Here is a 123,891-nt window from a genome sequence, read left to right on the forward strand (position 1 = left end):
AAACGCTGAGGACAATGTTACAGCAATGCTGTTCACCGGGCATTGCAGGGGTAGGGTGGTTAGGGTTGGATCAGCAGAATAGAGAGAGGAACACGTTGACCACACCTTGTATAAACAATATATTTTTGACTGGTACACGTCAAACTTCCATCAGTAATTTGACAAAAACATGACATGGCATCCCATTTTTCTGGGCACTGAGGAGTGCTTACAAGACATTATATATATATATATATATATATATATATATATATATATATATATATATATATATATATATATATATATATTTGCAGTACTAATTTATGGAAGCACCAAACTGCATCATTAAACCTTTCCATTCTCCACTGCATCATTAAACCTTTCCAGTTGAGGAAAATTCCAGTTTTGTTTTAAATATATGATATATTACAGTGCTGCATGGCTCTTTGTGATATACTAGTAATGTAGTATGTCTTCAAGTTGCAAAAAATGTGTCTCACAAGAGCAACCCCCCTTGGCTTTCATCGGTCTGTTCAGAAGTTCTCATATGTGTCTGTAAAAGTTAATATTTTCTTAATAGTCATTTTTATTTGTATTTATTTTTTTGTTTTTTACTAAATATATTGCCACATTCATATATCATGCATTTTACTGCATTGCTATTGCACAGGTCCAGATTATTCAGAAGATCAGGGGGAGGAAAGAAAAAACAAAAAATAAACAACAAAAGAAAAACAAACAAGAAAATGAATTTCAACAAATACCTTTGCCAAAGACTCGCCACTGAAAGCAAGAGATAGGAGGTGGGCTTGAGGAAAGGAGGAGGGCGTGCACAGCTGCGCCTCTTTCGGTTCAGGCTCGTCCTTCTTGGAAATGCCTACTGCTTGTGAATGTCCTCACTGCGTATGATCTTATAAATGATCCAATAGAAAATGTTAAAAATGAGGAAGACGAGTGGGAAGGCGACACGTGACACCGTGTCGATGCGCTTGGCGCGGCTGATGAAGAGCTTGCGCATCTCCTCGACGCTCTTCTCGGGTGGGATGCTGGAGGCGGGCGCGTTGTTGTTGTTGCCCTTGATGGCCATGCCATCTTTGGCCTGCAGGCACGCCGGGCCCATGCCATAGGCGGCGAAGCTGAAACGGCCCTCTCCTGCTTCGTCCTCCTGCAACACAGCACCAGCCGTTAGGAGGAAGAGCTGCCGTAATCTGCACGCCAGCCTTCGCCTCGTTGTCCCTAAGCATGGCCAAGTGCTCCGGCCCTCCATGCCTGGCTTCTGGATCAGTTTAGTGTGCACATCTATTATGCTGTGGGAGTTTAGTCAGGTTGAAAGTGTTTATGGATATTAATCATTGACATAACTGCGTTGGATGAGAATGGGGTGCTGGTGGAGATTACGTGTTTACAGGTGAGATAATGGACTGGCTTCCCTGCTTTCACCCACGTTTATTCGAGACCAAGCAGATGCTAGACTCTACATGTTAATGAGTGCAGAACTAAAGCGAGCACCAAGACGAATTACATTGCAGTGCACGTCGATATTTCACTATAATCACTTTCAAAAACACAAACTGGGAATGCAAAGCTGGATGCTTATCTTTGTGTAATGCACAGTCCTAGATTTAGGGTGCAAACATTCAACACTGACACTATATTGCAGATATGGTGGGGGTAGCGTTTCCTCTTAGTGAGAGATCAGCCATTTTCTTTGTGGGGCTCCATTTTTAGACACTTTGTCCTCTTTCTGTCCTTGTCTTTTTGCCATCCCATTTATAACTGTTAATGCGTGCAGGGGTAAATGGAAGAACACACTCAGATGTTTTTGTGTGTGTGCGTGTGTGTGTGTGTGTGTGTGTTTCTGAATAGTGGTGGAGGAGGAGCCTTTCCACTGCCCCTCTGTTTAGTACACAGGACTCTCTGACTCTGGGTGCTGTGACCTTCTCTCGTCCTTCCACAGCACAGCCGCCTGCCGCTTGCCAGCGTTACGGATGCTCCACTTTATTCCTGCTGCCGTGTGATTAATGTGCTGCCGTGGGGACGTGACGTGAAGCCTCAAAGAGGAGTGTGGCTGCGGCGGTGCCGTGTTCTCCCCGCGTCACCCGCCCCCCAGAACCCGCCCAACGGACCGCCCGCCCGCCCGCATCCCCCCGCCCACCTCAGCCCTGCCTGATTCATTACCCCCCTCTGTAATTAAAACGGTGCCGTTACAGCGCAACCACAGCATGCCAGAGCCCCTTTCCCGCCTGGCTGACTGCTGAGAGGAGTGAAAACAAAAGGACATAACAGCGATTCAGGTTCCTGGCCAAACACAGCCCCCTTTCCACCCCCCACCTCCCCCGATCAGCCATCGGAATACAGTGCACTCTGGACTTTCACAGGCAAGGCGTCTGGTGTGACATAACCTCTCTTTCAATTCATCCATCAGCTGTCATTTTGTTCATGACTGATGCATCTCTATCTTACACTGGGCACATGTGATAAATATCACATATTAAACGGCCCACCAGGTGATAGCCCTTCCAAGCTTTTATCTCCTATATGCCAAACATTTTTGCATACGATGCAGAGTGTAGCTGCTCCTCTCGGAATGGCCTGTTTAGTGGATGTCGCACTTTGGCATCATCGGGAGGACTGGGATGAAACATATGTTTTCATTTATCCCTCACCCTGCATACCATTACAATGCATTCCTTTTCCATTCCATCATCCATTTGAGACTGCTACCAGCCATTAGTTGACTCAATAGAACGAAAGGGTCAGATAAATGGTCTAAATACAAATTAAATCAATTTATTGTGATCTATTCAAATTCACTAATGGAATTAATGAGGAAACAAAACTAGAGCAAGCAAACAAAAAGACAGTGGGCTCTCACGCGGCACCCATCAGCCCACCACCATGTAGAGCGGTCCCTTCCATTCCACTCCACACTCCACTGACGGAACTGCAATTCCCCTTATTCTGCTCTTCAGCATGCAGCGACGCAGCACTGCTAATCCCACTCCACTGACTATTACCTGCTCTCATCAACAATGAGTCAGGCTACATCAACCACGACCACAAACCCATCGTGAGCATGCTTGTCCACCTAGCTCCCTCTGAAATGCTGCAATGCACAGAAGCCCTCCACCGGAGCACAGCGCTCCTGTGCCAAGTGCAGCCAAGACCAGCAACTTTGTCATCATCCGAGGGTGTGTCAGCTGGGCTGACAGTCAGAGACAGAGGTGGATCCACCTGCGAATCCACCTGGGCGGGCTGAATGAGTTGATTAATCTTCTTCAATAAGCTACTGCCTAATCTTGTCTATATTTTTAGGCGAGATGGGACACAGAGGAGCAGAGGGACTGGACACAGCGGAGCAGAGGGACTGGACACAGCGGAGCAGAGGGACTGGACACAGCGGAGTCCGAGGACAGCACACAGATTGGAGCAGTGAGAGATGCATCTACCATGCAATATGTCTCATGGGTGGCACCAGTGGCCGGTATTCCCAGTGCAGGCCACTCCGAGCCTGATAGCATGCTAATACTTTATGCAAGTAGGGATCTATTGATATAACTGTGTGCATATGGTTATTTATCTCTTTTTTCAACCTCAGTTGTTTTTTGGTGTTGTTGGCATTCTCATGCTGGGCCAAAAACCACACCTTTGTGACCTGAACAGAGAAGTAGGCAAGAATGGGTCATGATGCAGGCACACCCCACAGCAAACCCCGCACTCTTCACATGCATGAGTCGCTGCAGGTTTCGCTTATTCAACCAGTTCTTATCAGCAGACTGAACCTCCAGTCTCTCCACCTCTGCCTTGGCTCTCCCCCACCCTCTCCAGTAGGGGGAATCCTCCTTCCGCTCAAACCACAGCCGACGGGTCGATAAGCTCCCGTGCCAGAGCTGGGGAGTTGGTTTATTGTGGAGCACGGGGAAGTGACAGCTGTGCGCTGCGGAGGAAGGTTCTGACTGATAGCCCCCACAAGGTGCGATGGGTCTGCCCAGCCGTGGATCACCGCGGCCCGGAAGCTCATTAACCGGGAAGAGGAGCAGGGTGGGCGTGGGGGGATATTGCGGTAGCCGGGCCTGTCGCTCGGCCTGCTCACTACTGATCACACCACTGAGCCCCACTAGACCGATATGGAGCCATTTCCTCCCCTATATAGTATATGCTGTTAGTGTCTCACTGCAGGTCATAATGTGTAAATCCAATTAAAAAGGTCTGAAGTTAGTAAGTGTCAGGTAGAGTTGACAATGTTTGGATGTTTTGGTGCACTTGCAAGATTACTATGTTTAACATTTTTAGGGTATTGGGAATGATTAAGGGAATGAATTGTACAGTGTTTTCTCATAATTTTATGTTTTGTCTCCAGTAGTATTTTTAGCAGGCATTCTCCTGTTCCTCCAGGTGCTGTTTTAATGCATCACTACGAGTCTTATTTTGCTGTACCGCATGGCAAACGATTAGTCTGCAATTCTGCAAAAACACAGACTAATCATGTGTTTAATCATGTATCCAGTGATATCATCCGGAATCCTTCAAACCTGTGCCAGACACTCTTTCCTACAGCTGAGCAGTGACATTTGCACAGCGTTTGCCATGGATTGTGGAATGGGGCAGGGTGCTAGCAGCAGGGCTCGTGTACTTTTGATGTTGGATTTACGTGGCAAGAGCTGGGGTTAGAGGACACTAATCTTCCCGCAGCTACAGGGATTCAGGATTTATTCAGAGGCTTTTCTTTTTCTCCCCTCCTGCCATGGCAAATCACATTGCAAAGGGAGCTTACGGAATGCTTATGTTTCAAATTCTCTCCATTTTTCAGATGACAGTCATTCCAGTGAATATTACTCTAGGTCAAATCAGGTGACAAACACATGACACATTAATGACCATGGTATTTGCATAATTTAAAATACTGATTATCCTGCTTGAGTTTCTGTTCAAAGAAAAGCCAGAATTACTCTTTAAGATGTTCTCATTTTAAACAGCTCCTTATCCCACCATTTGATGTCTAAACACAGGGTTTGGAGGTGTAGTGTCAAATGGGGAGCACTCTCCACAAACTGCCCCTGAGTGCTGCTCCTCCACAGACACAGATACTCCATCCAGAAATTATGCTCTGCACTCTCCCAGATGAAATATTAACTTTCTGTGTGTTTAGTACTTCTCAGTGCAAACATTATACCACAGAGCCTCTGAATTTAAAGTGAATATTTAACAAAATCAATATTAAATAGTATGTGTTGTGAAACTATGCATGTGTGAGTATGATGCCTAAGTGTGTGTCTGGCCTAGTCATAACCATCTGGGAGGGCTGTGGAGCCTCACTGGTTAAGGTACTTGACTAGTAACCAGAAAGTGTGCCGTTAAAGCCCCACCACTGCCAAGTTGTCACTGTTGTAAATATAAATGTAAATGTAAACATAACTAAGTTCGTGTCTGTGTGTGTGGACTGAGTGTGAATAAATGAAAGTGTGTACATCTGTGGGCTAAGCATGTGTGTGTGGACATACTACACTATGGGTGAGTATGTAAGTCTATCTAAATGTAGTTAGGTTTGAGTGTGTACAGGGGAATAAACATGACTAAGTGTGCATGTGTTTGGTGGAGGCTGACATCCTTCAATGTGTGTATGCATGTTTGTGTTGTGTGTGTGTGTGTGTGTGTGTGTGTGTGTGTGTGTGTGTGTGTGTGCGTGCGCGTGCAGGCATGTGTTCAGTGGAGGCTGCAGTGAGAGGGCTTCACCTTGAGGTGCCGCCTCCTCCTCTGGAAGCGCAGCAGCTCCTTGTGCTGGCGGGCGATGAAGTTGACAGCGGCATACTCGAGCAGAGCCGAGAAGACAAATAAGAGGCACACAGCCATCCAGATGTCAATGGCCTTCACATAGGAGACCTGCATCAGGGTGACAGGGACAGGGCGGCCGGTGAGGGAGGTGGTGAGGCATGCACACGCCTCCATGTCGCCTGCACACAACTGTTGACTCATTCCCTGGCCCACAGCTCACTGCTGAGTCACTCACTCCATCCGAGTGTTTGGGCAGGAAAGTAATAAAATCTAGTCATTTTAATGAAGAACCACCAAGGACATTTTTTTCAGACAGGGCAGTAAATGCAGAGCATTCTGTCAGACCTGACATGTAAGTTCAAAGAGCTACTGAAGAAAATCTAGCTTTTTTTATTTTTAGGTATACACGTCAGTATGTGAATATCAGCACATAGTGGAGCAGTAAATCTGAGATACAAAGAAACCTGTATCTTTGCTCGAAAAAAGCTCACTGGTGGAGGCTCCGTTTAACTGACAAAACAGTGATTGCAGCTTAGGTGGTGCTACTCAGTGTATGGTTCATGGGCTATCACTGAAATGAGAGCGCGTGAGAGAGAGAGAGAAAGAGGGAGAGAGAGACAGACAGACAGACAGACAGACAGACAGACAGACAGACAGAGAGAGAGAGAGAGACAGATGTGAGAGGCTGTTCCCCAAGCCTGTTCTCTCTTCTACCGATACATCTCTTCCACACCCCACACGTCCAGATGCTCCACAACAGACAGCATTTCTCCCACATTTACTTGTTATATCAGAGTTGGACAACGTCAGATTCCTAGAAAAACTTTAATCTTGCTCTAAAAACATACTAATGATAAACATTATTCCATCAGTCAAGCTTGTGAAAGGGAAAACATTTTCAAAGACAGCAGATTCTTGATATATTGAGAGTTATGTGTGATAAATTTGGCAAGCCAGCAGGGAAAAGCAGTAAAATACACATAGGAAGGGAAAAAGGTGAATGCTGGCATTTCTCTCAATGGTCAGCACATATTCAACGAGTCAGCATGGCACGGTGTGTTTGTATATGTGTGTGTGTGCGCGCGCGCGCGCGCGCGCGTGTGTGTGTGTGTGTGTGTGTGTGTGTGTGTGTGTGTGTGTGTGTGTGTGTGTGTGTTTGTCCACGGTGTTTCATGGGCTGTGTATGATGCTTACAGTAACAGCAGAACTGCAGGAGGCTTATAACTACACACTTCATGACCAGCCAAATATCAACAGCGACTGGCAAATAGCTTCACAGAACAATAAAGAAAGAAAAGACTGAGATAGATAGAAAAAGAGAGAAAAAGAGAATCCAGAATAAAAAACAACCATGTTATGTCAGCCATGACCATATTTTTAAGTATGGTGGAATATGTGTAACTAGATGATTCTTGCTTGATTTCTAGTATAATTGCCCCACTATAGCCTGATTCATACTGATTTCATACTGGATAGGTTTAGTGGGCACATCTGAAAAATAATATGAAGAACTTCGCATAATGCACAGAAAGCTTAATGTGCTTTATGTTCACAAAGCACCTACAGAGACTTATTTACAAAAAACAATTCTAGTTAAACATTTATCATCAATATGACAGGTACAATTACAAAATTTATCAATTAAATTAATCTGATTACGGAAGCTAAATTAAAATTATTATATGCTAACAGTGATTCATAAAACCAGTACAATCCAAAGGAGCAAATATTCTGAGCTCAAATTCTGAGCTGCCTTATCAAGAACACTGGCAAGTATCCTGAAATACTGGTGTTCTACCACTGCCTACAGAATATATTCTTGACTGCAATCTTTATGGCTTCAAATGAGTGATTAATGAGCTTCATACATGCAGTTAGAGATAGGGACGTAGAGACAGACAGAGAGATAGAGAGAGAGACAGACAGAGAGAAAGAGAGCGAGAGAGCAAGACAAAGTGAAGTGAGAGTCTGACCTTAGGTAGGGAGGCTCTGGAGCCTGAGCTCTGGGTGGTCATGGTCAGCACAGTGGTGATACCAAGCCCCACTCGCGCAGGTGCGGCATCCCATGGTTGATCCAGAAGGAGACCCACGACAAGATAACAATCAGCAGACTGGGGATGTACATCTGAATCAGGTAGTAGCCCATCTGCCTCTCCAGATGGAACCGGGCCTCGATGCAGGTGAACTTCCCTGAAACATACACCATACAGATATGGTGGTGACTGTGAAACGGTATTTTAGTCATGCACTTTTTGTATATAATAATTTCTACAGTCTAACTGAAGATGATTATTTTAAACTGTATCACTGCACAATTCTGCTTTCTTAAAGGTGTTATTTATTTATTATTTTTCATATTTTGAAAGGAAATTATGACATACAGTATTGCACTTGAATTACTGAAAATAAGTGGTAAAGAATTTTAAAAAATTATGAATGAACAATGAATTAATACATTTTATTCTATTATTGTTAGAATAATTATTTATATCCCAGTTAAACTTCTATCATCAAAACTCCAGAAACAACAACAACAACAAAACAAGAAAGTGTGAGAGAAGCTGCATTTTTTTTTTTTGAGAAGGAAGAAACCTCCTGGACTCCAGCACACTGGCTGCGTGTAAAAAGTATGCAGAAAATAATAATACGTAAGTATGCACTGACTGCACTAGGGCATAAGTTCCTGCTTGGTTGGACCTCAAACCACACCTAGTTAAACCTTAGTGCTCCACCTTTTCTACCCTGAGTGTGTTTAATGGAGAATAAGCACAGGTTTCTGTGCTGGAAAGGCCATTTCACTCTGCAGTCTGCTTCCATGGCTTAGGCAAGTGAAGTGGAATTGATGAGCCTCTAGAGCTGTTATGGAAACGACTATAAAAATCACAAGCTATCAGAGTATTAAAGTCATGGGTGTTTTTCAGTAAGACTATGCATTTCACATAAAATCGCATAATCATGTAACAGCTTTCTGAGCTGACAATTCTTCTGGAATGTTTCTGTAATGGCTGCACAAGTGAGTATTTGCACAACACAGTAGACAGGCAAACTGGGTGCAGAAAAGTGTGATTCAGATGTTCATCTTTGTACTGTAGTCTATAAACAATTATGCAAATATAAACTGATAAAACACCACTACAATGCACCGACCCAATAATAAAAGCTGCACCTTGGGTCTGGTTTTTATAGAGCGACCCAGTGGGGAGAGAGAAGAATCGAGAGAGAAGCCACACATGAACATTGGGGGTGTATGGTGGACCAGGGACTGATGAAGCGAGTGCTCACAGCACTGGACAGGTAGAAGGGTTTGTGGCAGTCGAGGGGCTCCGCCTTCAAGAATGTGGTTTTTATAGTGGATGGAGAGAAGAAGCAGAGATAGGATTCGGGGGGGTAGGGGGTGGTGTCAGAGTGCTCGCCGGTCGTTCGATGGCAAACAAAAATGAAGAGGAGACAAGGAAGGGCCAGAGACATGTATACCACACACTGCAGAAATATGGTCTTTACTCATGTGCCATCAACAGGAGGGAGAGACAGAGAGAACTACAGGAAAGGAAAAAAAGGAAGAAAGACAGAGTAGAGTAGAGAGGGAGAGGTAGAACGTGATCTCAGAGCTGGCACAGTCAGTGCCTGTCCGCTTTGTTCAGCTCTAACCTGTTTCATCATGCCGAAGTCTCAGCTCACAGTGAGCCAGAGAGCATGGCCAGCCTCAGCTCAGCACAGACAGACGGGCACACAGCACATGCACTGCGACAGCTAGCTCTATCACTTGAGCAGAATCAAACTGTTCTGAATTGGAGGAATGGAAGAAGGCTCCCAAAATTGTATTTGAATAGATAGACCAAAATATGGATTTGGACATTCAATTTATTTGACATGCTGATGTGAAATAAACCGCAGACTTTTTTATAGCCCAGCTGTGGCTTTGACAACCGAGACAGTCACGCGTGACTGCATTTTACACATACCAGAACAGGGATGAGCCAGGTGACCTTCATTTTTGCACACACGCTACACTTCTTAAGTAGGGTTCTGGAGGAAACGCCAGTAGAGCCATACTTCTTGTGTCCCTTCTGCTTTGGCCTGTTCTATTTTAGATGCAACTAGACTGGCCTTCAGCACTTTTTTCCTTCAATTTATGTGGTAGGTAACAAATCCCGACTGGCGAGGTTGACCTAACAGATGGTTTTCAACCCAAATAAAAGATCATGAAGGTGAAACAGAGCATGGCCATGATGTTTATTCTGCAGCCAGTGACCATTGTCTGGTTTCAACTCTTCTAGTGATAAAAAAAATCAGTGTGTATGTGTTTACGTGGATGCATGTCCATCTGTGGGTATAGATGTAGAGGTTGAGTGTCTTTGTGTGTATCTGTCTGTGGTCATGTTCTGAGCAACTGTGGGGACAAAATGCCTCCATTATGACAGGAAAACTGCAAAATGTTGCCATTATGGGCACATTTGGCTGGTCCGCTAAAGGGGTCTTTTTCAAAACCTCCAAAATTTTAAACAACTAAAAGTAAAAGAAAAATATAATTTTGTATACTAAAGTGAAGGTTGGGGTTATATTTTGACGTCAGCATAGCATTATTTAGTTACAGTATACCACAACAGTAGTAAAACAAGTCTACTTGTGTGTATTGGTGTGCTGGTTCCGCACTACAGAAATAGCAAAGGGGTCCGTACATGTACAATATCTCCCAGACTCAGCAGGTGTGGGGAGGCAGCTAACCTGTGTTGTAGTGCTTGGTGCAGTAGCGCAGGTCTTTCTCCTCCTTTAGGATAAACTGTGGTAGTGTCAGTCCATCGGCCACCTGCACAGCCCCTTTCTCATCCCACTCAAATATGAGATCATTCATCGTGTAGCCGACTGTTGAAAAAGTGAGACAGACTGCGAGTTTAGAATAATAAAGAGAAATCTCATTATTTGGGTTGACCAAGATGCATGAAAGGGGGAACAAGCATGGCAAAACCAGTCACATTAAGCAAGCTTTGACACGGGTTTCTCATGCTAAGCATCAAGCTCCTTGAATCTGCCAGACCCCTGAGAACAATAACTAAATAAAAGTATATAAGTGCAAAAGAAAGGAGCCTGCAGCATCTCCCCACTGACTACTGGGTCTACTTGAAGATGCAATTAAATCACAGTGCTTCTCATCTCCTCCTGTGAGCCATTGAAACATCCATCTCAAAAGCAGTGAATAAATCCTGGATTGGCCATCGTGAGAGACGGGGCATACTTACAGCTCTCCAGCTGCATTATACAAGTCTGCACATCCATAGGGAAATTCTTCAGGTCCATGGGGCAGGCCAGAACCAGCGTTATTCTGTTAACAATGAGACCAGGCAGCTGAACACTAGACTCCAAAAGCAATTTTTTCCCCATTTTTGCCTGTTTCAGAGGCCTGGAAGGGGCATAGCCAAATGTATCGATTTAAGCTAATATCAACACATGAGGAATTTATTACTTTTCATGCACTTAAAGTCATTTTCCTGGATCCAGATCTAGAAATTGGTCCAATGCAGTGCTTCACAGTGCTACTTTCTCTGGTTTATGATAGCATCACTACCACAGGATAAGGGTTATTTACTACTAGTGATTTTCAAGTGTTCACCATGCCTTGGGTAATTTAGAGGAAGCACACAAAGTGAACTGAAGGGTTCATTTGATGGTGTCAAGTTAAGAGATGGAAACGCTCTAGATCATCAGACTTCAGTTTAACGGTATTCTACAGGACAGATAGGATCTAAATCAATTTGGAAACTTGAATTGACTATTTTCGTTGGTTTTTGAAGAAGCATATTATCTTTTTCAGTCTGGGCCTTGCCAAAAAAGTAAAATATGGTAGAAAAAGACCCATAGTCCAGCTCATAATACATATGCACAATTGTTGTCATTTAAATCTAAAAACATAGAAATACATAATATATGGACAATCACCTTATGCTATATAATACGTTCCCATTTTTGGAAATCCTTAACAGCTTGTTGTCAGTGGTAACCTCGTGGAAGTTGGCTCCCTTTTCATTGGCAAAGAACAGATCGGGCTTCCAAATGGAGTCCAACATGGAGGGATCGAGGTCGAGGGAGTCATCGGGGTACTCGCTGTAGGCCAGACGGGGGTCATTCCACTGCTGTCTCAGGAAAATGTTTACTCTGTAATCCTGTGACACACAAGTGCAGTGGAACCCACCAATCAGAGAGGTGAGAAGGAGCACAATAACTTCTCGATGGATTAGCTGCTCCCACCACTACAAGCCCAGGCAAGTTTACTTGTGCAGCTATGCGCACGCAGGGCAGGCTGACTCTTTCCAAATTTTCTAGCTGTTATTTGTCTAATTTGACTGCCAAAATGAATGCCATGTAAATACTCAATAAAATCAGCACCGGTTCACCCCAAAATAATTGACAAAAAATAGCATTGTAATTCTATACTTTCAGGAAGACCATTAAACTGTCTGGTCAGTAGTGTAGCCTAGCTTGGGTGTAAAAAGAAATATACCAAGGGACCTTTGCAATACCAGTCAGCCACAATATTTCAGGGCAGTTACCCTAATCAAAGGCCAGCATTCAGTCTGTCGAATTACAAAATATTTTGACCAAGGAGAATCACCTGTTTCAGGTTATTAGATTTACATCTCTGAAAGAGCAATCACTATAGCACAGTTTGAGTAGCAGTTATTATTGATTTTCCATGTCTGTATTTTCCCTTTATAATAAATGACCCATGCCCACTTTAAAATACCAATCAACTTCTTTATAATAAGCAATTCATGACCACTGTGAAATAACACAGTCACAACCATCTAGTTCTGCACATGTTACAGCTTCAGGTGATTTACCAGTTGCTCGGCTTGTCTGTAGTTTACAAACTATGATACAATTATTGTTTTAGCAACATGCCACTCTGCTTCACTGCTGTATGGTACTGTATTTGGAACGTGTTAAAGTATCATGTGTTTTGTAGTTAATTGTAAATAACTCTCTCTAGTCAACCATAGCTGACTGACATCTGACATCAATTACTGCAGCCAATCTCTGAAGAGAAACCAAAATGCCAGAAGCAAAGTTCCTTTTCAAAAGCATAGCTATTTTCCAACAGAATGAGCTAGCAAACAAGCAATCTGGGAGCAAACATTCATCAGCACAAACTAAAGGAGGAGGAGAAAAAGACTTAATATGTTCCTTTATTATTTGTCCAGGCTAAAGAGACTGATTTATGACAACAGCATCACATAATGTGATTCAAGCCCAAGGCCAGACCCTTTCCTGAGTGTGACATATTAGAAAAAGTTTGCTTGTTTGTCACAACTAAGTCAACTTCACTAACAAATCGTAGATTTTTTTTTTTTTGGGGGGGGGGTGAATTTATGGGCTTGCTCACTAACCTCCTCGGGAAAATGAAGAGCCCGTGAGCTAATTAAATAGCCACTCGCCACTCCCCTGGGGGCTGTGCTTTCGAAACCTTCGAAATAGCGTAAACAATTAGGAGCGCACCTGGGCAGGGCGGAGTGCTGGTCCTAGCAGCGGTCGGAGCCCGTCGGATCGTTACCGCATGAAACATTGTTCTCAGTAGCCCCATGAGCGCTAACGATTTATCGATGGCGTTCTCGTTCCGAGCGCCTCGAACGCAAGCGCCGGCGACTCGGATCAATCCACTGGCAGCGGAGGGGGAAAAGAATGTAAATGCGGCATTTGTTCTGTACGAGCTACTCGTTCATGCTGCAGCAGGTTCTGGGCAGCGCGGCAGTGGCTGGGCTGCAGGCCTTGGTGTGGCCGTTGCTCGTGGGCCCCCGCAAGGACTTTGAACGGGCTGCGAAGTGCTTTTGAAAGGTTGTGAATAGTTCTCAATAGACGCCTATTGAGAAATTGTCAGATTATGTGTGAATCAAAACAGAAGAAGCCGAGTCAGCGCTTGTGTATACACGTGTGAAAACACAGTCTCACTGAGTGCTTTTAAGCAAACTTTCAATAAACCAGCAATGTGACACGAACCTTTAGGCAAAGGCACTCCAAAAGTATGCCAGCTCCATTATGCATTAACTTCAGAGGTAGCAAAATGTAGGCGAACGCAACAACCTAAGTAGTTAATTTCTTTTAAACAGAATCTTTGTTAGGGTACTTGTTTTGTATTGAAGTCAAATAAATGTTAGGCTCACCATAGTTGTTTCAGCAATGGATCCAAAGCTGTTAATGAAGATGTTGCATGTCACGTTCACAGGCGGACCTGTGGAAATGCAGAAAGTGCAACCTGCTTAAGCGAGATGCAACAGCAGTCAACGGAGTCATAATAATAACAAACTGAGTCCATATCCTTCAAAAAACTTTAACATTTTAACTGTAACATTAAAAGGCTATAATTACTGTACTTACCTGCCAGTTATTTCGTATGATTAAGGCATGCAAAAGTTATGCTTGAGGCTATTTACATAAAAAGCTACATTATGACAACAATCATTATCCCAGCAATGGCATTTTATCCTAAAATTACATTTTATAAGGTGACATTGGCTAATGTTTTCTCTGAAAAGAACAATCTGTTGTCAGATGAGGTAAGATACTTTGATGAGCTAAAATAAATTCCTCTGAGGACAGTCTCAAGGTGAGAGGAATTAATGCAATGTTAAGGTGACCCTCTTGAGTGGGCCAGAATACCTGCTGGTACAAGCAATAATAAGATTAGACCATGGCAGAACCAAGCTCTCAATGAAACCTGAAAGGACAATCACTGTAAATAATTATTCTTTAGCTAACTCATGAGATCTATGTCTATTATGCAAAGTATTCCTGCTTTCTTGTTTTGGAGCATAAACAAATAAAGGACACAGGAGTGCTTGCATTATAAAAGAATTGCCGCAGAATTAAACACAAAGGAGCCCTCACCTCTACTGAGACAGAGAGGGGACATTTGAGTGGCGCTGTTCATAAACACCCTGTTTCTAGGAAGGACTGCTGGTAAGCCTGTTGCAAATGCAAGTCTCAATTTTTGCCTACTGTCCTAAGCAATACAACATCTCAGGATTTTAATATTTAGATTCTTAGAGGAGAATATAAATCAGTTTGCAGGGGCTTTCAGGCTGTGAATTTTCTCTGAGATACAAATAAAAGTATGTACCCAAAATGCATCTTGGCATATAGCCTTAAGGGGTCCAAGAAAAAAAAAAAAAAAAAAACCCAGACACAGTATAAGACATATCTTTTGAGCTTCATTTTATAAAATGCACAGGTCATTTTCAAAGGCAGACATGTAAATCAACATCAGCATGTTTTATGGCCTGGTGTGCTTGTGTTCTTTCTCTAGTCAGTAATACTCTGCTTAGAATAATTTGTCTGTTCTTGACATTCCTTGCTGTGTGTGATGCAGTGCTGGGGGGTTCTAAAGTCCCTGCAGTTTGTTTGCTGGCCCCTCCATCAAAAAGAGCAGAGGGGCGGTAGAGACAGTGCTCATTAACTGTCAGGCTAGGGTGACTCATCGCCCAGGATGATTTACCATGCTTTCGCCAAATGATCTGGGCCCTGCAAACAAAAGTCTTGAACACAATGTACTGTAGAGAGGATGTGACAGCCAGCAGAAGCAAATAAATCCCCCTTCTTTGTTCCTTGATAGGTCTGTCTGAGAAATCAAGTCCTCACTTTGGTGCCGTACCGCTGCGTTTTCTGTGCAGAAATGATGGTAGTTCAATAGTTAAGAGGCATCACACGTTTCACTGCGCTCCTGCTTATTGCGCGATCATAAACATGACACGCCCACCCAGACAGGGCCGCTTTGTCCCCCTGGAGCAGAGCTGATCAGAGCCACACCAGGGTTTCAGAAGCATTGCTACAGGCCAGGAGCAAGGCAAGGTGACTTGCCTTGACTAAAGAGTCCAGTGAAGGTTTGCAAAAATTTATTATTAGGGTTATTTCATCAACTACGTCAAAACATCCCTTATTGCGACTCCCTCTGGGTGAATATAATTGACCCAGGTTGCAGACAGATTACACCATTTCCCCACAGATGCAAATACACAGGAGGCAGCAGTGTCTGAAGACCAAACACTATTTTCTGAATCAACAGTGCATCTCAGCAGCACTGCAACTTACTTATAGTTTCTTTGTCCAGATTCACATGATCAACACAATGTTGGCTAATTACCATAACCCTGCTAGCAGTTAGTAAAACTTTGAGAATGATGTTTAACCAACACCAGTCTGTCCCTTTAAAGCAAATAATCAGAGAGAAGATTGTGCTCGAGCTGGCATGACCACAGTGAAGGAAGCAAATTTATTACAATCAACAGGCACTCAAGTTGCCTACCCGATAAATAGAGTGCCATTGATGAAAATGTGCCATAAAAATCTTAAGAAATCTTAATGATATTGCTCATGTTAAACGTCCAGCTGCTCTCAGCAGAAACACGATGGCCATGATGCAATAAATATTCATATCGCTACGGCTGTACCTAGAAGTTGTTGGCAAAGCAACTTCACTTTTTACTGAACTAATATACAGGATGCATGCACAAAAAAGCACAGCACAATTCATTTTGCCCTCAATGGAGAATCAAAGAAAACAGAGTGTCCTCGGTCCCCGCTCACGGAAGCCCTGCCTTGGTATGTCAGCGCTGGGGGAAAAGTCGAGTGGCCTTTATAACTCCTTGTGCATAGATGTGCACTCTGGGTTGTGTACTTCTACTGACAAACAGTGCCTTTCTATGTGGGACTCAGCGTAACAGCTACCGTACATTAGAGAACAACATCAACAACAGGGACATGCTCCCACTTGATCTGACAAAGTGAAAAAGTTCATATTGAAGTTGCAAAGCCAAGCCCATTCCACATGTAAGCAAGCAAATAAACACACAGGGAAAACAAAACATATAACCAGCTTTTTCATTGCTTCAGCAAACATGTTTGATGTTAAAATTGCAGAATACATAGAGCCATTTTCTACAGGTACCTACACTGTCACGATGATTAGCTTTAATGAACACTAAAAGAACTCTATACATGAAGTAAGTCTAAGCCAAGAGGTCCTAAAATCCAAACAGCTTTTCTAGCCAGCTCTCTAAATACAATCACATGTAGAGACTTTGAATTGTGGGTTCACTGATTTTAAGCCATCATGAATAGAAATCTAAATCCCTTAACTGTGGCTGTGCATTATTCCTCTCAGTTTAAGGCTGCCCAACTGAACCACAATGTCATCCAAGTAAGGAGATGAACTCCAAAGCAGGCCAAGTATCCATCATTGTGGGAGTTTTTCAGTAAGAAGCGATGCTTCCCATTAGAAAGATTGTATTAAAATTCACAAGGGCTGGGCAGTGGTGGATGAGCCTTGGCGAGCAAGGCCTCGTGGTGACAGCCAGCCGCAGAGATAGAGAGAGAGAGAGAGAGAGAAGGAGAGAGTGTTCGAGCTCACAATGTCACATGCCCACAAGCAGTGACAGGTTGCTAAATTACCAGAGTCCCTTCCTGGCCCTAAGGCTAGCACTGACTGACGGGGGGACATGACAGCCTTGGAGGAGGGTGTGTAGAGAGGGACATAACTCAATGGGCGGGGCCGTGGCACAGAGCCTGTGAAAGGGAAGGAGTCCACTGCGGCATGATTATACTGGATTACGAGGTGAGTTTTTTGGTTTTTTTTTTTTTTTTACCCCCTCCCAGGTCAGATAAGTGATAGGACTAGCTGGTGAACAACTTCATAGAGGTATTTACTTCGGCTATGTATTCATGGTTTCAATTATCTGTAGGAGTAAACAGATTGCAATGGTACATTTGCATATTTTTTGCAAAGTAAACAGACTGTGTTGAGTGCTGCTGTAAGGTGTAAAATAACCCGTTAAAAAATTAATTCAACATAATTACTTCACACCAGATGGCTCTCCCACATATAAGGTCAGGGTTTCACTTTCTTTTATACAGTATTTCTATATGGCATTTGTGACTAAATTCAAGGTAGAAGATTCTCTCAGAAATGCCTGTTTTTTTCAAGATGGATAAAGCATCACCTCAGTGTCAGAGCAGTATATATTTAAATGTGCCTTAAATGGTAACATTTGGAAGAATTCAAGCCAATGGTATTGAATATCATATTCCTCAGGTCTAGGGTGAAATCCATGATTTTGAATGCCCTGCCAGTTACTGACAATAAAACTATGACTAGGTGACTGGCCATCAGCTCTGTCGTATAACAATAGCAGTTGATTCGGGACCCCTGAATTGTTCCTTGAGCTTCTTTGTGGTGTGATGCACCATACTATCACATAAGTGATTTTAAAGAATACTTGAAGCTGTTAAATGATGAGTAATACCAGTGCAATATTATGTCACTTTTCCTCTAAAGCCAGCAGATTCAGGAGATTTGTGGTTTAATTGCCTTCATAATGTATGCCAAAGAAATGTACAAAATGTAAGAGACTGTTGCTACTGCTGGTGCCTTCATAGGTGTTAAGGATCACTTTAGTGCTGGACAGAAACATTGATAGTTTCCTAAGAACATTTTGTAGCTTCTGTCTCCTAAGACTGAAAAAACTAAAGTGCCCCAAACTGATGCTTAGAACAACTGGTGTTGGACTCTAAGAGAAAAATTTCCCCCGGAATGTATTGCTATTATAAGACTCATGTATCATTTATCCCAATTATCAACATTACAAACAAAATGAAAATGCTGTCATCCGTTAAGGCTGTTGACACTGACATAATGTCTGCAGCAACTGGCAGTAACTCACATTGCCCTTTCTTTCAAGATTAACAAAGTATAAAGCATCAATGTTTATTGCTTCATATATTGTATAATGAATTTAACGGCAATTACATACATTTCTGTGCTCAAATAAGTAGAAATTGACATCTCCCTCGACAAAGTGTATATAATGTATACAAGCTGTCGAGTCTGAGAGACCTGGAGATTAGAAATTCAGGTCCTGGTAGAGTAATAGGCAAGATATTGTCTAGTATAGCTACTACATGCCTACAGCGACCCAAAACTACAGCCAAAAGTGCAAGTACAAAAGTACTTAAACTGTACTGACTGTGATTTTTAAACCATTGGGAATATGTACATGTGTAATTAACACATTTAATCTAATGAGAAATGGTATATATAATTTTCATGACTGCATATTTGTGAACCATGCTACAGTGATTCGATGGTAATCATTTTATGCATAAATGATCATTAAAATCTGGACTATGAATGCAGAATGCCCTGTAAGGTGTTCTTAGCATGTGGAAAGGTCTGATCATGAATTTAAGCACCTTGGTCCACTGGCAAACAATACCCCAGCTCCATGTTATCCAACCCAAACATTACCCCAGCTCCGTGTTATCCAACCCAAACATTACCCCAGCTCCATGTTATCTAACCGAAACATTATCCCAGATATGTGTTATCCAACCCATACATTACCCCTGCTCCATGTTATCAACCTGAACATTATCCCAGTTCTGTGTTATCCAACCTGAACATTACCCCAGCTCTATGTTATCCAACCCGAAAATTATCCCAGCTCTGTGATATCCAACCTATACATTACTCCAGCTCTGTCTTATCCAACCCAAATATTTTCCCAGTTCTGTGTTATCCAACCTGAATATTACCCCAGCTCTGTAATCCAATCCAACGCTATCAGGTTCATGAGAAGGCTGTGTGCATATCATGCTGAGCAGTTCTTATCCCAGTTAAATAACTTGGCTTTAATAAGGTTTCAATGACAGTTCTGAGCTGACAGGATCTGGACTGTATAAGCTGTTTCTTTATTCTCTACACACAGCTCCAACACACAACAGCTGAGAAAAGCCATATCTGACCGATTAACTGATTAACTGATTAATCTATCTTTATGTCAAAATGTTTGGGCTTGACAGTTGATTTAATTTTATTTTGAATCAAAACTAGTGTATTTTAGCACAATTTGCTCATGGCACAAGTGTATTTTAGCACATTCACTCATTTGCACATAGCCCAATTGCTCACCTCTCTATCTGAACTCATCCAGGTGTGTTCTCAGTCCAAGAATTTAGAAAAAAAGAGGTCCAGGGATTAACCCCTTGACCAGCCTCATGTGTCCACAGGGAAAACACCTCTCAATAAAATTATTTATAAAGCCAAACCAACTGACAAAAATACAACACCAAGATCTGCAGGATACACCCAGAGTAAAATCCAAGATGCCTTTATCCATAGGAATGTTTAATAGCAAATCAGTTCTTAAACCAGCCTACAGAGGGCAGTTTATGAACTTTAAGCAGGCTGAAAAGGTGGAGTAATTATAACTATGCATCTTAAACCAAACCATTACCAATATGTACATTTGATAATTAACAGTGACACTTGATAACAGATCAATCTGTCAGATCCGTCGGATGTCACCTGTGCTGTACTCAGGATATTTTCAGCTCTTACTGATGCCAAAAAACCCAACATTGACACTGGTAGATAAAATGAAATAACCGGATTAACATTATTAGTCGCAGACACTCTCTTATTAAAATGCTGTCTGTAGGTAAGTGGTTTAAATTACTCTCTTAATTACAGTCAGTCTCTCAGAAGAATGGGATGGAGAAAGTGCTCTAGAAACACACATACAAACATCTACAGGTACTATTAGAACCCATTTAACCCAGAAAGTGCACATAGGCTAGGCACTGCCTTAGATATGTTAATAGGATATCGCTCCAGGTGCATTAATCACTAAGCTTGACTATTCCTGGATGAATAAAAAGGAAGTACCTTTCTTGTGTGTACCGTCCGATTTGGAGCCTTGTGGGTCTAATGAAAAAAAGATCAGGATTAAACACATAATACTCTAACAGCAATAATGTTATGTCGTTATCTTCTCTGCAGAAAGAAAAACAAACAAACAGAAAAGGAAACCATAAGAAGCATGGCTCAGTCCTTCAACTAGTTTACTTGCCAACACTCTGGGCTATGATGTGTATGTCAGGGAAGGCTGGGGCTAACATACTAAAGGCAAGAGCAGGTTGGAAGGATGCACTTATCTGTCCAGAGGGTCCGCGGGCAGGATAGGAGATGATGCATTGAAATGAAAGGAGGTGGGGGTGGGGTAGGGTGCAATGCACATCTCATTACAAGAGGCAAAGATGGGTTAGCAAAATGCACTAAGAGATGCAATGTGCTACCAAGAAGGAAAAATGCAAAGACTATATGTCAAACTGGCTTCACTTCGTTTCAGAGTTTTTTTTCCCCCTTTTTTTCATTTTTCTTGTCTGGTAAATTGAAGAAATGCAATTTCCTTAATCCCTTCCTTAAGGCTCCTTTACTTCCCACTGATTGTTATCTGCTTCTGCCAGATATCAGGGCTGTGCCATATAAAGGAATGGGAGCATATTCTGAGATCTAAAAAGCATGAATACCCTGTACATCCTATAGACTTATTACACTTCACTATAATGTTTTATGTGTAAATCAAGGAAAACTCTTTCTTATTTTTAAGTGGACACCAATATAGGCTACAGTGCACCGTTTACCTTCTACTAAGGAAGAATAATTGAATAAAAAAATCAAAAATCAAAAATCAAAACTGCCTACTCTAGTGCTTCTCTAGTGATATATTCATAATTTTGTATTTCATACATATGATTGTATGACCATATGACATCATTGTATTTCCTTCATTATTAAACGTCACTAATTACTGTGGAATGCATAGCATCACACAAAAGAAACATATTTACTTTGAACATACTTTTCCTAATTTCCAAGCAAAATACTTTACCTTAGCTAACCTATTATAGTAACCTATGGTGTGTATCTTTTACACACACATATTTATATGCATTGGTTTTTGCTCCAAAAGGTATCATGCAAAATGATCATTATCTGCCTGGTGAGAAATGGAAATGTGCCTGGATGAAAGATTCTTTTTGAGTGCAATAATCCATCTGTGTTACTTGCAAGGGAACTCACTTGTAAAATGAACTCCAATTACTTGGCATAAACATGAACTGCTGGAGACAGGTATCTTAAGCTCTTTAATATGAGGCATTTTTCCTTCTATCATACCTCATGACCACCAGTCCCCAGAGCCCGTCCAACCCTGCACATCCAAAGAGGCTTATCCTTTGACAGGAGGATCTACATGAACTATTTAATCCTCAGTACTTCTGACCCAGCTTTTGTGCTTCCTTTAAGTGTGCTTCCTTAAAGCTGCGTTTGAAATAATGGCCAATTATGAAACATATGTTTTCTCACTCATGCCAATCAGGAACAGTACAAACAGTTCAGGGCTGCACAATTGACCATTTGTTAATTATTATCACAATACTGGCCTTTGCAGTACTCATATTGCAGCTGACTGATATGACTAATCTCAGACAGAGGAGAATTCTGTGGTTGTTTTGATTAATTACAGCATTCACATAATATAACAAAATAATTTATGTCAAAATGATGCAGGTTAATCTTCAATCATGGGACTTCAAGGGTTCACTTCTTTCTTTCAACATACTACAAAATATTAAACTGTCACTTTTCTCCTGTATCATTCAAGCCTAAAATAGAACAGTACTCTTCGTAGCCTATTAAATGACAGAACATTTGGATAACACTAAAGCCCAAACTGAGCGAATTAACTTAAATTCTATTCTATTCTATAAATTCTATACTATTGTAAGATGCTTGTGAACACTTTTGAACGACCTGGATTTCAACATAAATGGTTTATAAAACGTGATCTGGTCATCTTCTAGGTCATAATAATAAATAAGGACAATTTCATATTTCATAAACAACACACATAACATTTGACCATATATTTACTGAGAGACATGGTTTAATCAATCAAGGTGTTTGATGAAAAAGGAGCTTCTAGAATGACGGAAACTGGAGAAAATTTGTTGAAATCAAAACGACTAGAAGAGGTCACCAAAGCATATGTAAAATATTGGACCTCCATCAGCTCATGATGATGCAGAAAGAAAGGTCTGTCCTCTGTCTAGGAGTAGGTTCCTTACAAATGTGCATGTGCATGAGCATGTGCATTCAGTAGAACTCTCTAAGTAATAAATATTACTTGGATGAAAGTTCTCCAAAAGTCACTGCTGCCCATGTTAAATTTGCAAAAGCCTATGTAGACACTCCTCGTCATTACTAGAGCAATGTTCTTTGTACAGAGGAGACCAAAGCTGAACATTTTGGTAAGTGTAAACACCTTTATATTGGAAGCATTTCATATAAATCAAAACCTAATTCCATCTGCGATGGTTTGCTGTCTCAGGACCAGGATTGCTTGTAGTCACTGAGGGGCCAATCTGGGAAATTCTACAGCACATTGTGTTTGTTCTTGATCTAAAACTGAAAAGAGGTGGGGCCATGCAGCATCACAACAAAAAAAAAACAAAAAAAAAACACAGGTGTAAATCAACAACAGATTGGCTCAAATGGAAGAAATCTTGTATTTTAGAATGACCAATACCTCATTGCAGTCCCATTGAAATCCTGCAGCGTGATCCGATGCAAACTTTTCTAGCAAGAAAACCCAATCTTAGACATACACTGAGCCATTTTCTACAGTGGAACTTGCATTTACCATTGTAAATGTCCTTATGCTTTTTCCATCAATGACCTTGAATTAAACCATTTGTTCAATAAAAATGTAAATATTTGTGTTTGTTGTTTGGTACATAAGATCATCTTTATTCATTATTATTATCAAATGATAAGATCACATTTAAAGACAATCTATCCATGCAGAAATCTAGGTAATTCTGAAGACTTCATAAACTTTTTTTTTTACAGATGTATATATGTATACTGAGAAATTAATCAGACATCGATGGAAATGTTAGCATATTTCCATGGCAAGTTCTAATCTTGCACCCTTGAGTAAGTGCAGCTAAATTGCAGTTTGTGCACTTGAGAAATATCAGTTATAGAATGAAATTTCCATGGTCGATAGTGTCTGCAGTCCTGAGAGACTTGTGTATAAAATGTTAAAATCAAATCTCAGCTACTCTTTCAGTGCAGTATGGCTGTTTTATAAAGCTGTGTATTCCATAGCCTACTGTGCATTTACCTTTTCCAAGCCACAGCATTTCTGGTCCTACATTGTGACAGCCAGTGCCACACTGGTAATACAGTTCAATGCATTTCCTAATACTGTGTGAGATATGTGGGTAAGACTGCATTATTTAGCAGGAGAGAATCCAGTGCAACATCACAGCACCTCTTAGGAAGATTCCCTTTCTTCTTCTCAGTCTACTGCAGCCCAAGAGTCGTTTTCTGCATTCTTACAAACCACATGACACATTTGCCCAGTGAGCACTGTCCCACAGTGTAAAACTACACAGTAGACAGAATTTGTGTGCACTCAGTATATTTCCTAACCTAGCAAGAAAAAATAGGTTCACTATCCACAGTTGTATGTGGATAGTGCACTCATTAAAAATCCCCTTCAATCCCATTAAAAGTCTATTAACAATTGCAGAGAGCACCAAAAATATGTCAAACTCCACCAGTGAATCATATATCATCTCCACCAGGTAAGACATGAATGAGAAAGAAATGTAGAGAGGTAACACAGACATCCAGAACATCCAAAAAACATAAAAAGCGATCAGTAAATATACCGCTGCAGACTGTATATTTACAAATGTAACCTGTCTTAAAGGACCCATTCAGAAGCAGAGGGACAGTCATTATAAAGCGTTACACTGATCATCACTGTAATGCATAATGGCAGCTTGTTTGAAAATCTGGAAGGGGAGGGGGCCAAGGTTGTTGGATGTGGGGTGGTTGTGTCGGGAGAGGACGGCTGGGCGAAAGCAGCCCATGGTAGTGATATCTGGCTGGGACGCACTAATGGCTGTCGACCCCATTGCTCCCTACGGCGAATGATGAGGAGGGACAAGGTTAATGAGGATACTGGAGCCACAGCTGTAGCTCTGCAGCGTCGGTCAGTGGCAAATGGAGATTACAGCGCTGCCTGGCTGCCTGTGTGGCGCAAGAGCCCTGCTCGCCTAGCCTCACAGCCTTGCAGGCTGTCCCAGTCGATACTTCATTTTATGCCTTCCACAAACACTGAACTCTATTCAAGAAAGAGGCTTCTCACAAATAAATAAATAAATATTTTTAATCTTAATTATTTCTTTAAAAAGTCTCAAATTATCCTTATTAACCTTTTGTGTGGAAGGTACCATAAAATCTAAATGTAGGGAGAGGAGACCTCATAACTTGATCATCACTACATGGGCTGTCCCAAACATGCCTGTTTCAATTACAATCCTGCCAAATAATTTGGGTAGATTTCCCCACAGTGACTCTCAGTCATGATCAGTGTAGTTTCTTCTCATGCTGTGGCACATTCGTGGCTTCGGGCATTTTTCATTTATCCCACTTCCTTATTTTATCACAATTGCTTGCTGTACCACCAAATTAGCAGGAGAGGTGGCAGAACGCAGCGGTGTGCTCCTCCACACAGCAAAGTGGAAACCAATGTCTTTTCATGTTTGTTTAGGAGCAGCCTTTGCTCAGACTGACTTAAGCTGAGGTCACTTCCACATGTTCAGTATGAGGTACTGTGCCAGAACCCTCACTGCGTCAGTTTCATGGCATTGCTCTATGACAGTGGAGCAAAAGGCAGGAATGTGGGAGCTTCCACCTCAGTGTACACATACACTGTGGACCTGACAGTCATGAGGAACCACTGAATTTCATATTGACCAAGTGACCACAGGCTGCCTCCTGGATTTCTCAAAACAAGTAAATTCCATTGTTTTGTAAGGTCACACTGAGAAGCTAGAAATAATAATTTTTCTTTGTTTCCAATTTTAAATCTAATCGTTTCACATCAAGAACTGAAATATTTTTACTCAATTATCACATTTAATAAATAGTACTTTTGAGGTTCAGCCCACGATGAATTTGTAATATTTAAAATATGTAACTCAGAGGTCAGCTGAGGTGAGAAAAATAATTATCCAACTTAGTAAACTTGGTTTACAGTAGTTAAGAGCACAGCTTAGCACAAAAAAAGTCAGAACACATTCACCAAACACCAGCAGCACTAACTTCCAATACTGCAGAACATTTCTACATACAGCACAAAAAAAAGAAACGTTAAGATGCACGCCATCACAGGATCAGGGAGGGCTTTTGCTCTCCGAGCATTCAAGCAGATTTCATAATCTGAACAAACATACTTCTTATGTTTAGCATGTTTTTAGTACCTACCTGTGCTGTCACATGAAAAATCATGCAGTTCTGATTTTTGCTCTATAAATGCATGTTTGAGCTGTAAATTACAAAAGCTTTGCAAAACTATGCAAGATACGCAATTAAAAAAAACTTAACTCCTTTTATATTGTAAATTTAGCAATATTAATAATGATACATCTTCTTCTTCTTCTTTTTCTTCTTCTTATTACTATTAGACACAAATCAATCCTGAAATCATCAGTTTAACCTATTAGTAATCTGTAGTCATCGCTGTCTGTGTATTACAGTCCCTGCTGCATCATTTGCTTTTGCAAAATGTTGTTTGTATTATGATAGCCTTCATATTTTAGTTCCAGTTTTTTGTTTCCATCTTCCTTATTTCTGGTGCATTTTGGTATTTTCCTGTTACTATACTGTCTAATGTCTTTTAGATTTTAAATATGTACATGCCCATGTTGACATTGTCTGTCTCTGAACTGACCTCCTTTCTGATTCTAAATCTAATTATTGAAATGCTCTAAAACATACCTGCCACCCATATCTTCCATATTATTATTATTATTATTGTTGTTGTTGTTGTTGTTGTTGTGCAATACATGGCACATATATTTATATAGCCTGTTATTTATATATACATCATAATGTTAATAATGCAGGTAAATTAATTAAACAACATATAGGGAAATCATACATATTTAAATGTTTTATTATTTTTATATATGTAGGATTTCCCTATATGTTGTTTATTTATGTCATAAATTAGAAATAATTATCAGCTCAGTAATAATGAATAAGGAAACTCTGACATGTATCTTTCAGTACCTGTAGTTTGGGATTGAGGCCATTTCTGTCACTGTCAAGACACATTTTAGACCACACACTGAATCAAAGTCAAGTACCAGCACAGACATACCCTCAGGATACTAACACAACATTATGGTCCTTATACAGGAATGTAGCCAGCACAGGAACAGCCTCTTTAGGTCTTAAGCATTTCCAAAAACAGCAAAGAAATGAAAATTTGATTTCAGATGCTAATGCCACGTCATGCTTGGCTGCACTCAGATAAGACATAGCTTTCTGTTCTGTTCACATGCAAATGTCATGTTCAAGTAATTCTTGGGGACTGAGTGAAACTTGAACAGGCCCTGCAGAATTCTGATTTTAAGATGGAAAACAACCTTTTTTAGAGGGAAACCTAGTAAAGCTTGAGCATTTTGGTAGATGGTGGAGACATTTTGGATCGATTGCACAATTGATCACTTGCTTCTGTGGCTTTTTCTTGACCAGTGATCAATGGTTGAAATACACTTACTTCAATATGTAATTTGGACCAATTCCCCATCTCTTAAAGGCACATTTCCAAACATTTCCATCTATTCAATCCCTTTTATGCAGACACTGCTTGGCTACATTCCTGTGTTATTCAGTGGTGTCTTGGTGGCTACACCTACCTTTGAAATTAGGTCTGATCCTTGCATCGTAACCAGACACTTTTCCCATGAGTTTGTCCAAGAACTCAGAAGGGGGCATGGGGGAGGCAGCTTTCCGGGCTGCAGCTTGCTGGGATGCTGCCAAGCTGAAGAATAAGACAGAGACAGACAGCAAGACAGGTGCATTATAGAATTATTTCATGAGCTCTACATCACCACTTATGCTTCTTGACCCTGTGCAGAAAGCAAGAACTATATAAATGACTCAATGACACACCAATTGATCTCTTTCACATTTTAAAGAAATGGTTTGATGAAACATCTAATTTGCACAATATTCTACCTTCACCAAATTGAGATTATGAAGCTGTGTTTGGTGGTTGATGTTTGCTTCTTTTTTGCTTCTTTAGTTTTGCACTGGACCTTCAAGGCTAATGTAGCTAAATGCACCAAATGCATATTGAGAAAAATATGTGACGATCTACATACATTTACAAAAATGATTTGTGATGAGGCAGACTCATTTCTTGTTAGCTACGTTAACCTCATTGCTACAGTGCAGAAATAAACAATCCAAGGACACCAAAACATGCCTTACTATAACTATATACAATAACAACTATTTTATCAACTATATTGATAATTCCCACTTCTAAACACAATTTGATATATTCCACATATATTCCACGTGAAAAATAGTATAAATTTGATTTTAATTGAGCCATTCCATTAATCACTCTCTATCAAAAGTTGAAATAAATAAAAACAAATAAAATTCTTTTCTATCAAGCCAGTATGACAAAATGACTCAAATCCAACCAGATCTTTTAAGTTTTGGCCTACAATCATTCAGCACCCCAAAGTGAAGAAAAATTTGTATATATGCAGACTGTCAATATATTAATCACAATTATAAAGAACTAAACGAAGCTAAAATTAACCTATTGGTGTAACCATCACCTGAGCAAAAAAACTTATTGTTTGTTGTATATTGCAGTAATGAACAAAACACTGAATCTAAGAACACTAGATGCCATGTATAAAAGTCACTAGATGCCATGTATTTACAATTAGTAAGACATGCGGATCCGCATGAGCAGGTCATTAGCTCATTCTATATGACAGTCCATTTTAGATCTACACAAGAATATGATTCTTTACGATCAAGAGTGCAAAGCCTCTGGGAGAGCTCTATGTACTGTGGTGCTCTGCACCACTGTTCTCTCACTCCTGAGTCGCACATCTCACTCTCAAACTCCAGCAGAGCTCGTCAGCTGTCCTGTCTAAAGGTCACTACTCTTGTTCATACAGCTGCTGTTCAATGATGGACTTTCTCCCTAGTCAATTTTTCATGTTCAGTGCTACCGTGTATAAACAGACGCACACGCGCGCGCACACACACACACACATTTGAATGGACATAGGCAGATTCCTGCAATTATCAGATAAGATTCTTCTGGTCACTGAGTCAATGTCTGACCAAAGGGGGCCAATAATCATAACACAACCCACTGTATATTAATTGAACCTACATCCTTGAGACCAAACCTCTTGCCCGTTTCACATAACTCATTTGCTAAAATTTGCTCATTTGCACAACTCATTACTTCCATGACCACTAGTTTTTTTGGCTTTTTGGTGCCTTGTCCATCTTTTGAATCAGTCCAGTTCTCAATTAAATAAGCAGCAGTCAGCCTTTCCCTGTTCTACAGCACATTAACATTTAATGGTGGAGTCATCTTCACTGACTGTTCAATCAGAGACATTGCTACTCGTTACATGGGGATATACTGTATATAATATTGAAATATAACAACCATTATAAATTGTAAGACATCAGAGTACCCAGTATCAGAGTAATATTAGGTCAGACACTTCTTATTTTGATCAACCGAAACACTGAAATGAAATTACTCTGAAAATGTAAAGATTTATAAAATATACCATACTAATGAATTATTATTGTTTAATAATTTAGGTTGATTTAATAGAGGAGTATATCTAAGTACATGTTATAGATGATAGATAGACACGTAATAGATAGATAAATAAATAAATATGTTCAAATAGATGAAGAAAATGCGATCTCCTACAATATGCCAAACTCTAACTATTGGTTTATGTGGCTAAAAGATTGCAAACTGAGGACATGGCTGTCCATCTGTGTAAAATACAACAGCATAAAAACCACTATGATTGCAGAGATACAATGATCACATCATGTCTTATTCATGCTTATACATGCTGTCTCCTTTATACTGTACAGCTACGCACTGTAAATCCAACAAGATTAGTTATGGATTGTGATTGTAACTCCTGAAGTCCCCCTTACACAAACTCATACTGCTAAAGTAATCTTCGTGACAGCGTGAAATCTGCCTCTTTTCAAAAATATCTGGTTTCGTTTTCTGCTATCCACTCACATACTGGTTCGTGTGATTCATGTTTAGCATGCTGCTAACCCAGCGGTTTGAGGTTTAAAAGATCACAGCGCTGATGCTGTTCTGATTAATTCGGATGTGTGTTGGTCATGAAGTGGTGAGGTCTCAATGGTGCTGCTGACTCAGCAGGGAAAAAAGAGCTGAGCGTCCTACCAGAAAAGAATATGCAAACAACCCAGAGACCTGAGAGCTTTAATGTGAAGCTCCAATCATTAGCCCTAAATGTAGCTCATTATGTTCTTAGGCCCTCAGAATACGAAATCCTGATTGATCTGATCCATGCATTTTGTAACACATCCAAGCATTTTGTAAATCAAAGACTTCCTGGCTCCAATATTGTATTTCCTCTAGCCACTCCATGTTCGAACTGATCACACAGCATTTTGTTGAAATGGCATGAGAAGACAAATTCAAACCATGTGTAAAACATTATAGAAACCTGATCCATACACATTGTTTGGAAATTCCAGTTTCAGATTATGTACCGCTTTCAGCCAAATTCAGGACAAATGTGACGTGCCAGTCCCAATAAATACAGTAAGGGTTCTCAGAATCCTAAAATTCAAACTGATTGCTTCCCTGATTGGAGTGCACAGCATTGCTGATTCACCTTTTTCATTACTAAGAGTGATAGTTTGTTGATAATAAGAGGATAAATTTGAAGTACAATCATCCTTGCTCTGTATGGTAATCGATAACATATTATAATGCTTCTGAAAGTGCTCAAAGCCTGTTGTAACAGGAAAAAATGAGAACCCATCTGAAGCAGGTGTTTTATGTTTGTTTGATAGTAAAACCTTTACATTTATATTTAAGTGACCATTCTTCATGTAACATGTAACAACGATAATTATCCACATATAAAATGTTGATGGTACAGCAATAGTGTTGTGCTGGGCAATTGGCACTGTGCTTGGCTAATTACCAGTGAAGGTCTCATGATGTGATCAGACCAGACATACTGAATCCCATTATTAATAAACATCAGCAGAAAGAGGGAACAATGCACTTTTTTCTCTTGCTTTCAGCCTTCACAAATGAACCTGAAAGACACATTTTATGACACGGTGTTGAGCACATGCAGTGAAGCAATCTGGCTATGGCCCAGAATTCACAAGGCCGACCCAAGGGCACCTAGGAGTTTCCTATAAATCAGCACAAAGGTAATGGTTTTATAGGAGATTGGAATCGAAAGTGTGAAACCGTACATGGTACGACCAGTGCAACTTTGCTTTTTATTTAATGTATTATAGCATAAAAATACACAAATGCAGACAGACGTTGGAATTTCAATCACTTCTACTCCTAGTTTTCATGCATGAAAGACCAAGCATCCAAATCAGCCACCTCTGTCAAACTTCCAGTGAACAATCAATTTATACCTAAGCCTATAGCTCTGTTCATCCTTTCTGAAACACATACAGAACCATATATGTGTGAGCAGCAGAGTAAGTATTTTTAAGTTAGCCTTCCAACATTCTAAACCCATGAGTGTAGTTGTCTATATGGCACATAGATAATACCATATATGGATGTTTTAATCCACATTAGGGTTGTTATGGAAGCGAAGTACATAACTATTCTTTTATGTTTTTGTGTATAGATCAAGGAGCTCCATTGTAAAAAATAATTTTAGATTCAATTACAAACAGACACACATATACATGGGTGTGTGGGTGTATGTGTACACATAAACATATACTCCTGTGTAAAAGCATGTATGATAAAGAAGCAAGAAAGGAACAGAGAGTGGTAAATAACCAAAGCCTCAAAAGTCTGTCTTATACAGAAGCAGATATGACCTTAGGTTTCTGATGCAATAGAACAATATTTTGTATTATACTGAATTGCATCAATAAATCTTAATAGCTCAGACTAGATTTGCCATGTCCAGATCTGTAACAAACATCATGCCCATCATGCCCATATCATCATGTCCATAACATCCAGTGATTCTTTATTATCAACAGCTTACATTATATTTTATATACAGAAAAATAAATAAAAGGTGGCAGTTCTATATTCATATCTCGTGTATGTGTGCTTGTGCGTAGGTGTGTGTCTGCATGTTTGTAGTGTACAAATTAATATGTCAAATATGATGTTGATAATATTTCTTATAGAAGCATATTTCACTGTATGATGACATAACATCATGTCTCTTTTATGCACTGGCTGTATTTCAATATTAGTCAAGTAGCTTTCTTTTCACTGACATCCCTCTTCTGAAACAGAAGGCACCCTCTCATATGACAACCCAAGCATGAACAATTAGAAAGGAGCAATTCATAGGAAAATATCATGTGTGTCCAATTTGTATTCATCGGTTGCACTGGCAATGACAGGGTAATCAATGTTTGGTAATAAGTCTGCATGTTGAATGAGGTCTGGAGAGCAGGTTGGGACTGGGAAAGAGATATCAATTAAGAGAACTTGCAAAGTTCAGCAGCACACGCTGAATCTGCAATATCCTGATTCTGGTTCATGAACTAATGGTGCATGCAGAATACAAAATAATTACTACAAGCCACGAGGATGTAGGGAATAATATTTTCCTTAGAAAGTATCTCCAAATGTATGATATTATATGACAATATACAAAAATAATAAAATAAATAGTGAATAATAAATAGTTTTTCACTTTATGAACACACTGAACTAATAGTTACTTTTCAAAAAGTCTTCCTTGTGTCTTCTCTTGGGATAAAGTTCACACAGAACAGATAACTAAGCATTTTGGTCAGCAACCAGCCAAGTCTCTGTATTTTTGTCGGGATTTTTGCATTGTCTAAATGGAATTCTTGTTAAGCACTGTAGAGATCAAAGATCAAACCTTCTGAGAATACATTCCCTATAAGGAAAAAGGAACACAATGATTATTTAGAACCAACTACATAATTAATAATATAAACCTGTGACAAATATCCCAGTTCCACGACTGTCTTTAGGCCTCTTTTGATGTGGTACTTATCTAGACTGCATATAGCTCGTGTACAAAACCATTACCTGTAATACAAAGTATCAGAACAGAATATCCTCAAATCATGCCTGTTGATAATTTTCCTTTCATGCACCTGAAAGTGTTGCCCACTGACCACTAGTGTTCGCTGTTAGCCCGGTTTAATATGATCTAAATGCAGTTGCTGTCTTCATGCAACTGCAGAAATGTGAAATAATTATAGTCTGTTACAAATATTTTACAAATAGTCTGCATAAAGTTTACGTATAAAACTATGATTTGCATGAGTCTGCAGACTGACGTAGGACACCAAAAGCTTAACCTTAAATTGCTCTAGTAAAGAACTCCGTTTCTGTGGAGAGACCGCCCATTACAAGATGAAACAATAGCCTAAACTGCGACTATAAAGTAATCGTTTAGAATTCAACAGCTGAGATACGTACCTGAAAAAACACTATAGTTTCCCACAAATAAATTCCGAGGGCGTTTAATCTGCACATGTTGGCAGATTTGTGATCTTAGAGCACCGTAATTAGAATTCCTTATGTGATTTCAGACTTGCGAGGTGATTACTCCTTTTTTTTTTTGCTTGTTTCGGAGACCAGATCCAAGGGTAAGCCAAAATATTTTCAAGACCATAGAGACGAAGTGATCATTTTCCCGACAGTGGCTATTGATTTGTACACCATGAGGGTTAAGTTCACGTTTTAGTACCACGGACAGAGACACGAGCAGCTTACGGAATCGCTCCCCGGTTAGAGTGCTGCTTTAAGGGAGACAGAGCCGTAACTCGACCAAATCAATTTCAGATGTTCACTCTGGGAAATCCATAGCACATTTTGCGATCTTCTTGCATAGTTAATTCATACATGCTCGTTCAGAAGTACATCTAGCAAAGTGGATGTTCGTGGTTTGAATGTCCAGTTTAAAACAAATTAAACTATCGACCTCCTTAGAACGGCAGAATTCCAAATAAGTTATATGAAATATATACATACGTGACTGTTTTTTTCCTTCACACATTCGATGACATGCATTCCAATAAAATGTGGGTCTTTCAAGCCACACGTAGTCGTAGGAAGCCCGCTGGTGCTGACTGGTGTGCTTCTGCAGGTAGTCTTTTTTCCTACGTAGTTGTTTCCCAGGGGTGACTTGTTAATGCTGCATGAAGCTAGTTCCATTGTCTGGTAGACTTAAGAGAAAACGACTCGTTTTCGATTACATATTTTGTTAGAATCCCAGTGATTAATGCAAAACAGCAGAAAGTGCTATGCTTAGGGCTCTTTCCATTGCTCATAAACCCGCGAAAACGCTGCCAACCTCTCTGTATTCTTGCTGGCAGTCATTTACTAAACTCAAAAAGCACCTCACCTTTCAACACACGCCCACATACCACTGTCATTGGTCTGAATGGGGCTCTAGACAAATGCCTTATCTTCGGATTGGAGATGGTCATTGTCATTTGGAGGTTTTCGGGCACTTTCGCGTGTGAGTGGGAACAGGATTACAGCAGCTTCAGAAACATACTTTTAAAGCGTATCGTTGTGACATTTAATTTGATCTAAATAACTTAAAAGGAGATTAAAATGGACCTCGCTCTACAGGTAATATCGCCAGTTGGCATAGGCCTATACATGTACTTCTAAATGTCATGAACCTAAACTAAAGAATGATGAAATGTTAATGAAAATTTAAATCAACGACTTTCACCATCGGTGTAAGATAAACGTGTGCAATACAAAGGGAATAATCGACATATTTGTTTCTGTAGGGGAAAATGCATATTTCGGATACAAGGTACGACTTTCAAACCACCTGTCTTTTATCTGTCCATGACAGTCGATATTAAACCGAGGCTCTCCGCAGTTTTTATCTAACTGTTCATTGAAACGTGATGCTGTTTTTGTTGTCGCGGTCTCACACAGAACAATGGATCTAGACTAGCGTGCTTTGGAATTCTAACCCGAAATCACTCGGTAAGGTCAAAAGTAGTGTTAAGAACGGTGTGAGAACATTAAATGAAATCAATAAGCTTAGGTGAAAATTGTTATTTATTTATGCATTTCTTTATTTGTTTGTTTGCTTGTCTGTGTTTGACAAAGATGAGATGGTAAATTAACGCAATGCTTTTTAAATTATTATTATTATTATTATTTTTTTTTTTTTTTGGGGGGGGGGGGGTGAACTTTCGTTCCTACAGACAGGACACTATAAATAAGTTTTATTCCCTTTGCGGTCTAACCAGTGGTTATAGTTCAGCTTCGGGATTAAACTGGGGTCACAGGCATCACATCAACTGGTTGAGATAATTTAGGCCCTAATATTTATTATGAACAGCATTATAAATTAACTTTAAACATTTTTCTGACAGTTTTAGCATGTTTCAAAAATAATTAGGCTATAAAATACAGTGTGCATGATCCAGTGAAGCAAGTTTTAAAATTTAAAGTTTCCCCACACATTTTACATCAGATGTTGGAAACAAATCCTGTTTTCTTGTTTCTTATGTTAAATGGGTATTTTGTTGATTGCCTGTCATAAACAAGATCTCTAATCTAAAACTTTTAATATGATGTAAACTTTTAATAAGATCAGACATGAACAGGCAGGCACACACACACACACACACACACACACACACACACACACACACACACACACACACACACACACACACACTCGGCAAAAGGGGGCCAATAATCATAACATACCAGAGTTTACTCACTGCACCTATATTCTTGAGACCAAAACTATTGTCAATTTCACAGTACTCATTTGCTAAACTGCAGATGGACACAGCTTCCACAACCATTAGCAACACGATGTAATGTTAGCTGGAAATCTTTGAGTTTGTTGCAATTAAGCAGGAACACCAGATTAGCTGTGTTGGGTGTGCTCCTGCTTGGTTGTAATGACAACCTGCAGCCACACTAGCCCATTGCGGATACGACTTCCGACCCCTAGTTTAAGACAAGGAAAACCAAGAATGAAAACCCACATTCTTGGAACACAATCTTCAGGATTTATTTCATAATTCAAATTCAACAGAAAATTGAGCCGCTATGCAAGATTCCATTTTTTGGCAAATGTGTGTATAACAAACAAAAACTGTGATCCAAGAGTACAGATTTCCTATGAGTTTACTTTTAGAATATTTTACTAGAAGTTAAAATTCCAGGGAAGATTGCATACATGGAAGGTTGTATATCTCTCTTGAATGCATGATAGGACAGTACAATTCACTCTCCTTAAAAAATGAGGGTAACCTCTGTGTAAGTCCAAAAATGGCATTTGCATTGTAACAGCCATACAGGTCAGTAGAATATAGACAGGTTTAATTAGGAATGTGCCAACATCAACAATAGAGCTGCTAGGTTTGGGTTAATTCTCTATTATTCTCTATCATTTACACCAAATTGAATGACCTCAATTGGTCTTGTCAAATCAGATTATTGATGATAGTGTTAGTATCCTGGAGCAGTACAGATTGAGTTTATTTGATGTGCTTTTTTTCTGGGTTTCACTTCAACACAGTAACAGGTAGCTTGACATTAAATAGTACAGGCATGTGATGACAAAATAATCAAATTACAAAAAGACAGCAAAGGTTTTGCTTTCATTAATACAGCTGTGCCATTGATTGCAATAAATAAAGAACAATGCTGAAGAACCAAACAAATGTGAATGTCAGCCACACTGGCTTTGCCTGCCTGGGCTTTATGAGATCTTTTATGTTTTCTCAAATGGTATTTGTCTGGCCATGTTTTTTGTTTGTTTGTTTTTTTATTAAACTGCAGTTTTGCTGTTAGGAATTGCCAGCAGTTCATAAAAAATGTGTTTGCAGGGCAGAGAAAGGTGTTTTGAAATGCTTGTGTCAGGTGATGGGTTGTGTGTCTGCCCTTTGAGATGAAGTGCATAGAGAAAGTCATTTAAGTGATGGGGCAATGGAAATCTCTTCTCAGGTGTCTTTCAGGTTTTGTTCTCTTGCTCAGACAGGCCCTCAGAAGCTAACTTGAGTCCTTGAATCCATGCAGTGTGTTTCAAAGGACCACAGTGTGTTCATTTTCATCACAATTCCAAACCAATTTCATGGAGGCAATTCATTGGTATTACCATGCAAGAGAAAAAAATCCTTGAACAAATTGTTATGAACTGAAATGCAGTCACTTATGAAACAATTTTCATGGTCCTCACATGAGAGGAGGAGAAAACTATCCTGGGGGAGCACCATGAGACTAATCCATTTATTATGGCAATTTTGTTTGAACAGTCACAACTTCCAGTGCATCCTGCCCATATTAGTGCTCATGTACCCATGGCTTCCTAAGGTGGTAAAGCAGGATGGTGCCTGGCGTCAATCATGACCAAGTCTACAGGTGTGTGAGTGAAAGACAACTTTAGCAGATCACACATGGCAGCTGTAAGAGCTCACTAAATCTTTTGTACCCTCTCACTCTAAGTGTGGCACATAATGTTACTCTTTAGATCGCCATATTTAGTTTCAACCTACTCCCATCAGTGTCTTGGTGCTAATGGTGCTAACAGCTAATTATACCTGGTAGTTACAAGTTAGCTTGATCTTATTTGCATAATTTGTATGTATAATAAATATAAGTAACAGTTGTAGCAATATAGGCTGGACTGTTTCCTCAAGATTGCAAGGCTTGGAAAAAAATGTTTTGTATTTGTGTGCATATAGTAAATCCACCTGTCTTAGAATATCTCATTCTCTGGTCTGGGGCTGGCACAGAATGATGTTAGAGAATACATGTAACTCATGCTGAGTAATGTATTAGAAGAAGACAATATTAAAGTATAACTTTCTCTACAAATTCCTATATAAACACTATAAATCCTCTGTTAGGAAGCTTAAGTTGGAAACAGCCCCCAAACCGTGTGCCATGACTTGTTTTATTCAATATGTGAATGATCTTGCAAGAGCAATATTTTTTACTCTGACATAAGATTTAAAGAGTAGCAGGCAGTTCTCTTGGTTATTAAAATAAAATTGTGCAAACACCACCTAGTGTCAAACTATGGAAGATATGGCTTTGGAGCCCTGTGAGATCCTGTGTGCACCAGTATCTTTGTTTTTATCCATGAAGAAAAAAATCTGGCATTTACTAAACTGGGAGTACATCTTAGTTTACTGTAGAAAGTAGTTGGGAATAACCTGTTACATAAGGAGGAAGGCAGACACCAGCCAGCTTCATATGTTTGAGCAGGTGCTCCCGATCAGTTCAAGCTACCCGTGCAACATGCTTGGCATCACTACCCAAATTTGATGTGCGCTCACATAATGTTGTCCATGGCGCCTTCCCTGCTACTTTGATCTTGAGTGATACTACAGCTGCCACTAGCAATCATATTAAATGCCAGACTTCCTCCTATTCACACAAGAGGAGCACATTTTTGCAATCTCCTTAATTTAGCCATTCTGTTAAATTGCAGTGCTGGTCCTCAGTCACCTGCATTGTTTTGCCTGCAGCTCACTCTGTCCTTGAGTGTAGTGTGTAATTCTACATTATGATGTGTATGGAATTTTGAATAAGAATAACTAGATGAACAGAGGAATATGGGGAATACTGAAAAAGGACAGGCATGGAATGATGCATGGAATTACAAACACATCCATCTTCTCCATAACTACAGTATGCTCAGGGATGAATGTCAAAGATTATATATATTCTAGAAAAAGAAAAATGAGCATGCTACTCTATCTAATTGCGCTCCTATGGCACTGGGGCAAACATGCTGGGTTACAGAGCATGAGTCTGCTACAGCATAGTCAATTATCAGTGAGCACAACTGGAAAGTTTTAAAATGTGGATTACTGTAAGTGAACATAGCAGGGATGGTAGACAGAAATAACAAAATAAAACCCACCAATAATAACAGAAAATCTAGCTGATCAGAAACCAATTCCGCAGATCTTAATTTGCAAATACAATGAATGTTTTCTGGTCCTGTTGCCAAGGCCAGCAGCAGTTTTATTCCTAATGAATGCAACAACACCTCTCCCTAAGTGAGAAGATGGCCTCTAATTTGACTTACAGTATAGAGAATTCCAAGAATTAATAATGCAAAAGACCTGTCTGCTTTTATTATTGATCTGGAAAGAATACAATTACATCTTCTTCAAGAGATGAACTTAAGTTGTATGGCTTTCTCAGTTGTATGGCTTAATAAAGCTTTCTAAAGTCAAATCTGTATTTGTAGTATGTAATATTAGAAGCCAGTGTAATACTGGCTTGTGTAATGTGAAAAGTGGATGTTTTTTGTGTGTGGAGGTATTTTAAATGATGGTTTCCTTCAAATGTAAATACATTTATTGTAAGAGATTCAGTGATTTATGAGTACAGGATTAATGAATTTGACAGCATGCTGAGTTTAGACATTGCATGACCCTTTCATTAACATAATTCAGAAGCTGCTTATGTGTTGACCTCTAAGAAAGACGTTGTTATGGAGAGTACCATATCCAGTGGTAGTTCAATTGTTAAGGCATTTGACTTGTAATTGGAAGGTTGCCAGTGCAAACCCCATGTCTGTTGGACCCCTGAGCAAGGCCCTTAACCCTCAATTGCTCAAAGCTTATGTTCAGCGATGATTGTAAATTGCTTTGGGTGAAAGTGTCTGCTAGATGCCATACACGTAAAAAAAAAGTCTGCTACATTCTCATAGAAGACAGGTTAATTAATCTTGGGGTTAAAGTTATCAGGGAACAAATTTGATAAGGCAGAAAAACATGTGCATGTATACAAGAAAACATATGCACTGTACTCTTAGTACAAGAACTGCAGGCCAGAATGTCTGCTCTATGTATATATGTGACCTTGATATCAGAAAGAGGACTGACAATAAAACCTGCATTTAGTAAAACTATGTAGTATTTTCTAATTTTGATCAATAGTGACCTTTCTGCATATATCTATTTGATATGACAGAACTAAAACTGCTAAGGCTTACAGGCAGGGATGAAAGGACAATGCCTCAGCCTTCAGGTGCCTCAGATAGAGTGCATAGAAATTCTGTCATTAACTCTCTGTGGGTGCGATAATTGGCAAGGTCAGTGGCAGTTGACATCTGCTTGTCCTGCTAAATGCTATCAAACAAATCTGAGCAGCACCAGAGAGATAGAGAGAGAAGGAGAGGGAGAGAGACAGAGAGGAGTGAGTCAGAGGAGGCCAGGAGCTGGGACCACTGTGCTGAATCGTAGACGCTTTTGTCCACCCTGCAGTGAGGGAATATACTCATTAGGAGCACCCACTGTGCAGTGAGAGCTTCCATAATGTCGACTCAGTATGCTTATTGCCACCCGTGTTACAGACGTCTCATAAAGACAAAACGGTATTGAAATTTCCAAAGACATCTAAGGAAATGGCCCTTAGATGAGATGTTACGTTGAACAGTTTACATGTTGTGTAGGCAGTGTTCGTGTGGTGTTCGTATTGCAGTATTTTTCGATATCAGGGACAGGTAAACACAAAATCATCTATACGCATGACTGGAATCAAGCTATATATATATATATATATATATATATATATATATATATATATATATATATATATATATATATATATATATATATATATATATTCCCCCCCCCCCCCCCCCCCCCGACTTTTCATCTGTATTGTTCCATGTAGTCTGAAGCCCAGCTGCATTCCCAGAGGGGCTTATGAGCAGATGTAGCAGGCAGGAAGTCAGTCCAAGCAAAAAGCTGCCTTCGGCGAAAAGTCCAGAAAGTCATACTGCACTTGATGAGTCATGAGTCACTGCCACACACAGCTGATTACATCTTACTATGTAAGGCCCCATGACCAACAGTTTTGAATCACGTGGATCTTAACTGGAGGCTGCAGTACAAAATGTCTTTGTGTCTACAAACCTATTCCAGATATAGGTATAGTAGAAACCACAAAATCATATGATAAAATCATATCTACCTTACCATATAAATAGTGATTGTATTATGCACAGGTGTGGTCATTCTGTGGTTACCTTTGTTTTCCTGTGGTCTCAGATTTATCTGTTCAGTGTTAATAGTATATAATTGACTGGTTTACAATTAGTCAGTAAATATGAACTAAGGTTGATTTACAGCATTTTTTTTTTACACATTTTTTATTTGACTTTTACTTTTATTTTACAGTTTTATGCTGCCACGTGTGACATTAATTTATTTCCAAGCTCCCATCCTCAACACACCCGCAGATAACCACATCTTGTAAGCCCTTCTTCTATACTGATTATAGAAAAGTTCATTTTATGTTTGATCTGTTCTCAGCCCTTCGAAGCCATTCATAGCACTGTTGAGCTATCATGTCTAGTCCCATTAGGTTGATTTTGTAGGATGCAGGCTGGGGTCTCCACTAATTACAGTGAGTGCTTTGTTGTGCTTTCCGCAGTGCACTGTTAGATGGTTTCTCAGTGGTCTTGACATTCACATCAATAGTAGTTTGAGAATGATGGATTCTCTATACCAGCAATGCAGGCCACTTCTTGATTATAAATTCGACACATCTCATGATGCAAGACATCTATGTGGAAGGTCAAATACATGTGGCAGAATCTAGAAGCCCTGAGATATTGTGCCTGATGATGACAGTATCATTCTTCTTGGCCAATAGATATCCCTGAACGTTTTTCTTTGCAAATCCTTCATTAGGCAAAGTTGATGTTCTCATTACTTTCTTTGTTCCTTTGAAAAAGTTCTGGACACAACAGTATATTACAAAAAGCCCAGAATTTCAAGGAATTTCAAATTTATGAATACAAGGGAAGCATCTAGATAGTAAATAAATCACACACAGACACAGAGAGGTAGTGAAGTAAACATTTTCTGAGAATACAATGCCATGAAATGAGCGAATGGATGGGTAAGGGGCAGGCGGGGATTCTAGAACATGGAGGCATGTATTTTATGGTTTCATTTTGTCTGGGACAGGCTTCTGTTGCAGGTTTTATCCTGCTCCTGATCGTGATGCACTGTGATATATATCAAGGCAAGATTAATGCAATTTACTGACCAGCTTTGCTATAGAACCCGTTATCAATATCAAGGACCCAGCCTGATTTTATTTATTTTTTATCATCTTGGGCATCTATGCGCACATTACTTTCGCAGCTAAGGCTAGACTGCTGGGAAAAAAAAAAGTTGTACCGCATTCTGTCATTTGTGAGGGATGCTGCATACAGGTATGGTGTAAATAAGAGTTTGAACAGCCACCCTAACTCTCCATTCATGGGTGTGTCCCATGAACAGAGAGGGTATAAGACCTGTGCTGCAGCATATACTGCAGCTACAATAAATCCTATATGCTCATGCCATCACATACTCCAGCCTACATAGGTTACTCCCTCCTTACTCCCTAAATTTAGTGTCAGGTACTGTTGCGTGCATGGAATATTTGGGGTGGTGGCCTGCCAGCATTCTTGTACAAGTTTTGTAATTTTAAGTTATTTAGGACAATGGTAGAATAGATAACCATCTGCAAAACAATATCAAAACAAGTAAAATTATGCCATGCATGTAATTTTCTGTCATACCTCTGTTAGCATAGTACTGTCTATTCTACCAGTATGAATTAGCATATAACAACTGAGATTAGATTTTAAGAGAATAGATCAACAGCACCTTAACAACGTTTTTCAAATTCTTATATGTATTCTTCATCAAATATGTTCCTTAGGTGAGGAGTGTGGTTATAATTTATGTTACAGCTTTAGATCTGTTGAGATTTCTTCAAACAAAAGCATGCTCAGGTCTCCTGTATCCCCTCTCAGCTAATGCAGCCATGATTGTACATAGACTGAGTGCTTTTAGGAATATTTGTGTGGTAATGATTCCACAGCAAGGGTATTATGCCACTGACATTGTCAAGGCACTACATTAGAGCATGTAGACTACAGTAGCTACATCTTTTAGAAAACAAATGCCTAGTTTAGGAGATGTCTAACCGTACAAATCTGAGTCAGGGATTTGTGCTAACAAAGTTCTCTTTGTTAAGTCATTCAACTAATATATAGAACTATGGGTTTGACTTATTAGCGTTTATTCCATATTGTTAAACCGTAACCTACAGAGTAAATCTAAGGTAGACTGGGATACTAGTGAATAGTTTGCTGCCATTTCATGTAGTAGGGTTCTTTTAACTGGAATTTTATTTTATTAAACACTAGGCCTGGCTATCTATCATACAGCCAATGTTTTCTCCACAGTGATTTCTGGAATTGGTGTGTCTTGTGAGGCATTGTCTAACACGGATTGTAAAGGTTCCCTATTCTGACGTCATTACAAACACCTTCTAAGAGAACAGCTTCAGACTGAAAGCAGTATGCCAAGAAATCAATACAGAAAGGAACATTTATCATGAGTCGCCCACAGCTAAGACTTTAAAGTGAAGATACAGTACATGCTCAGTTTCATCTTTGCTCTAACAAGGTTAAAGGGATTAAAACTAAAAGGCTAGTGAAATTAAGATGGGGATAGAGGTCAAATATAGCACCGGTCTGTGCCAGAATACCCTCATGAGAAATATGTTCTGAAGTGACAATGCATTTCTGGGATATCTTAATGTTTTTGCAGGGTACTGGCTACTGTGGTCAGGCAAGGATTCTACAAATAGTTCACCATTTGACTGGATGTAGATTTTGGGTATATGCCAGGCCACATATCAGGCCACATTACCAGGCCACGTGCTCTAGAGGTTGTTGATAACTTGATTTAACAAACTGTGTTGGAACTAATTGTGACTAAGTAAAATGCATTATGTTTCTCTTAGATGTGGTGTAATCAAATTCATCAGTGTGTATTTGTTCATAATCGATAAAACCCCTTGCAAATAACAGGTTTTTAGTGATACAACAGGAAGTAAACTGCACCCCATAGGATTATAAGGATTAGAGTCTGTGGGGGAAAAGAAAAGCAAATATTCCTCCCCAGTCATTCCCAAAATTCAAGGACTTCAACAAATATGCAAATAAACGGGCAACAATGCAGAGAACAGTCATGCTACAGAGGTATCGTGACAAATAAAATCAAACATAAATGTGTCATTCCAATTGCAGTGGGAGTAACTTAAAATATAGAGAGTCTCTTGAAACACATTGTAATGAACACAACTAAGTTCTTAAAAAATAAGTACCAACATTAAATATTATGGTCTGAATTCTCAGACCAAGATAATACCTAAATTTAGACTACATAGGACTATCAATGGTTATTCACCACTTAGAAATTAGTCCAAATCCAAGGTTAATCCATGTTTAGTAAACTGGTCTTCAAACTGAGAGGATTATTTTCAACACATCAAAGCTAACTGATTTCTAGAGGTTAAAATAAAAGACATTTTCTGATTACATATAAAAAATTGTTTAAGGTTAAGAAATAAATGTAAGCCAGATTGTAGTTTTAAACAAACAAAGTTGACTCTCAATAGGAAAGAGACAACACATGTCTCCAGTGTAACACTGAGTGTCCTAAATCAGAAGTTGTCCACTGTCCATGCTTTGGCAGCTTAAAGCTACATCTGTTTGGAGGCGGTACATCAGCAGGTTAACCATGCATGCAGTATGGTCACCTTCACAGGTGGTCCATGATTTTAGACATCTCAGTTGCACCATTAGACCACAGCCTACTGGTCTGGCCCTCCAATCACATGTGGACTGTCCCACAATTACGTACAAAATATATGGCAGAGAGGATAGGGAGGCATAATGCCGCCGGCTAAACTGGAAGCAAAGGTTGGTCTCTGAGGCTTCTGCAAGGGGGGAAAATGGTGTTGCCCAAAAACTCATCCACTTAACTGTGAAGAACTGCAACTCAACATCTTACACTACAACACTACAAAAAGCCTTTAATTTATTATTGCATAGATTAAAAAAGAAAAATTAGGTACTATTCCAAGTATGTACATAATCTGTACCCATCTCTCCCCTCCCCCCCCCTCTCTGAATCCACTCCTTCTCTCTCTCACTCTTGCTCTCAAATCACTGTCTGCCACATAAACAAATGTAGTCATTGATCTGGTAGAGGACTGCAGCGTTATGACTGAAAATTCTCAATTTACTATTGGTTTTAGTTGCTACATTGCTGCTTATTAATCATTCTATCAGTGCAGAGACTTCTGTGCTGGACCTTCCCAGGTAATTAATCATTCTGTCAAAAAGCCAGACTTGTAATGTTACCGTGTGTTCATTTTCAAGATATATAATTATCAGGGATTTCTGGCTCATCCAACTTCTGTGCTTCTACACAGAGCTATAGATACGAAATAAAGCTATGGGTTGAGTGTAATTATTTACATGCTGCCAGGTCCCAAGGGAAGTAGACCTAGGTGACACACTGGAGGGCTCAGTACTACAGCTGTGCACAGGGAACTAGCCACTGTTCACACAGTAAGGCAGCCTCGGATTCTGATAACAGTGGACATTGTGGCCTTATTTGGCAGCTCAGAGAATGTGCCTGGAGTAAGTTGCTAATTCAGTCACAGTGTTGCCCCATGCCCATGCTCTCACTGTCTCTCTCTTTCTTTCTTGACTGTGGTGGAATCCTTCAATTGCACAATGCCATTGAATAATATACCCCCAATAAGCCACTAGGGACTGAGCTAAGACCGTGCCCTTTTTTAATGCAATTTGCCTGGCTATGAATCTAGAGGTTCTAGTGACAGCTTCATCCCTGAGCTGTCACTCTGAAGCACAGGATGTACAGGCCAAGGCACTGTAAGTTAGTGGGTCACATTTGAATTGGAAAATGTCTTTCACCATCACCCTGAATTATCAGAGCTTTATGGGCACATGTTTTTTCAAGTTAATTTCCACTTTTCATCATCTCAATACAGCTGAAATACTGCACAGACTACAGTTCTATGCTCTTTTATTTAATCCCAGTTTATGATTATATCTTTGCACGTGGATTATTGCATGCACCAAAGATTTTAATGTATCCTCCACTAGCTTTTGGGCATAAGTATAAATCATCTACAATCGATATCTTCCATTTCCAGTCTCACATACTGCAGCAGCAATGTAAGTAAATGCAGCTCTGAAAAGTGCCAGGAGCCACAGGTTCTGCCCAGATGGGGGCCATATTAATTGAACGTTAAACACTAGCTGTCTCTCCCAATAGACCTGAGCCTCACATTGGAAAGTGGAGAAATGAGAGTTCTGCTTTCCATATTATTGTGGTACGCACTGCTGTTGTAAGATGCTGTGTTCTTTACATTGCTCAGAGATCTTCATTTGAATTCCTTCTTGATTTGGAGTAATAATAATGAAGTAACAAGTTTGGAATTGTGCATTTCTTGTTGATGGTTTCACTGAACTAATTTAACAATTAAGAAGTGATTGGAAACAAGGTGGTTCTCTCTTAATAACAAGTGGACTCTGGTCAAACAAGTGACATTTAACTGACATTTATTGAGAGTACATATCCGATCTTCACCTTTTCAGGTCTAACAATTCTTGCACTTCATGGATTTGCCAAGGCATGCTTGTCCTGAGGTCAACAGTTCTGAAGAAGGCCAACACCAGCACCCTCCTTACATTTAAGACATCATCACTGCAAGGTCAGGTGGTTTGGAAGAGACCTGAGCTGACTTACAAAAGGGTTGTTTAGTTTTTAGACCCATTTTAAAAGGCAGTTTCCTCTTTGCAATATCTGAACATCTGCACTTGCCTAACTATCCTTTAACATTAGCTGATATACCTGTCTTGTATACACTAAGTTGTTTGCTATCTACCCCTGCTATATCTGCTATTAATGTAGTCACAACTTTAAAGAGAACAGACGGCTTGAATTTGTTAAGGAGAATTTCACTCAAAAAAATAATATCACTGTACAATTTTCACATTCTATACTATAAATACTATATACTTATAATACTATATATACTTATATTTATAATATTTGTAATACTATAAATATACTATACTATAAATGATACTATAAATCCACTAACTATCCTTAGTGATAGATACATAAGGGGTACTCTTATAGACCATTGTCTGGCCTTCACTATCAAATGAGGAAAGTAAAATGTGTGTGTGTGTGTGTGTGTGTACCTGTGGGTGTGTGTGTGTGCCTGTGTGCATGTACTGCCATATGTGCTGTGTGATTCCAGGCTGGCTCGACAGCAGATTGCTCCAGGCTCCCACATGAGCAGACTAACAAAGATGATGGAGCGAAGACAAGATTCCAGAAAAGCTGAGGTTCTACTGACGTGCTGCTCCTAATCTCTCTGGTGCGGCCTTCAAAGAAGCACACAAAGGCAGGTGGGGCAGGTGGGCCTCAGCTGCAGACGGCCTCGCTCGCTTTCACCCTCTACAAAGATGAGCCATCTGGCAATGGCCAGGCATTTTTAACGGTTTCATTATCGGATGGGGATGATTTGGCCTGCGTGGGCTGCCATAGAAGGACTGCTCCCTTGCCCATAAAACAAACAGGGCCATGCCAGCTATAACTTAGACACTGTGCAGCTCCACTGATGATAAAGTAAGACCAGGAACGTAATTTTTCATTTCATTTTCAGTAGTGTACCAGTGTTCTATGCCCTGTGTATTGCAAGCTAGTGTTCCAGTGGGAGTGTTGCCACAGAATTCTCTCCTATTGGAAGGAGAGAGTGGTGCATGCCATGCTATCACCCATGACTGTTTAGGCTGGCACTAGTGCATTCAGGCTGTACACACTCTGCTTGAACAAAGCACCCAGGTATTCCCCAGTAGTGGGTGTCGCTGTGTGCTTGCATAGTTAGGTGCATTGGACCAGGCAAATGTTTATCTGGTATGTTATGTGTGCAATTTTACTTTCTGGTGCCGTATCATGGGAAAAAGGAAAATGAAAAAAATCCCAGTGTTATGAAGGCTGTAAATGTACATATGGAGATATTTGCTGCCATCTGGCAGGGCTATAATGTATCCATTCATTCATGTTTTAGAAAGGACAGGGACAAATTCAAATGACACAGCCTCCCTGTGCCAGTGTAGTACTCAGTGTCAGTAAATTCATTAAAAACATAACTTGAATGAAAGGCAAATGTATTACTCATGTAGTAACACAGCTTCAGGCTGTCTCTGTAGTGTATGGTAGTTATTTTCTTCTGTTTCCTTCTTACACAGAATGAGACTGAGATAGTGTTTAGAACCTAGTGGGGGAGGAGGAGCAATATGGCTATCCATAGCCTTTAGCAGGGCTATTTTAATTGGAATGTGCCCTGCAAAGCCCTAAGGCTGGGTGATGAATGCATGAGGAGGCACCTCTGGTCTCACAGACACGGCTTGAGTCAGCATCACCACAGCGTCCCTAAAACACCTCATGGCTCATGAACTTGCAGGCCAGCCGCAACTCTCATTGGTTTTACCATACCAAGCAGGAGACATATATCCTCGCCACGCCAGCATCGGTGGAAATGCCAGAATTGTTTTATTTTATTACTTTCATTTTCCTGTTTTTATACGCTCCTTTCTCTGAGGACAGTTATTTATCACGAGCTCTTTCAAGAGAAAAGCACAACAAAGCTCAAAGCGCAGGACTGGGGGTGGGATGATTTATCATTCCTTGCTGCGCTCCACTTCTGCTCTCCTGAGTCAAACACAGAAAGACAATTCACTCCGTCACTCCCCCTCACAGTTCAGCTCCATGTCTTCCTCCCTGCATCCTCGCTAATGATTCGCAGACAAGGGCCGGGTGTGTGGGGGCAAGCGTTCCTGCAGCTGCTGGCATGTATGTGCCAGGGAGGAGTCCTAGTTAATTACTCTACTAATGAATGCACAGAGGCGGTCTAATGTGTCACTCGTCATACGAACAACCCAGTGATTTGTGAATAGGGGGCGGCACTCAGAGCAGAGGTGTCGGCCAGCCGCCTGTGCAGCCCATCCCTGCCGCAGACGCAATTATTTTGAATTGTTGTTCTACAGAAATTTGAATACCTGACAGCAGGCACTTGCTGCTGTGTGCCCTCTCCTCAGCTCCCTGGGAAAAGCTGTATCTGTATTGTAAAAGAGATGGGAATAACAGCTAACCACACCAAATGAACTTAGGCATGACAGGTTCATTAGAATGCTGAAATGAAAATAGGCTTCCATATATTACACAGAGCCTTGAATGTCCACAGTTTCAACTGCACACTGTCTTTCCAATTCTTTGAATCCTGCTGTAATTAACAATACAGAAAAACCCAAGAACAGCAAATGACTTAGTGTGACAAACAGAAGCAGTGGGCTCTGCCACTCCTGCATTTGTTTCTCTACTTTGAATATAACTGTGAGGAGAATCACATTTTGCCCTTGAGGCTGGGGGCAGGTCATCATCATTAATCTTAATCTGCATTTGCTTACTGCATGCTCATCCAGGTGGCTCCCCCAGTGCTAGTGGTCCTGCCAGTGTCATGCCACTCTATTCATGATCTCTCGCCTTCCCTTTTCATATTTATACATTTTGGGTGTAGGGTCCAGATTTGTCAAACTCTATTAATGAATTTATAGAGAGATGGCAAAAATTCTAGAGGTGTCAAGTGAACCCATATTTAGGTTTAGAAAATAAAATACATTCAATTTTAGGGAAAATAACAGTAACATATGAACTCTTGGGTAACCGGAAAAATGCTTCCAATTTTCTTTGTCTGTTATCCTGTTACCTGTATGTGTGAGTAGTGTATGTGTCTGTTCTCATGGTAGTTTGAGTGAAATAGGGTCTAAATGATGATTTGTGTTGTCAAGGTAATTAGAGAGACAGGATTCTAACTCACATGCCCAAGGTACTTAGTTTCATATGGAGCTAAATATAAACCCCTCAGGCACTCGTTTGTGAGGTGACTCATGGAGCATTTCCACCACTCTCTTTTACCCAAATAGAAGCAAATACTTTGGTGTGGAGAACCATACCCTGTCAGACACTCTGGTGTTAACTGCTTTTTCAGCATTTGAAGCTAGCCTTGACTAAGAAACACTGGTTCTGAGCACTGCCAAAGATTAGACCTACACAAATACATCCACAATCCTAGTTTGTGTCATTAACATTTGTAATCACATTAAAGGCTTTTACTTGCATTGGTCCTCTCACTGCTACTTCACAATGGTGGGTAGAGATGTCCACAAACACATGCTGTAATTGAGTGAATTTCAGCTGATGGAGCTGAAATCATGGCAGACTCTGCAAAGAAAGAGGACTTCATTTGACAGGAGTGTTACTCAGCCTTTCCGTGCAAGGGAGAATGAACAGTGAGCATGTCTGAAAGCAGTCTTGAATCTTACAGGCAAAATGCAGTGTCACATTGCTAATGAATAATAGAAGTCTGCTAAACCTAAGGCTGCTAGACTTAATATGGGTGGGATTGGTAGGGGAGCACCTATGTGTTTGGAATATAATGTCAGAGAGTAATGATTACATGAAGAAAATATACACAAGTGAACTGAGGTGCCTTCTTACATGCATATGTCATTTTAGGATTAATGTGTACTGACCCCAGAGAAATGTTGGGTGTAGACTCCTGGGTATAAATGCATACCTGTATACCTGAAAGCATTCTTAGTATGTACCTGCCTCAGTAAAGTATGTTATTTATGAGTTTACTGTAATGATTGGATGCAAACAGATCTCTCTCCACACATTCATAGACTCAAATGGACACCCACCCACCTGTACATATCACCACACAAGTACACACACATTATATATCAGGTTCAAGTCATCCCTCTGTGCTGAAATAAGTAAGTGTCTTTGCTAGACTAATTTGAAATTATTTGAAACAAATTAATAGGTTGTGACAGCGGCCAAATGTTAGATAAGACTGTAAGGTTGTAACAGTAACTAAATGTTCTACAAGATTTTGTTTTCAATTTCTGAAACAGTGTAATATCAGAGCCATTTCCTTTTGGTCAGTAGGAGGATAAGTATAACTAAACCATGAACACTGAGATGTGCATGTGATTATTTATTATTTTTTATAGAAAACGAAGGAAACCTTTATGAACACAAATAGTTTTGAAGACACTTTTCTCACTATGATTATGGGAAGGAAAAGGTTTATGTAATACTCTCAGCTGTATTTAAATTAAGTATCTTCTAGATCATGATAACCCATCATGTCATTTGTAGCTGGCATGGTGTTTTATTGTACAAAATGAAACCTAATTCCAAAACAGTAAATTATTCAGTTGTGCTACACAATTGTAATGTAGTGCATACCACTGCAATATTCATCACAGTTTTGTAATTTTCTTTCATCATATTTTAAAAGGTCTTATTATAAGAATTATTAGTAATAATACTGGCAAGTTAGTAGGCCAGAACAAGTCGCAATAGTGACCACATATAATATCTTATCTCAAAGTTAAGAATTACATTCATTTTTCACAGACAGCAAAGGCCAAACGCATCATATATAGTGTATATATTGTGGCTATGCTATGTGCTGTCTTGGGAGGCAGGGCTCACTTATAGCATTGCAGGACATAATGACTGATTAACACGTGCGCTGGTGGAAATGTACGTTCATGGCAGATATTACATCTTTATTTTCACATATCAGTAGGGATGCCGCAGTGCACATTGATGATGGCGGAGATTTAAGCGCCGCTGAAGCACTCGGCTGCCTCCCTCAGTATTTTCTAATTAAAGGCAGAGCGTAGGCTGAGCAGAATGGGGCAATACATCACACAGCCTCTCAGGTGCATTCTGTGTGCAGTGGCATTTCACTGTCAGGGAAACTGATTGACTTTCCCTGGATATTTTTGTGCGCAAAAACATGCTATCACCTCACATTGAGGCAAAGTGAACTACTGCAAAGCTGTTCTCTAGCCTATTTTACACAGGGGGATTTTGTTAGTGATGACAGAGCTTGTTTTGGGGCATTCAGATGTTTTTGGCTAGCTTTCTTTTCTTCAGTACAGGCCTATAAGACACCCAAAACAAAACAAACCAAAAATGAAATGTGTACAACACTGCAATTTAATTTCTATATGTTTAACCACAGTACAGTCCTGTAACTATTTATATGGAATCTTCTTACATACATGCTCACACACACACATATACACACACACACACACACACACATATACATCTTACACACATAGGGTATGCAGTTACGCATTATGGGCCATTCCACAATTGGGTTCCATTTCTGTCCCTTTCTTTTGCGAATTCAAGACATATATATTGAAAAATAATAAAATCTATATACAAAACTGAAAAATAACATTTGTTACCTATCTCCACTCCATAACAAGACACTATCCCATGAAATATAATCGTTAAAGTCCTTTAGAAATTGTATTTTTTTTTACATTGTTGTGTGACTATATATCCCATCTAAGCTTTTCATACATTTTTGTCACAAGAAATCCATAGTTTTTTACACAGTTTAGTCATGTCCCCAGGTTTTCACTCAGTGCTATTATCCTAATGCAATCCTCCTTCTGAAAAATTTTAAACATTCCAAAAGTCACATGTTGATTACACAGGACATTACATCATCTGGATCTACTCAAGGACATGGGAAGACCAAAATTAAGTTCTATCATAATTAGATGATATTGAAACTATAGCTATGACTGAGAAGGTTAACATACTTTTCTGTTACCAGAATTATTACTTATTATTTATTACTTATATATTATTTATTTGCACAAATATAAATTTTTGGTAAATTGTTAGAATGTGATCAGAGACCTCATGCTATTAGCATGGACGCCATGTGGCTGTATTTAATTTATTTGCTAATTATGTGCTAAAAACTCCTGTTACTCATGTAAAGACTAACAGGACTGAGTTACAGGAATGGGCCATGCTCTGTCTTATTAATTTATTAATGAGAATATTAGTCAATACCATTCTCCTGATTTTCAAGTTTTGCAGTTGAAATGACTGAGGTTGTTGATGTTTAAGATTAGTTTTACAATGTGAATACAGGGAGCCAATCCCCAAATTCCTGCAGACAAGCAGTGCCACTATAGCACTCGACATGATGCTGACACAGAGAGAGAAATATTTAGAGAAGGAACATGAGAAATACAAGAAGGTCCTAGAGTCAGGCAGGAAGAAAAGTACAATCACACACAAACACAAAACCACACTTTCATGCATGCATGCACCCATACTCACACGCCGGTTACCCAGTGCTCATTCCTGTTACCCAATGTTCATAAAGTGTAAACCACTATTTTTTAAAATTATATTCGGTCCATTATTTATCCAATTGTTTTAATAAATGACATAATAAAAGAGGTTTAGGCATCATTTAACATGGAAAATGGCATTTTTAGAAAAATACTACTTGCGTACCTTATAGTGATCTTTAATCACAAATGTCAATAATTTGAACATGTAATCAACAACCTCTTTGAAATACACACTTTCTTGAGGGGAAAACAAAGGAATTAGTTGACATGCTTTTGAGCATGCTTTTTAAATAACAAGTTTTGGCAACAGGATGGAACAAGCCATCAACCGCTTAAATACCTTGTAAAAAATAAAATAAAGATGTCTGAGATTGACCAGTACACATTTTGAATAGGTAGATATATGTGTTATTAAATTCATTGTTGAAAAAAGATAAAAATGAAGTTGAATTTTTGAAGAGCGCAAATGGCACCCATTCGGTAGAAAGGCCCATATGCACCACCTTAAATTCTTATTGTTCCAAAAGTACTCCTCAAAATGCAACTTCAGCAGACAGAACGACATTGGCATGTATGCTGCAGGCTAGTTGTTAGCCAGACATACATCCTATTTTACACTAGGCACACACTAATTTGACATATTTTTTATCCAGAAAGTTAAAATGATGAATACTGTAATGAAGTATTAAGAAGTGTTATGTAGTCTATACCTTTGTATTTATGCTGCTGAGTAAAAATATAACCCAGGCTAGATATTCTCTGTTTTGCATGTTGCATGCTTTGTTGCATGACATTGCAAGAATACTTTATTCTGTACTGTTTCTAGAACTGCAGTTCCGTGTTACCCTGGGCTTTTCTATAGGTACGCCACAATGTCTCTCACCTGTAGTCACCATTTGAAGTTAGCTGGCTAAGACAGCATGTACATTTTACTAATAATGCTGTTTCCCCTTCTTCAGTGCACTGAGAGGGGACAAGCTGCTATTCCCTTAATTTGTCAGAATTCCTGTTGCTAATATACTTACATTACAGAATCCTTCATAATATCACCAGAAGGGACATGCAGGCATGCACAGTGCAGCGAATCCTTGCAGCCATACTAATGAGCAGTTCTGATTAGTGCCACTCTATGATGGAAATCCGTCCAGTAGTAACTAAGAGTACTTAAAGACTAGCATGTTTGAATAGGTTGATGGGGATTTTTAACATTTTATTTGATAATGGGATGCAGAAGGATAATTAAGCAAAAATATCTTACATGATAAGTGATTGAGAGGCCAGCCTGTGACTAAAACATAAAACTTTTACTAAACTCAAATGAGTGTGTTTGTTTAGTTATCTGAAATATTTCATTCATAAATTTGTGTATTTAAACCAATATGACAGCACAGCAAGTAGTAATTACAGCTAATTAGCTGCCTACAAATATGAAGCAATTTATGTCTCCCACCAATCCCTTGCTGGGGCCAGTAGTATTGGATTTTACAGTGATTTTCTTGGCTTTGTATGTATGAATGCTATACAGAATTACTTCTTCTTTGCAGTTTCAGACCCACCATTAAATCACAGGCCCAGGAGATGCCAAAGCTATGTTTCTGTCAGTTCTTACATTAAATAATAAATTGATGTGTTTTTGCAAAGTTTGTCTGGAGTCACAAAAATGTAAAATGTTGCTTTGTAAACTAAAATGAATGCACAGGATGATGGCTGTGCTAAAACAAAGATGCTAAGGTTATAATTTCAGTTCTTAGGCATTGAAAAATGACCCTGCTTATGAAAATCCCATTTGCTCACCTGAGACCCACACAGTATGAAAAGGTACAATGTCATTTCATTGATAAGCAGGGAAGAGGGACTTGCTTTTATCTGTGTTCTTCCAGAGAGTGCTCTTATCTGCTCTCTGTCCTACACTGACGTCAGTAGAACCTCAATGTTTGCATGAATGTTAATGATTAGTTTTAAACATACAGCATAAGTGAATGAAACTGACTAAAATTTATATATGTTGTCTTTGAATAAACCTCAAAGCTCAATAAAGTCATACGCTAGCATATAGTAGCATGGTGCAACATAAAGTCATCACTGCCATGATGTTTCTGAAGGCTAATTCTAAAGGTACAGTGTCTGGGATCATCTCATACACAGCTAAATCATACTTACCCCATATTTTTGTTCCATATGATTACTTCATGGATACTAGATTATTCACATTTTACTGACTGCTCAGCATTTAGACAAAAAACACTGAAATGAGAATTCATGTTTTATAAAAGAGTAGAGTTCATAAATCATGTGTTATAATAAGTAGTTTAGCATTAGCCATGAATGAGAGCTTGGGGGAACTATGGAGTGTAGAAATATTTGCTGTAGAGAGTGCACTGGCTGTTTATGTAGTCTACCATGGGGTAAAGCTGATACCATTTGGGTATAAATTATATATATATACACAAAGTCCTTTATTTATTATTGGGCATTTCCAGTAGCCTACAGAAAAAAAATGTGAATATCCTTTGAGTCAGCAAGCCTGGGTATGACAAATACTAATTTAAAGGCTTGAGGCTAACATAGCTCCTCCAGTCCATCCAGTATATAGAAGTTCATTCAGGAGCTAGTTTCTCATGAGATTAGTAGCAGGCAGGTAGGGAATGAACAAATACCCAGACCATTCATAGACCAGCATGAGCAAGAAGCTAGATTAATATTTCATTGATGTGAAGCTGAGATGCCTGTAGTCTCTCAGCACTTGATTTCAGTGTAACCCCCCATTTAGAAAGAACTTTCAGTGTAGACCTTAAAGTCAAAGCTGTTTATATGCACTGTAAAAATGAAGTTAAATTCTCACGCATACAGCTATTCTAAATAAGGCTCATATGTACCATAAACATGTAAGCCACATTTGCTCCTACAATGACCAGCCAAATAACTGTGCAAGTGGAACAATGCTTTCTGAACTCTTTTTACATAAAAAATATATGTTTTATTAGTAAAAATGTAATGTAACATGAGACTACTGCTCACCTTAACCCAACTTTTAATACAAATTGGGTTATGCAAATTATGAATAAGCAACTATGGAATTCCATTCAATAAAAACAAAAACAAAATTACAAGATACACAAGTCCTTGTACTTTCTGGGAAAATAATATTTGCTTTGTGGACAGAATATATTCTGACCATAATGCTTACTACTAGGAATCTTGTCATTTACTTTTAATGTTTTAATCTGTATTTTAAACTCTACTTAAGTACATGATGTCTAACATGAGGTTTGTAAAAGACAAAACTGGTTAACTAGGGTTGAATTGGTCAAATTCATAAATTTGATTTAATAAATCAGCCAAAATTAGCATAATCTGTAGCTCTGCAGTAGAGAGGCAGATTGCCATTTCCTTCATTCTGTTTCTATCCTATTTCAGTGAAATTGTAGTTTTTATAGTGCCAGATGAACAACCACATTTGAATGCTTTTTGGCATAAATTGATGAAGAGCATATAAGAACAGACATGCTCTTCACCTGTTGTGGGGAGAGAAATGCATTTAATCTGTAACTGTAGACTTGTTTTATCCAAAAAATGTCTTCACAGTATAGAGTATAGAATTTAGCAAAAGATTCACAGTACAGCTGCAGCTGACAACTATTAAAAACTATAGAGAATAAAATGCAAGTCTTACAATGCCAAGCACTAATCTTTTTTTACTTTTGTGTTGCGTTTGACCCACTGGTCACTTTGCCCTTAGTTCTTGAATTAAAACAGCTGTCCTGAAATTGGGCAGGAATGGCTGAAATCTGGTAATTAAATGTGAAGGGTGTAACCAGTTGAGACAATTGCTGACCTCTTTTGCATTACACTGTACTGCTGTGAAGTGATCTGAATAGAAATACACCTGATACCTCTTGCAATTACATTTTGCAAAGATATAAATGTCTTGCTTAAATGTGAATTATATTTCAAGCATAAACCTATGAAATGAAAATAACAGTCAGTACCTATACATACTATGCCTATACACAGTTCTGTTTCATCTGTTTATGTATTTGTGTGTTGCTTGCCTGCAACTTGCACCTCCATTTTTCCATTTTTTGGAGACAAGTAAAATGAAAAAACATCATGAGGGATTACCTTAAAGTAGAAATGTGGCTAGCTAGCTAGCACTAGCACCTTTTGCAGTCTTATTCAAAGTTTCAATTTTTCCTTTCATTGTTATGCTGATGACACACAGATCACATTGTGTAGATGGTAGATGGGTGAATCTTAGATTGGTGAATCTTATCAATTGACACCTATTACAAACTGGATATCTCAAAATGTTCTTCAATTGAACGAAGATAAAACAGAGGTCCTACTTGTGGGCTTGGAGGACATGACCAAAAAGGGTGTAGTTAGCTGTTGATTGCTTTGGGTTAAAGGATAAGTTCCTTGTGAGAAATCTCAATGTGACCTTTGACTCCTATCTTAGTTTTTTCGATATACATCAAGATGCTTCTTCAGTCCTGTTTTTTTTTCTCAACTTAGAAACATTAGAAAAGGTAGAACATTTCTGCCTTTTATAGAAGTATTTGCATTCTTTTATCTCAACTCATTTGGACTACTGTATAGACAAGCTGCTATGACAGCTTGACAACTGAGGCTGCTGGTAAAATTGAACAAAAGTGAGGATTTCCTTTAGTGTCATAACAATTACATGAAAAACTGCTGTGTAACATATGTTATTGAAGTTTTTGACAATGACAGTTTTCCCCCCTGGAGTTAAAAAGTTCAGAAATGTTCTGTGAATAAGGAAATGTTGGTATAACGTAAGATATGGAAATAATTTGACACAAACAGAAATATGTGTTAATCACTGTAATTTTAATGTTCAATTTTTAATGCTGTATGTCAAGAACAATGATAACTCTGTGCAGTACCTTTCAAGTTAACCAAATAAATAAATAAATGTTTGCTGAGCAAAGTGAGGAATGTCGAATTTGAGCATGTTCTGAATCTTTCCAAGTCATGGGCAAAGATTTGCTGGAAATTAATAACCAACATTTAATAACCAACATTTTACCAATCACTCATCAGTAGTGAATAATAAAAAGAAAACTGCAAGTCACGACTTGATAACGACACCTAAGCAATGTGAATTAAACTGCTATTTCCATAAACATATTAGCTAGGTAACTAGTTATCATTTAGCTAGCTTAGACAGTGGTAGTGAAAAAGTTAAGCTAGCTTCTTAGTCTACGTCTGATTGAGATAGCTAGTGAGCTAACATAAATTCATGACTCGAAACTAAAAATGACATTTCAACAAACTTCGTTCTAATATTGTCATTTTATACATTTTTTATAACACAGCTTTTTAAAGCTAAATAAAGATTTGTAAACATGAACAAAAATGAATTGTGGTTAGATTAGTGGATCGGTTTAGAATAGAGGTTTAAACTGTTATAAAGGTCAGGTCACTTTTTTAAACAAAAACAACACTGAAAATTATTTGGCCCATAATATATAGAAAAGACATAGTTGGAAAAGAGTGGTCTTGATGTGTTACTAAAACGTTTAGATACTTTCTAGACTCCTAATAACAATGAGACTCAATATATTTCCTTCAGGCATGTATATCAGTGCATATTTTGAATAATTCACTTGGCAAAATTACCAGGTTTCAGGCAATAAAATGTAATAAAGGGGAAAGAGATCATTAAATATGCATTGAGCATGCTTTGGGAGAATGTGTATTATTCTGCAGAAGTCTCCCCTCTGCATGCATATCTCTAACATCTCTGAGAGAGTTCCATTTCATTCTGAAGCCCCATGGGAGAGCCTTAATCTGTGCTTTACTCTTGACATAAATGCATTATGAAGACTTTCAAATGGGACTGCACATTTAGCACACACAGAATCTTCACTACTGTCTAGGCAGCTTTTGAATAGTAGTGGATAATCAACTCTGGATGTCTTCTTTGTCACCTCTGCCACAGTTTTGGAATACTAAGATACACTGCATTTTTTATTGTGGTTTAATTTCAGGGTTTGATCATGCTCTTAAATCTGGGTTTACTGTGCTTATGCATGAAGATTCTCTTAAATATGTTGTATCACTGCTCATCATGTAAGATGAGCATTTCTTCCATGGGATGAGCATGTTAAAAGCTATTGGACACTAGAATTAGAGTTTTGAATACCTCCAACTCTAACCATTCACACACTGATTTACTTTGGTTTGGTTCTTTCATCTTTCCTGACCATGATCAGCTCCTTCCTTATGTAGTGCCACCAACCATAGCTGTTGCTTAACCCCATTACAGGTATGTACACACACATGCAAGTATGCTCATACACATACATATTAATTAATTTTATCATATAAACAGCATCTTAAAATGGAAGCTCACCCAAATCATGTCTGATAGCTGTTAGATGTTGTATAGATGTGTTAAACATTTCTTGATCAAACATCTCTATACTGTTTCAATTTTTTTTTAAATTCACAACCAATGTATTTTTCGTAGTTACTGTTGCTAGTTGGCTCACTCTGAAAATTTTCCCTATTGAAATTTCCCCTATTGAAATATCAGCATCTACCTCAAATTAATATAATTGGCTTCACCAAACATATTTCTATGAATGCTGTTTGCTTATAAACATAACAAATAATACTTGCTATGTAGTCATTCACTGAAGTGCCAAGGCAGAAAAAAAATCACCTTTGGGCCTTATATAATACTTATTCTGAACAATAGTTTTGTCAAAGTAATTATAAGAAACATTTCAATAAATACTTAGAAGTGGTTAAAAGTTAAATAAGGTGAACTTCCTCTTTAAGAAAAAGGCCCACAGCATTCTGGAGGACAAAACATTCCTCTTTGCTCCAGTTTGAAATGCTCCCTCTGGAACATCACTTGTAACTTATCATGTGCATGACATATAGGCATAGAATCTTGTTTGTGCCTGGGGCCATTCACCTAGTCAGTGGTTACATAAAATATAGTTTGTATTTTGTTGAAAGAGCATTTTAAAAAATTTAACAAAGGACATTGCTCTCTGGCTAGCAGAGTCATTAATTTATAATAAGCTGATTTAAAAAAATGATGTTGTCTGCTTATATGTCCATGAAAAAGTCTGTTGTTTGAAATATTTGGTTTTGCTCTGGAGCACTAAACAAATTGCTTATGGCAGATATATAAAGTTGCATCATTTTACAGCACATAACATCTACAGTATATGTACTGCAAGTCCTGTAGTATAATAATAATAATAATAATAATAATAATAATAATACTTTTCCATGCGCCTTTCAAGAAACTAAAGGACACATTAAAGCACACAAATAGCGGGAGTGGGAGGTATAGAGCAGACTAGATAGCATGTAACACACAAAAAAGACTAACAATAGACCAACGGGGGTGATGAGAAGACCTGCAGAAGAGGAGTACAAGGATTGGGTGTAGTGAGGAGGATAAGAGAGGAGGCCAGAAAGTTAGGAGGGGGCCAAAGCATGGAGTGTCTTGAAGGATAAGAGGAGTCTTATAATCTATACAAGTCTATACAAGCCTTTATGGGGAGCCAGTAAAACATTTTGAAAACAGGTGTGATATAATTACTGAAACTGGAGAGTAGGGGAGAGGGTGATGATATGAGCCAATTAATTTTGAATTAACTGGAGTTTTCTGAGTAGGGCATTCCAGAAATGATGGAGTTGTAGTAGTCTAGCTGGGAAGTATCCAGAGCATGAGCAAGTTTCTTAGCACTGGGCAGGGTGAGTGAGGGCTGAAGTCTGGAGATGTTGTATAGATGATAATAGGCAGCACATGTGGAGCATTTGATATGAAACTCAGATGAAATGGAGTAAAAAATGATATGGAGACTAGTTACAGTGAAGGAGGAAGGCACTGATGTTAGATATGGTAATATTAGGGGTAGAGAGTTTGGCAAGTGTGGATTTAGGACCTATGAGGAAAATACAATTTTTATTTCACTTAAGTTTGAGAGAGTTGTGGGTCATCCACTTTCAATATCCATTAGGCATGAAAAGAGGTTGGAGGGAAGTTCTGATAGAGAGGGATTACAGTAATTGAGATACAGAATTCAGTATCTTCAGCATAGCAGAGAAAGTTGCAGTTGTGGTGTCTAATGAAACACCCAAGAGGAAGGAGGTAGATGAAAAGCAGAAGATTGCCAAGAACTGACCCATAGGGGATACCAAGAGTGAAAGGAGAAAGGCAAGCCCATTGACTTTTAAGGCAACTAAATTACTGTCTGTTAGAAAGTTGATGTTAACCAGTGGAATACAGTCTTTCTGGAAGTGAATGGGAAATTGTATCAAATACTGAACTGAGATCAAGGAGAATAAAATTGTGAGAAGAACAAAATCAGGACTACAGAGCAGATCATTGATGATTTTAACCAGGACAGTTTCAGTGCTATGGAAAGAGCAAACAGATTGCAAAAGACTGAGGAGATAATTAGTGTCAAGAGAGTCAGGGTTGAAGTTGAACATTGAACATGTCCTAGATTTCTGGGTATAAAAGGGATGTTGGAAATAGGACAAAAGTTACTTAAGTGGGCAGGATCCAAACAAGATTTCTTAAGGATGGGTCTAAAAGCAGCCAAGTTGAGAGGGTGGAACAGATCCAGTGGCTAAAGATAAGTTAACAATATTGGTGATCAGTGGAGAGAGGGCTGGCAGGCAAGCTTTAACTAGAGCACGGGGAAGTGGATCAAGTAGGTAGGAAGAGGATTTTGTCTTAGCGATAATGACAGTTATGCATTACTCATTAACAGGATAAAAGTCTGACAGAGAAGTAGAGTATTTATAGGGTTTCTTAAATGACAATAAAGGCAGTGCAGCTGCAGAATGAAGCTAGTGTTGAATATTGTCCATTTTAAAATGAAAAGATGCCAAGGAAAGAAAGGCAGAGTTCAGAGGTGGTGGTTAGTGGGAAAGGGTCGGTTTATGTAGAATTTTATTGAAAATAACATTTTGTTATTTATTATTTATTTATTTAGAATTTATTCATTTTGAATAATAAACAGTTCTGACAATAAACAAATGTTACTTATAAGGAATGTTCCTTATTAGAAAGATGGTGTACAGGGAGACTAATTCAGTTAACAAGATGCTTTTAAGCATTGCCCTTTTAGATTTCATGATTCTAAATTAAGAGGTATACCAAAGTGCACTGTGGGTGGAAGAGATCAAGCAAGTCCTGAGGGGTGCTGTAGTGTGTAGAACAGCCATTTCAGATGACCAAAAAAAGTCAACAGGCAAACTGTTGGTCTGCTAGGTTAACAGAAACCAAGTTAGTTAACCTACACAGGCTATCCCTAGCTTGACCCCATAGCAAGCATTGCTATAAAAGAAACACAACCAAGCAGGATATCCAGCACACCAAACTAAAGTATTGTAACACATAGCCAGAAGCCCTGGGCAGCCAGTATGTCGATAATATAATTTTTCATTTATTAATGTGGAGGTGTCTCTTCCACTTTACCATTTATTACCATTCTTAGCCGCAAAAATGTAAAATGGTTCTGCAATGCGTATGAAATGTGCTCTGAATTTATGAAGTGTATAACTGTAACAGCCTGCCCATTCTTACTGTCATTCCCAGGTTGTCTCATGAACTTCTGTTTCCTGAACATATTACATCTGTGTATCTGTTGATTATAACCCAATGACATAATTTCCTATTATGTGGTTATGTGGCAGGCAACTCTCTGGTCTAAATTCTTACTGCAAACAATGCTTGTCAATTTGATCTTTTCCTTACCAAGGGTTTCTGTGATAACCCTTCTTTTCTCCTATGGCCGACCTCATGTTTTATATTAAATTAACTGTCATTAAGAACACAGAGATTGTCTTATTAGCTCTTCATTTAATTCACAGATTTTAAAGGTCTAGACAGTCCAATTCCAGCTCAACCCTTACAGCACATTACTCCAGTGAAACAACACAGCTTGACCTTGGTTGAAATTAGATCACTGGTTAAGTCCTGGGCAATGCTGCAGGTCTACAAGCTCCCTGACCAGGGTATTAAGTAGGTTATCTGTGCCAAATGCCCATACTACACCGAGCTTCATGTGTGAAACTAGATGTGATGTGATTCAGTGTTAATCTCTTAGAGGCTACAACGACATAGATCTTAGTTTTATATCTCAGGGCTTGATTTGCATTTTAATGGCTTGTGTCCGGACTGCGGCATCCCTCCAGCTATTCTGTTATGGCTACAGCTCACCAATTAATTATGCAGGATGGTTACACATCACCAAGGTGGGAGGGGCTCTTGTGCATTATTAGAAGAGATGTTATTGGATTGTATATCATTAATTGCATTCACAGTGCAAATTTACCAAACAGAAAACTATACCTACTTTATTTAGAGTGAGTGAGCATATGTAAAATAATTAAATCTTTTCTTTCACATTTCTTTCATGCTGCTCTATAGCTAAGGCTATTAACATGACAAAAAGCATGAGCTACACAGGGCATGCTTATTATGCCTTCTATTACACAAAGCTTGATTTCCTGTGGAGGTTTAAAGTGTCCTTTAATTTGTTAATACACTGTTTACTTATTCAGCAGTACAGATTATCAGAGTTAGATATTCAATCAGCATTAATGTGGATCAATTGAGCAAGTGAGAGCTGACTGAAATCTCAGCACTTTACTTAGTGGGTCCAGCACCAATCTGGATAAATCTATTCTCTTATGACCTACATGAGACATATCAGACTAAATTTAATTTGACAGGTCCTAAAAGCTAACTCCCTGTATTCTCTTGTGCTATATTCATAAATTAACTAGATTTCAATATGTGATTATGTGTTATAGACTCATATATCAGGGAAATTTAGAGTTATGGTTCAGGAAGACTCACTTAGCACACCTGATATGGGACTGAGCCCATGGATCAAAGTGAAGGATTATATTTAAGGAAAGGTCACCCTGTTTACAAATAATTCTTCTTGGTTGTTGCATGTAAAAAGCAAAATTACTATGCGAATTGCGGAGGGATGGGACAAGTGGACTGGGGCCTGTGGTCTGGGCCGGCCCTTAGAGTTTGTCAGGAATGGAAGAAGCGGCATCTGTTGGGGGCCACTGAAGGCAGCCGTGGCAGGCTTCGCTTTGTCCCAAGTGTAGAGATTGCTTTTTATCACCATGGAGGTGCAGGAGCAGCAGTGCAGCACCACGGCGTTCAGTATGCAACTCAGCCATCACACAGGAGCCTGCAGAGGCTTCCAGAGAAACACGAGCAGCACGGTCACGCTTGGCTGCCGTTGCCGTATCCCTTTCGCTTTTCTCTATCTTCCCATCTCCCCAGACTGAGGAAGATACAGAACAGCAGTGGAAAAGGGACAGCAGTCTTTTATCTGCGATGAACATACCAACACATTCCATGCTCATAGTGTATGTCTGTTTTCTAGGTGTCTTTAGCTGACCTCCTTGATCTCGACCCACTGCAAGAGCAAAACATTTTTTGTCATTCTCAATACCCTAGCATTCTTAACTCTGGTTTCAAAGAATCTGCCTTAAATGAAGGGGAATCCTAATTGCTTTCATATGGTGTCTAATAAATGCAAAGTAAAACACTGCATTTCAGAGGTACACTTTACTTGTCTCTCTGGGACGAATCAGACTTGATGATGAAGTCAGATAAAACAGGAGCCAATCTTATTTTTCATTGGTATGTTCCTTATTTCTATTTAACTTCTATTTTGTAATCACAGGCAAGGGACACTGGCTCTTCCAGTCAATGTTTACACTGGCTTCAGTTCCCTTTTTAGGTGTAGGATGCAGCTTTTGCCTTAGCAGTTAACACTGCGCCACTTCAGTGTAAACACCTTGCTGGCTGCTCATGGACATTTGATAAGTTGCATCCGGATGTGCTTTCTGACATTACATTGTTTTGTTAACAGTTGGCCGCTGATGAATGGAGAGGCTAAAAAAGCTCAAAATATGATAAAAGCACCATAAGCAACGCATACATCTTTTAAACTTATGATTTTCACTGTGGTCATAAAAGCTTGCACACGATATGCTTTTGGTTCTTCCAAAGGGATGAAATTGGTCTATCAACTTTGCTGAGAGGAGGCAGTAGATGTGAGCTTCTTTGCAAAGCTAAATATCTAAACCTGACCTTCAGGCGCCCCCAACCTGTAAATCCCCTTTCCTGTGCTTTCTACACTGGCTCAAAGCTAGTGCTCTGAGATGCAGACATACAACTTTCCAAAGGGGCCCGATGGCTTTACATGCTCTAGTTCACAGCTATTAAACCTCTGCTTTGGTTTTTGATTCGATATTGCAGTTCAGGAGTGACTCCTTGCTTGTATGTTCATTGTTTGTATCACAGCCCACGCTCCTGGCCAAATCCTCTTTAACACAGCAGGACCGCGATGGCAGAGTCACAGAGCATAAGTCACACGATAAATTAAGTTTGTGTATCTCTGCTGTTTTTTTTTTTTTTTGGGGGGGGGGGGGGGGGGTCCACCAATGATTTGTGCCATGTAGCGTAGACAGTGTTGAGCATGGTGGGTTGCCATGTTGTGGAATAAAGCATGAACAATGGAGGAGGACTACTGAGGCGTATGAAAGCAGAACATTTTTCTGTCAGATCTTTGCCATTTATCCCCTTTTCCCAGACAGCCGCACCACTTGCAAGAACAAAGCTTGTTCGCTGTCGTATTGCTACTGTTGTCTGAAACAAAGTGCTTCTGCGTTAGCAAATTACAGCATAGAACAAAATGACATATTATGTCAAAATAAGGAGTCAGTGAGACTGGTGTATTTTTCTAAGACATTTTAGTGCTGTGCTCCCAGCACAGGTAGTACCCAGTGAGAAGAAATTCAGACTATACAGTGCGTAATGCTCGTCTGAAGGGATGGAGAAGGGCATTGTGGAGTCTCACTGCTTTTGCTTATGATGGACTACATTGGTCATCCGACTTGAATGGAAGTCTTGTGCCTTTTCGCACTAAATGCACAACCATTTTGATGCAAACGGTATGTGTCAAGGAGGCACCAAGCCAGAAATTGAAAGATAAAGAAACAATAATTACAGTGACCTGGAATTTTAAGGTGGTATGGGGCAGATAACATTTGCAATTTCTTCAGTATTTTTCCTATCCACTGGCTTTAAAGATTCATCCATCACCGATCACTCTCCCCTCAATATGCACAGTTTCTTTACAGATAGAGAATCATCTAATCTCTCCTCCCAGGAGTAGAGGAAAATGTAATGATGTTTAATTGAATTCGATTTGCCTGCTTTTTCTTTTTTCACACAATATAAGCTTCTACTTCTTTACACAACAAATGCATCCACAAGATAAATGAAACAATCTAAATGTTTATAAATGGAGTCCATTTGAATATGGAAAATATGTAATAAGATGCTGTCTAATAAGACATATGCTGGTGGCTCATACCCTGATTCATTTATCCTGACTTCACCACCACAGTGTGAAATAATTTGTTTTTTGCTTTTACTCACACCGACACACTCCTACATAGCCTACATGTGGACAATGACTTTTTTGTTTGTTTGTTTTGAAAAAAAAAGCAGCTTGATACCCCCATCGTGTATTGATTTAATCGTGCATTGCACTCGCTCGACAGAGCCTCTAGCCTATCACCTCACACGACATTGTTTCTCCATTCTTCTGGTGTTTGCCCTTGAGTCATAAATGAGCTCTGCAGTCTGTGTGTCAGTGCATGGTTACCGACACTCTCTCCAGCTGTTGTCAGTGCAGTTGCTTAACTGTTTTGCAGCCAATAGAAACCCAGTATCCTGCCTGCAGAGCAATGTAAAAGTCACTGTAAAAACCTAATAAAAACCTAATAAATTACAATAGCACATTCACCTATAAAATCTAAGTAACTTAATGACAATAGATGCAGCTTGGTGGCTAATGAGCTCTACCATCACTCGTTCATCTAGAACTTGGGTGACCCTGGGCTTGTTCTGTACATATGAGAAACTTAAGGAGGGGATGACCAGGAGCCATCTGTAAGGCAATTTTTCTGGGCCACGTAGAGGCGTAAAGCAGAGCAGAGCAGAGCCCACTAAAGAGGTTTATGGGAAATGGAGTGAGAGACATTGGGGATATACAGTTTAACACTCAGCAAAATGTAATTTTGCATTTCCTATACAGATTCCTGTCAGTACTGCCTGACCCCATGTCAACTTAGACTTCTAACAGCATGGGTTGGCTTCTAAACTATTTGCAAAGCCTGCCATTTGATATGAAAGCTTAGGCAAACAATATTGTTGACATAGATCTTCCTCTGTTTGAGGGTGTAAGTGACCATAAAACTGCATACTGTAGACATTTCACATAGTCCTAGCTAACCCAAGAGCTCTGTTGTGTTTGATGTTGATGTGATCTAAATGTGTGCATAAAGGAAGGAATTCCTCTGTGACTTACCTTCACTGATGCTCCAACGAATTTACCTCAAATTTTGGTTTGTCTACATACCCGTTATCTCAGCATCAGAGCAGAGACACATACGTTCACATGTGCGCGCACACACACACACACACACACACACACACACACACACACACGTGCGCACATACACTCATAGAATTTTCAAGATGACATTTGATGGTGAATGATAATTACTGAATGGTGGTTAAGAAAAACCTAAATCTAATTGTCTTCCATCTTGAAATAGCTGCCAATTTCAAGTGCAACTTATAGCTATGTCCAGGGCAAACAGAAAGGGAAAATAATTCCAGGACAAACATATTTACACAGAAAAAATAATTAAAAAGCAAGATGAGTGTAGTTACAGCTCACTGAATTTAACGAGTGTTTATTCCATCTAATGGAATTGAGTATGTGAAACGAATGCTGAACATTTTTGTAAATAAACAAACCACATATATGTCTATAACTAGACTGTCAGAAAATTATTTAAATGTTAGAAAGACAACCACAATGGCATTAACCTTTTTCAAGATATCAATGCTCTAAGACTTTTAAACATTCTAGTAGATACCATTAACTTGCACATTAATATGTCTGTACACCACCTAGACATAAATTAACAGCAGGCCAGGCCTTAAGCATTTAATTTCAGGCAGTGAATTCGTCAATAACCCTATTTTTTCAGAGGTTATTTGTGGCATGCATATACAAACTTGCACTTGAGAACCTTTTTAATTTCACACGCCATTTCCGATCAAGGATGGCATAAATTCCTGGATCTGTGTCCAATGTGCTTTCTGAATACTTGCAAATGTCCAACTCTGTCTGGCTGTATTCTTTTACCTGCCTACTCAGTAGCATAAATACCAGGGCAATACAAACTGAATTTTAACCGGACAGTCAAAAACTAGAGAATTAGAGCCATTGAGCTACATTCACTATCAGCATAGAGGTCAGTGCTTTAACATATATCCATGGGTCCATAATTGTGCTCTCTCATTCTTTTTCATTGTCTTGCCAACTGTGTAATTTACACAGTATCTGTGAGTGCTCTAATTTATTACAAATGCGAATCGTCCTTCAAGAACAGAGGTGACAGAGTCTTCTCATAGTAATAAGGAATTAAATATTATTAGGATAAAAATGACACCCAAGTCTCCCTGCTCCATTATTCTCCACTGTACTGAACATAATAGTGATCAGCATAATCATACAAATTTTATAGCACATATTTAACTGTACCTGGATAGCCATGACAACAGCAAAAACAATCCAATATGAATATGCTTTTGGCTACATTGTTAATAACTTAACAAAGCCATCAATTTTTATTAAACTATGCTTTACAAAAAATATAAAAGCAATTGTTGCAAATCAACAGTGTTCATGTTTACGTGGTAATCCTGAAGAAATCAGTGACCTCTATATACTCATTGTTCTAGAATTATGTATGTATATTTATATATAAATGAATATGTAATTAATTATATAAAACATTTTATATATATATATATATATATATATATATATATATATATATATATATATATATATATATATATATATATATATATACAATTCTAGAACAGCGAGTAGAGGTCACTGATTTCTTCAAGATTATTGCTTAAACATTGAGACTATTTTGACTTTTGACTTTGACAACAATTGCTTTTAGATTTTTTTTTAAATATAAGTGTTTTTCCAGCTCCTATTTCACACTTTGTTGACAGCATATGGATTGAATAAAGACTTAGTCTCCCAGTTCTCATTAATCCTATCTTAAGATAACTGGGTATTTATTTATTTGGCATGGGAGAGCAGGCTCATCAGTATCTAATCTAAAGTGAAACGGAGATCAGTGACACAAGCTAGTGGGTATAATCAGAACATTAGCGAGCTGCAAGTTGGGATCTCTGGTGCTCAGAGTCATCAGTCAGAGAGCCCCAGAGGAGCGACAGTGATGTATGCTTCTGTTATCCTTCCCCATCTTTCCTGGCCTTTTAGTCAGCAAGAGGTGGACTCAAATAACAAATCTGTTTGTGTTCCATTAAAAAAAGCTACAGGTGCCTGTTATCTTATGATTGAAATGATCTCCAAATTAGACTAATAGTGAACATGTTTCCCAGGCAACAACTTTTAAGCCTGTCTATTTACTATATTCTATTTTTCAGTGATAATTTTAAATGAAGAGCATGTTAAATAAGATCAAATTCATTTATCACAATTATTAAGTATGTCATGTTGCAGTTGCTTTTTCCTAAACTGTATTCTTTTGTGTCCAATTATTTGCTAATCACCACTCATCTTGCCTCCTTAATGCATAGCAGCTGCTCCACTGGAGTGTCCAATAGTTAAGTCTATCTCACAAAGTGTAATCTTTTAATCATGTTATTTGTCCAAAGAACAGTAAAGTACGTAGCATTACTAATCCTTTAGGCTTAAGCTTTCTTTTCAGAGCCTCACTCTGACAGGATGATCCAATGTGACCATCACGTGCAAAAGCAATGGGATGTAATAAGATGGCATGCGGCCACGTTTGGTGAAGACCGAGCTGTCAAGACCGGCAGGCTGAGGGGATGGGAAATGATATGTTTGTGAACACTTCACCACACAATTCACTTCCGTTTCCTCACCATCTTCTTCTTGTTCATCTTCTTCTGCTGCCATGGCTCCAGGACTACCAAGGATCCTGTGATGATTAATTTCTCCTCTCAAAAGTGCAAACTCCTAACATCTACAAGGGAACAGTCCTCAGATGGCATCAATCAATCTTGAAGTTATCCAGATTAAAAAAAAGTTTAAATGTTTCCAATACTCTCTTCACTTTTTGTAATATCAAGGCTGCTCAGCTCTTCCTATCTGTGAAACTGGTGATTATGTAGGCATTAAATATTTAGCATGGGAATGCACTATGGAAAAGATGCACAGTTTATGTCAGCATCATCTTTCATCTTTTGATTCCCTGCTTTGTTGTGACATCAGCACATAAGCTGTCGGTGATATGATAGCTATTTGGAGTCAATATACAATATGATGCAAGCAACATCCAACTGGGCAATATCTTTTACTTTGAGAAAGTGACAGTAGTACAGTTACTTTATGATAAGATATCTTACATTTTAACATTTACCTCATTCAAATCATTAACCATTAAGCATAATGCTGTAATGTAGCCACATTAAATAATTCATGAACATAAAGCAGGTAAATTGGAATAGAGCGAATAGAGTTGGTGCAACAGGATCTGAGTTTCAGCTTCATTTCAATGCAACACCACTTCTTAAGAGGTTTGAGTCTTTGTTAGTAATGAAGTTTTCATAAGCATGGGTTCTCATTTTCCTGGTAATTGTAAAGAAGTCACAAGGAAGGCTTTAGAATAAAATACTTCTAAGGTTATTCTTCTTGACAAAAATCTAATAATTACTTTGAGTTGTAGTTTATGCTGTGGCAATTAATTGTGCGGTCATGTGGACAATAACTGTTTTGGTTAAAAGACAACAGTTAAGATAGGTTAGTAGACTATAAAAAGAATTCTATTATTTCCTAAGGCTTAAAGAACATATGAATATGACTATATGGACAGTTTCTTCTAATTGCTCATTTAGTTACATAAAACAACAAAATAGAGAAAACAGGGAACATCAGTGGTAACTTTTCAGCTAACTCTAGATTGTATCTGGGAAATAACTTCCCTCATTCTCTTGTCAGCCTGTCATTGCTTCCAGGCCGCACAGCTTGATTCAAAAGCAGGGTCCTCCTTTTCCACTTCAATTTAGTTTCATCACTAACAGGCTCATTCTCACAATACTGCTGCTGTAAATTTCCATCTTCAATCTCCTCCATTTGCCAGTATATGGAAATAAGGAGCACATGGAACATTAAGTGTTGCTGTGCTCAGCTGAACGGCCATTCTCCCAACATGCAGGCCAGTGGGAGAACTGCGTAATCATTCCCTCCCCGAAGATGACTCTCGCAGCATGCCACAGTTATTACACCTCACCCACCTTGCCTGCATGCCTCCTTTTATTCATCCGAGGTCACTACAAAACTCTGCGGTTTAATGTCATGACTTATGCCTTGCAGAGATGGGTTGTTACAGAACACCTTATGTTATTGCAGTAGCTGTGAATGGGAAGACCTCAGCAGTGGCTGGCACAGTGGGGTTTGTGCAGTGAGAGGAATATCTGAAGAGAGGAGCATTGCTCACAAGCAATTAAGCTGCTTTCAGCATACCTTCAGCACAGCCTACCTTAATATGGCCCTTCTCCCCAGACAGCACTCTGGTGGCATTAAGGTTTTTGTCTAGGATAAGCAGAGATAAGCTATCAGAGGCATTCTGTTTTTCATCCAAACTTGGCCATAAAACTGAATTAGGTGTCCATTTTCAAGTCACTGAACTATAATTGGATGTCTACAAAATATAGTTTATAAAGCAGCATCTGTCTCTGTGTACATTTAACAGTCCTGATGATATACAAAGAAACTCTAGTTCTGATTTTTAGCAAATAACCTGTTGTTCAGAGTTGCAAACTATAAATGAGACAGCTAAGTCTTTGGAATAATATAAAACAATATAAAATTAATAACAACCAATAAATATTGTTATAGAGATTTCTTGAATTTGCTGTGGCATAGATTTCAGAATAATCTGATGATGTAATAGTAAAGCACATAAATCAGTCAAAAACAATAAAGGATTACTTAATTTTTTTTTTTTTTATAATTAATTGCACTATGATGATCAAGGTCATCATAAAGTGAATCAATTTACTAATTAACATCAAAATCCCACAGCACTCTCTGATCCAATAAAGCCCAAAGCTAATTTCAAACCATTTCAAAGTCTGTCCAAACTGAATTAATTACTCGAGCTTTGGGGCCCTATCTTTGTGGCTGCACAAAGAGTGCAACACATTTCCATTTTCATTACCTTGGAATGTATGATTTGCTAATTTGGTGTCCTACACACCTGCATTTCACCAGGGTGGGAGGGTTGGGACAGTTACATACATTGGCACATCTCAAGGTGCCGTAATTTTCCTGAAACTGAATTGTGAGAACACCAAGAACCACATCTAAAATAGAATCAGATTGACAATTTGGCAATTCAACCAGCAATTACCAACAAAAACAACGCTGGAAATGTCAGTAAGCCACAGAATCATATCCTTGATAAACATTAGCAGAAGATGAATATTATTACTAACAGCTATAAAACTGGCATCCTTTAGGATATAGTTAGTAGTCTATATAATTGTAAACTTCACACTAAGATATAACCAGTTGCAACCTTTTCTGATATTTACAAGGATAGGGTAAGGGAGGGGTAAACTTCACACTACTAAAACTTTATGGCCTGTAGCATTTTCAGAGCCGCATGAAGTAGTATAGGAAATGTACTATTCTCACTATTCTTTTTAGTGCAGTTGTTTATATTGTATAAGACATTATAGTTGACTGAGAAGATACTAATTAATCACCACATACTAATTAATCCCTATGTTATTTATATACTATCATAGAACAGAATCACAGGAGAGCTGAGGGACTCCACGGGGACTGTGGCACAGGCAGTTTGGAGGAGCTGGCTGGGTCCCTGGCTAGCAAGGATATAGCCTGTGTTCCTCATCTTCTGTGGAAAGGCCAGGAGTACTGGGTGGGTCTGCCAAAAGCCCAGGAGGTGGACTGCCTCTGGGGCTCTCCTTTGGCAGCTGGCGATAGAAGGACCATAGTCCGGAGTAGCACGTCTGGATCCGGGGCGGACGTGCCCCTCTGCATGTCCAGTAGGGCCAAGGACACGCCCCTAGCGCCTATGCTTTCAGTGGATGCTGTGTCAAGGCGCCTTTTTGCATGTATCTACAGGCGCATCTGTTTGTTGTTGTGTGCTTCCACGGTGCTTGTGGGTGCAATGTTATATGTGCAGGCTGGGTCCCTCCGAGGAGGTTGCTGACACCGCCAGCCATGGCCTTGACTTCGGAGCAGTGGACCCACCCACAAACCGTACCAGACTACCCTGGGAGAGGCATGGACTCTGCCTTTCCCCCTCGAGTGGAGAGACATCCCTTGTTGGTGGTTCCGAGCCTGCCATGTGTTGGGTGGGCACCAGGCATTGCCATGCTGTGTCTGTGTATGTGTGCATGGTGTGCTGGGGTTCACTGTCCCAGAGTTGGACGTGTCAGGAGCCATGCCCCTTGTGAGGGGGTACTGTCACAGAACGCTCCACTTGTCCCTGGTCACGTGGTACACCCTGCCACATGCAGTAGGAGTCACATCGTCTCATTTATAACCACGCCCTCCTTGGTAGCACACACCTGCACATGGTTTAATGTTATGTGTGTCCATAAGTATTTAAACCCCTTTTGGTGTGTGCATCAGTGTTGGTCATTGTTCATATTCCCTATGTTAATTTTCACATTTTTCAAGCTAGTTATATGTGTATTCATGTTCACTGTTTACATTATATGTGAGTGCCTTTGTCTTTATCGTATATTAACAAATGTCTGTCTCTGTCGAGGGAGTCTGTACGTCCTGCTCCTTGCCCTGCGGCACTTGGGCTGTTACTTATACCGGTTCATCAAATAGTGCCCACAGATGCAAATGCATTTATATGAGTAATGGATATGCTGTCATGTCCTTGCGATGCATAGCAGTGATGTGTCATGCTTATGATTAACTGAGGGAATTACATTTTCTCATTTGTGATTTGGCATAATGGAGCGCTAATTAATAAACCTGTTAAGACTGCAGTCATTAAATTCTAAATATATGTGTTCTTTCTAAGCAACCTCCAAGCCCAAATCATTAAAACAATGAACACGACACTGAAAGCCAAAAAGCTCTAAGGGTGTTCAAACATCAAAGCACTCAGTTGAGATCAGTGAATGAAGTATTATTTCTCGTGCCATTTAAAGTCCATATAGAATGGCCTTTTACTTTTAATTACCCTATTTGTATATCTTAGGCAGCAAGGCACACATGTCTTAGAAAGACCAATTCATGCCAATTACTTAATGGACTGGGACTCTGTGACCTCAATTCATTTGCATTCTTTGCTGTTGTGCACATCTAGGAAAATGTGTGTCCTGAGACATAGAAAGTTACTCACTTATGTTTTAAGGCCATTAAGTCTTAATGTTATTTTAAAATGCATATGATTAACTGCATAATCTTATAATGCATCAGATAAATGCACAAAAGCAAACAAGAAATTTAAAACAAATAATGTGCAAGTATAAAAGTGAACTGAGGCCAATCTCACATGCATAAGGATATATAGTAACTCTACATACATTGCTTAATGAAGTAGCAGAGACAGACACTATAAAGAACCCCTGGAAACTACATGCAAACTATTAAATCATTAGCATCAGCACAATAATCAAGTTAACAATGTCATACATCGATTCTGATGATATACTGTACCATATAATTCAGAAAAAGATATAGTACATTAATAGAGCTGTCATCTGAGCTATTAAATGTGATCAAAATTAAAAATAACATTTCTAAACGATTTTCTATTTATTTCTAGATGCATGTGATGACCAAACAATTATTTTGGGATAATGAAATAGTTCTACCTAACTCAACAAGACAAACTGATATTGGAATGACATAAAAAAAAAATACTGCTGCAACTTTAATGGATCTTCCATTATATGTTGATGTAGTATTGGTAATTGGTAGTATTGTAATAAGATACAACTGAATGTATCTGTTTCTTGTTGCACATCCTTGGGGATTCATCACTGAGCAGAGACACTGAATATGTGTAATGTTGGTCTGCTACAGGGGCATATTCACAAAAGAACACTGAACTTTGTTCATTTCCAGAACAGCAACCTCCTTTCATACTGGCAACAACACTGTCCCTGGCAACGCACCATCAAATGGGAGGATCTAACAGAAGTGAGTGCGACATGGATGGCACAGCAGGCGCGAGAGGCGAGGTTTCAGGGAGGTAACCTTTATTGTCTGTGACAATAAGAAGAGCCAAAAAAAAAAGGAAAAGTAAGCACAAGGAGAAGTCAGCGTTTCAGTGGCACTCAGTAATCGCGCCGTAGTCCACTAATGTGCAACACTAACGTCAGGTACCTGTGGGCTTAAATAAAAGGGGAAAACAAGGAGCAGCTGCCTTAGGTTAATAATCAGGTGATTGCGCGCGGGGCAGGTGTGTAGTGCGGTCCTGAGCAGGAGTGGGCGTGTCCTGTTGGACGACCAGCCTACCGTGACAGTGAGATTTTGGCTGGGGTTTTCTGTGTTTATTATCCCTCTGCACAAAACTACTCTTTGATTAGAGAAACAAAATTTTTAAAGTACCTAAAAACAGCAATCTTTTAAAAATGCAAAAGCTGTTTTTCTCATTATTTGTTCATCACAGTTAATTTTTACATACCAATGATACTGATATTACAAGTAAAATAACACTAGCTTTTAAGTTAACCTAATTTTTCCAGCTGATACAGAGAGCGTTATGAGGTATCTGTTTACATGGGGAAAAAAATCAACATTAGGTCTAAGAATCTGTTAAATTTAAAATATGGTTAATGTCCTGTGCTGAGGTCATTCAATCATTGTGTCAATAAAATTACTGATAATTAACTACATCAGGTAGACTTATCCTGTATGATCACCAGTTGTGTATGTGGAGGAAATTAGAAAATAAAAAAAAGATTGATGATTAACCCTGACTAGTAGATAATAGTGATGGAACTGTAATGTTTCTCGCTCCACCTATAGAAAATCTAGACTCAGGAGTTTGGAATCACCCCATCAGACTGTGAGAAAGGGCAAAAGATAACACTGAGGATGAATGTCTCATTATACTGCAACACTGTTTGTTTATGAATTCATATTACTCCATGTCTGTGATGAATACCTTAATTAACTCTATTACTCACTGTAATAATGGCAAGTGTTTGACTTCTCTCGCAGCAGGAGCTAAGTTATCCCTTTGTTACCACAATAATGTTTAAGCACCCCCACCCACCTGTTGTGTCCAAATACCCTTTCACCCCCCGCTGGGGAATACACATGGCAAGGCAAAGATTTTAATTTGGATCCCCATGCATAATCTGCTCAAGAGTCTCACCATACCTGTGGTTAATTACCCATGACTGATCACTGAAATGTAATTAACAGTCTTCTGCTCCCAGTGACAGATTTGGAATTCTAATATGGCATGCCGCTGTGTAAAGTATTTGACTTTCAAAGATAGGCCATATCATTATATGCTATACCTACTGATAAAACCCTAATAAACTCCTTATAATGGTCACTGTTAGAGAGGTACTGCTGGAGCTAAATATCAAAAGAGAGATTTACAGAGTGTGAGGTACTCATCCCATTCACTAGCTGCAGGATCTAATAAGTAAGGCAGTGTTTCCTAGTTTTGCTCCACAGCCTCTTAAATTAAGTGCTCTCTGTTCTAAAACACTTTATTTACCTCATCAAGCAATTATCAGCCCATTTATGGGTGCAGTCAGGTGCATTAGAGCAGGGAGAGCCAAGAAACTGTGAAGTACCTTACACAACAGGAACTGGTCAAGCGAATGTTTAACTGTTAAATGTTTAAATGTTAACTGAGTGCTGTAAATGCAAATTCATGATACTGCAATGTGAAATACACAGCCCTGTGACTGAACAGTGGGGTCTCATCTTCACTTACAGCATTGTATCACCATAGTAGTACTGTCTAAAATCCCAGAGCTGCGATAGTAGAAAAGAAGAAAAAATCCCCACTGTAAGTGGCTTCGTTGATGAATAATGTAAGAGAAGAGAACAGTGTTAAATGTGCACAGATCAAAGGAGTACCAGCTCATGTATTTAAAGGGTCTGAACCAGAGACAAAATGGTGGAGGCAACCTTATTCTGATGCCATAATATAATCTGTAATGGGGTTAGTAGACATGTAAAGCCTGCTTTATCAGGACATAACAAATGCTGCCAATTCATTCCTAGTTGCTTCCAAGACAAAGGGCCCAAATAACTTTATCTATTTATTTATTAACTTTATAGATTATTGGTACTTTTTTTTGCAACACTGCTCCTCAAGCATGTGTCTTTTATCACATTCTTTGTCCCAGCAGAGATGGAATAGTGATTTTAGGAATAACATCTTGACTAACAACAAATTATGCGGTTATGTGTAAATTTAGTTTTTTCTCTTTTTGAAATCTAGAAATTACTAGTATCTGAAAGCATGTGCAGATTATGAATATGAACATAAAATTATTAAGGTGCAGGAAAGCATTATTGTCAATTATTATGAAAATACATTCATGCAGTAGTAGAAAGCCATTTACCAGTCAAGGCTTTATAGCTTATGACTAATTTTGGTAAAACACTTGTTTTTGACCACTTTATCTTTAATTCACAACCTATTCAAAATGGATGAATGTTTACACTACACACTTTTTTTCTAGATCAGGCTCTGAGAGTGTCTTCACACTGACAAACAATAGGAACTCTGGTTTATGGCATCTTGCCAAGAGATTTACAAATTTTTTTCTCTGTCAGTATGCTTCTCTTGGGCATGTAACACCTACCTAAGAGACTCAACATCCAAAACATATTCGGAAATGCAGGTACAAACTGAATAGGGAACATGGTGAGGGTCCACAGAAGAAAAAGCCACCACAGCTTGCAGAGGAAAAAAACTCAGTTTCTCAAGAAACCAGCCTGTCTACACTGAGCTCAGGATCTGATGAATGGGTAAGAAATGACTCAGAGTCAGAAACCAGTTGCTTCCTGCATTTTCTGAACGTGTCATGAAGCCAGATGCTAAGACTATGTGCATTTACCCAACAGAGTGTCAAAATTTATTGTCATCAAATTTGAAGGATGTATGAATTGTTCCCAGTAGTCTTACTCAAGTTGGCGCCCTGAGCTAATATTAAAAACGCAACTGAAAAAAAAAAATGGACACAAAACTTAAGTGGTTTTAATTTTACTTGTTTATTTTTGGACTATGGCTGTCATGCTGTTATGATGCCTGGGGTGGTTGAGGTTATACATGCGCTTGCCATCTTAAAACCTGCTATGGGCTTTCCATTTTATTTGACTGAAAAGTCAAGGTGTGTAGAAGAGATTTCGATCTGCCAGAGCTATATTAGGGCTACAAGCCATAACTGTATCTTTTTTAAAAGTGAAAATTTTGTCACTACAACATTTTTTTTTAAGTTATCGAAACAAAGTTTTTGTTAATATTTCTGGTCATGGGGTGTTTTTTCATCCTGATGTTTCAGACCTCCCAGACTTAGGCAGAGACTTTGGGTACAGGGCTAAATTAAAAGACTGAAGAAAGGACTTTTATTACTATTTACCAAATAGATCTTTTGATCATTGAAAGTCAATGATTTATGTTTGATCTGAATTGTCATTTTTAATAAGAAAAGTTGTATTTTTATACTGGTTAAAGGCATTTAAAAGGCCATAAGAGTTTATATATTGCCCATAAGAGTCATTCGATGTATGTCACATTTAATTTACATATTTTTAAATAAATAAAAGGTTGCTTTATCACTCCTTTATGAAGGCTTTAAACATACCCTACTACTGATGTCTACACAATAAAAATATTTCAATTGTAACATGAGCTTTAGCTTTCCTGTTCTAATACATATTATAACTATCACTCAGAAAAAAAAAAAAAAAAAAAAACATGCATCAGCAATTCTTCCACTTAACATTTTTATTTAGTCGTGTCTCGGAAAAGAACACACTACCTTGATTTTATGTGGCACCACTATATCAGAGAATGTGCACCCTGCTGTTGAAGTCACTGCTCATGAATGGCAAGGTACAAAGCAGCATAAAATCAAAATCCCCCTTCATTGCTCCTACCAAACCCTTCACTGATGACTGCATTGCAAGTGCTGACGCTCGTAGTCTCACCGCTACGTATCACTGTCATCTCAGTAGCCACAAATCAATCTGTTTTCTGACAGCCTCTGCAATGCAGGCACAAAGCTCTCACCACACATGGAGTCTAATGCATGTAGGCTCTTTCTGGGCAAGAGGACACAACAACAAGGAAGAAGGGGCAGTCTATTTAAACGCAGTGAGCTCCTGAAGGAATGTAAATATCCTTTTACGAGGGCCATGAAGGACCCTTGGCCTGATTGCTGTTGCCTATGTGGTCTTTACACACAGAGTACACAAGGCATTAAAAACAACAGCTATGCTCTGTAGCAGTAAAAGAGGATGGTCTTCTTTATGTCTTGCTGATGTTTTCATTTTTACTGACACTGTCTGGTCCTTTGCTTGTGAACTGAAATTCTATTCCAAAGACATAAGAAAAAGCATCCAAATGTATCTAAATCTATATTTCTACCACACATTTTGCTGCTCCTGTATAGTGACCAATAAGTGTGCAAAAAAAGGGACAGTAACACAAGAAGATTGCGTCCAAAGAGCACCACTTCCTTCACATATACATTGTAAAAATGAGAATAGGGTTTTGTGGAATTCAACCCTCATTTAGATTTCATTCTAAGAACAGCCATGATGGTAATTGTCCTATACATCTTAAATGCATTAATCTTGATTTTCAGGGCTGTTGGGATATATTCCACAGCTTAATAAAAATGGACCATGTGGAGAGCTATAATTTACTATTTAGGTTGCCAGATGCAGCAGGAATATAAAGCATCCCCTTTTTCTTACTCAACTCCTCTAAATTACAACCAGTTACAAATGATCTATTGTACTTTCCAAATGCCACATCTCAGGTTATATAGATTGACTCAAGGAACCCCTTTCAGTAATGGTTCACAATTTATGGATGTATCTGGAATATTTATTGAATATATCACTCTTTTCAAACTCTTATCAAAAACATATAGTAAAAACAGTACATTGATGAGTGTCATGCATCTTATTGTTCTTCTATACTGAAAAAATGCAATATTTTATTTAGATATTTAATTAAAAAGGAGTACTATTACTTGGATTATAAATGTTATATCTGAACTACAGCAGTTCAAACTGCTGTGTCCTCTGGGCAGCTCTGTATGTAAAAGAGCTTTCATTACATTTGGTTTACTAATAGACATAGATTATCCTGATTTCGCATATTACAGTATGACATATTTTACAGTACAATATTTTATATATTACAGTATGTGTTAGTTACCCTGCAGTATGTAATCTACAGCCAAATCCTGATTGTATCTAGGGAAACCTCTTTCATATTAATGTATTTATTTATTTGGCTTTAATTCATTTTAGATTTAGCTGATGCTTTTATCCAAAGCCACTTACAACTATGAGTGAGTACAACTTGAGCAATTGAGGGTTAAGGGCCTTGCTCAAGGGCCCAACAGTGGCAACTTGGCAGTGGTGGGGCTTGAACTGGCCCCCTTCCAATTACAAGTCAAGTATCTTAACCACTGAGCTAGCACTGCCCACTGGGCACTCAATGGAATGAAATAAACTACACAGAAATAAGCATGTTATCTTTATCATTAATGAAAGATAAATTATTTGTTTTCAGTAAGCTTTTAAAACCCACTGCCCACCAGAAAAAGTCTGATTGCAAGGATGCTTTTCTCAGTCATTTCATTTCATGTTGATCCAAAACCTTTGACAAAGGTACATCAAACAAGATATCATTATTTGCAAAAGCTTCTCTCTCAAAGCTTGTATTGTTACAGAGGTTTGCCATTTTTAATAAGTCTTAGGAGATTTAGTTTGAAGCTGTATTATTACGAATGATGCAGTCTTGCATATATATATTTCACATAAAGAGAATATCTATATTTCTCTATGCACCCCTGTTTTCTTTTCCTCAGTTTGGACAGAGCACTCTCCACCATTTCACTGTGAGTTATACTGTGTATGACTATGTATGTGACAAATAAACCAAACTTGAACTTGAACTTGTTATTGGGGCCTTCAGTAAAGCCAGGCTAATTAAATTAAAAATGGTTAAAATGCATGTGTGTGAGAGAAAGAGAGATCTGGTTAATAAGAATCTAAACAGAGCTCAGCTCCAGTGTCCTTCTCACTCTTAGGAATCAATAGTAGTCCTAGCACACAGCTTTGCAATTTATCACCGTTGTTGGACTGAATGTTGATAGGTCAGGCTGAATACCGCTCTTGGACAAAAAAAAAAGAAAAAAAGAAGAAGCTTAGAGCAGCTTTCAAGGCACAATATAATATATTTTTCTCACTTAGTATTCTGTGTTGCATCAAAGTTAAGAACTCATTCTGATTCAGATGACCCTTCTAACACATTTTATTTTTATGGCTTGGTGGGGGATTTTGTGGAGACTGGAGATTGTGTCCAAACTGGTGATCGTGTCCAGTGAATAGCACAATATAGAAGGTCCTCTGGCTATTAAACGCTGGTTTTACTTTCTCTTTAGAATTGTAACACCTCTGATTCAGACCATTTTTAAATAGCTTTGAAAAAAAGGAGGTAGGACGTTTCCTGCAAAGTTCCTTACTGAGTATGTTCAACTAGAGTGAGCCACATAAAGAGAAAAAACAAACAAACATTAAATACAGTAAAAGGCGAGCTCATTTTTTGGACTGCACTGAAATAAGAACAAGATTAATGTACACTGCAGTGCAGCCTCCTAGAAATAAAAACTAAAGAATTTGAATCCACATTTGAAAACCATCAATCAGAAAAACAGAAAATATGATTTTTGTTTTTGAATTAATATATCAAGACAACATGAATCTATGTAAATCCAGAATGTATGGATTTAATTGTTGATTAACCTGTTATGTTGAGATATAACATTAACTGAAAAATTAAATGAAATAAATAGTAACATTGTATTTAACCCAATATGAACTTAATATACTATTCATAGCCTTTTGTACTATGAGATGAGATTAAAAAGAGAACAGTACTGCTGTCAGTTTTGTAATTAATTTGTTTTAAGGGCTTTATTTGAATGGGGAAACAATACTGTCTTTTCTGTGCAGTTCAGATGAGGTTTATGGCCATCATAAGTTTTCTTGTTCTTCTGGGGGGATCACTTTTTCTTACTGATTTTATTTAAGGTATCATTTAGCCCTTCTCTATGCGGTATTATGTAATTATACTACCCAGATATTAAAAAAGACCCGTGATTAATGCTGCTTGAAATAAGAAAGAGATTGAACAAAGAACAGTACTTCTAATAGCTGTTTTGTTCCATGACTAGACAGTTGTAAAGACAAATACTGGATTATTTTTATCTGTAAAAAGTAAAACAATAGTGACCAAATACAGTACACATGCTATGCCTAGTTCAGAGTTCAGTACTATGTGTCAGAATGGAAATTACAGTAGAACTCTGAGAAAACCGTGGAAGCGCTCTGGCATGCAATTAGAGTCTCATGATTAGGGACAGACACCAAGGTTTAACAGCTTTAACAGCAATTCTGTATATGGCTTACAGTGGACAGGAATGTATGACTATCGTTCTTAAAGGCATGAGGAGTATTTTGATAAATTATATCAATTTATACTGTGTGTAGAAAACAATTCAAGGTCCTCTGTACATTTCCTCTTGTTGTACACGGATCTGAGTTGGTTCCAGTTGTGTGAAGCTAAATATTGCATCACCATGTGCTAACTGCTATCATTAACAGGCATTCATAAACTCTTTTTGATATATAGCTTTCTTATGAATGTGTCATTTTTATTTGTGTGATTTAAAATAAAGACTTAATGAATCCTCTAAGGTGATTTATATGATAGTAAGGAATATAGGCAGTATTGGTGTCAAGAGAAGTGAATAAGTGGGGAGCCATTATGAAATCATCCTAAAGCTGCAGCCTCAGTAAGGGTGCATTAATGGCTGCAATGTAGCTGCTGCAGTCTTGTCAATACATGAAGGAAGGTAGAGCCCTGTAAGTACTCATCCGCTGCTGAACACTCTAAACAGGTGGGAGGAGGTTGGTTGGAGAATTGGATTCCCCTCTTCCACCTTTCCCTCCTTTCCCCTCGTTTAGTGCCATTTTGGGAGGCTCTCCACGGCGATCCTGTGCACCATAATGAAGCTGCTCGCTCATTTACCAACCCCATTCTGTCACACCCCCACCATGGTGAAATATACATCAAACCCCACAATAAAGAGTGTGTGCAGCCCAGCGTGGCCATGCTATTGGCAGAGCTATAATGGAGACAGAGATTTATGGCCAGGAGCAGGTGTGTGTTTGAGGAATCGTACCTGATCTAATAGCCTTTTTCCCCCCCAAGCCGAGGGAGAGAAGTTTGAAGGTGAGTGGTGCAATGGCATTTGACCCACTCCACAGCTCATGCAGTACATCACCACCATCATGACAATGTTGTATTGTTTTTAATAAAACAAACATTCCTCTGTACCTTGCACTTCCTGCTACAGTAGACAGAATGGCAGAACAGAATTGACAATTTCTCTCCATTTTGAAAGTGCTGGTGATGACGTGCTGTGGGCTAGCATTGTCAATTCCAGGTACCTTTCTCTCACGAGGGAGCACAGCTAACATTCTCATTTGAGCATGACTCAGGGGGCATTAAGATTGACATTGAAGGCCAAACGCCATTGAGCAGCCTTGAACAAACCACTATGCCACATGTAATTTAATCATATTGCATATTACATTTGTGCACTTTTATTGTTGCACATCATGCCAAACAAATTTTGAGATCAATCTTTAATTAAATTATAAATAAATATTAAAACATTTAATTAATTTTATGGTGACTCCTTATGTTCCTACTATTAGAAACAAGGACGAATCTTTCTAGCAGTTTATAAATTGTATATATTATAAAAACAACATTTCACGTAGTGTGTCTACATATTGTTTGAGTGCACTAACCTCTAAAACAGCTTTTGGAAGAAGGTAATAGTGGGAGGCTTTATCTCACACCTTCCTCACTAGGTGTCTCTTATAAGATGATACTGTCCTACAGTGCTTGAACTCTAACAATTGCCCCACAATTGTAAATAATCCCAAGACAGCTCATTTGAAGGTAGGAATGATAAGGGAAGGGGTTGATTTATGGGTCACAGATTTCTTGCATTTTACTTAATGTGAAATCTGTCTTCGCTCATTACAGATTGAATTCTAATATAATTTCTCCGCACAGAGTTCCTCTTAAAGGACTTATCTGCAAGATTTTACTAGATTGTGTTAGAGTTATATAATTCTCATGTAAAAAAACAAAATATGCATTTGAATCAATTTGTCCAAATATACGGTAAGAAAAAAATGTGTTTAAAGTTAGTATGGGTTTTGGAATATGAATGGATACTATTCAGCGCCAGGATTACAATAGACTGCACAGTATATTTTAGAGTGACTCTACTATGAAATTTTTTTCCTGATGCTGTTATTTGTTTGTACTATATAAACATCCTTAAAAAACAAAACATGCTGTTCTTATTCACTTAACTCCTAATACTCCTAATTTTTCTGACAGATATAAGACTGTGGTGCTCAATTTCTTCCAAACCAGCACCGTTAACTCACATTGCACATCAAACTACAATAATAAACAAGAACAAAATCCATAAAGACCGCACCTGGGTGCTCTTATCATGTATTGCCATCTGTTTGTATTAAAACTGTATGGATGTTTGCCTAGAACATGCACATCATTCATTCCTCAAATCGGTTTACAACACCTGTTTTACACAGTGCAAAGGACAATACAGCAGGTTCTGCTTAGAGGTTACCACGAACAAAAAATCAATTATCTGTTTGGAAGGACAGTACAGAATTATAATAAATGTATGGATATAACTGAATAAGTTACACCGTAGCTAAATAAAAGAAAATGTGAGCCATTCATATTAAAATTGCATGAAAGAGTTACTTTTAGGTGTTCTTTTTAAGAATTCGCTTGACACTATATTGAAATGTATATGGAAGCTAGAACCTACTGATTCCTGATTCTACATATTAATTAAAATCATGCAGAAAACCTGTGAAAAAAATTGCTTTAGGTTGGTTCAAGCTAAAACATGAATAGAATATATATATATATATAATATATATATATATATATCATATATATATATATATATATATATATATATATATAATATATATATAACCTTTGAACCATGTTTTGTGGATTGTGGAATTCACTGTACAATCATGGAATGATAATAACAATGAAAGAATGATAAAAATAGGTTTACTTTGATTTTACAATACAAAGCGATAAGAAGGCTCATGACTGTGTCTCATATTCAGTAATGAGCTTCTTTGTTTTGCCTCAAGCCACTTTACCCAATAAATATCTACGAGCAGCAGCTACAGCAGCTGCGGCTACTAAGTCCAGCTGCAGAAATGCGCAAAACAAGGATGCCATGGCACAAGCCAATAGGAGTGTTCAGTCCTACTTAAGGCAATAACATAACCATCAAGCCTCAAGGCCAGAGAGGAGAGAGCAGTGACTTTGTCATGAGACAGAACTCAACAAACCCTTTCATGGATGATTGCAAAAACAAACAGCTGTGGCACTGGCCATGAAACTTTTAAGAGAATGGGCTGATAAACAAATATCCTTTTGACTGCCTTTGTTGCAATCATTTGGTATGACACTGAACAATTGCACAAAATGCCATCAAATATCCTATCAGAAAGAATGTGTGCAACTAATCTGCAGAGGGAGACATAGCTCTACAAAGGATTAGGATATTTTTGTGCAGGTCTTTTCCTCCCCCTGCACATAGTGCACGGTGATCCCTTGAGAAGGGACCACTGGCAACATAATCCTTTTTTTTTTTTTAAAAAAAACAAAAAAACGTTATATTTATTCCAGAGATTTTTCTGTCTAGGATTTGCTTTAAATCAGAAATCACACAGGTAAACAGGGAGATAAATACTGATCTGAATCAGTGGTTGTACTCCATGAGGTTTCCTTAAATTCCACAAAACCCGTACAATATTTCAGATACATGTGGGGTTCTTTTCATGAGGGGACACACTTGCAGGCCAGAGAGAGACAGATATTTTAGTAAAGTCCTCTCTGACCCATATTTCTTACTACAGATTTTCCTATTTCATTTTCCATTCACCAGGAAGGGATTGCTCCTAATATACCTTTTTCATTTTCAATAATGACAAATACATGCACACCAAAAAGTGTGCAAGAACACACTTGGCATCCACCCATGTGTTCATCATCTAGCATCATAATATTATATGACAGAATTGTAATGCAGTTTTAGTTAATTGCAGTGTTAACTATGCAGTGATATCACAAATGTCATATGATTTCCTCTGGAGCTCATATGAGGCTACTGAAGTGATGTGAACTCTAGGAATGGTGTACTCCTACAGACATTGCAGTTCATTTAACAGTGCAACTGTGCTTTTCACTGGGCAGTACTGATGTTTCTCTTTTGTTAAAAAGACTGTGACCTATGTGGCAATTTGTTTATTTCTTTTTAGGTTTTTAACTATAGTCTTTATGCTATAGACTGATAAGCTGACAAAAATCAGTAATAAAATATCAGTAATAAAATGTCTGACACTTCTAAACATGCATATTACCAATGACTGCTTTCCTCCGGATGGATCAGCAGAGGCCAAGCGTGGCTGCAGGGCAGAGAAATGCTAGCAATGACTAAGCACAAAAGGCTGCCAGAATGAAGCTGTGCTCTGAAGCATGTGCTTAGTTTCCAAAAACTCAACACCTAACTTTTCAATCCTTCTTATGTAATCCACTGTTTTTAACTGAGCTACTCAATTTCTGAGTAATGCATTAATGCCCGATTCTCCATTTTCCCCTGAAGGTGCAGGTTTAGTCTCTGACTTGTCTGGCTAGACAATTTACATACAGATTTTGTCTCTTTGTGAGTAGTTAACAGATAAAATCAGAAAAGGTACAGCATATGGAAGACAGCTGGTAAAACAGCACACCTTTAGGAGCTTCTGTTCTTCAAAATTGGTAGAAGGAAGAGACAGGAACGAAGGCTGTCTCGGGAGAGCACCACCAGGGTGCTGTCAGCCATCTCGACATACAGCAGGCTTTATCCACTACATTCGACTATGCAACACCTACACTTGCAGATATGTTTTGTGGGGGTGGGGAGGACAAAACTGAGATTGTTGATTTTGTACTTTTAAGTAAGGCAAAGTCTGTTTCCTCCTCAGGTACCATCTGTGAAATCCTCCAGAAACCTCAATGAACCTGCAGCCAGGACAGTCAGCAGTCAGCTGTCCAAAGGCATGTAAACTTGGGGTTTTCAGGCCACTTCCTCATGAATCTGCTGTAGTGCAGCTGTTACACGAGCGCCTCGCTCTTGACCAGACCTTGGCCTGCAGCCGCTTCCCTTGTGGGCCTCATTTCCAGAGTCTGTCCATGAGATTCTGGAGCAGTGGTCACTTCTCTCTGGCTTTGGCCTAACTACAGAGCATCCCTCCAGCAGCCTCAAACTAGCCAGTGCTGTGACTTCACCTACTCTTTCTTAGCACATATCCGTAAGGACTAACTAATTGAGATCTGTAGGCAGAAAAAAACTCTCAAAGAATGGATTGGTTTTATTGAAGGAGATAAATTTCAGATATGTGTGTGTGTGTGTGTGTGTGTGTGTGTGTGTGTGTGTGTGTGTGTGTGTGTGTGTGTGTGTGTGTGTGTGTGTGTGTGTGTGTGTGTGTGTGTGTGTGTGTGTTTGCTGCTACGATTGCATTGTGTTTGTCCCAAGAGCTCTGGTTCCCCTGCAAATTTGTATTCCCCCTTCCAAGCTCTCTCAGTGCCCTTGACTTTTAAAGGGAAGGATTCATTGAATGCAAATCAGGTCCCTACATCTGCTCACAAGCCATCGCAGTGTGCATTGCCATGTGTTTACAGTCTGGATGCATATAAGATCACTGTAAAGATCAAGTTTACAAATGAGAGTCTGCCACCACTAATGAAAACAAAACCCCCATGTAATGAATCAATACTTCAGCATCAGCTAATTTGCAGCTAATTACACTTCAGCCACAAGCTAGCATCGGTGCATGGCTCAAGTGTGAGTTATATGGTTTAGTGCTGTAAGCACATCAGATTAAGTGTCTCTTCATTCATTATCATTCGTGCATTCCTGTATCCATAGAGCAGCACATTTTGGGCTGAGGCTTGTCTTTGTCCCAAATAGTAATTGCAAGTTTAAGTGTCCAACAGCACAACAAGGCTAAAATGTAAATCCATGACAGAGAGACAATAAGTGTGTTGTTGTTGTTGCTGTTGTTGTTGTTGTTTGGAATGAAGGTAGTCCTAGACATGTTGAGGTCAGTGTTGGAATAAAGTCCCAGATCAGTGCTGCAACACTGTAAGTTATGTGACAAACTTCTGATATAAGTAGACAAAAAAAAAGAGTTGATGAACCTTCTTCATGTCATTTCTCACAATATACAGTGCAAATGGCACCTTGCTTTGTACATTCTTGTAATCTGGACATAAATGATGGAAATGAGATTTATGAAGTGCCATGCTATTTTTTTTTTTTTTTTAGCCTTTTATTTTCAGTGCCCCTATATATCTAATTCTATTGTTGTATATAAAAAGGAAATATACTCAGTTTCTAAATAAATATGAATGAATGTTCTACATCTAATTATTCAGAATGTTGTCTTTGCACGGGGGAATTCGAGTTTTCATAGTGTTCACTATACTATTGCATTCAAGCACAGGGGAGAAGCACAGGGGAGAAATTAAATGTCTTGCAGATAAAGTTTGTGATTGTGTTAGCAGAATTAAATTCCTCAGAGAAGGTACGAAATGGAGTACATCACACAGAAAATACGTTTTTAGTTCTGTTACAGAGCACTTAAGGGACTTAAAGGAAGGACTGGAAAAGACTATTCAGAAGTAATTTGTCATCACCACACTTTCACTAAGATGAAGGAATTGGTCAGGACTTTCACTGCAGGAGAGGAAAGGTCACAGTGGTAATTTAAACCAGGAAAGCGGGAGCCAGGGAGCACTAAATAAAGACTCCAAAGTGTAACATGAAAAAAATATATACATTGTGTTCTTCTGCCCCCTAGTGCACATAAATGCCCAATGACATCCAAACAGTAGAGTTGAGTCAATTTAGTGGTCTATTTAGTGTTTTACAGTCTGTACAAGCAAAGCATCTATTTTGTACTCATTTGTATATTGTGATTCAGCTATATATGTTACATTTTCATGGAAGTTTAAAGGGGGGATGTTGCTATGCTATATAATTTCTAATTCTTAAACTAGATAAATCAGATCAATTTCATTATAGATTTTAGTATTACAGTTAAAATTAAAAATTGTTCAAGACCCATCCTGTAGAGTAGTGTGTTAGACTATCTGCTAAATGGATGTTCCACATAATACTTTAACATTTATGGTTTTGAAGCCAAACAGACAGTAAAAGAGTGAGCATGAAAGAATACAGGAAATAGCGATATTAGAGATTATATTTCTATCAATATAATCTATGAATTCTTTCGATGTTACGGTGTCTCTACCATTGCCTATACTAATTGCCTGTACTGATAGCAAAGTAAAAAATATATATAAAGTAATCCTCTTAGAATGTTGATCTTAGAATGATTGATTATAGGTTTTTATACATTCAAAGAGAGCTGTTTTATATTATCTTATATAAAATTATTTTAGATTGAATTTAAATTCCTAAATGTCTTCTGCATCCAGAAGCAAAACTGATTTTTACCCAGTTCCACCAGGCAAGTGCAGAAAACAGAAGCATAGATCTGTCAATGGTAGCGTGACGGGGCGTATTATTTACAAACATCAACCAGATTTTAAGCCTGGTAGCTACAGTTAAGACAGTCTGGATAAAGATGATTAAAAATATTATGCAAGATAATGATAGCGGGTTAAGTAAGGATAATGAACTGTATGCCATGCTGAGACATATGGGAAACATATTTTTTAAACAGATTGTTATAAAAATAACAGCGCTAAGCTTTTTTCCTTTAACAAGGTTGGGGAGTTGCAACCATATGGTTGTACTGTTAATTCACACTAGTTTTTGTCATCTTTATCAAGGGTGTCATTTATTTGTACCTGACTGTGTACTGCATGGGTCACTTAAGATCTGTTATGCTTTGAATCTCTTTTTATATGCCACTATGTTTCAACAGAATCTTTCCAAATTTTTAACATGTGCTCCAGTGAGAGCAGACCACAGTTCTTTTAACTGGTATAACCCAGAAGGCTGGGATGGTTTTGTTTTTCTGATCTTGTTGTGTATTTGGGATAGAAGTCATGCGTGACTTCTAGCAAACATATATAAATCATGCACCACTGTATTTCATGATGCCTACACTTTGAATTTGTCTGTTGGCATTTATCTATTGATGCCAAAGTGGCCTGGTTTAAGTTACTAAATGCAGTTTACAGTTTGTTGCAGTGGTAGATATAGTGTTGAACTGTTAATTTTAGAGGCACTAAATCCCTTCAACATGTGAACTACTATTGTCTTTCCCCAACAGACCGCTCACCTTAATTTATTGTTGAAAATCTCTGTCTTCCTTATTTTATGATTTAAAAGATGCATTTGTTCTTTTTCTAAACAGAGGACAGAAGAGGATTTATGGGAAGTTTGCCCTCCCTGTGTCCCATATCCTACAATTCAAAAAATGACTTCTAGAAGAATTTTAAAATTCTTGAAATGTCATACATACCTGCAACATGCCTGCTTGAAAACATCATGAAAAAGATGTCTCAGATATGTCAGGCTGCCATTAAATCTACAAGATCAAATTCTGATTAATGTCTATTTAGGCAAAAACAAATAAGAATATGTTTTATGCTAATAAATGCAGTCAATCTGTTATCTCATGAAAATATTTTGTTTAATGTGATATAAATAATCCTATAAATAGCATCTGAACCAATCTATAACTTTTCCAGAGAGGACAACCTAGTTTGGGTTTGCTCAAGGTAGAATCTCATGGTAACTGTATCAAGAGCATAGCACAAAGATCTAAGATAGCCAAGATTACATTTTGTCCATGTCTCTATTTAAAAAATAAAACAAAACATTATTTTAAAATGTCTTTGTAAAGTGTTAGACCTGCAATCCAGAGTAAAATGTTTCATTAGTTGTTTTGTGATAATCATTTTAATAGATGGACACTAGCTCTCAATTATTTTGCACAGATATGGAACATTAGGGATAGTTACTAACCACATAAGGGTTGAGTGTTATTACGTGTTAAAAAGTAGATAATAATAAACACAAGATCACATCTATGAGTATTAAAATCTTCAGTAATTACAAAAATCAGGCAAACCCTGATTGCTCGTTGACCCTGCTTAGTAGTTGTCAGCACCATAAAGGGTTAATTAAAATGACAGGCAGGTAAGACCTGCTGCAGAGAAGGACTGCTGCAGGCACATACATGCCAGCAATTTTAGGGTGAAACCTTTTAGGTTTGGACCTGTCTGTTTCATGCTGCTCAGCACATTTTTGCATTTGTTCATATGCTGTCTTGACTCTACTGCAGTACAATTTTATATATAAAATTGTGTGTGTGTGTGTGTGTGTGTGTGTGTGTGTGTGTGTGTGTGTGTGTGTGTGTGTGTGTGTGTGTGTGTATATATATATATTTTTTTTTTTTTATTTTTTTTTTTTTTTTTGTGTGTGTGTGTGTGTGTGTGTGTGTGTGTGTGTGTGTATGAATGTCTGTATATATGCCCAATGATGATTGCTGCTCCTCCCTTCCCTGCACCTGGTGCAGTCCCAAAGAGGGCTGTGATTTCCGATAGGCAGTACACTGTCTCCAATTGGATGCTGTTTCTCCTCAGTGTGTGGGTGTGTGACTTGATTGTCACAGGTACAACTTGCTCTTGCATAAACAAGCTTATACTAACTGTAGAGTTATCTTCTAAATTCACACGGATGACTGGCGTGTCTGGACTTCCTGAACCTGTCCATCACTGAATCACAAGTACTAGTAGTGGAAGATCAAACAATAATGCCACCTCCCTTGTATGCACCAGCATTAACAGTGAACATTCTTGGAAGATACAGTTTATGCAAAATCAACACCAACGTTGAATGCAAAGACCCAGGCCTCAAGGTGAACCTAATGAGAACAAAAAGAACCTAATCTGAGAATGAACCTAAGTTCACCTGACTTGAGTCATAAAACACAAGTATACATATATACTGGTTTGAGATTTATGTTCTTGCTCTGATGTCTGTGTAACAATTGGCAGTTGACAGGTGTTTGCATCAGCTGGGAATGAAGCAGTAATTCTCTAGGCATCCCTGCTTCCAAAGTGCCCCATTAAAATGGTTTAGCCTTTGCCATTGTTGGGGTTAAAGTCATCTGTAAAGTTTACCTAGATGATAACCAAGTATGCAGCAGCCTGTTAAAATATAATGTGTGCATATGCACTGGAGAAGAGTCAAGAGAGCAGATAAACAAAACATTAAAATGTTTAATTGAGACAGTGTTAGCATCTACATGCTCAGTAATTCTGCAGGGGGATCAAATGTTTTACAGAATTTGTCATGTTTGTGTGGTGTACCCCTCTCTTTTTATTAAGCAGCCAAACAGCATGGTATTAGTCTTGAGAGGTAAATGTGATCGATCCAGTCTGGTTTGTTCCTGTCACGGTAGGACGGCCATCTAGCAGGGGGGCAACACCCAAACCTGCACATACCCCTCACAGCACCTGCCATGGTCCCAATCACCCAGCCTATCAATTCTACTCACCTGTTATTTTAACTTTCCTTATAGGTTCCTTACCTACTGCTCTTCCTAATGGTGCAAGCCTACGTCTTAATCATATCTGTTCTTTTTACTGCTGCGTTGCAGTCTGTTGCCTTGTTTTAATTGAATCATGGAGAATAAAGAATCCATTACTTTACCGTCACCTCTCGCTCCCTCTGTGCCACCAGCGTCACAGTTCCCTGCTTAAAAGACTCTTTCTTACAAAACTATGACTAGTTACTTTTTGTCTTACAAAAACGAACAAATAAATGAAAACAAAGCATTTAAAATCTCTCTAGAAGTGTCTTGAGAAAACAATATTTTAATCATCTTATTTCTCCTTTTTCATGATTCCTGAGTTCCCTATAAGTAAAGTTTGGGAGTCAAGGGATTACAAAGCACTGGAGCAGCAACAGCTGTTCTTATAATTACCAGATTCTGATTAAATAAATGCCAGATTCGAATGAACAGATTGTCAGACATAATTTTCAGATTCTGATTAATACTTTGTTTAACAAAATGGGGCTATGAATGGTCACTTTGGGCAAAGATGAGGAGTCACAGTGCTTAAAGCTCTGACAATACCTAGTACCTGTTCCAAAGGGCCTATTGCTGAATATTGAGTGGTAAACAGTACTTATAATTATTTTATATCCATCATTTAAAACCATTTTGTCCCTCCACAACCATATAAAGCTGTGACTTAGCTTCACCAAAGCTAAAAGCTAAAATGATCTTTGGCTTAGCTGCTAGTGGCTGCTTTAGTGCTAAGGTGAATCCAGGCCATGCCAGCATCTGAGCCAGTAACAGCATTAATAGGTTTGAAACACACTTCAGCATGGCACAGATTAGCAGATACAAATGGAAACACTGTGAAAAGGTGGAGGGGTGGAGAGAACATTGAAATAGGACAAATATTTGGCTTTTGGGAAATATGAAAAGGTAAGTTTCTGGTTGTAGTCCCAAAGTTCAGAACATAGCAAGATCAAATTTGAGTAAATTTGTATATCAGTACAAGACGTGCAAGACGAAAGATAACTGAGGTGCACACCAACCTTTATTTTCCGTAATGCAAGGCACAGGGGAACACACAGTGCTAGGCCTCAACTGGTGACTCTTATCAATTACACATCAGAGAATCAGATATCAACATCAAAGGATATAAATGTCTGCACATGATGGAGGAGAACTGATTTCCTTGTGGCACAGACTGTGTATAAAATTGTTTTTCAGACACCTTTAGCAGTTTTTCTTCATGCATTCAGAATTTTACAGCATTTTTAAAAGGAGCAAATATATTTACGAATTTAATGAAGTAATACAGTAAAAATGGAAATATATTTATGTGAAATGTTTTCATGGATAATACTAATTTACTGAACAGATATAATGAAGTTGTAACTAAAAAAGGCAAAAAAAGAACAAAAAGACCTAAAACCAGTTAACATAGTAATTTTAAAGAAGTTAACAAAGTAATTTTAAAAAATGGTATCAGTGAAAAGATGTTTATAATCACTTCGAGAACTCAATGATATTGATGGCAGTAAGACCTTCTGATTCAAATATTGTGAAACAATAAATACTTATTAAAAATAAATTATGTAAAGGGTTATGTATTAAAGTATGTTATAGAAACATCCTGTTCAAAAAGTCTACAAACAATGCTGAAAATACATGCTTTTATGCTAACCATGCCATGCTGTTTGCTGCCCAAGGTTATTGCAGGATATGTACCAATAATGTGCAAAACAATAATTTAAGATAACTACATCTAAACTTTGGTTATTTACAAAAAATGGTAGTCTGTTTGTGTGGGTCAACAGCAGCCACCAATCCCTGGTCAAGAATGGGGGGTGTAATGACGCTCTTGAAGACAAATGTCTCTCTGTCAGCAGAATCGTTGTTATTTGCAGGAAAATTTGTGGAAAAATGCCAAAAATGTGGGGTCTATTACCGGCTGTTATATCCAAGTACTCTAAAACTGCAGATTCCAATTTCATCACACTCTTGTTATCTTCTTCAAACACTGGATTGATTTAACCAGACTGACATGATATCAAGCAGTAAAAGTTATAACACAATCAAACTGACAGAACTCTGCAAAAGGTAATCAATTTAATATTTAGTTCCATGTTATAACTGCTATTGTTATCTTGCTGACTATACTCCTAAACCTTGATAAAGGTGGCCAAAAAAAAAATGTGTTCAAAACCCTAACCGTAATACTAATAAAGCACAAGCAGAAATAAGTGTTGTATATTCTTTCAGGGAATGTTTGTCATCTCAATGTTGCACACCCAATTCTTGCTTGTGGCTACTTTCAAGAGTTCATCAGATAAGCAAAATAGCTTTTCAAATGATATTTGTAGATTCTAAAGACTGTGACAAGTGATGTGCTGGTATATATATTAAAAAAAATCTATAAAACCTATTATATTAAACTATTAATCTATTATTATTATAGGCAGTTTAGGGCTATTTGAATTTCTGTAACTAGAAAAATAAATACATTTTCTGGGAATTGAAAAGGTGCATTCAACTTAATTACTTAATCCTAAACTTAATATGAGTTGACTTAAAATGACACTAGACTAAATCTCCAGGTGATTGTGTCAGCTGAATACCACAATAGTAATATGGTCTCCACTCTAGCCATTAAAAGTTCAGAAATGACAAGTAAAAAAATACATACTTTGACAACTGCATGATTTTAGATCCAAATATAATAAAACTGAGTGATTACTGGGAGAACAACTAAGGAAGATAGCACAGATATTTAGTCTCATTTGGGGCAGTTACTCTATGGGTTAGAAGAAAAATATATTTTGTGTTCAGAGTGGCCTCTCTTAATGAAGAGAGAAAATATTCAGTCAACGTACTGGATTAAAAAATGTAGGGTACCCCCAAGCTGGTATGGTGCCTTGGTGTAACCTAATCTACTGAAGAGTTTTACAGAGTAGAGATGTTGTCACTTATGTATTCTGATCATGGGAGCTTCCCAGAAGCCATCAGACACTAACCGATTTCATTTCAGGGCAGTGCTGCTTTTTTCCAGATGTCACAGCAGGACATCTAGGACCAAAACTTCTTTGAGGGTAGCATGGTTCAAGGTTATTGCCTTCTGAAAACTGCCCAGTGTGACTGCAGCCAACAAAGACTATGGATTCAGTGCAAAACATGTTTTGCCAGACGAAGACTGTTTGGAGTTGTGTTTGCGTTCTGAGCTACTGTAAAGTGGTCACAGCAGGCCTACTGAACACACATTGTGCTGAGTCAGTGGGAGGGATTAGTGCCTAACTAATTGAATTACGGCAGTGAACTGAACTCTCAGGTGAATCATGGCAATGAACTGAATTCTCTCATGACAATAACTATGCACTGGGTCAACAGACCACCCATCCACTCCATATTGATAAAGAACTTGTGTGAAAAGAGATACAGTAGTAGTAGTATTGCTTCCAGTATGACAAAAACCCATTACAGGTATGTGTGTGAAAAAGGTTCCACAGTCAAGAAGGATCCACTCTTCCTCATTCATCCCACCATTTTAGCTGTTACATGAGGCCAAGCACATTCTTTCAGCTAAACACACTTCCTTCAAATGAGGTCATATTATGTTACACTCCCACAACCTGAAACTGAATCTCCAAACGTTTTTGTTAATAAAACCTGGGAAGTCAAAGACACACTAAGAGAAATGCATTCTTCAACATGATCATGCATTAGTGCATTGTGCCTACCGGGGGTAAAAGGTAGGACTAATAGAGAAGACTAAACATCTGGCAATGTTTTTTACACCATGGAAAACTGAAAAGCTATGAATGGCACAAGTCAATGCTTTGTTTTGTTGGATATATCAATTTGTTATTTTATTACTCTCCATATGCCACATCTCATCTGTGTAACAGTTCATAACAGAGGACTACAGGAGAAGAACCATCTTAAATACTTTGTTGATATGTTTCTTACTGCTTAGCATATTCACTCAGTCTGCCCAGTCATAAGAGTTGAACTGCACATAATTACCAATGAAGTCAGTGCATTAATAAATCTGTGCCTGACCTTGATTGCCCTAGAAATGTTATAAAGGAGAATGATTCATGTCAGTTAACTTTATTTTGCTGTTAATGAGAAGACAAAATAGCTGGCAACAACCAGTTAAAATGGTTAAACTATTGGACGCATATGTTCAGTGGTATGAATATTTGCTTTTTTCCTCTCCAGTCGCCATTGTTTGCTCAAAAGTGCTTAAAAGTGGTTTAATTTATCATCTTTGACAGTATAAGTGTTTTAATGATAAGCCACACCCTACTGTCTGCTGCTTAAGATGTTTCATTGTGTTAGCAGTTTTGTTAGCTAAGCAAATTAAAACTGAAGCTCGATAAAACATTAGATGTGTATTTAAATCACATATTTAAACCAAGCAACATTTTAACTAGTTTAGTTATTTTTTGTAAAGTCCTAATCTTTAGTGCAATGGTCATTGCAGACTAGCTCTGAGTTTACAAACTGAGAGCAGAGCATAAGCATATGCAACTTTTGCTGTCTTTAAAAACTTGTTGGTTGTAGGGATTCCTGACTCCTGAATTGACACATGTCTAAAGGCCTGATTCAGATGTGAAGGCCTTTAGTCATGTGCCAAATCACATGAGTACATGATAATTTTGGCTATTGTTTGTATGGAAATAAAGAAGTGATCATTATGATTCTCTGGTAAAATTAAATATTGGGCACTCTATCTAATAAGTATACAAGTGTGTCTTTAAGTTAAAACTATGGCCACCAATCTGAAACCTCCTCATTAAAATTCAAGTGCGCCAAAACATGTTAAAGGAAACCAGAGACAACACTATATTTAGTAATGGGGCCACAGGTTTTCTGATACCGCATATGAATGTGAATGGGTTCCAACCACATACCATCAAAAAGGATTTATGTGACTAACATTATTGACCATGTGCATTTAATGTATAAGACACATTTAGTAAGACTGTGGTCCTACGATAATAGTATAGGATATGGTACAAATTATTTCTTACAACACTCTGTAAGGCCATTAACAGAAAGCTAAGAGTGATGTTACAGAGTTGACTGTTAGTACACGAGTGGTTTCCTTGGAAATAAGCCACGCTTTCAGTCACAGCCACAGTTGTGGCTATGTAGTATATATGAGAAAGAGACCCGCCCCTAAGGACTTTCATAATTATTCTAACAGTTGGTACAGTCCAGCAGTAACAAGAAATAGAGCGAGGTCTCACATTCCAGTTTAAACGCGAGTGTGCGTTTCCATAAATAATACAGTGGTCATTCCCAGTACTGAATATACATATAGCTGTAGTAATGCCCGTCAAGAAAGGCGGACACAAAATATGCACACTAGTCATTTTCCACTAAGTTTGTTTTGGTTGCCAAAAAAAAAAAAAAAGGCTATGCTCTTATCGACTATACGCTTATCTTTTACCACACTTCAAAACTGCCGTAGTAAGCACAATCAAGTATGTGTTCATATTTTAACGGACATCACGATAATATATTAAATTCTATTAAAAATAGATAACTAGTAGTACGTAGCTACAAAAAAGTGACTCGCCATAAGAAAAAAAACAAAGTTGCTTATTTAAGCTACTAATAATTTATCTGCTCTCTTCTTCGTAGTCACACATAACGGGAATCCGTTATGCCATCGATACTGAGTCGATACTTACTGAATCCTGGTAATATAAACAAATAAGCATAGAAAGTATATATTTTCGATATTCCTCGTTCGCTTACACAGAATCGGGTAGAAATAAATATGGTGCGCCGCGTTGGAAATGTACTACGATTCTCCTGATATATGTTTTGACCCGGATAATGCCACTCAGCACTTCTTTAAATTCTATTGGTGCAGAGGCGTGACCTCGCGTCTCTATAACGCCCCCATCACACCCTCTACCCCACCCCACCCCTAAAATGTACAGAGCGGATGAAAAGTTGTTTTTGGCTTTGGGTCTTCTTCAGTGTTTCCGAAACACTCAAAGGTTAAGATGCTTGCGGATATTTGGAAATGATTTTTTATTTACGCCGAATGTAAAATATATTTTCTGATTTTATTTACACATTCAAACGTCGACGAATAATATGACTTGCTTTCACTTGGATGACTTTTTAGCTGGATGGATAGGAGGTATGTCTTTTTACTTATTGATTTTATTCATCTCATAGGGAAGAATATTGAAATGTGGGTATGCAACCAGGTAGGATGCTCTTAAAAGAGTAGAAAATAAAAACTTTAGGTGGACTTTTGAGTGCTATGTTTCAAATGTAATTCGACCACAAATTCAAGACCATTCTTTCAGATCAATTAAAGCGAAACAACTAAAGTGAAATAGACGTTCTTATATGTTGCACATTGAACACGTACATTAGACACGTTGGTGCTTATTCTAAAACAGTTTCTAATTGTTATAAAACTTTGCAGATAATTTTTCTTCAGGTATTCAAATATATGAATCCAAGGTACGGCTCTGTAATAACAAATAGTCTAACTGCATTCTGTAGGCTACATTGCAAACCATTTAAAAACAGAAATCAGAGTAGGCGTAGCACCGTGGGAGCTTTGAGGGGCGTTGCTATAGGCTAATTTGTTTACTTCAATTTTCTACATTCTTTGCCAGCGCCTGGTAACATTGTATCGTAATGCTTTGTTATATACGAATATATATATATATATATATATATATATATATATATATATATATATATATATATATATATATATATATATATATATATATATATATATATATATATATATATATATATAACGGCAAGATGTTTCCCTTTTAAACGCTAAGTGATTTTCAAGTTTGTTTGCACTGAAGTCTGTTTTGGATAGATCTGCAACCGGCCTTACTGTTAAACCGCTGCTTACGGAATGTCAATGTTTGCTCACTAGTAATTATGCTTTGGTGCATAATTTTTCACGAGAATTAGCAATATTATGTCTATGTGTACTGACCATAAAACGCACAATGTATGTTATTCATCAGAAGGAACAAAGAGGTATTCATCTGTGTACTGCTGGGACATACACCCACAAACTGTCATGAAAAGCTCGTCCTTTCCACAGTCTTGTGGCATCCCAATAAAAAATACTTCCACATGTATTTACATACATGCAACGTTTTTGTTTCAGGTGCCTCCAGTGTAATTGTGGGACATCCACTTGACACTGTTAAGGTATGCAAAAAGAAATCCTTTATCATGTTATCAGGTGTTTTTTTATGTATTGTAATTCTTGTGTTTTATTTTATGTGATTATAGTATTTATAATGTTTTATTTTGCTTGGAGTTTATAGTTTTTATTTTAGGGAACTGTGGAAAAAAAAACAAGATGTTCTTTGCTAAAATGTAATTTCAGTCTCTGCATTTAATAGACACGTTTACAAGCAGGAAAGGGATACAAGAACACTCTCCACTGTATTGTGACTATCTACAAAAAAGAAACAGTAAGTGAACAACTTCTGCATAGGGCCTGTTGTAAGTCCATGTCTAATACATGTGTAGCCTACTATGACAGAAAAAAAAAAAAGTTAACTAAAAATGTATTTTTCATCTCTTATCTGTCTGTGTTCCCAAGTGTCATACTCCGTTTAAAGCCTTTCTTCTTCAATACAGTGACACCTGTAATTTGACTTGTTTTGCATTAGGTCACTGGCTTCTTCAAAGGCTTGTCTTTCCCGCTAGTTAGCATCACACTGTACAACTCCATGGTGTTTGGATTCTTCAGCAACTCTCAAAGACTGATTAACAAGCTTCGTGATGGTGAGGGGAGGCAAAGCACAAGCATGCTGGATGTGACTGTGGCCAGTATGACAACAGGCCTGGTGTCAGTAAGTGTGGGAGCCCCAGTGGACCTGGTCAAGATAAGGCTGCAAATGCAAACGAAGTCTGTTCTTGCAGGTATGTCTGAAATTCAACCATAACTATTTATAGTAAAGGTCATTTACAAGGCAAAGCTTGAGTGCACCTATTTGAACATGTATAACCTAAAGAGTGTAACGGGAGAAAAATGCTGTAACTCTTAATACGAATGCAAACACTGCTTAGGATAGCAGGGCAGAAATTAATTATATTTATACTTAAGATTTGTCCATCATTTTTTATTTTTTGCAGAAAACCTTACCTTTGCTGGCAATGGCAGCATCCCTCTTCGCTCAGTGGGCCTCCAAGTCCAGCCTGTCTACAGAGGTCCCCTCCACTGCATCAGCAGTGTCCTGCAGACCGAAGGCATGCAAGGGCTGTACAGAGGGGCAGGAGCCATGGTACTGCGGGACGTGCCCGGTTATGCCCTTTACTTCATCCCATACACACTGTTCTCTTCCTGGCTAAACCCTAATGGGAATAGCTCCCCCCATCCTTGCTGTATATGGCTTGCTGGAGGTTTAGCAGGTAAATTGGGTGCACCTTGAAATGGGACATTTTAGCTTTTTCTCGAGACTGGATGATGTAGGAAGTTTGTTACATCAGTACATTACATCAGTCAGTACTCTGGGACTGACTCCAAGAACAACTAGAGTGACACTCAGCTTATTTACTCAGTTGTTCCTACTTTTATATCTCCAAATTCAAATCAGTGAAAAGATCGTGGGGTTAGCAGACCTCATAAAGGTCAAAAGCCTACAAGAATACATGCAGACTCAAATAGAGGAGAGGAGGAGTAAATAAAGGAGTAAATTGACTTTACATTAAATATCATTGAAATAATTCACCACAAGTTAATGCTGGATTGGTATAATGGTATTAGTGTAGTGAAAAACTATGAAGAGTCAGCCACATTCTCATTTCCATTTATTCAGATGTTTTCCCCTCAAGCCTCGTGTGTATTATTTTGCAGGAGCTATATCCTGGGTGACGGCAACTCCAGCTGACGTGGTTAAAAGTCGAATGCAGGCAGACACCATGCATCACAGGAAATATAAAGGAATTGTCCACTGTATCATACAAAGTTACAAAACAGAGGGACTGCATGTAAGTAAAATCTTCGTCTTTAGTCACAAGATATTAGAAGTTAATGTGGGTTACTTAACTGAGAGGTGTAATGTCAGTGTTGCACATTAAAACGATCAGTAATGAAATGTTCTTCTAGCATAAATCTGAAAGATTTATCTGTCAGACTAACTGAGAGTCATAAGGCTATGGAATATCCCAAATGGTAGAACTGCACTTGCATTTTAAATGCACATTTTCCCAATGTTGTTTTGATGCAAGTCACTTTCTGTAATATAGCTAATAACTCTCGGATGATGTTTTCAGATTTTCAAAACATGACAGTGAATTGCTACCTTCAATAGTTAATATCTGCTTATACTTGCTGGACCATAAGATTTGTGCTCCACTCTGCTGTATTGTACTGTGCCATTCTGCAACAGTATGGAAGGAACTCTTTGTGACAGTTTCTTCTTCATTCTTCGTTTCAGGTTTTTTTTCGTGGTGCCATTGTAAATGCTATTCGAGGATTTCCCATGAGTGCAACTATGTTCCTGGGCTATGAACTTTCTCTCAAGTTTTTTCGAAGCCTGTAACAATCTTCCATTACTCCAGTTAACAGAAAGACTGACTAGTTTCTAATGCCAAGAATATTTACCCAAGAGATCACCATTAGCCAGTATTGAATTTATGGGGATTTATTTCTTATATTAAGAAAGGACCTACATAGGATATGATTTACAGATTTTAAACCTGGTTTTACTGGAGGATTTTAATATATTTTGGAGTCCATTTACTAATTTCATATGTTACCTATGGTTACATGGCTTCATTGAAAACACTGATACTGCCTTTAATCAATGTTTCAAAATGCTGTCCTTGCATGATTTGTAGATACAAATATCAGGATTTGATCCTGAATGTTTATATGTGCAGTATAATAATTCAGAAAATTGCTTTCAATAAAGATAATTTTAATAAGCAAAATCTGTTTTTTCACCCAAACCTGTTGCATTGGTATATATATATGTTTATTGATTTGTATGTTTATTGATTAGTACAAAAATGAAGACCTTTATGGCATATACACTGTTATAAATTGATTGCAAATGGAAAAAATCATATTGACAGGTATTTTTCACAATGGATACACACAGCTCACAAGTGATTTCATAATGTTTGACAAAAAGGTTTTCTCCAATAAGCCTTTCAGTTTAGCGCAGTACCTACACAGATAAAGCTTGTTTGAAGAACTATCAGGGGAGAAATGGACATTGTCACATGCATTATAGATTTAAGATTCAAACAAGAAAACGTCAACTCAAAGTAATTTCATGAATTATTAATTAAATCTGAGCATTTAAAACCTTTAATTGGTCAAGAGTTTAATTATTCAACCTAATCTTTTATTGGAGAACTCAGGACAGTAACTTGTCAAGGACAAAGCTGCTGAAGCATCTATGACTATGACTTGCATAAAAAATCCCAAAGCACAAATCATTAGTTTAAGTTCAAACATTAACTTCTTTGTCCAGCAAAAGGTGGTGTCATTGAAAATGTTGCAAGGGCACATTGTTTGCTTTTTTAGCTTGGTACAAAGCAACATGTTCATGGTGCCTTAAAGACAGACAGTTTAATTCATTCTTTTGATATGAATTAATGAATTTGAATGGGCAAAAAGAAACAAACAATTTTTGCTAATTAAGTATCATAGCTATATGAAAAAATGTCACCTATTTCCACATAATTCCTAGCTCCAAATATGTCAAACAGACAGTATACTTTATTGAAGTAGAGTGAAAACATGAAAACATCCATAAGACCAAGAGTGGATGAGAAACTGATAAGAGCCCAAGCCCATGATTACTGTATCTGACCAAAGAATGTAATAAAGCTTTCCCCCATACCCTCCAATGAGGGGTAGTCATACACTTAAGAAGGAAGAAAAGATCAACATTAATGTTCTGAATGTAGTGCTTCATACCATTGTCCAGTGGACTTCAAATCTTCAAATCTCATGTTCTCTGAAGAATCATGTTCTCTGAAGAATCACTCGAAGGATAGTAATTGCGGAACTAAAGTCTTAAATCAAAAGTCTTAAAGACCTAAATCTTGGGGATTCTGAAAGTTAATGAATCGAAACGTCTGCAATGTCTCCATCCACTAGGTGGCGCGATTGCACCTAAAAAAAATCCAGGAACAATCCCACGTTCCACAGCGTTTGTGAAATTCTCTTTTGCTTCAGGTTGGAGAAAATGAATGTGTTATAAAAATCGCAGGTAACAAGTAATGAAATAAATTACACCTTGTTAAAAAATGTTAACTGACTGTTATTTGTACAGATATTTAGCTTTTTATAAAGGATACTGCACCAGAAAAGCGAAAATTACTTATTGCTTTTTTCCACCGACTCCTTTTTTTTTTTTTTTTAATCGCCGGTGGAGTTGTTGAGTTCTGAAGCAAAACAGTGTAAACCTTCATCACTTACAAAAAAAAAAACGGATTCCTGCAATGTCTTTGCCTCACTGCAGCTGAAAAGCTATCAGCCCTTTCACTACTCACAACAACCTCTTTCCCCAAAAGGCGATTCGTAAGATGACCTTGAGCTTGGGTTAATGAAGCCAAAACGATACTGCTGAATAACTAGCACATTACTGTGCTTCATTATATTTAGAACTGCATAGTTATACTGGATGATCGACAATAGCATTATGCTTTAGAACGCTGGCAGTAATTATAGCTAAACATAAACCTAAGGAGAATATGGGCTTGCAGGATAGAAATATAGAAATAAAAATATATAAACAGATGTAGTTTGCAAACATATACAATATGAATGGTTTGCAGTAAACCAATTGCTTTCTGTTGAAATGTTTATGTATAGAAAATATATAATGTCACAAATAAACTATTTCAGCTAACTTGCTTTACAGCTAAGGCCAGAGGTAATGTCTCATTTATGCAGAAGGTCTGATTTTGAACAAACTCAATACAATTAACTTCGGTGTGATTAATCACTTTAAACTGCATGTGATCTATAAGGCTACATTATTTAGAAAGAACTCAGTCTCTCTTACCTAGCTATATTAGAAACAGAAATCAGATGACCTTTTTGCAAAAAATCCAATGAGATGAAACAGTGCACTGGTTTTTAAAAGATAAGAAAACTCAGTAATTTACTGAACTGAAAACACACATCTCTGCAGAGGACTGTACAGCAGGAGCCTATTGGTGTACTATAAAAATGAGAGAAGCCACTTTGATCATTGGTTCCTTTCTGAGGATTAAAATGGAGAGTATATGTTTATGTCATACTAAGCCATAACCTTAGAAAGGCCATAAACCCTTAACAGATATAAAACAGATATCCCCCACCTTCCTGTCAGGCAGGCGATGGCTGCTCGAATGATGACACATCATCCATGAATCCACAATGCAAAGAGTGAAAAGAATCACAAGCCAAAAAGGAGCCCACAAGGGAGTTTCTGGATCTAAATAAAAGCCAAAAATTAAATCTATTTAATTATCTGGCAGAGTGTAAAAAAGTGTGCTGCATCAAAACTGAAATTCATTGGACATTTTCATAGACCAATTATTTGTGAGTGTGTTGCTTGCATCTAGTTTAATGTCTTTGGTCAATGCAGTTACTGCAATATGCTTAAGGACTACTGCAGTATACACAATGCAATTCACTCTGTTCTCTGACATTTTCTCCAGAGAGGCATTGTGATTGGGTTACCTCTGCCTGTCCATGGATGTCATGAATGAGGTTTTATTGTTCTTTTATTGTGGAGACAGGATAGAGTCGCATGCCAGCTGCTGTTCCTGGTTGGCAATATAAACCCTACTGGGAGTGCCTCCTCACCTAAAGCAAACATGAGACAAGACCAACATAATAACCAGCCATTGCTCTCAGTAGGATTCTCTCTTTAATAACAAAAGCCTGTTTCCTGAAATAATACAATGTGGATCACAGGCAAACATCGTTTACATACTGGACCCAAATTGCGATGCATTTACAGTCTGATTATCTTAGAGAAGTATCATGTGGAAACAGGTTTGTGACTATGACATTTATGATCTGAAGAATCACAGATAAAGCACAGTACTGAAAAGAAGCTTATACAATTAGCTTACACAAAGCTGGCATTACAGCATTTCTCCCCCATTCTGCCTTACTCTGCATTATTTATTATCTGATATTAATTCATCATGAGGATACATAAAAATATATGGTTTGATGTTGCAAGATGTATTTGGCACAAACCAGTATACAGGGTGTTTTCTGCATATTTTAGAATACTGTAAAGTTTTCATTGATATAAACAGCTCAGCTGCCAAGTAACACAAGAATGATACATCCATGCTAACCATGGTCAAATACATTGCAAACAATGCAATCACATTTAAACACATTTCCAAGGAACTTTGAAATGCTGAAATGTCTGATGGTGTCCTGTATAATGTTTGTTGCACACCAGTATTTGTTAGAGCAAACTGTAGTGCGTCATCAGCTGGTGATCAGATTCTTGTAATATTAAGTAACAGGAGGTATGAAGACTCCATAGATGGACTTGTGTTGCTGCGAGCACAGTCAAATCATTTGTAAAACAGTGATTTTCCATTCAGCAATTAGAAGAGAATTTTACAAGACTGGGTGGGTAAAATTGAAAAGCTGCTTTGAGAACAAGAAGCATTGTAATAAAAAATGGTTAATTTGTTCTCACTTACAGATTGATACTATGGTTTTATTCCCTAAACATAAAAGTCATACCTCAAACAGACTTATATGTGATATAACATCCATGACATGTGTCTCCTGATTAGTGTAGTAGTTTTCACATTTTTCATATTATAATTGTTTGCTTCTGTGGCTTTGCAGTAGCCTTTCACAGTTAAGATTGGGTAGCAGGCTCCTGGAGGAGGACTCATGTTAACACTGGTAGAGGGCCCCTGGAGGAGGACTCATGTTAAGACTGGTAGAGGGCCCCTGGAGGAGAACTCATGCACATGAATCATGCACATTTTAATTATTTTTTTTATTATTTTTGGCTTATACTGTAATTGAACCGTAGATCTGGTTACAGCTTTATATGCCTCAAATGCCAAATCTATTCTTAGGTAGTCTGGAAGAATCATATAAAATGTAGCTTAATTACTATTTGTTATATTTTTTGTTCCAGGATGCATATATTTGCCAATAGAAATTATACTGTATGATAGATTTCTGGTATAACAAGGTGCATAGAAAGATGCATTAAAAAGTGTTGATGCATCCCTGTACAGAAAATGGGTTAATTCTTTGAGGTTGTGCATCACAATTAATTGCTCCAAATGTTCTAACACTGAAAAAGCATGTGTATTTCTCTGTTTTATCAAGCAATAGCAGCGATATATATATTAGCATGTATGGTTAATAATTTTGAATCAGATATGATTATATTCTTTGGGCTATATTATCTTAATAAACACTGCTTATAGGGCAGGCTGAGCAGCTGTCACTAGTGTTTGTCTGGACCTGGTGGATGGCGAGGTGATGACAGGCAAGCACAAGCCTTTCACGACGATGCTTCAAGACCTCCAGTAACCAAACCCACTCAATGACCTCCAGTAACCGAACCCACTCAATGACCTCCAGTAACCGAACCCACTCAATGACCTCCAGTAACCGAACTCACTCAATGGCCTCCATAACCGAACCCACTCAATGACCTCCAGTAATCGAACCCATTCAATGACCTCCAGTAACCGAACCCACTCAATGACCTCCAGTAACCGAACCCATTCAATGACCTCCAGTAACCGAACCCACTCAATGACCTCCATAACCGAACCCACTCAATGACCTCCAGTAACCAAACCCACTCAATGACCTCCAGTAACCGAACGCACTCAATGACCTCCAGTAACCGAACCTGAACCCACTCAAAGCAAACTGAAGGGACTGAATGCGTGTAATGCTGAGCTGCAGACAGATGATGCCACTAGATGAAAGCTTAATTCATGTTGTTGTTGCACTTTATTTCAGCGCCTTTTCTGTCCTGTAAAGGGAAACATGATCTTGGTTCTGTATTTAATTAATGATAGACAAAGTTATAACAAGCTGCTCAAAACTTTCATTAGGCCTACTTATTTTATTTTGTATTGTTTTCACTATAGTTAATATGTATAGGAGAAAAATGAGTGATACTATTACCTGTAGAATACAGTATAAAATGATACTGGATTAGGATTAGGCATTATATGATATATTCTAGCAGGTTTTACAACTGTGTACACTCACAGAGGAAACTATATGGCATCTCTTCATTAATCATCAATTACTTTGTTGTGTTTTTGAATAGATTTTTGGGAGTATTTTGCATAAAAAGAAAATATACATACAGCTACATATGGCCAGTTATTTATAGCAGCTTTCTAAAGAATTAAATGATAAGGAGTGCGGGTAGAGACGGTGGGGGTGTGGGGGGGGTTTGGTGGCGGCAGTAGCGAGGAGCCGTAGAGGGAGGGTTTGAAAAGAAACCGAGCACCAGAGCCGACGCTGAATTCAAACGAGTAAGGACTACAGAGCCGTCACCTCGCTCTCTCAAACAGCGGAGGTTTGTAACCGTTCGATCATCGCATGCTCTTTTCATCTTCAGTAGAATAGACCTCAGCGAGAGATTTGCACTGAATGCCGTTAACGTCATTACCGCATGTTGCTGGTGAATGATACAATGGTGCACACTGTATCATGGGCGTGCAGAGTAAGGCGTGATCGGCCAATTTCAGCTCCATGTTACAAGGGAAAAAATCCAAGTAAATGTGACTAGCCAGGTGAACGTGGTTTTATCCGTAAGCTCACATATGTGTTTTAAGATGGGAGGTAGAAGCTGATGTCCGTGACGGGCAGAAATCTCGGAAGAGCGAACTGAACAGGCAGGTACAGATGGTTTGTTGATTTCATTGTATAGGCTACCGGTTAAACGTTAGTGTCATAAAACAGAAACTGTAAACACCTTCTCGCCATACTGTGGTATGCTCTAGTTCCACCCTTAACATCCTTATGATTTCTGTCTTACATTTATGTGCATCTTTTGCGCACCACATCTCAATAATTTATTGAAGCAGCATTGATCTTCCCTGATGCTTTATATTGAGATGTGTGTGTGTGTGTGTGTGTGTGTGTGTGTGTGTGTGTGTGTGTATTCTGTAATATAACTCTTATGAATGAGTTATATTACAGTGTGTACAGTCTGTGTGTGTGTGTAATAATCAATACAATTTAGCAGAAACTACCTTTAAAGTTAAAAAAAAAATTTGTGGTTTTGTCTAAAAATTGTTACAATATGAACAAATCAGTTAACTTTGGAGAAAGATCCTCAAAAATCAAATTAATATACTTCAACAAATATACTACATACACCACTCATGGTGACAATAAAAAAAATTCAACCACACAGTAAATAAATAGGGCAAAAACGCACAGAGTGGTTAAACAGACAATAACACGTCATTTCCCAGCGTGGCAGTGACACTAGTTTTCAACTGGACTCATGACAGACACCACAAATGCACCACCAGTACCTGAGGCCAAAGATAAATCACTACATCCTCATACCATTCCTCATATGCTTCCTTGAGGATGCTGTCCAAGCTGTAACTGTGCCAGAAAAATATGCTGTAATCTGTAATTAGAGCGGGCTATGCCGTGACATACACTCATGCGTGTCCACCCCATGAAGGTTAGCAAGGACATACAGAGCATTCACATTAATCAAACGATAAGTGGACACACAGTGATTAACACTCAAATCATAAAAATGCATCTGCCCAATTAAGCCAGGAAAAAAGACGCAGATAAGAAAATGTTAAAAATACATTTTAAAAATGCAGTGTGTGGACCTACATCTGTGAGGGATACTTTGATCAACCATTTGAAAGCACCAAGTCTAATACTAATACCTAAGAATAAGTTGAGAACCAAAATCATGCACTGACTGTATTTCTCCTCACCAATGCTTTATTTTATGCAGGAATAGACCAAAATAGCTGAATTTGTCACTCTTTAGCCTTCACAGATGTGGTTTGTAAGCCAACAAACTACTGCTTGGGTAAAGGTACAGTATACAGTTCTTACATTTTTATGCTGGTCCGTACATCAAAATAATTCTAGCACTGCTCAATACATTTCCAGCCTAACAAGATATCACACAAATCTGGGCCAAGACTCAAAGATTAGATTTATCACCGTGAGAGAGAAGCATGTTAAGACCATGACACTAGAGATGTGTGCAGGGGAATGGCAGGCTGGAAGCCTTCTCTCTGTCTTACAGATGCAAGGACATCAGCAGAGGCCTAGGAGCTGGCAGAGAAATCGAGTGCTAAATTATTCAGATCAGTACAAACAAAACAAAACAAAAAAACCCTACCGAAATGCAACATGAGATTTTTAAGTTTTACATTTTTTGGGAGGCCATGATGGCATTAGAATAGACATAGAAACTCATTAAACTTTCCAGTCTGGTAGACTGCAGGAGAAAGCTAGCAAGGCAGCGAAGGACCTTAACGAAACTCACCAGGTATGGCAGTTCCAGGTCAGCAAGACCACTTTTGTGTTCTTTGTGGTGTATGCAGTTCTCTTTTTACTGCTAGGATACTGCAGATTAGAGCATTTGGTGATTTAGAGTTTGATGCTTTTTTTTGCCTGAAGGCTTTCACTGTACTTCATTACCTGGTCAGTACAAATCTAAAAAAAAAAACTGCAATAGACAGATACATTGGCCATGACATTATTTTCAACAAGTTGTCATGATGGGTACCTCTGAGGGTCCCACAATATGTTCTCTGTGCACAAGAAGTGAACTTGATTCTAGAAAGATTTTTAAACACTAATGCCATTGACACCATCTCTGTGGACAGTAGGGAGACAGTAGGGAAGTTGGCTCTAATTGAAAAGTCTTTTAATCTAGCAAAATGTAGCAGACATAATGCTCTTTTGGGCTGCCTGCTCATGGCAAGCATCTATAATAAGAGCTTATCTACCTCCCTCACACTCTTCCTTCTTCTAAGTGGCTAGCTCCTGGGCTGACACACATGGATGCAGAGTACCCTTCAAAATATTAAAGATTCTCGAGCAAGCCAACAGTCGAAAAAATAGAAGGGTCATCAGTTAGAAGTTTTGGAAATCAAAACCGCTGTTTATGTGATCGGGAAATATTTGTTTTTTCATGACTTAAGTTGTTCATTTGAAATGAAAAAAACGAAATGATTTAATCCTGAATTTTATTCCTAAATTTCCGACTCAAAGGTTTAGTTTTGCTTACTATTTTGATTTTGCCTGTGTCAAATAAACACTTCCTGTGGGCAGTGGTAGCACAGTGTTTAAGATACGTGCCTTGTTGTCTCTCTGTTTGGACAATCTGAAAGGGTGAATGACTTTAGAGCAGTAGAGACTGTGAATAACCTTAGAATGCATCAAGTTCTTAAGTTTGACAAATGAAACTTTTTTTTGGCAGTTTTAGTCATCTATAGTTCATTTGTAACAAAATATACTAGTTTTGATTAAATGTCCTGTATCTGCAGATATATATCTACTTTATTTACTTGTCATATCAAGTGCATAAACCTTTGTATGAAACTGACGAGCTGATTAAGCAGTGAAGTGAGCACATGACAGATATAGTGCATTATGACAGAGGCTAATTGGCCCCCACAGGAGAATGGGGTGCCCATGACCTTCTATGCTATCAGCACACACTGATATATTTTGACACTTACTTAGCAGGAAGTCAGTAAAATTGAATGCATAACACCCACCTCCACCCCCCACCCCCCAAGTAAGTGTCTGCAACTGCTCTCACTCTGCAGTAGGTATATTATTCATATGTTGGCCTAAGAATTTGACAGTAAAATGTCAGAGAATGGCATCAAACAGCCAGTTTCATGCGCCTGGTGACATGCTGTACTGAGACCTGGAATAATTCAGCACTGGGAAAAATAAGTAGCCCCAACATAGGGACTGTTTTTGTTAAACAAGATTAAGAACCTTTAGAAGAAAATGAAGTTGAAGATAAGTACAGATGTCCATTCTGAGAGAACTGACCCAGGAGACTGGTGAATGTAGGTGGGTTGAAGTAGTGATCGGTATAGAAGAGACCATGTGCTGGATTCTCCAAGGCCACTCTTTTTGCCTCACTAGGTCTCATCATTCTGTCCTGGCAGCTATTTTACACCAGAAGTTTTTGCCCTGGTAACAACTCTTCACACCTGATTCTATAATGACACTTCATTTGCCCTAGCCAATTTATTAAGTATGCTCTGGTGAGACCTAAAAGAATACATAAAATATATGCTCAGTTATATTTTATGCAGCCCTTTAGTGTATTTTTTAATTACTCTGAAAGAGATAAAGGCACTCTTTGAATGCTCAGAACAATAGAGTCCATGCTTCACTATCGTTCCGTAAATGCGTTTTAAAGTCAAAGAAAATGTAATTGTCACAATACTGTGAAAAGCTGAGAAATGCCATCCACACACCGTACCATGAGGAACACCGTCACTCATCACAAAACACGTGAATTATTGTTCAGTCAAGCGTGAAAGTTAATTAATGACACAGTGGGCATGGGCGAAGAGTTCGGTAACCTCCTGAGACCCAGTGCACAGTAAAGTCAAATTACAAAATCTCCTCACATGAGGATGCAGTGTCTCCTAAAATCAAATCACATGGTACACTGTATTGTTCCAGATATAGTCCAAGAACATCTCAAGACTTAGATGTTCTAGTCTTGCAAATTTCACAAGAACATATGCCCACCTTCTGTTTACTTGTACTTTAGACAGATTATACTGATCTTACAAAATTTGTTAAGACAGGTTTTAGATACCTTTTTGTAGTACTTTCATGTCACATGCAATATAATTATGTAATATAATTATGAGATTTAAATCTTGTATTCAGGTGCAGCATTTTTTTGTTTGTTTGTTTGTTTTTGTGTGGCTCTGTTGTTAAAATATAATTGAGGCTGAGTAAAGACAGACCCATCTTTCTCCCATGTGTGATTGGCTGCATGTCCCATATTGAATCTTATCATCAGTGGTGCTTTGCTGTCAGAATAACTTTGTAAACCAAGCAGAGCAGAACAGAGTTTAACCTAATTACCCTTCATGGCCTGACTTCCAACATCTCTACATGTGGCTCACAGTTATTTCTGCATATGGGACGTTCCTCGGTTTCCTTATCTCTGAAGCCAAACCTTCCTGTAGAAACAAGTCAGTTAACTTGAAATAAAGTGATTGAATAGTGATACAAACTATTCACATTATACATTATGCATACATAGTAATATTACTATGTATATATTTTTTGTTATGTATGCATAACAAACCAAGTATGCAAGTCACGTGGAACAGAAACTGGAAGCATAAATGCTGTATTCTTCACTGTAATACTTCAGCAAGATTTCCACCTTTAGTCTATACAGTTTTGTATGCCAAGTATCCACTGGAATTTTCTTCTGTAATAACAAACACTTTTTTTATGGTAAAAGAAATAAAGTACTTAGAACAACAAACGGATCTGAAATGTTATACATTATGTCTAACTAATTTCAATATGCATGGATAACTAGAGATTGTAGATTTACGTCATCCACAAAATATTGTTCTTTTAATTAGATTAATCTCCAACCTGAACTGGCAATTATGTTCCACAATCAGTGAAATGTTACAATATGGTACTATCTGTGAAACAGGTTATTTAGAGAAAGAACAATAATTTCTATAAACAAATATTTCAAAGAAATGTCATCCATTGTTGTCATTCACCCAACATAAAATTACACCTTTGAACACTTTTCACTAATTCATTATGATAAAAAAATAAGAGGGAAAAGCCTAAAATGGCATCTGTAAGAGCTTTGTGTTCAATTTGACAATTTAATGCCTAATGGAAAATGCATTAAAAAACTAAGTGCATTAATTGTAGTGCATTAAATTAAGCAGTTTGACACCCATTATATCTGCTTTGATGTGAATAGAAAACTAGAAAATGACAAAAGTGTAAAAAGGAATCTCTTTAGAATTTGGACATATCCATTTTATCTTGCAATTACAGTGTGTTTCCAAGCATTTGTTTCATTTCCCACTGTCTTGGGTAATAGGCTATAATGACAAAGAAAGCCATGTACTGTTAGAGATGTATTTTATGACTGCAAGCAAGGGACAATGGTGGTGTGTATAAGAATCTTAACATGGGATAGAGGGGAACAGCAGTTTTGTTGCAGTCTGAGTTTTTGGGGGAAAAATGAATGAAACCACACCTTCTTACCATCTAGCAAGACCTGCTATAATCCATGATTATCCAACCACAAGAGTATGTAAGATTTGATTTTGCAAAATGCACTGAAAAGGAAAGATTCAGTGGAATTCTAGATGGTTGTGAATACTGTTTGCTTTAACAGTGCCCTATATATTTGTTATTTCATCCATTTTTCATATAATTTTGTTTTATATTCAGATTTGAATGTATTAATTATTCAAATGTAAAAAACATAAAATTGTTAAAATATACATAATCTGGTGTATTATGTGCAGCAGAGGCTCATTGCCTTTTCCACAGAGTTAATTGCTATGGAGCAAGAATAATGAGTCTAGACCCTGACTGGAGACTGAATTTTTCCTCAAGGCTTTGTTACTGTTTTTTTGCATCATGCGTTCTTTGTATATAAGCATCCGTGGGGTCAAGCGGCTGTTTGTATGTTGAACTGTAGTCCTGACAGCTGCTTGGCACTAAGAAAATTCACCCTTATCTGCTGATTTTCTACCACCTGGTCCTACTTGTCAAAATCATTAAAGTGTAGCTGAAAAGGATGGTTACAATAGGATTAAGGGATGCAGCCAGTGATCATGCATGTCTCTCTTAAACATATGTCCTTATGTCCTTGAAAGACTGAAGAGGTTCCCATCCTCAGTGGTATTACCCAGCAGATACGACAAAATGGCAAACGCATGCATATCATTTACTCTGTGCTACAATCGGTCAGTCCTATGTGCCTCCATGTGCAGATCAGTATGCCTGGGAAAACACACTGGGAAGAAATCCACAGTCCCCCTATAAATAAATAATCTGTTCTCAGATTAGAACATGTCTAGATGTGGAGGCAAGATCAGGCTTTTAGAATCATATGTTCAAATTAGAGGCACTGCTGCATAGACAAGCTCCTTTTTTTACCATCATGACAGAGAAAGCAATGCTGCAAGCCAGCAGAACAGATATCAGTACTCCTATATAGACCTTGCATTGTGAGATTTACTAATTCAGTAAATGGAACAAGTAAACTAATGTAATTGTGTCCAGAGATTTCAAAGTTCAAGTTCAAAGTTCAAAGTTCAAAGAGGTTTTATTGTCATTTCAGCTATATAGAAGTACACAACAAAAACGAGACAATGTTCCTCCAGGACCATGGTGCAACACAAAACAACAGTGCCACAGACAACATGCTACACAAGTGCAAAATGTCCAATATAATGCAAAATGTCATTAAACAAACATTAAATAATAAATACAGGACAGGATAAATACAAATCTTCATGATTTAACTTATGTTAAAGACTTGTGTTCATCATCCCTTTTGAGCGCTATAAGCATAATGAGTGCTGGAAAAAGTAAAAAATAATAACAATGTTTGAATATATCTACTATTAGTAGACTATTCTTTTTATCTGCTGATTTGTATTGTGAAATCAAATGCCCTGGAGTGAAGTACTGCAGTGGGGTAGTTTGCCACTGAAATGGAGGTTATGTAATGACCACTAATAGCTGCAGGAAGGGAAAAAGCCACTTTAGTGCTGCTAAACAAACAAAACCTTCCTAAGGCTGTATTCCCCCTCGGTTTTACATTAAAACATGCTTGAGGTACAGCACTTTTCAAAAATCAGAGAGAGGAAGGGGCACACAAACCAACAAGCTAACTAAGAAATACATATTTGGCAAAATGGGCTAATATACAATCAGCTTCTTTTTACCATGCAGTTTTATTCTGATGGAGTGACACTATTGTCATTATGCTAGCCTAATTCTAAAAACACACCACCAAATAAAGATGTTTGAAAGTTTTATAAAGTGGTTCGTTTTCAATCTTGTTTAAACATCGCAGTAATGCTGTTTAAATATCTCACTATACATGTATAAATTTGCCCACAAGTTCCCCTCTTAAAAAGAAAAGAAGGGGAAAAAAATGATTCACTACCAATTCTTTGAAAGCTGACTATGTGTAGTGTTCACTGTGTTAATGCAATTCATGGAAATATGCTCTGTTCCCAGCCATTCTTTGACTGCAGAAAGACTTCAATAACTGCAGCTTTTAGAACAGGCCACCTTTGAAATGCAGCAAAATGTCACAAATTCTCTACTGAGACCTTGTGTGTTTACATGTGTCAGTAGGTGAATTTCAGTTTGGATCATATGTTTGGTTACATTTATATTGACTGTGACCTTAGTTGGACTATGACCATTGGATCACACTGACTTGTGATCATATTTTAGTCAGACTAAATGTTTTTAGCTATGCTTATATCAGAGTATTGGACCATTGGTGTCCACTGAGTTATCAGTTTATTAGGTACACTTACTATGTAATTGTAACTATTGTCTACAGCTCCATTGTTGTACTTATTGTCTACCTACAGTCTTTGGTGATTTCCGAATATTCAGACGTCTTTTTCATGAATAACCTGCTTCTTTTTAGGATGAGTGATGTATGAATATTTTGTGTGTGTCCATATAGACGTTTATGCTGGGTTTTGCATATTTATTTGCAAGAGCATTTATAGTATAAAGATATATTGAAAGCATCCGGCAAGAACCTGCGCTTTGGCCAATCATAAAAGAGGCCAGTAAAGCTTGCCATTACATCCATACAAGACTCCAATACAGTCAGTCCACAGATTTCAGAGGACAACAGTGTTGCCAGCAAAACTGCATTCCATCTTAGAACTGACAGTCCACAGCTCCAGCTGTAGGAAAGGCATGCTTAATAAATTGATCGTTCTTTGCAGTTTTTTATTAAATCTGCCATTGCACAATGCTTCTACACAATGTGCTGAGAAAGGCATATAATGACATAATGTAATGTACCCAGCCCAAAAACTGAGTGAGCTGTAAAGTGTTTGAAATCGGTCAGACTGTACACCGTCAGCACATGCTAATTTCTAAGACCATGCCTAAACAAAATTGTTGTAAAATATATGGTTGCATCTGAGGTGAATGTCCTGACGCAATGTCCAGTTTTATGTTTTGACCTCCTGTGTACTAAGCGTACAGTTCGTGGTGTTGATATGTTCATTTCTTATATGTAACGAATTACATAAGTGGGTAAATACTTTACGTGTACAATTACTACCATTTGTTTTCAGCCGTGACAAACTTCCCAGAAGAATTACTTCCTGCAGTTGCCTTTTCCAAAACACGCCATGCTGCTAGGGAAACCAAGGCGGAGGCAAGGTGTGCAGGAGTGACACCTTTGGCTTGTTTAATAAGCTTAATGATAAATGGTGTGCTAAGCATACTAAAGGCAAATATAATGGAAGGGATTTCCATCAAAATACTATACATAGAAACCTAGCAATGTTCTATCCATTTACACTGAAGTCCATTCACTTTAACACTGAAAGGTCATGTATGATTTTTCCAAAGTGCAATAACCTGTTGCTCTAAGCTCCTTTTAACATACTGTAGCCATAAGAAATGCATTTTGTATATTAACTAGTAATTCTGATATATGCCATGTTAGCTTTGTTATCTTGAACTTTAAGAAAGATTTAATAGTTAAAAGACTTAGAAATATTAATTCATGCACTTTCTTTCAGTAAGACAGCTATTTCATACCCTGATCTCAAGCAGAATTCAGAGAAATTGCTGGATTTCATCTTATATCTTACAAATTTGCAATCATTTTTGTTCAGATTTTCATGAACAAATATGTTACCTGATTCTGACTTGGAACTGCCTACTACTGAAGAGTGTCATAATTTGTGCTGCAGTGGTCACATATCTCTTGCTATAGTCAGGCACAGTCACTTCAGTAGTCAATGTCTTAATGAACATTTCATATATTTTAGTCCTCAGTTCCTGCATAATAACCTACATGACACTGTAATAATTAAAATAATAGCTCATTTAAAACCCCCATTTAAGATCATCACGTACCAGCTCCTTAACATTTCTTTCTTTTTTCCCCAACAGACATAAAAGCTTCATCATCAAGCACAGAGTACACACTCTGGAGGACTGACACAATAGGAACTACCAATAGACTACATGCACCATTCTCTGTAGCTGGAAGAACAACAGATATAATAGTGCATCATGGATTTTGTAATGAAGCAAGCATTGGGAGGTAAGTGAAAGATATTAACCTCTGTGTCATCAAATTATATCTAGTATAATGTGAGCTTAGAGATGTACATTTTAGCAAAGAGATTTTATTGTTTTCATTAATTCAAGATCAGACCAAAAGCCCATTTCCAGATTTTGCTGTACAGCAAAGAGATCAAGGCCCTTAATTAACACCAGGATGGATCTTAAGGTCATGTTAATACACAGGTTTGCACATACACTCCAATTGAGTAGCAGAATATCCGGTAATTGTATTTCTAAAGAGACTGTTATTTTTACTATTGTTGGAGCGTGTAATTTCATTTATGTATGACTGCTAGATTTTCTGATTTAATAGATTAGATTTTGTTCAAAGGTCCGTGAGTCCTCAAATAAATTTTTTCAGTTTGTTTTCATCAGCGGAATGACTACAGCTAATGTTTCACCCTCCTGCCACCCTTACATTAGCCAGATGTTGCAGGCTATTCAGAGCTATTGTGACCTCATGATAGCTGCCTGTGTACTGTGATGTGCTGTGCTACAGAAATCTTTTAACCTGAATTACAGCTATAAGTCTTTTTACATGGTTATCAGGCAATCTTTTAGCCTTTAAATGTTTAACTTCTAAAAAGGTTTTTCACCAACTAATGTGTACATACCTTGCATCAGTAGTGATCCAGTAGTTGAACATAAGTTGGTCTACAAGCAAATTTCATTGCCAGTAACAAAATGTTAAAATAAATCTTGATATTTTGATATTTTGTCAGAAATTCATAAATAACAGAAATTGATACAGTCTGAAATACAGACTGTGGTTCATAACTATTTCATTACAATAAATAGTTTTACAGATTGGCTTTTGATATTGGTAAATAGTTCAAAACAAAAAAGATTGAGGAACACTAGGAATAAGGGGGCTTAATTAGAAAACAATAAATGAGGTGAGGAGAGATACATGCAGGTTTAAACAGAAGTGTAGAAATACATCCCACAAATTTGTTCAAGATCTGTCTACATGCCCTCTGCTGGTGTCCCCCTGCATTCATGCCAAAGCACCAGTTCAGTGTTGCTTAGGTAGTATGAGCAGGGTCATTATAATGCTTAAAGTACACCTCTGTCACAGTTTCTCTATAACAGTGGGCAGCATGCTGTCTTTAAGAATCTGGGGTTGCTGCATTTGGTCAGGTCTAGGTTCAGCAATGTTATGTGCCCAAAGCATGAGGTCAGCTGACTACCTGAATATACTGTACGACCAGGTTATTCCATCAATGAATTTTTTCTTCCCTGTTGGCACGGGCATATTCCAAGATGACAATGCCAGGATTCATCAGACTCAAATTGTGAAAGAGTGGTTCAGGGAGCATGAGACATCATTTTCACACATGGATTGGCCACCACAGAGTCCAGACCTGAACCCCATTGAGAATCTTTGGGATGTGCTGGAGAACAATTTGCGCAGTGGTCCAAATCTCTCATCATCAGTACAAGATCTTGGGGAAAAATTAATGCAACTCAGTTTCTCTATAACAGTGGGCAGCATGCTGTCTTCAAGAACACAGCTGTATTTCTGCCTTATCCATGAACATTTAAGTTCTTGCTAGTGCCCTGAGATCTGTCAGAGAGCCAAAGAGAAATGGTTCTATAAAAAGTTGCTACCCATGACATGCTTTACAATAATAGGGTATCTTTTGGGTGGTATGGCTGCCAAAGTGGCACTATGATGTTTTATATGTAGTAGCACAGTAATAGCACAGTAGTATCATATTAGCACAGTAAGGGAGTTTAATTTGTTTAACCCATGTTGCCAACTATAAACTTGTAATATCTTTAAGATAAGAGTTAAGAATGGCCCTGTGGCATTTTTCATTTAAATACACTTGGATTTTTTTCAAATCTAAAACAAAATCTTAATAAATATATACATAATAGCAATGAGTGTTCCTCCATGCCCCAATGCACTGTGAAAGCTTGTATTGAAACTTCACCCAAACAGTTTATTCTTATATAATATATAGCCTTTGTGACCACATATTAATGTGTTTTTAGAAAAATGTGTATACAATTGTGTTTAGCTTTGTAATGGTAGAGATGCAAGATTTATCTATGAAGGTCATCCATTATTAAAAACATTTCTACTCAGCAAACTTCTAGATATTTTATTATTCACAAGTAAGTATAAAGCATTACATCAGCTCCGTTTTCCTAAGTCTGTCTTCAGGCTTGTTTAACAAACTGTTAAAAATACTTAAACACAATTAGATGTGAAATTGTTTATTGATTTTTTTTTTTACAAAATGTAGGCTAAAACAGTAATACATGGGTTTTTAAAGTGTGATCTAACTGTGAGCTCCTGTAATATTTGACATAGAATGGCTGAAGTAAAAAGATCACTGTAACATTGACCTAAGATGTGTATAAAACTGTGCCCTATTCACTATCCTCTACTTGTGAAAATCTGGATCACTACATAGAGCCCTATTATAGAATTTGTCAAGATAGTGAACAGTTTCAAACATCATGTTGTGTGTTAGCTCATTACTGTGCGACAGACGATTGCATCACATAAACAATCTGAACATCATGCCACATTGTAGCAAGTCTGACAACATGCCAGACAGCATATTCATTTCACCATGTCTTTATCAGCCACTGAGGTAATGTAATATATCAAACTGCCCAGTAGCTAACTGGCTAGCTAGTTTGTAAAAAGCGATTTTTATCACAAAATTATTTTATCTGAGAACTATGAAATCTAGTTAACTAGATTTCATTTATACACTACTTATTGCGGTGCATTGTGGGATTGTTATAGTGCATTGAATATCCAACAGTATGCTATTGGACACCACTACAAGATGGCGGAACCCCAAGGTTTTGGACACATCTTTACTGTTTCATAATCCAAGACCTTTTCTATAGACACTTGGTGCAGTAGTGGCACTAAGTGACCTATTTTATTACTGCTTTTATCCAAGAACACTAAGAACCTAATTAACATGTTAATTTAGGAAAGCCTTGCGATTTGCATATCAACAAGAATTAGGGGTTTTCTATGATATATGAATATAGCTCCAACCAACCCTGCATTATAATCATAGGATTTGGTCACCCATCCATCACCAGAGTCTTATTCCCATAATGCTTTGATGTAAAGGCATGCAGAATCTGATAAAGAAGGAAATCTCCTCTTTTGTTATGCTAACTAATCTTTACATGGCTTTAAAATTGACTGAAATAAATGGGCCACATATCTTCTGTATGCAGTTACACTGATTCTGAAGAAGACTCTATAGCACACCTAAAAAGCTTTTTCTTGAAATTTGTGGTTACTATTGAAACATTATTGTAGCAAATGAATAGAATCTGTATTAAAAAGCCAGTCCAGGGACTCTGAATTTAGAGGTCAGACTTTTCTGTACTATTCAACCATACCATTCAGATATGAATGAGGCAGTGAGATCAACGACCTTGACATGATGTGGAATGTCAAAAAAAAAGCTTGGGCATACAAATCCATTTAGTGGAAAAGAGGACCATTGAGCCTGCTAGTTAATTATCTATTATGAAGCTCCAGGGGGGTGGGGGATAGGGGTGGCCTTTGCCCACGGTTTTGAATGACCTTCTACCACTACCAATCCTCTTGTGGCTGTGGAGGCACCTGCCTACAACTAGACCTCATTTGAATGCTAATCTGTTAACCCAAGGTGTCCAAGGCACAGATTCATTTACCAGTTAAAGTACCCACTGGCAGTTCTTTGCTCCTGAATGTCCTTAGAGGCATGTAGACATAGTTCATCAGTATTGAGGACACAACATTTACATTCAGGTCAGGGTATAAATACACAGCTTGGCCAAAAAAAAAAGGTCACCACCTGGATTTAACTAAGTAAATAGGTAAGAGCCTCCCAATGGATAATTACTGCATGGGTGATTATGTTTCAGCTGGCAACAAGTTATTTAACCCTAACTGATGCAGTGATTAGCTTCTCATTTGTTAAACAACCATGTCGAAAGACACATCCTGTGGTTGTGGAAAAGACGTTAATCGGTTACAGAAGGGTCAGATTATTGGCATGCATCAAGCAGAGAAAACATCTAAGGAGATTACGGAAACTACTAAAATCGGGTTAAGAACTGTCCAACACGTTATTAAAAAGTGGAAGGACAGTGGGGAAACATCATCTTCGAGGAAGGAATGTGGTCAGAAAAAAATCTTGAATGATCGTGATTGGCGATCACTTAAACGTGGTGAAATCAAATAGTAGAAAAACAACAGTAGAACTCCAGGATATGTTTAATAGTGAAAGTAAGAGCGTTTCCACATGCACAATGTGAAGGGAACTCAAGGGATTGGGACTAAACAGCTGTGTAGCCTTAAGAAAACTACTTGTCATTGAGGCTAACCAGCAAAAACGGCTTCAATTTGCTAGGGAGCATAAAGATTGGACTCTGGAGCAATGAAAGAAGGTCATGTGGTCTGATGAGTCCAGATTTACCCTGTTCCAGAGTGATGGGCAGATCAAGGTAAGAAGAGAGGCGGCTGAAGTGATGCACCCATCATGCCTACTGTACAAGCCTGTGGGGACAATGCTATGATCTGGGGTTGCTGCAGTTGGTCAGGTCTAGGTTCAGCGACGTTATGTGCCCAAAGAATGAGGTCAGCTGACTACCTGAATATACTGAACGACCAGGTTATTCCATCAATGGATTTTTTCTTCTCTGATGGCACAGGCATATTCCAAGATGACAATGCCAGGATTCATCAGGCTCAAATTGTGAAAGAGTGGTTCAGGGAGCATGAGACATCATTTTCACACATGGATTGGCCACCACAGAGTCCAGACCTGAACCCCATTGAGAATCTTTGGGATGTGCTGGAGAACAATTTGCGTAGTGGTCCAAATCTCTCATCATCAATACAAGATCTTGGGGGAAAATGAATGCAACTCTTGACAGAAATAAATGTTGTGACATTTCAGAAGCTTGTGGAAACAATGCCACAGCGAATGTGTGCCAGAATCAAAGCTAAAGGCGGTCCACGGAAATATTAGAGTGTGTGACCTTTTTTTTTTTGGCCAGGCAGTGTATATTCCTGTATGTATATATTATATACTCTATATATAATAATATATATTCAAATGTCAATGGCCCCTCAGTTAGTACTTTTTCTTGTAAGTGTAGCAGTGCAAAATGCTTTTTTAATCATGTCCACGGCTAGCTAGCAACTGATGATTGAGGAAAATGTTATTTAATGCATTATGTTACATGATGTAATATTTTAGGGTTGCACAAGTAGGTTAACTTACATTTCAAACAACATGGCCAAATGTTACTGTATTTTTATAATTTTTATTCAGCAGGGTGCCATATAAAACAATCTAAATTAAACACTGGATGTCATCAGATTTTGCTGAATACTGATAAAACATCAGTCCTGCTGGTAGGGTCTAGGGCTGCTCAGGCTAAGGTCCTTCTTCACCTGGATGGCTTTACAGTGACACTCTCTGTACATATCTCTGTCCTTCAACAACTTCATTGGCTTTCAGTTACATGTAGCCAATTCAAAATACTAACACTAGTATTATTATTGTTGTTGTTGTTGTTGTTAGTAGTAGTAGTAGTATTGTTGTT

The 123,891-nt window shown here is 38.3% G+C and overlaps 3 protein-coding genes and 1 long non-coding RNA gene across 4 annotated transcripts in view; 3 read left to right on the forward strand and 1 right to left on the reverse strand.

Moving 5' to 3' along the window:
- Nucleotides 1-304: 304 nt before the first annotated feature.
- On the reverse strand, nt 305-34,067 carry glra1 (glycine receptor, alpha 1). Its single transcript, XM_027003569.2, is given in 11 exon segments — nt 305-1,147; nt 5,716-5,862; nt 7,728-7,820; nt 7,823-7,944; nt 10,480-10,617; nt 10,992-11,074; nt 11,689-11,912; nt 13,908-13,975; nt 20,462-20,500; nt 27,361-27,485; nt 33,738-34,067. Coding segments are annotated over 10 exon segments (1,281 nt in total). The 5' UTR covers nt 27,440-27,485; nt 33,738-34,067; the 3' UTR covers nt 305-859.
- A 154-nt stretch (nt 34,068-34,221) lies between these two features.
- LOC113573360 lies at nt 34,222-74,006 on the forward strand. Its single transcript, XR_003410200.2, has 4 exons — nt 34,222-34,343; nt 46,201-46,316; nt 46,872-47,022; nt 72,806-74,006. It is a non-coding gene; the product is annotated as an uncharacterized LOC113573360 (long non-coding RNA).
- A 24,896-nt stretch (nt 74,007-98,902) lies between these two features.
- slc25a48 (solute carrier family 25 member 48) lies at nt 98,903-103,254 on the forward strand. Its single transcript, XM_027003555.2, has 7 exons — nt 98,903-99,099; nt 100,111-100,154; nt 100,352-100,423; nt 100,625-100,877; nt 101,091-101,366; nt 101,812-101,945; nt 102,395-103,254. The coding sequence occupies exons 1-7, from the start codon at nt 99,054-99,056 to the stop codon at nt 102,497-102,499; spliced, it is 930 nt and encodes a 309-aa protein (XP_026859356.2). The 5' UTR covers nt 98,903-99,053; the 3' UTR covers nt 102,500-103,254.
- Nucleotides 103,255-108,406: 5,152 nt separating this feature from the next.
- The window catches only part of cplx2 (complexin 2), an 18,925-nt gene continuing 3,440 nt past the window's right edge, over nt 108,407-123,891 (forward strand). The window contains exons 1-2 of the mRNA XM_027003553.2: nt 108,407-108,502; nt 118,129-118,282. Of these exons, the coding sequence (XP_026859354.1) occupies nt 118,252-118,282 (31 nt within the window). The 5' untranslated portion in view covers nt 108,407-108,502; nt 118,129-118,251. The remainder of the gene's footprint in view (nt 108,503-118,128; nt 118,283-123,891) is intronic.

This window comes from Electrophorus electricus, chromosome 12, assembly GCF_013358815.1.
Source record: "Electrophorus electricus isolate fEleEle1 chromosome 12, fEleEle1.pri, whole genome shotgun sequence".
NCBI lineage: Eukaryota > Metazoa > Chordata > Actinopteri > Gymnotiformes > Gymnotidae > Electrophorus > Electrophorus electricus.

Coding starts and splice junctions, on each gene's coding strand:
- slc25a48 (XM_027003555.2), top strand. CDS start 99,054: ATGACTTGCTTTCACTTGGATGACTTTTTAGCTGGATGGATAGGAG. Junction 101,367..101,811: donor GCTTGCTGGAGGTTTAGCAG/GTAAATTGGGTG, acceptor ATTATTTTGCAG/GAGCTATATCCTGGGTGACG. Junction 101,946..102,394: donor ACAAAACAGAGGGACTGCAT/GTAAGTAAAATC, acceptor TCTTCGTTTCAG/GTTTTTTTTCGTGGTGCCAT.